The 117,314-nt window shown below is 36.1% G+C and overlaps 14 protein-coding genes across 24 annotated transcripts; 10 read left to right on the forward strand and 4 right to left on the reverse strand.

The window, feature by feature from the left end:
* Positions 1-2,656: 2,656 nt before the first annotated feature.
* On the forward strand, positions 2,657-12,600 carry bif (protein phosphatase 1-binding protein bifocal). Of its 2 annotated transcripts, none has more exons than XM_088039152.1 (5): positions 2,657-4,171; positions 4,234-4,738; positions 7,685-7,867; positions 11,986-12,115; positions 12,173-12,600. In XM_088039152.1, the coding sequence occupies exons 1-5, from the start codon at positions 2,976-2,978 to the stop codon at positions 12,352-12,354; spliced, it is 2,196 nt and encodes a 731-aa protein (XP_087895278.1). In that variant the 5' UTR covers positions 2,657-2,975; the 3' UTR covers positions 12,355-12,600. The 2 variants fall into 2 exon arrangements, with proteins under 2 accessions (XP_087895278.1, XP_087895279.1); XM_088039153.1 differs by having other exon boundaries at positions 12,160-12,251.
* Positions 12,601-12,619: 19 nt separating this feature from the next.
* On the reverse strand, positions 12,620-14,117 carry LOC148173265 (uncharacterized). Its single transcript, XM_088039157.1, has 2 exons — positions 12,855-14,117; positions 12,620-12,811 (listed from the first exon to the last, which is right to left on the reverse strand). Exons 1-2 carry the CDS (start codon positions 14,055-14,057, stop codon positions 12,713-12,715), a joined length of 1,302 nt encoding a protein of 433 aa, XP_087895283.1. The 5' UTR covers positions 14,058-14,117; the 3' UTR covers positions 12,620-12,712.
* Positions 14,118-14,161: 44 nt separating this feature from the next.
* Positions 14,162-16,466, forward strand: LOC148173266 (polynucleotide 5'-hydroxyl-kinase Nol9-like). Of its 2 annotated transcripts, XM_088039154.1 has the most exons (4): positions 14,162-15,505; positions 15,552-15,992; positions 16,032-16,165; positions 16,218-16,466. In XM_088039154.1, exons 1-4 carry the CDS (start codon positions 14,319-14,321, stop codon positions 16,451-16,453), a joined length of 1,998 nt encoding a protein of 665 aa, XP_087895280.1. In that variant the 5' UTR covers positions 14,162-14,318; the 3' UTR covers positions 16,454-16,466. The 2 variants fall into 2 exon arrangements, with proteins under 2 accessions (XP_087895280.1, XP_087895281.1); XM_088039155.1 differs by lacking the exon at positions 16,218-16,466 and having other exon boundaries at positions 16,046-16,155.
* A 95-nt stretch (positions 16,467-16,561) lies between these two features.
* Positions 16,562-18,454, forward strand: fzy (cell division cycle 20 protein fzy). The gene is made up of 2 exons (XM_088039156.1): positions 16,562-17,772; positions 17,821-18,454. Exons 1-2 carry the CDS (start codon positions 16,760-16,762, stop codon positions 18,356-18,358), a joined length of 1,551 nt encoding a protein of 516 aa, XP_087895282.1. The 5' UTR covers positions 16,562-16,759; the 3' UTR covers positions 18,359-18,454.
* A 35-nt stretch (positions 18,455-18,489) lies between these two features.
* On the forward strand, positions 18,490-19,952 carry LOC148173268 (uncharacterized). The gene is made up of 3 exons (XM_088039158.1): positions 18,490-18,860; positions 18,913-19,161; positions 19,208-19,952. The coding sequence occupies exons 1-3, from the start codon at positions 18,586-18,588 to the stop codon at positions 19,851-19,853; spliced, it is 1,170 nt and encodes a 389-aa protein (XP_087895284.1). The 5' UTR covers positions 18,490-18,585; the 3' UTR covers positions 19,854-19,952.
* Positions 19,953-19,978: 26 nt separating this feature from the next.
* sev (receptor protein-tyrosine kinase sevenless) lies at positions 19,979-36,522 on the reverse strand. Of its 6 annotated transcripts, none has more exons than XM_088039150.1 (21): positions 36,293-36,522; positions 31,458-31,517; positions 28,108-28,167; positions 27,736-28,056; positions 27,583-27,690; positions 27,107-27,248; positions 26,628-27,060; positions 26,371-26,577; positions 25,510-26,323; positions 24,953-25,460; positions 24,711-24,901; positions 24,299-24,661; positions 23,056-24,253; positions 22,411-23,007; positions 21,899-22,360; positions 21,564-21,847; positions 21,321-21,515; positions 20,845-21,272; positions 20,643-20,797; positions 20,501-20,554; positions 19,979-20,427 (listed from the first exon to the last, which is right to left on the reverse strand). In XM_088039150.1, the coding sequence occupies exons 1-21, from the start codon at positions 36,401-36,403 to the stop codon at positions 20,138-20,140; spliced, it is 6,981 nt and encodes a 2,326-aa protein (XP_087895276.1). In that variant the 5' UTR covers positions 36,404-36,522; the 3' UTR covers positions 19,979-20,137. The 6 variants fall into 6 exon arrangements, with proteins under 6 accessions (XP_087895276.1, XP_087895275.1, XP_087895271.1 ...); XM_088039149.1 differs by having other exon boundaries at positions 27,547-27,690; XM_088039145.1 differs by having other exon boundaries at positions 27,445-27,690.
* A 5,639-nt stretch (positions 36,523-42,161) lies between these two features.
* On the forward strand, positions 42,162-43,966 carry LOC148173270 (4-vinylanisole receptor-like). Its single transcript, XM_088039860.1, has 8 exons — positions 42,162-42,862; positions 42,907-43,006; positions 43,055-43,159; positions 43,207-43,362; positions 43,409-43,476; positions 43,534-43,652; positions 43,761-43,781; positions 43,842-43,966. Exons 1-8 carry the CDS (start codon positions 42,303-42,305, stop codon positions 43,964-43,966), a joined length of 1,254 nt encoding a protein of 417 aa, XP_087895986.1. The 5' UTR covers positions 42,162-42,302.
* A 1,155-nt stretch (positions 43,967-45,121) lies between these two features.
* On the forward strand, positions 45,122-46,616 carry LOC148173271 (farnesyl pyrophosphate synthase-like). Its single transcript, XM_088039093.1, has 4 exons — positions 45,122-45,319; positions 45,460-45,739; positions 45,785-46,228; positions 46,275-46,616. The coding sequence occupies exons 1-4, from the start codon at positions 45,219-45,221 to the stop codon at positions 46,611-46,613; spliced, it is 1,164 nt and encodes a 387-aa protein (XP_087895219.1). The 5' UTR covers positions 45,122-45,218; the 3' UTR covers positions 46,614-46,616.
* Positions 46,617-54,117: 7,501 nt separating this feature from the next.
* LOC148173272 (uncharacterized) lies at positions 54,118-54,530 on the forward strand. The gene has a single exon (XM_088039094.1). It carries the CDS (start codon positions 54,210-54,212, stop codon positions 54,441-54,443), a length of 234 nt encoding a protein of 77 aa, XP_087895220.1. The 5' UTR covers positions 54,118-54,209; the 3' UTR covers positions 54,444-54,530.
* Positions 54,531-57,646: 3,116 nt separating this feature from the next.
* LOC148173273 (putative odorant receptor 92a) lies at positions 57,647-58,854 on the forward strand. Its single transcript, XM_088038728.1, has 6 exons — positions 57,647-57,664; positions 57,714-58,429; positions 58,481-58,580; positions 58,628-58,732; positions 58,779-58,791; positions 58,844-58,854. The coding sequence occupies exons 1-6, from the start codon at positions 57,647-57,649 to the stop codon at positions 58,852-58,854; spliced, it is 963 nt and encodes a 320-aa protein (XP_087894854.1).
* A 1,510-nt stretch (positions 58,855-60,364) lies between these two features.
* On the forward strand, positions 60,365-66,281 carry LOC148173274 (uncharacterized). Its single transcript, XM_088039526.1, has 3 exons — positions 60,365-60,608; positions 64,835-64,906; positions 64,954-66,281. The coding sequence occupies exons 1-3, from the start codon at positions 60,537-60,539 to the stop codon at positions 66,016-66,018; spliced, it is 1,209 nt and encodes a 402-aa protein (XP_087895652.1). The 5' UTR covers positions 60,365-60,536; the 3' UTR covers positions 66,019-66,281.
* Positions 66,282-66,846: 565 nt separating this feature from the next.
* Positions 66,847-69,121, reverse strand: beta-PheRS (phenylalanine--tRNA ligase beta subunit). The gene is made up of 8 exons (XM_088039540.1): positions 68,965-69,121; positions 68,842-68,897; positions 68,628-68,788; positions 68,243-68,582; positions 68,015-68,194; positions 67,507-67,971; positions 67,088-67,463; positions 66,847-67,041 (listed from the first exon to the last, which is right to left on the reverse strand). Exons 1-8 carry the CDS (start codon positions 69,020-69,022, stop codon positions 66,890-66,892), a joined length of 1,788 nt encoding a protein of 595 aa, XP_087895666.1. The 5' UTR covers positions 69,023-69,121; the 3' UTR covers positions 66,847-66,889.
* A 246-nt stretch (positions 69,122-69,367) lies between these two features.
* On the forward strand, positions 69,368-70,647 carry MED4 (mediator complex subunit 4). The gene is made up of 2 exons (XM_088038674.1): positions 69,368-69,531; positions 69,579-70,647. Exons 1-2 carry the CDS (start codon positions 69,464-69,466, stop codon positions 70,270-70,272), a joined length of 762 nt encoding a protein of 253 aa, XP_087894800.1. The 5' UTR covers positions 69,368-69,463; the 3' UTR covers positions 70,273-70,647.
* mAChR-B (muscarinic acetylcholine receptor) lies at positions 70,646-107,348 on the reverse strand. 4 transcript variants are annotated; one of them, XM_088038673.1, is made up of 5 exons: positions 107,089-107,348; positions 100,249-100,409; positions 75,294-75,688; positions 72,547-73,544; positions 70,646-72,363 (listed from the first exon to the last, which is right to left on the reverse strand). In XM_088038673.1, exons 2-5 carry the CDS (start codon positions 100,341-100,343, stop codon positions 71,773-71,775), a joined length of 2,079 nt encoding a protein of 692 aa, XP_087894799.1. In that variant the 5' UTR covers positions 100,344-100,409; positions 107,089-107,348; the 3' UTR covers positions 70,646-71,772. The 4 variants fall into 4 exon arrangements, with proteins under 4 accessions (XP_087894799.1, XP_087894798.1, XP_087894795.1 ...); XM_088038672.1 differs by having other exon boundaries at positions 70,646-72,152; positions 72,225-73,544; XM_088038669.1 differs by having other exon boundaries at positions 70,646-73,544.
* Positions 107,349-117,314: the final 9,966 nt, after the last annotated feature.

A 117,314-nucleotide genomic window follows, 5' to 3' on the forward strand; every position in this document is an offset into this window, starting at 1 on the left:
ATTGCAAATGAAAACCAGTTAGGACTAATGAAGTAAAAAGAATAGAGTCGTTAGACCACAACTCACTAGTTTAACTAAGCGAATTTAATTATTCTAGTTTTCGCTCAAGTTTCCGGCATTACCGTCACCTCTTGTGAACTTCCTAACAACTTTAACTAATTATAACACTTATGGTCCTCATTACCATGTAGAGGGGCGCTTTTTTACCCCACATCTCCTAATTGAATCTTGAAATATTTACTCGGCAAGTTTGTTGTTTGTGATTCGGTCATGTAATTTAAACGAAGCAGTTCAAAATGCACCACTATATTTTCCTGCTCATCTCAAATTCAACTCTTGGTTTGTAGTTTGCGTGGGCGAATTTCGTAATGACGTCAGTCTTAATCAATACAACTTTAAACTATGATAATCCGTAGGCTGCTCGTAAAATTTATTAAAACTCGATTAGTGTGGAAATTAAACTGTCTTGATCGGTAAAAGCGAAGTTTTGTTTCGATAAAACGACTTCTGTTGCTGATTTCTGGACTTTATCACACTCTAGTCGTAAACATGTGGTCGGGATGGAATTCTCTGGTTTGGCTAAATGGCCAAATGGGTTTTTTAGGGAAAGCAATTTTCGGAAAAGAGAAGTGTGGTGATATTTTAGTTAGTTGAAATTGAGAACAGAATTGGGGATTTGTGGTGTGGAGAATTCATTCGTCGTTATTGTTATCATTTTATACACATTCAGGAGAGCTTTGTAATTCGTACCGGTTGAAATGTCTGTATTAAACACATTCCTATTGCGATATCCGTAATTTTAATTAACATTGAATTTCTATTTGATGTACAGTTGGACGATATAATTAATTTTGCTAAAACGGAAAATATGAGCAATGTTAAACAGTAAAATAACCCTTGAATTTCAATTAATGTCAAAGTTAAAACTATTCAGCATGGGAATGTTAAAGTGGTGGATGCGCCCGTCTAATTTTGTTAGCTCTGATTGATATTTAATAACATTGGCAATGATAATGTCGTAATTCATAATATTTCGACATTACTTTGTTTGGCTATTTCTTTTACTTTTTAATTCTAATTTATGGACACTTTTAATAACTTAATTGCCTACTTAGTAGTTCTGATGACATCCAAGTAGTAGATTAACAGACCAGTTTTTAATCCGTTTTACAATGACAAAAAGTGTGCCTGTTACTATGGACCGTCAGTGTAATAGGCGTTTTAAATTCATTACCAATCTATATTACCGGCTATAAAATAATTTCAATGCGTAAAACAGAAATTATGACGTTTTAAAGATAGCCATGCGGTAGGAAATAGTAATAGTCGTAACTAATTTAATTGGTTGTAATGCAATAAATAAATCAACGACATTCCACAACGAAAGGTACGAAACACATTCATTTTTAATTTTATAATTTTAAATTTTTGTCGTTGTTTGGGCGCCATCTCGTGGACACTAGTCAAAGCAGCAATTATGTAAAATGAAAATTCAAACATTTGAAAGGTGAATTAAACAAAAAACACTTGCTAATGTTGATTTTAGTGCAAATCTAACAATTCCGCAATTTTTTGTCGTCAAACTTTGATTTTTGAGTCCAAAAATGTACAGTTTCCTGTAATAAATGTCACTTTTTGTAGATGTCCCCCACGGGGCGGTCACTTCATAGGCCCTTGTTGGCATTGGTCGATGGTGGCGGACTCTGTGTTTTTGTCACATAAGTTGTGAAGCTATGATACTGAAGAAATACAGATTCCTAATTGAATTAAATTGACGAGGAAACACGTAATTCCAAGAGAGAAACAAATACAATGTTTATGTTTGGCCAACCGAAACTTTGACACGTGTTGCGTTGAACTTTGAGTTTTCTTCAATTGTAATCAATTGTAGTGTTGAGTTTTATGAAAAAGCTTGAAGTTACATTGTTCTTCTTGTTTGGATTTATTAAATAGTTGATTCAGCAATGACAATATTCATTACCAAGCTGAAACTGGTGAGTTCCATTAGTCTTCTGCTTATAAAAGTTATATTTATTTATTTATTTGTAGAATTATCTACACTGGGGTCTAATAAAGAGACTAGCTGTTCTAACATTTCACCAGAGATGCACCAACTTGCAATTCTTCAGAGAAATTACTTGATAAGTTACCATTTCACACCAAATTGGCAGTATTTCATGTTTTAAATTGTTATAGATGGACTATGAAAATTCAACAGCCAGAATTATCATCAGCTGACATTTAAACACAATTTATACTTCTGAAAGAATTTACTACACGATTACAGTGAGCAGAGTCAAAGTCAGTTCTTTCCAAGTGAAGAAGTTAATTTTGCGTCTGCAATCGTCAAAACTGAACATCCGCATTCTAAAAAAGTATGCAATTTCTTTTATTTTTTGACTATTTTTGTTACATGTATGGAACATGTCTTAATAAAAATACTTTAACGAAAATTGTTTTTATTAAAATTCAAATTTATAGTCCAGTAAAAAAAAATGCCTATAACGGTTTGTGTTTTCACTAAAGCGCTGGTTTGAGTCTAAACTTTTGTGCAAAGCTTGTGTGACATTTTTATAGAGGTCGCTACCTTATGTTGAGGTAGACGGATTTCCGAACATTTACTGTAGAGTGGGCTATCTATATATTCTTTCATCTAAGATGTCCCCACTCTGTAACCATGCGCCGCTTGACACTTTCATTACGTCATTTGATATTTATCAGTTCTTTTTAGCATTTTTACACCTCTGTACGTTCAGTATTAGATATTAGAAAGTGTCCGCAACAGCAGTGATAGTGAGTGTTCTAGTCGCCACCCTTGTCGTTTAAAACCCTTACGTTCTGTGATAAATTGAAGTAAATCGTGTTAATTGTCACCCCACTGCCGGCTCTGCCTCAACGGTCTTACCCTCTCCAATTAACTAACATATGCTACCCCTTATCGATAAGTGGCGATAATGATAAGATAAGCAATTGAAATGTCCGACTCCGCCATTCCCCAGTGGAAGAAAGACTTGATAGCGCGTCTCCGCAGCCAAAACAAGCGGACCGCTCACGCTCAACAACAGCTGTTGCGGACGTTGGTTCCAGCAAGCAGTGCGGTGCAACAACCCGTCGAGTGCAGTCGCGAGAAATGTGAGTGCGCCGCAATGGTGCAAGAGCGCTCCTGGGCTGACAAGAGCGACTCCGACGAGGACCTCCACTATGGGCCCGGGATTGTTAGCAAGCTCAAAGAGCGGTACCTTAGTTTGGCCCAACGGGAGAAGCCGAGACCTAGTATTCTACGCAAGGCGGCGTCGTTGGAGAACATCTTGGACGATGCCCCGGTCGAGCCCAACCGCTTGTTCCAAGCGAGCCAGAACAAAAACGTGTCCAACCGCTACGCCAAGCGGGGCTCCGAACTCAAAAGAGCGCGTTCAGTCGAGACCATCTCCACCGCCGACGAACGCGAAGGCAAGGAGCGGAAACGGGAGTCCCTCCACGAGGAAATGCTTATCACAAACCGAGGAAGTTTGATAATTCCGGAAAAACCGACGGACAATGGGGAAAACAAGTTTACAAGAATCAACCGCCCGAAGAGGATCGCGCCCGTGATGAACGAAAAAGAAAAACCTCCTGCGGATGTCGTCAAGCAAACAAAAATGATTTTCGAACGACGACCAGAACAGCGCACTAAACCACCGCAGCAAACGGGCGAAGTCGCCGCCAAAGTGGCCAACTTCAAGAACATCATCGGCCAGAATAAGATCCCTAAGAAGCCCGTAGTTAAAGCGAAGCCTGTTGTTGGTGATAAGCCGAAAACCAACGGAATTAAGGCCAAAAGTAATCTTATCAAAGAGGGTCGCGTCCGCTCCCCCGAGAAGAAGCTCCTCGTCGAAGTGCCACGACCCCAATCACCTCAAAAACCAGCCGAAACGAAGAAGATAGCGCCGAAAACGGACGTGCCCAATCTAAAGCTCTCTTCTGATGTGCCTTCACTTAAACAGTCGACGCCCTTGCCAAGTCCAATTCCGGACATCTCTAGGGTCGACTTCAAACCCGACGACAACGGAGTTAAATCGACTAGTTTGACAGAAACTCCCGATCTAATCATCACGTCTAGTCCTTTGGCGGCGGTCAACTCGCCGACGTTCAAGAAATCCGCCACCGAGAACTTCATCAAAGAGGAAATTAGGTGGGTTGAAAACACACCGAATTTCCCCAGTTGATTTGTTTGTTTTTTTTCCCTCAATTTAGATTGGCCGAAACGGACCGCGTCTCTTCACCCAAGGACGCGAAAAAACCTGCTCCTTCGCCTCCAGCGAACCCTTCCAAGACGTTCAACTTTGTCAGTAGTAATAAAGCTCCCAACCACCTCCCAGTCAACAAGAACGTTTTGAATACTCAGACGCCCCCGTCTCAACCCCTGAAGGTCGAAGTTAACGGCATCAACGAAGCTGCTTCTAAAAAAAAGCCACCATCTAATGAGACCAGTCCGAGTTTATTGAGCGCAAAACCGCCCTTGACGACGCTCGAAATCCAAAAGAACAGTATCAACGCGGCGAAGAGTTGCGAACCTAAGAACAGTGTTATAACGAAAAGTGCGAAGGAAGTGACTAATGTGCCAAAAAAAGTGAACCAAAAGCCTCGCGAGGCCGAAAGTAGTAATTCGCTGTATTTCAATTTCCTCGAACGGAAGGATGTGCCGGATTATGTGCACAACGACGGGGTCAAGAGGCCGCCGAAGCTGGAGAAACCCAAGGTGAGGGACACAACTAATCCCATACCGTGATACGTTTATAACTCCAAACAAATAGTTTGGAACTATAAATTCCACAGTTTCTTTAATTTTAGCGGCACCAACGACATTCACGCATCAATCAAACGCGTTATCTTTTATCGCTAAATCGTTAATAGCACAAATATTTGATTGTTCCTCTACCACCTCTCAAACGTAATAATCTTATCGCTTGTTTAACCATATTTGAGTCACAAGGCCTTGTGTACCCAGAAAAAATATCGATCAGTTTTTCCAAGAGAGAAACCAATATTAACTCAATCGTTTAGAAAGTGCATTATTCACCTCAGTGGATGAAACCGAAGAACAACCTGACTCATCGAGATAATCCGCGTTTTATTCATTTCCCACAATGACAGATTTCGGAAAATCGACTTTCTATGGCGTTTTTACGCAGTGAAACCGCATTGCGAGGCGTTGTTGCGAATGTGAAAATATTCTCAGATGCTAACAGCATTTAAATCGTTTTACTCACATCGGATTAGCATGAGAGACATTTAAATTGCACGCGAACAAATCGCGCCTCGTATCTGTTATCGTGTTAACCGAGGGCTTAACCTCCCTGGGAAATCGGTGTATCAGTTTTAGGAAATCAGGGGAAATTGTTAGGAAAACAGGGAATTCAATAGGGAATCACCCGAAAATCGATGGAAATCATTGGGAGATCAGGGCAATCAATGGGAAATCAGAGGATATTACTAAGAAATCTGGGGAAGTCAGTCGAAATCAAAAGGAAATCAGGGAAAGTTACGACGAAATTAAAAGGAAATCAAGGGAATTTGGACGAATTAACAAAGAAATCAGGGGAAGTTAGACGAAATCAAAAGAAAATCAGGGGAAGTTAGACGAAATTAAAAAAATAAAAGGAAATCAGGGGAATTTGGACGAAATCACAAAGAAATCTGGGGAAGTTAGACGAAATCAAAAGGAAATCAGGGAATTTGGACGAAATCACAAAGAAATCAGGGGAAATCGTTATGAAAACAGGGAAATAATTAGGAAATCACCAAAAAATCAATGGAAATCAATAGGAAAATCAGAGGGTATTACTAGAAAATTTGGAGAAGTTAGACGAAATCAAAAGGAAATCAAGGGAAGTTCGACGAAATCATAAAGAAATCAGGGGAAGTTAGGACGAAATCAAAAGGAAATCGGGGGAAATTAGACGAAACCAAAAGGAAATCAGCGAGGAAATTAGGGGAAGTCGGGTATATGCCATTTTTGAGAAGTATTAACTTCTGGGTTTTAACCTTACATTTATCACTTGACGTTAAATGCAAAGCGAATTGTCACTAGATCTTAATTCTGATTTTCTGAAATGTGTCATTGTTACAATTCGAAGTAGAAAGTTCTTGCAAAAATAGAAATGCAAATAATTTTATTATCCAATAATAATGGATGCTGCGGTCTATTTCATTCCAGCACCACCAGCGTAACGACGTTACCATGACAACACATTGTTACAGAACTATCAAAAGGTCAGATTTGAGGCATCCGAGGTAGTGAAAGCAAAAATGTCCATTTGAACGGCAGCATTCTCTCCAGACTCGATCATATCGAAAAATCGTGGAACAGCTTGTAAATGTAATAGAACCGTTCGGTGCGCACTCCACTTGTAGGTGATTAACCCACTTAACATGTCGTAGTACAGAAACAAAAACAAAATTGATATTACACATCCGCATAACTGACGATGATGGAATGCAGGGTCATATAAATAATAACACCGTTTTTGTTTTTATCCACACGCCGTGAAGATACAGGATGTTACCCAATCAGAATTACATTCTAATACCAAAATCCGATAGAGGAAAGTACTTTTCTCGGGGTTATTCGGCCGTGAAACCCGTGAAACCGGAATGATGGTCTTGGTATTGCTACCGAATCGAAAAATTCGAGCCCGAAATTGTATTTGCGGCGCGATCTCGAGTCGTTGAACTTGCTCAAGATTCTTGGTACCACCTGCACGCCAAGGTATTTTAGGCATCTCGCAGCAGCAAAATAGAAGAGACTCCCGAAAAGTGCGTACCGACAATTAGCGGAACCGCGTTTACCGTATTTTGTGACGGTCGCTGCTGTCATTAGCGGAGAAATGTGACTTAGCGGTACCTTCATACGGAACTAATTATCAGAAGCATGAGATGAGACTTGAATTAGATTCAACGAGTTCAGCGTGCCATTCCTTTACAAAAAGACTAATGCTAAAAAATTGTTTTCTCTCGTACCACTGCTAATCGGATGCACACGTTTCCGTTTTTTCAAGGCGATGGTACTTCTACCACGTTTCGTTGCACTCAAATGTCAACCAAGGTCGCAAGGAAAGAAAAATTATCTAGGACGTACGGTTTTATTTTTTGAGGTCACTCTAACCCCGTTTTTTCCACCGCTAAGCTTTCAAATTTTAAACGATCTTTCGTTTTATTTTAATGGTGGATTTTCAATTGTGCCTAATTTTACTCTTGTTACCCTAAAAGCAGATTCAGGCAGATTCGATAATTTTACTTATATTGTTGTATAAACTCATCTTTTTCATGTAACGAAAGTTTTGCGATGTTTATCGTTACATAAGCACAATAAATTTTATCGCCTGGTGCGATGTGAAAACGCGAGGAAAAGTTTTCTATAAACAATACATCACGTGAGATATGAAACCGAGTCTCTTGATGCGTTTTTAACATCTGAGAATTTTTTTGCACGGCATTATTTTCATGAAACTTTTCATTTGGAAGTGGCCATGTAAACATTATTCATGTTTAATTATCTGGCAACCGGAAATGGCCAAAAAAATGTTATGAGTAGAGCAGAACGCGGTATTCATTGTCGGAAATCATTAGGAAAACATGGCCGTTCGTGGAAAATTGTTAGGATTTTGAGCAGGTCGTAATATGTTCTAATTGTGGATTTTTTCAGGTTGGCGAGGGAGGAATAATAGTCCTCGACGACGCTCTCGTGGGCGAATCGTTCACAGATGAAGACGAAGAAATTTTACGATCACTGGAGGCTCCGCCAAGTCCCTGTGATGTCACTTTTATTAACGATAACATACTCATCGATGGAAAATCTAGTCTCAGTCAAAAAACGAAAAAAACAAAGGTGAGAATTTTGCGACAAGTTTTGTTTGTTATCGCAAGAAAAAATGGTAACACTGTCTGTCCTATTTTGTTGGACGGTAAAATTCTGTGGGAAAATAAAAAAGTTTAATTGCTCTCAAGAGAAAAATGGTGGTCTGCCGATGGTCTACCTGTCTGGGACACCTGCTCGTTTCATGGTCAACATAGAGTGCATTATCCACTGTTCAATGGAATGCTGCAGGTTTAAAACGGTTTTCTATGAATACGGAAATATTTGCACGTACTGTCATAGGGAAAATGTTATTTAATCGACCTTATTTAATCTACTTATTTTTGTGCCAGGGATTATTACTCCCCAAAAATGGCAATCACCTGACTTTCCTTAGTTTCTCAATGATTTTGTCCAACCTCCCCATATTTTCTTGTGATTTCGTCCTACCTCTGATTATTTTCTTGTAATTTCGTCTAACTTCCCCTGATTTCCGTGAGATTTTGTCCACCTCCCCTGATTTTCTTGTGATTTTGTCCAACCTCCTCTTATTTTCTTGTGATTTCGTCTAACCTCCCCTGATTTTCTTTTGATTTTGTCTAACCTCCACTTATTTTTTTGGGATTTCGTAAAACCTCCCCTTTTTTCCTTGTAGTTTCGTCTAATTTCTCCTGATTTTCTTGTGATTGCTCCTGATATTCTAATGACTACCCCTCATTTTCTAGTGATTTCTTATTGATTTCCTAACGATTTTTCCTGATTTCCTAAGGCCACTGATTTCCCAAGGAGGTTAACTCCTCGTTTTTGTGTGTATTAAAAAAAGATTTATGTTGTTTTTGGGCATAGAAACAGAGCTTGAAATCTAGAAAACTACTACTTTTTATCAAGATTCAACGGCTAAATCGCGAGAAAACAGCAGAAATCTTAACGAAATCCACAAAATTCGTATAGAAATCCGCTTATTTTGTTGCTAAATGACCATTTTTCGTCCATTCTAGCTGTTTTTTGAGTTGCATTGGCAGAGTAGAGTTGACCTAGTTTTTATGAAGATTCAACGGCTAAATCGCGAGAAATTTTGTCCAACCTCCTCTGATTTTCTTGTGATTTCGTCCACCTCTCCTTATTTTCTTTGTGATTTCGTCTAACTTCCCCTGATTTTCTTGTGATTTTGTCCAACCTCCCCATGTTTCCTTGTGATTTCGTTTAACCTCCCATTATTTTTTTGTAATCTCGTCTAACTTCCCTTGATTTCCTTATGATTTTGTCCAACCTTGACTTATTTTCTTATGATTTTGTCCAACCTCTTCTTATTTCCTTGTAATTTCGTCTAACTTCCCTTGATTTCCTTATGATTTTGTCCAACCTTGACTTATTTTCTTATGATTTTGTCCAACCTCTTCTTTTTTCCTTGTAATTTCGTCTAACTTTCCCTGCTTTCCGTGTGATTTCGTCTGAATTCCCTAGATTTCCTACGATTGCCCCTGAGGTTCTAATAATTTCACCTCATTTTTTAGTGGTTTCCTAATTATTTCACCTGATTTTCTAAGACTGATACACTGATTTCCTAGGGAGCTTAACCCCTCGTTTTTGTGTGTATTAAAAAATAAGATTTATGTTGCTTTTTAGGCATAGAAACACAGTTTGAAATCTTGAAAACTATTGGTTTTTATCAAGATTCAACGGTTAAATCGCGAGAAAATAGCATAAATCTGCTAAATTCGTAAAAAAATCCTCCTATTTTGATGCTCAATGACGATTTTTCGTTCATTCTAGCCGTTTTCTGTGTTGGATTCGCAGAGTAGAGCTTGAAATCTTGAAAACTACTAGTTTTTATCAAGATTCAACGGCTAAATCGCGAGGAATTGTGTCTAACCTCTCCTTATTTTCTTGTAATTTCGTCTAACTTCCCCAGATTCCCTTGTGATTTTGTCCAACCTCCCCTTATTCCCTTATGTTCTCGTTCAACCTCTCCTTATTTCCTTGTAATTTTGTCTAACTTCCCTTTTTTTGCAACATTGTCGACTTAATTTTTTGTGCGTTGAATTGGGTCAGTGATTACACAGACCGCATCCGGGAAAACTAAATTTGTTGATGTATCATTGTTTAAAGAATTGAGCTTGCATACGTAAAATATCCCGCTGTGAAAACAACGTGACTTCATTATTGCGTTGAATCGACATGAGTATCCAGCGAACTATTTCTTTCATATCAGAATGAGTGTTTTTCCACAATTTTTAGTTCGACATACTATAAAAATTCGAACAAAAAGTGGGTCGCGATGCGCACCGTATAATCAAGCGATGCGAAATAAATACGACTTTTTCAACAATCGAATGTCAAGTTGAATGTTTAAACAATACAACTCCGACCATAATATCGTTAAAAAAATCAAACCAAGCGGAACACGTAACGTGTTATTTGCATTATGGCCAGTTTTCTTTTCCAACTTATTATTGTTATTAGTCTCTTTTTTGTTCGGTTTACGGTGTACGCAGAATTGACGTTTTGTTGTATTGAAAGTGGTCCGTTTAACGGATTGCTTTAACCACACATGTAATTAGAACGACGCGAGGGTAAAACGAAATCATAATCTAATCGCTTGGAGCTATTATTATTTTACGAATTTCCAAAACACAATAGTTCCAGGAGTGTGTACTCAAAATAACTTCGATAAAATTTGTTTTGTAAAAGTCGTAAGTGAAAACTTGAGTAGGTTCAACGATATTAATCGGATCGCGTTGTGGTAATCAGCAAATGTAATTTCTCCCACGTTGAAGCCCACAAGCGATTATGAGTTAACAATGCGCCGTATATCTTACAATTTGAGGGTTTTCACAATCTTGAACAAAAAGAAAAATGTACAAATGCCAATTGTCGCGGCGGGTATCGTAAAGAAGGTTTTTTAGATAAAGTTATCGCTTTTATATTATTATTGAAAAAGATAGCTCGGGCAAAAATGTTACGTTAGTTAATTCCAACTTTTTCGCTAGTTGTGAAGAAGTGTGGTCCACTTATTTAAACGTTTCACTTAATTAATTAATTAACTCTCAGTAAAACAATTAAGGAACTTATTATAATAATCCAATAAAAATAATGACCGTAATAAATCATCACTCCTGGCATAGTTTATACAAATGCAGACGCGTTTATTCCGAATCCAAAGTCCATTGTTCGTTTTTTCCCCGAGCAAAGTGTGCGATAAAAGGTGCGGACAAAAACGTATCTTTATCAATTTTTGAAACTTTTCTTCCAAAGTTCTCACGACCGTTAGAACATACTAATTTGCCGAAATAAGATACAATTATGTATAAATTCATCGTTCCGTTGTATAACGTTACACTTTTTAATAGTTTGAAACAGAGTGCAGGTTACTGGACTATTTTCCACCGTGTGTGGAATAATTCAACATCGACATCAAAGAAATTATCCAATAAGGAATTGGTTGTGCAGGAAATGAATGAAAATAAAACGAAATTTATTCGTAACTGTTACGCTTTTCTTTTCAACGTAATTATCGACGTAATTCGGTGCGGAAAAACGATTAATTTATGAGATTTCCAACGAGGAAATTGTAATTACCAATCTGGAGGTCGTTAATTACACATAAACCGAAAAAACGAATTGATTAGCCTTGATAACAAATTTTTATTTCCAGGCGAAAATATTCTTCGTGAAAGCTCCCCTTATTTTCTTGTGATTTCGTCTCATTTCTCCTGATTTCCTTGTGATTTTGTCCAACCTCCCCTTATTTCCTTGTGATTTGGACCAACCTCTCCTTATTTCGTTGTAATTTCGTCTAACTTCCCCCAATTTCCTTGTGATTTGGTCTAACTTCCCCTTATTTTCTTATGATTTTGTCCAACCTCCCCTTATTTCCTTGTGATTTCGACCAACCTCTCCTTATTTCCTTGTATTTTCGTCTAACTTCCCCCGATTTCCTTGCGGTTTGATCTAAGTTCCCCTGATTTCCTTGTGATTTCGTCTGCACTGTTACGCTTTTCTTTTCAACGTAATTATCTCCGTAATTCGGTGCGGAAAAACGATTAATTTATGAGATTTCCAACGAGGAAACTGACCAATCTGAGGTCGTTAATTGCAATTAAACCGAAGAAACGAATTGATTAGCCTTGATAACAATTTTTTATTTCCAGGCGAAAATATCCTTCGTGAACGAGGACCCCGAAATCTACGAATATCCCTCAGAGTCGTCTTTGTTGATCGACGACTCGCCGACATCTCCTCCAGTTGCACAAATGCGTCATTCAGTTCCTTCTCTCAGCGGTAGTTACCAACATTTCTGATTGTACGACATTGTTCATCTTAAGTCTGAAATTTTAGGTTCCTCGTCGTTGGCTAATTACACGCCGAAAGGCACTGAAGATTTCCAACCGGGAGTTAGTCGACGTGTCCAGAATCAGCCACAAAGTAAAGCCGAAACGACGGAAAACGATTTAATTTTGCAAGAAGTCGATAAACCTATCTTGTTTAGCGCAGGGGCCAATTCCGATATACTTTTTTAAAGTCATTCCACTATATCAATTCCATATTTCTAAGTGCTTACAATTTTAATTTTAAGATTCAGTGAATTATGTATTGTTATATGCTGTGGTATTAGAATAACGTTCATTCCGATTCGGCGCCTTACATTTTTTAATGCGATGTATTCAGTGTGATTCCTGTGATTGAAATTTGCAGTTTTATTATGATTGTGTACTGTATTTATATATCTGTTTACTTTTCTAAGATTAAACCAGTATTGCCAATTACTCATTTAATTATTCAAATCTCTCCAAAACTCTTTTATTCATAATAACAGTAACAGAAAATTTTATTAAAATATTCGATTTAAAATCAATAAAACCGCTTTTAATAAAAAAATTAAAAAACATTGATGATCACTGGACGTTTAGTCTTATCAATTTCTACCTTCACCACCGCATCTAACGTTATAAGTCTCTCCCTGAGTTTCGTAAGAGCCTAAAAACAAAATTAGTTCGTGTAAAATCGGCGTTTTTCTCACCTCCATTTTATCCGCGTAGTCTTTCAGTTCCATTTCAGAAGGTGTGCATTCTATAAGTTCAGAAATGACACTACTGTGAACTGAGACATCCAGCTCCCCCGTTGAATCCTCCACTTTTATAACAATTTTGTATTCGCCGTCTTGCAGTATTAACTTTTCTTCGACTCCCTTAAACTTGGCTCTTATCTTAAACACCCCTTTGGTGACATTCCTTTGAATTTCTGTTAATTTAGCGATTGTGACGACGTTCGCTTCTGTTTTAAGGTCGCGTTCAACTTGTTCCAAATGCGCGTCGAGGTCGATGTTGTTGAAGACGTCGTCGTCGTCGTCATCCAGGGACAACTTCGGTCTTTTAATTGCACTGCGGTCCTCAACTTCTCGGTTAAAATCATTTTCTATTTCCATTAGCATCTCGAATTCTTGATTTATCAGTTCTTCTTCCTCAATGGGGATTTCAACACGCGGGGGTAAAGTCGGGGGCTTCTGAATTTTACCCGCTTTTAAATTATTTACATATCCTTCATTTTTCTCTTCTTTTTCGACAACAAACAACTTTTCTTCAATCGCCACAGGAGTGGGGTTTATCGGCAGGTTTAGAGCCCTTGCGAGGACGTTCTCAGCAGCATGCGACACCAGTAGCTCCTCGACTTCGCCCCCCAACACCTTCACATTTTTATCTTCAAGCATTAGACGGCCCCTGCGAACAACCACAGGTCCTAATATCCTGATCTTAACTCCTGGGGTTAAATTAATACTCAAACACGCCACAGGTCTGTATTCCATGGCCTCGACTTCTTGTACTCCATCGGTGAGGGTCAACTGTAACATCCGCTTTGCGGTTCCGACGACATCTGCATCTTGCTGCGTGCTTTTGGTCAAAGAATGAGCGTTGCGGATCTTATTTAACTGCCACTGTTTAGGCTTTGAAATGTCTAAAACTTGCATCATTTGCAAACAGAAATTACCATTGAGAGTGAAGTTCTTTTTGGTACCGAGATTAGGGGGTAGTGCGGAGACTTCAACGTCTCGAAGATCCAAAAGAAGCCACTGCTCGTAAACTTTAGCTTGGAGATCCGCGGGGGTGTGATTCGCGGGTAAAGTCTCACTTTTACACCAATTTACGCAACTTTCGAGCCACACCGGTGACGAGTGGACCTGGATTGAATTAAAAAATGATTTTATTGAATTAATTTCGGCTGTCATTGCGATTTTTATTTTCAAATTTTTTAGGTTATGTTGTGTTGTCACTTTGAAAAGCACCACCCAGACGACACACCATTGGTCGTAGTTAAAACACGCGCGTTAAATCTCGATAGTCATTGGACACGCGTCAACCAATCAGACCATTTGCGTCCATAAGTCTAGTGGAATCTGGAATTTACAACCACGTGCGTCAAAATTGATAGTTTTTGGTTGGAAAAGTGACAACAAACCCCTCTAAAAGTGTGAAATTTCAGTTCCAAGATGTATAAGAGCCAAACTTCGACCCACAAGAAACGAAAAGCCCGACAAAGACACAAAAAATCGAAGCGTTCAAAGGTTCCGGCGCCCCCACTTTTCCAGGAGCCGAAATTCGACTCCAGTGAAGACAGTGATGGTTTGAATGACCTCACACCGTCTGCAAAGTCGCGGTCTTTTTCCTATCAGTTTGAGAAAGTTGTAGCTCTGACCCCGTCTAAATCAGAGGATGATATTTCTATTATTTCTGATGCTGAAGACGCTGAAGTGATCGTTTCTAATAATGGAAGCGACGTGTCTTGTCTGATGTCTGAAAGTCGATATGAAGAGACAAGTGATGAGGAAGTTTCGTATTCGTATAGCAGCATATCTGAAGAATTTAAGTGCGAAAATGGGGGCACAGTTGGAGAAGTGGTATCAGCTCAAATTAACGGGGTTATAGAGAAAACGATAAAACCGAAGAAACCTGAATCTCCACGAGGTAAAAAAGTTGAGAATTCCTCCAGCGGTGGTGTTCTAGGAAAAGAAGCGCGTTGTTACTATGAAAATGATGAAGTTACTTTAGTTCTGAAGCACAACCAAACTGTCTATTTCCACGGTTTATGTAATCTGACGGTTTTCCATGGTAAAGTCGAAATTCTAGGACACATTTTAACTAAAAACAGCCCTGCAGTTGAAGTGTACTCCCCCAGAGGCTCTTCATTGCTGTCCATAAAAAATATCACAGATTCAGACGTGCCAGTCACTGACTATTTTCCCGCAACACCTAAAACTAAATTTCCACAAAAATGCGCTGTTGTCTTCTGCAAAAAACTCCATGATCCAAGAATTGATTTCATTGAGAAACACATTTCACAGCAAATTCTTCCAAGAAGCGACCAGAATTTCCCAAGAATTGTCTTCCAGCCCAAGGAAGGCTCTTGGAATTTGCTCAAAGTGGATGGCAACTGGAACAGAATAATAGATAATGTTGGCAACCAAACAAAACTGATGATTTGCGGTGGGAAAGGTGTTGGGAAGACCACGTTCTTGCGTTACGCCATAAATCGTCTGTTGGTTAAATTCAAAGAAGTTAGAGTCATAGATTTGGATCCCGGACAGTCGGAATTCACAGTGCCAGGATGCATTTCCATAATTCGAGTAAATGAACCCGTTTTTGGGGTGAATTATACTCACTTACGACCCGCAGAAAGGTGAGAAAAACGAGTTTGTCCTCTAATTCAACGCATTTTCTTTCAGGTCTCTTATTTCTAACATAAACATAGCTTATGACCCCCAGAAGTACATTTTCAGTGTCAAACAATTAATAAATGCTCCTCTGGATGACATTCCAACTCTTGTTAATTACATGGGGTACGCTCATGGGCTCGGAATCCACATTTTATCGGCGGTGATCGCCCACATCCAGCCCACTGATGTTCTGCAGATTACTAGTAAAGACCCCAAGAAAAACTACAAGTTTTCGTTGAAGCCTTCGGTTGTGGAAGAAAACGCCAAACTTTTAGTAGAAGTCTCTAGAAAAATCAAATTTAATTTCCATCATATTTCCTCAAAGTGCGACCACAACGATGGGTGGACTGCGCAGTCAAGACAGTTGCGAGAAATGTGTATTTTATCGTACATCAGTCAAATGGTAGACTCTAATTCGTTCTTTCAACCGAAAGCGGCAATGATCTACAGGTTTTGAACAAAACGAGGAGTTTTTTAAACTTTTCTCAGAATTAAATTTGTAGATATCATCATTTGTGACCTCAATGGCGAAAAACTGCACCCTGCAGCTGTAAATGCAAGCATGCTTACATTCGCTGTGTTGGAAAACGAAGAAAAACGGATCTTCCGGTGTTTAGGATGGGGTAAAAATCGTAATAATACCTCCTTGTTATGCGAATTAAAATCCGGTTTTAGGTGTGGTAAGAGGGGTGGATTTCGCTGACGGTTTTTTGGTGGTACAAACTCCGGAAACAGCAGAGATTTTAGACAAAACGACACATTTAGTTTCGCATGGGGGCGTTTTGCCCCCGTCGCTTTTCATGACTCCTGAAGAAATTGAAGGAGGGGTGCCCTACGTCATGGACGGCGTTCTCACGTTGTTTGGGCAGATACCAAAGAGGTCCCGACAGCCAGTCAAATCAAAAGAATAAAATTTATGTGGTGTTATTATTTATTATTAAGTTAATAATTAAGTTAAGTTATTAAGTTATTAAGTTATTATTGGTCGCTATTTCCACTGGACTTATTGATTGTACGATTTTTAGTAACTTTTTACTTCAGGTGGTTGGCACCCTTGCTTTGACATTTAAATTTCAAACGATGTAACGGATTTTCTCAGTCTGTGATTTTCTTTCGAAGTGTAATCAGTGATTATTCGTGCAAAAAGTGTCTGCAGTTGTGGCCGGATCGCTCCGTGAAGGTTGTCTTTGTCACCAGTATTTGCTAACGTGTTTATTATGTCCCAGTTCAAATTCGTGTCGGAAATGAATAATTTAGTATCGATTGATGGCCCTTTGACCAAAGGCCCCCCGCCTCGGTGGCAGCGCAAAGGCCTCGAAAACTATCAAACTAACAACTTAAGCATGAATACCTCGAAGCAGAAATCGTTTTCATCCTCTAAAACTCCGACAAAACTAAATGGAAGCGACGCAGTAAAATCGAAAAAAACTCCATCTAAAACGCCAAATAAATCGAAATCGACGACCCCTACGCCGAAGAAAGGGGCGAAGACACCAGTAGCTGATCGGTTTATACCTGTCCGAAGCACAACGAATTTTGATTTGGCTCATTTCAAGCTGAATCAAGAGGAAAACTCGTCGGACAGTCCCACTAAGAGGGAGTTGCAGAAAGTCATGTGTGATAACTTACATGGGGGCGACATCGATTCTCAGAAGATTCTGTCGTATAGAAACAAACCGCCGTCGGCCCCAGAAGGGTTTCAGAATCCTATGAGGGTGATTTACACCCAGACCAAGACTCCAGCGTCTGTTAAAAGTAATAGTAGATACATTCCCCATGCTCCGGATCGTATTCTGGACGCCCCAGACATTGTCGATGACTATTACTTAAACTTAATGGACTGGAGCTCAAATAATGTACTTGCGGTGGCGCTTGGGGCCCACGTGTACTTATGGAACGCCGCTACCGGCAACATTGAAGACCTTCTTGAGCTCCAAGGCAACGACTACGTGTGTTCTTTGTCTTGGATTCAGGAAGGTGACCATCTGGCTGTGGGCACAACCAATGGTACTGTGGAACTGTGGGACTGCTCCAAAGAGAAGAAGTTGAGGGTCATGGACGGGCATTCGGCACGCGTTGGGTCTTTGTCTTGGAACTCGTACGTCCTCAGCAGCGGCTGCAGAAGCGGTCAAATCATCCACCACGATGTCCGGCAGCGCGAACATGTGATATCCACTCTCTCTGGTCATTCTCAAGAAGTCTGCGGGTTGAAATGGTCAACCGACGGACGGTAATACCCATTGAAGAATCTTCATATTCATAACTATTGATTTTGCAGATATTTAGCCAGTGGCGGCAACGACAACGTCCTCAACATCTGGCCGAGTGTTCAAGGGGGTCACCACACCGCCAACCAGCCCATGCACGTCTTTACTGCCCATCAAGCAGCAGTTAAAGCTCTGGCATGGTGCCCCTGGCAGCCCCATATCTTGGCTAGCGGTGGAGGAACCGCTGATCGTCACATAAGATTCTGGAATTGTAACATAGGATCTTGTGTGAACTCCGTCGACACTAAATCTCAAGTCTGCGCTCTTTTATGGAGCACCAATTATAAAGAAATCATTTCTGGACACGGATTCGCTAATCATGAGTTGATCATTTGGAAGTACCCGGCGATGACAAAGGTTGCAGAGTTGACTGGACACACGGCTAGAGTTTTACATTTAGCGATGAGCCCTGACGGCACTACGGTTCTTTCAGCGGGCGCTGATGAGACTTTGAGACTGTGGAAATGTTTTGTGAAGAATCCAACAAAGAGCAAGAGCACCACCCAAGTAAAGGAGAAGCCAAGCGCTCTTAAACAATGCATTAGATAAGAGTTTTAGTTGTAATCTTAGTTGAATGTTTTGTAAATGTAACGAATGACGAATTGTTTTGAGTATAATAAAAGCAAGGTATTTTCTTATAAAAAACATGTATTGTTGGTTGCCTACTTAAAATTGTTTGAATGAGTTTGAAGCGCATGTGCAGACTCGTTATGTCAATTTGTGCATTTGTTTGACATAACCTCAAAACTCGTATTTTGTAGAAGCAGAAGTTTAAAATGGGCTCTAAGAAAAAGAAGCAAGAATCAGAGAGTTCCAGTTCTTCCGACTCAGACTCCGAGAGCTCCGATTCCTCCCCTGAGAAGCGCCCCAAAACCAAAAGTAAGAAGCGTCGAGATTCTACCTCAGATACTGAAAACTCACCCCAAAAACCCAAGAAATCTGCGGCCAAATCCAAGAAACGGGAAGCGTCGCCTGAGAAAAGTGACGATGAAGTCAAGAAGAAGAAACTAGCGGTGGCGGTCGAAGATAAAGAAAGAGACGAGAAGCTGAGGTAAGAATTTAGTGAATAAATAGTTTCGACTTGAAATTTCGCGTTTTGTTAGGAAACGGAGACGAAGCCCCTCACCAGGAAGTCGGGAGAGACGCGGCAGAGATGACAACCGCGTCAGAAACGACAGGGGGCGATTTGACGACCGGAGACGCTCAGGGGACCACAGACCTTATGATGACAGATATAAAAACAGGCGCCCTGAATTCCGCGACCAAAACCGGAGAGACAGGCGGGACGATCGGGACAGAAACCGCAGAGACGACAATAGGAATTACTCAAACAGAGATAGTTATCGAAATAGGTAAAATCAATTCAACCCATATTTCCTCATTAATCATTTTCTGCAGGGACAGCTATCAGAGAAGACGCAGCCGTAGCGGCTCCTTCGACCACGGCAACGCGAAATGGGGCCGAAACGACGACAAAAAATCCGATAAAAAGGACCCGAAGGACAAAGAAAAGCCCAATTTTGCCCTCTCAGGAAAACTGACGGAAGAAACGAACACTTATCGTGGCGTCGTTATTAAATACAGCGAGCCTCCGGAAGCCCGCAAGCCGAAGAGGCGGTGGCGGTTGTACCCTTTCAAGGGCGAGAAGGCCCTTCAGACTTTGTACATACACAGGGAAAGTGCGTATTTAATCGGACGCGACAGGAAAGTCGTGGATTTACCTGTAGACCACCCTTCGTGTTCCAAGCAACACGCGGCGTTACAATATCGTCTAGTTCCTTTCACTAGAGATGATGGTAGCGCTGGGAAGAGAGTCAGACCGTATTTAATTGATCTGAACTCAGCCAACGGAACGTTCATTAATAATAAGAAGATTGAGCCGAGCAAATACGTCGAGTTGCTTGAGAAAGATGTGATCAAGTTCGGGTTTAGCTCAAGAGAGTACGTTTTATTGCATGAAAACAGTAAAGATGAGGCGCAGGATGACGACGTGAAACAGGAAGACGAGCCGCCTGTTCCAGTAGTAGTCAAGGAGGAAAATTAAGGCAGTTTTAATTGTACATAAGTTAGTTGCATTTTGCCTGTTTGCCAGGTTTTAGATTCAATGTGTAATGTTACGCCAATAAAAATCTTTTATAGGAAATCCAACTTTCATTAAAAGAATCACGGAACTTTTTATCTCTTTACATATTTACATTCAATCTAACTAAGTTTGTGGTGTCAGACACTCCCAATACTGTTCTCAGGCACTTGGGTGACTTAAATACTGATCAAACTTAACTTAAACATAAATAAACTACAACAATAAATATTTACAAAAAGGCACAGTTATTGTCGCGGACACTTGTTTATCGTCCCGTTGATTTTCACGCTCTTATCTCTAACTTCTGGCACGTTTCCATTAGTTTGTACCCTTGTTATTTCGTTTGGTAAAGACCCAACAGAGGAACTACGTTTTGTGTTGTTCGCCAACATTTGATTAGGAATCTCATAGCCGTCATTTGGAGGCGGTGGAGCTTCAGGTTCATACAACAACTCCAAATACTTCGGAATAGTCGGTGCGGCATCAGAAGCCAAAAACGGCGTCTTCTCTCTATTAGATTCATCTTCAATATCACCTGAAACCGAAAACGTCATTAAAATATTAACCGGCGACTAGTTCAGCAGTTAGGCGATTCTGCATGCAATTACCTGTGTTATAATTCTCATCTCGAAAATATGCTTCGTTGGAAAAACCTTCAAAATCTGCAAAGCATGGCATTCAGAGTTTAGTAATCATGCAAGGACGATGAGTTATGACCAAGCGCATGCACGCGAAAATCTCAACACTTACATTCTTGTACTGTACTGATGTATTGGCCTTCATGAGCTCCCGTCGTTGGACTTCTTAGTTTCTGAAGATGAAGGCTCTCGAGGATGTCGAGACAGTACTTGAAGGTGGGGCGTTTCTCCGCTTCGAACTCCCAGCACTTCAGCATGAGATTGTGTCTAGAAAAAAGACTTAAACCGGAAAACGTTCGATGAAGTTAACTTACAAAGTCTCTGGACAATCTGTGGGTTTTCCAAGACGACCTCCACGTCGCACGTAGTGGAGAACCTCCAGATTATTCCGCGCAGGATACGGTTGTTGTCCCAGAGTCATAATCTCCCATAACAAGACTCCGAAGGCCCAAACATCGGATTGGCTTGTGAAGACGCCGTCCACAAGGGACTCAGGGGCCATCCAACGTACCGGAAGGAGTCCCTCGCCCTCCTTTCTATAGTAGTCGTTCTTGTAGATGTCTCTAGCGAGACCAAAATCGCCGATTTTTACAATCCGATCGGAATCTTTCGAAGAAACTAAACAGTTGCGACAAGCTAAATCTCGGTGAACAAAGTGCATCTCTTCTAGGTAGCGACAACCTTTGGCGACGTCCACGCACATCTTCAAGAGCTCGATGAGGGTAAGAGACGGAGTATCGGTCTAAAAACATTAAATTAGAGACGAAATTAGTACTGAGTTGGTACTCACGTTTGGATTTCTCGAAAAGCGCAAGTACGTCAAGAGATCGCCTCCTTGCATCAACTCCATGATGATGAAATGGGGGTCGTTGTCTAAGCAGACGCCCAAGAGCTGGAGGATGTGCTCGTGTTTGAAGTTGCTCATCAATTGCGCTTCTTGGAGGAACTCGGTTTTCTCTTGATCCGTGGCTCCTTTCCGCAAAGTCTGCAACGAAAGTTGGTGACAATGAACTAAGAGACGAGCATCTTTTACCTTTACGGCGACCTTCGTTTCGCTATTGGCGCAGAAAATGCCCTTAGCTTTCCCTTCGAAGACCTCTCCAAACGCTCCACTACCCAAGAACTTCATCAGAGTGATTTGGTCTCGTCTGATGTGTGGTAACAGTGTTAATTCGTCACTGTTTGGTTGCGTCGGCACGTAGAGAACGTTAGTATTGTGGATTCCTCTCCTTGGTAACTCTCTTAAGGTGGCCAACTCCACGTCCGGTCCGCGCGTAATTGTAACTACTTGGACTTTCTTCGGTTTTCCCCACTTTCCTATTAAGAGATTTTATCAATTTTACCTCCGTGAAAGTGTCAGCAACTTACGACAACAATAACATAGCAAAAGCACCAAGCACATAGACGCTGGAATACAAACTCCTGCAACAATTAAAGCCATCGGACTCTGTCTCTCTGCCATTTTCGCCGCTTCGTTTAAATCGAAAGCAACACTTGATTCACTAGGTTCGCTCCAACCGTAAGCGTTTAGCGCGAGAGCTCGAAATTCGTACTTGAATTTGTCGCTCAGCCCATCGATGATCCAAGATGTTTCGGTTCCGTTGTAAAAAGGTTGCCATTCTCGTTCTTCTTCTTCAATGGAAGGAGCGGTGTAGAAGAACGCAGTTCTGTTGGTGCTCCGTTTGGTTCGGTAGTTCGGCAGTTGGAGGCCTTCAAGTTTGTAGAGTTCTATCGGCGCCCCGTTGTCTTTAGACGCTTCCCACCATATTTTGTAAATGTTCGGTTTGACGTTCTGGATTTTGGGGGCTCCAGGAGGTGATGGTCTGTCTCCTACCGAAAGAAAGTCAATACAAACTAAATTTTGGGTAAAATCATCTCACCAAGAGTCTCGTAAGTAAATCGGGAATCCATGGGCCAGTAGTACTCCTCCGGATAATTGTCAAAATACAAACACAACCGAAACTTGTACTGGGTCTTAGGCTTAAGATTCTCTTTGACTATAACAACTCCATCACTGGTAGAATCCACAACAATATCCTCCCACTCGTGTGACGTCAGCGGCGAAAACTGAACGCTAAAGTTCTTCACATGAGGATGCACCTCCCATTTCAACCACAAAACGTACGCACTCTTGTTCACAAGAACCAAGTCACTAGGCTCAGGGTACGTGCTAATCTGCACCTTTTCACTATCACTGGAAGTTTCGTTAGTTTCACTATACGCCCGCACCCATATGGTAAAAGTTTCATTGGGCGACAACTTGTTAATGGTAGTCGTGAGTTGGGAGGAATTCGGAGAGAACTGTTGTTCTACATTCGGTTGTTCTTTTTGGCGAACTCCAGAAAGAGTACGTTCCGTTTGCCAGTAGATTTCGTAATGGACAGTCGCGCCGTTGAATTGTTGAGGGGGCCACCACGTCACTTTGGCGGTTGTGGGGTTCAAGACAATGGCGGTGACGTTCTGGGGCTGTGACGGGGCTAAAAATCGTACATTAATAATGTTTCTTCTCACGAAGAAGTACGTACCTCCAACTCCTGTCTGGAGGACGACTCCAGGTCCAAGAACCACCTCATCTTCATCGCTGTAGAAGTTACTCACCGCGACGGCCACCACGTAATTGGTGAAAGGAGTTAAGTTCCTAATAGTGTACTCTTCTTCAAACGTGGCCTTCACCACGCAATTCGAATAACAAGAAGTGCTATTATCACTTTGGGTGTACAACAGTCGGTACTCTACAGTAGGCATAGATGTGTGGTTACAGAGTGGTGTCACCCTCGGCATCCGCAGAGTCAAAGAAGTGGAGGTCCGATGTTGGAGCTCCACACTAAAATACCGCTGCTCAGGTTTCAAACACTCCTTCGGAGGAAACGGCTGCACGTGTTGCCCATAAATCACAAAATCCTGGATGCTCATGTCTTTCGTCACTACACTCCCGTTGGCGTCATTCTTCTTCAGAGCGTGCAGAAGCCCATGACTCGTCCAGTACAAATTATCAAAGTCGGATTTGATCCGCTCCACTGGAAGATCCGTCGTTACGATAACATCACAAGAACAACCATCTCTGTCCGCCGCAACGACGTTTTGAGTGTCAGAATCAATGAAAATTACCACGGGTTTGGTCTCCATGGAATGATCAAGAGTGAAAGCGTCTTCGACGGCGCCACCAAAGCAATCGCATTCGACGTCTCTTTTGAAGAACTCTCTTCGGTTGGTGCCATCCGTGTTGCAAACCATCATCGTCGCGCTTTCCACCCAGTACAACTTCCTGGTGAAGGGACTAACTTCGAGGTGATTGATTTTCTCGTCGGAGCAGGAAATCATTGTGGTTTTGTCACGATCGATGTAGTTGAGGTCTAGTTTATGAATGCAGGATTTGTCGTTCACGGCTTGGGCGTAGTAGAGACTCCGTTCCAACCAATCAACTGTTAAACTAGTCACCGTATCCTTCAAATCCACGACTTTTGTTTTGTTTAACGTCTCCACGTTGTACATCATGAGAGTTTGCCACTGGTTGATCCAAAACACTTTGGATTCTCTCCCCAGGTACCCGATTTCTACCGTATTGGTACCATTGAGTACCGACTCGTTCTTATTAGAATCGATATCTTGGATGAACATGGAATCAGAGGACGCGATAAGAAGCCGAGGAAGAGGAAACTCCCGACTGGAATTAACCGAAATCGTCGTTGACAAGTCGCCATCAACATCATTGTAAGCTTGTACCTGAAAAGAACTTACAATTTATTATCATTTTACGTGGAGACATACATTGAAATAGTAGATGAGATCATGTCTAACAGATTTGAAGACAACTTGGAGGCTTTCCGTGACTTCTTCGCACACCTCGACGCGCTCCGTTTGGTTCAAAAACCAACAATGGACTTTGTAGCCTTTAATAAGACCATTTGGACGCGATGGAGGGTCCCATCGCAGCGTCACAGTAACATTACTACCATGAGTGACGTAAGCACGGAGATTTCGAGGAACTGAAGGATTCGACGCTGGGGAGTTAACTTTGGCCCGAATTTGGAGAGACGTGCCCCAATAGGTAAACGCGCGGACCGCAACGTGCAGCTCTGTGAAAGGAGCCACTTGCTGCCAGTACTTCACTGTGGGCTCCACTGTAATCATCTGAAAGAAGAAAATCAAATATCCACTTAATTGTTATTAATTTTATTACAGTAGAATCGTTTCTTTTGGTTGATCTTCTCTGTCCCATCGTAACGACGCTAACTTCATAAAACACCTCGCCGTAGTTCACGTTGGTTACCGGGTCCCACGTGACATTAAATGACTGTGATGAACCAATCACACGCACGGAGCTCCGGTTAATCGTATCAGGGATCACCACGATTGGTTCACTTGTATTCTCTACAAATCAATAGCTAATCAGAGAGGTACACGTCGAATTGTAGACTATACCTGGTACGACATGCAACGAAGAATCCACCACGTAAACCAAGCTGAGATCCGACATACTCTTCCCACTAATTGTAGCAATGTTCTTCCCTTGCAGATCACTAATGGCCGCGTTTTTATCGTCTTGCAGCCACAACAGACGCTTGTGAAAGTAACACAAAGGTCCCTGCATGTTTGGTTTCTGAAGACTTGAGATTTTTTCCGCGACGATTTTGTCGGACGAGTACCCAGCCATTGGAGCGCGGAAGAGATTGGAGCCTTCAGAACCGCGCACGATCCAATAAACAAATTTATTGTTGATGTCGAGGGTTAGACCCATGACTTGTCGCCCGGAGAATAATGGTACTGGGTGGTACTCTATGGCGTTGTCTCCGTTTAGATGGGCGCAACGTACCGCGAAACCAGTGGACCAGTAGAGGTACGCTTTGACTGAGTCAATGTTAAGTTCTTTGGCGAGGGTTAAAATGGGTAGAGGTTCTTGCTGAGTTCCATTCAAGTTGCCACGGATTATCTAAACAAAAATTCGATTATTGGGTGAAATGACGATGAAGAAAACCCACCATTTGTCTCTTGGGATTTGACCAGTAGAGTTTCATTCCTATCCAGTCCAGGGCGATGCTTCCCACGGAGTCAACGTCTGATAACTGAGCCTGCTTGTGACTCCTCGTGTTGTACCAATACACATGGGAATCATTGGTGACCAAATAAACCAAATCTCTGTACCACGTCATGTCCACGAAGAAAAAATTCCTCATTCGTGTTTTATGAATGAGAGTCTCCACATTCTCTCCAGTTGCATCCGATTTTAACAGTCCTTTCGCCGCGGACCAGTAAATAACCGGATTTCTTTCACTACTCAGCGTCACTCCGTGGAACTCCCCCGACCACGGCCCCTTCCCGGACTTCGTATAAGCCGCAACTTTGATCACATATTCTGTGTTTTCTTTCAACCCTGAGATTTTATACGACGTGGTGTTGACAGTTTTGTGAAAAACGAACTCTCCAGCGTTCACTTCTTTGATTGCGACCTCATACGACCAATTTTGCCACGCTCCCTTTCCTTGGATTCCCAGAAGATGAGGAGGTTGCCAAGTCGCTTTAGCCACACTGCTCCCAAAGATGGCCTGCACGTTAGTTGGGGGATTCACGGGACTAGGAATAGGCTGCGAACTTGTGAGATTTATAATAACTTTCTTGTAGGACCGCGCAGAGAGGTCCGGGTACGAGTTATGGAAGTAGTCGGAGTTGTGATACTCTTCGAAGAAGATGTCATCACCGTCGGTCCAGTAAAACTTCTTGTGGGCGGTGGCTAAAGAGACGACTTTTTTGAGCTTGGAAGTGATGACGTTGGGGCGCACGTTGATGATCTCTTTGCTGGAAATTAAAAATTAGCACTGATTCGAGAAAAACTAAATTTCTACCCGTCCAAAGACACAGCGTTGATGGTTTTGTGCTTCTCGTCGGCTACAAACAACCGGAAGTTGGTGTGGTCCACTGTAAAAGCGCCAAGATTTGGGTCCTGGAGGATAAGAACCGGTCGCACGTCATGCTTGATCCCGTTGCTAATATCCGAGATGTCTAGTCTGTAGATACCAGCACCATGGTCGTGGATGCCCCAAAATAAATACCTGCAACCCGAAGAATTTAGTACCATCTTCATACCAACAGTACTGTTTACCCATTGTATGGATCCACTTCGATGTTGTAGGGCTCCGTTCGCAAGCCCGCCACCGCAACAGTTAGACCTCTTCCATCCAGATCACACCGTGCAATCTGCCAAACCCTTTGCTGTTGCCCCTTCACCTCCCCCAGAATATATAACTGGTTGTTCAACCAGTCAACAGACAGTTCCAACGGAGTAAAATTTATATGAAAAGGAGTCAGAATTGCGGTGGCATTGTTGTGGGAAAAGTTTTCAGACAACGGCATTTTAGTGACGTGTCCTCCAGAGTCTGATATAAAAATCAACTTCTTGCTAATGTGGATCGCTATCCCTTTGATGATCATCAAGGTACTGTGCAGTACTTCCGGTTCGTCTAAAATATTCGTGCCTTGTTTGATGACTCCGTGCTCAGTACCGAGGATCAAAACAGGTTGTTGAGTGTCTTTAGCTAAAAAACTCAATGGTGAAGAAATCAGACTATTAATAAATGGTACCTAAAGGTTCTGAAGGGGTGGAAACAGTAACTTTGGCTGAAGGTCCGGAACCAACTCCATTCCGCATTTTAATGGCGATTGTGTAGTTCCGCGAAGGTCTCAAGTTTCGAAACATGTAGAAGTTGCTTTCAGCGGGAATATCCTAAATTAAGTTTTTATTAAAGAAGCGATTAAACACCTACAGTAACTAAGAGTGAAGCGAGTTTAAAGCAGGTGCCCAAAAGAGTTCGTGCTTGTTAGTACAACAGATAAATTTAAACACAGAAGGAGCAGAAGGAGTGAGCAGTACAGTTCAAATCACTACAAAGCGAATAGAAGCAAACTGCAACAAGTCACACCTTGACTTCCGGAGGTACCACTGCATCTGGTTGATTATCGGTAATCTGGAGCACATAGGAAAGGAGAGGGCCGTGCGGGAAAGGGCCAGGTTCCCAGCTCACACTAATACGTGTGGAATCAATGGGAGCCACTCGTACACTACTTGGAGGAGAAACCGGGATTCCTGAAGGAAGCGTACTTATGACTACGCTGGGATTAGACACGATCACGTTCTCCTGGTGCCCCAGAATCAACACGATCCGGAACTGCAAAAAACACGTTACTACTGCTTGGATGTTAAGAAAACTTACTCTGTATTTTGTGTACGGTTGCAGATTTTCCACCAAGACAACCGCATCGTCGTGACTCCACGTGGCATTCCGACAGTAGTGCCACGTGGCAGTCAACTCCTCGTACTTCCATTGTACGTGTTGGCTAAGTCCAACTCTTTTCGCCTCCGGAAAATTCCACTCGAGCTTCAAAGAGGTGGCGTTGAGCGAATCTGCAACTAGTGCAGGAGCTGGTGGAATCTGAAGCTTTGATTTGAGCTGGGAAAAGTACTTGGTCATGGCATCGTTGCAACCCATCACACAGTACAGTTCCTTCGGAGTCAGCCGATCCATGGGACCATTCTGAAAACGCTCTCCAGTGGCTTTTGTAAGATAGAGTTTTAAGGTACTTACGCAGACTTTTTGGCACGATGAGTTCAGAGCTTCGCGCCATAGTTTGCAGCCTTTGTCGCACTGGAAAAATGGCAAATTTTAGTAATAGAGGAGGATGTTGGTGACCGGATATGTGTTGTGTCAAGATTGGACTATTGGTGTCAGTGCAAACGAATTAGAGTCGATAGGCGTGTGACACTTTTTAATATTTCAGAGCGGATGCAGTAATTAGTTTGTATGGATCAAAACAAAATGTGCATGGAGTGACCGGTTCCCACGGAGGAAATGCAAGTTAAATTTAGAAGAAAGTCAAGTTTTGTTGCATAAAATTGTATATGTAAGTGGAAAACATTTGAAACAATGGCTATTGGCACTGAATAAATTATTAAATGAATGGCATAATTATTGACATATAAGAAAACAAAATATCTCTAGTATTGAGTACCGTTTTTTCCACATCATCCTCAAAAAACACACCTCTTTGGTTACATAGGGCGAATTTAACGTTTATATAGGTGTTGACAACTGGAAATCAATCAAAAATGATAAAAATAATTCAGTCTAATAAAAAAATGTATTTTTTTAAAGAAATTTGTAACGGATTATTAGGTAATACAGTCGAACTTCTATAACTCGAACTTCTATTACTCGAATTTTTCTACAGCCCGAAATTTATTTTATATAGTTTACGATTTGTAAACTTCCATAACTCGAAAATTTTCTTAGAATTAGTTTGTAAAAGCTGATATTGTGGTACTTTCCTGAAACTTCTAAAGTTGATGTCACCATAAATCTAGAATTTTATCAAGTGTTAGATAGCTACCAAACTTGCAACAAGATGCCCAAAATTGATTTTATGGGTTGTGTAAGAATCGTATCCGCCATATGGAGCTCCGATGTTACCGAAAAAACTATTCAGATTTTTTTTTGAAAATCTGCTTTTGGTAAGTGATATTCCACTAGAAGGATTGAGCCAGACAACAAATTTCTAAGAGCAAAAAGACGAATATCCTAAAAAATCAGGTCAAAATCAGATCTTTAACAAAAATTTCAGAAAATTATAAAAATTGCAACTCGAAATAATGTAGATTTTGAAAATTTACATTTACAAGTGAAAAATGCGTTTGAAATATTGAAATTTTTTTGCTATGACTATGCTACTGACTACATTTATAATTCTTTAAAAAACAATTTTATGAAAAAAATTGTACGAATCAACATTTGTATTTTAATAACGGATTATGTACTTCAACAAAATTTTCATTTTTTCTATAGTTTTTCTTTAACTCGAAATTTTTGTAACTAGAACCAATTGTGGCAAATGTAATCCAACACAATTTTTTCTTAGTTTTATCTACAGATTTCTTAAATAAATCAGTTGTTGTTACCAAAGAGCAATGACTTGAAGAAAAGGATTAATTTTTTAAGAAAAATTATCGTTTTTAATGAATTCTCTCTTGCTGTATGTTATTTCGCGTGAATTTTAGAGCACCTGTATTAATGATATTTACCTCCCTTCAACAAAGGAGTGAAAATAAAAAAAAAAGACATGAGGAAAGAAAGCGTCGCGTCGGTGACGTTGAGTGCCTCCATTTCTCGTCAAAATTAATTAAACCCACAAGGCTAAAACGTCCCTTTGTCCCAACAAAGTGATGGTAGTCTCTAAAAGACTTTAAAGTAGACGGGTTACCTAATTCCCCACTTCCTCATTAAGTCAATAATCAGTGTCATCAAGCAGGTTGTTGTATTCGTTCAGCGCCCTTCGAATTAAAACTTAATGATGGCTCGTTTTGTTATTATTAATATTTATTAAAAGACTTATTTATTCTTGGATATTTTTAAACCGCCAGTTATCAGTCTCTTACACCTAACTCTCGTAAAGGCATGTAAACAACATTCTTTCTTGTTTACTAACTGCTTCTGTTTTAAGTAGTTCATGGTTGTGCACTCCACCCTTCGATAGGGTAAAGTGAAGTGGCGCCAGACGTTAGAAACCATCAACCAAAATTGCTTACATCTCAAATCAAAACAACTCGAAAGTAAATATTCATTTTAACGATCCATAATCTTTCAATTAAGCAATCGAGAGACTATGAAAATTGTTTTTTTATTACAGAAATTGATATTTATATTGGTTCTGGAGATAACGCGGCTCGTTAAGGGTGAATCGGATCAGTGTCCTCCCCAAACACATGCTCGAATTTATGAACTGTTAAGCGCCAAATTATGGGGGTACCGTCTAAACAAAGAATTTGCTCTCACGATTTTTTTCGTTAAATCTGTTGCAGCTGGCGAAGCAAAGTATTGGAATCTAGAAAAACGCCGAGTTTTAATGAAATAAAGTGGAAAGGTCAATGATGGTTAATTGTGATGCGGCATGAATGGCCGTAAACACATTGGCCGAGGACACTTCGCGGCCATTGTGGTCCATAATTCAATCTAACAGTTCTTAAGTGAACGAGACACGCTTAACGCCTACTTGCAACTACGACTATTTTCAAATACTTATGTCATAAACTAATACTATTCAATTAGCAAATTGGGGCACGGCCAAAAAGCGACACTGAACATTCCTCGGCAAATTGGCAGCGGCGAAGAGGGTGCCTAACTTTTTAGTTAAAAAGATGTTAATTATACTGCCAATTTGCGTTAATTCAGCAGCTGAGTTTCGTGGAATGTTTATTGTATTATCCCCCCAATTATCATTCCTTCGCTCTCTTCCTCTTAAGGGTCCATTTTTTTTGAGCACGCGTCTGCTTAATCAATTTAAATGTAATGTTTGTATCAAGGAAGATTGACGTTTTTAAGTTTGCGGGTCAGACGAAGATCGACCTTAAATGACCTACAGCGCCTCCGTTGATAATGATGGCTCCTCCAGTTGCCATTAATATTTAGTTTTTATTTTCGTGGTTCCATTAGCTGCTCACTTTTGTTCTCACTTTGTTTAGAGGAACTATTTCTTTTGAACGAACGTTTGAAATCGCAAAGATATCATGTATAATTAGCCGGTTATCGAAATTTTCGCCAAAATACGCGATATTTATAAGCGTGATCAGCGAAGATAACAAATTGCGAAATTGTGGAATAGAATGGGAAACAATGTTTGGGTGGCAACGAGAGTCCAAAGAGTATCCCGAATCTGCCGCAGGACTTTTTTTGTTCAAATTATGGGATGTGGCTCAGGTATCCACTTAATTCGTTTGACACTGGACAATTCGAAAACGGAAGCGGATATGTGGTGACTGATCTCATTGTATGTTCGCATACGATGCAGTTTCCTCTAGGCCAGTAGTGTTGTGATTAATATTTTGTGATGAATGAGACATAAGGAAGCACTTGATACGGTTGAAAGAAGAACCGTTGAGACTTACCTGGTTGATATTACATCCGTAGTCACAGGCGTAGTCGTAATGACCGGCATCCGTCCGATTCTGAAAGGAAAATACGCGCTTTTAGCCAGTAAAACAACACACAAAACTATTAATTAATCATTGGTAATTACACGGAAAATTACTTTGATCTTGGAGAAATACACTGCGTTTCAAAAAAAATGAACCACCCTGAAGGAGAAAACATAGAACGTCCAAATTTGACGTCTTAAAACAAATAAATTTTAGGCGGACTTGTAGTACATTAGTCGTCAAAGCTCCTGCATAAGTGGTAAATTTATCAATATAAAAGTTTTGTAGCTATGGTGCTAAAGACCTTAGGGGGATCATTAAACTCCCGTTTCCCCCATATTTTCTTAACTTCTTAAGCCTTTTAAACGAGGTCAAAATATTGCCATGATCGAGGACAGTTTAACACTTCAAAAAATTGGTAGACGTGTGGGTTGACCAAATGCAATAGTCAGACCCATATGGAGGAGCTAGCAAGAGGAAAACCCTTTGAACGTTCTACGTCAACTCTTTCAGGGTGGTTCATTTTTTTTGAAATGCAGTGTATCTCCACATGTTTGCAGAAATTAAGGCAATCAAGCTAATTGATTTTATTGGGAGCGCAGACATCTTTTTGTTGTGGCATCAAGCAATTTAGCCAATTGCAAATACCTTCGTGTGTGGCAGCGTGTTTACATAATTATAACTGGGGACACGACAATTAAAACATAAAAATTCGATATGTGAAATAAATTGTTGTTCGATTAGAAATTAATTACCTTTTTCTTAAACTATCTGTTTTGTAGCTTGACCCTCGCGCTTGCTATCATGACTCCATTGCTATAATTATTATGTTAGATAAGATTTAGTGAGCGCCCATGATGGGGCGCCGACCTCCCTGAAGATGGTACATTTCGAAAAAAACGATAATTTAGAGTAATCACATGTTTGTACAAATTTATGGGTATTTTTGACAAATAATGGGGCAAGTGTCGGGGTTTTTAGGTGACAAACACCAATATCATCTCAGGGTTCATTGTATCATGATTAATTGCTGTCGTTGTGAAGGCGCGAAATTTCTAGGACCACCGGTCATTAGTTCGCTAAAATTGTTACATTATCGTAGACGATAACCAAAATTGAAATGTTTGGTTTTGGGTGACCAATTAAGACAATAAAGTCATTGAAAGTTAGAGAAAATACAATAAAACATTGTGACGCGAAATAGATTAAGAGCCAAATATCCTCAATAACTTGTTATTCTGGCACCAGCTATTCCGCAATCATGCTATCAATTGGTGGAAACTTTCAAAATGTAGGACTGTCGATTGTCAATCAATAACAGAGCCACCAACTTATAAAAAATACTAAACAGGACGCGAAAATTAACAACCTCCCCCTGTCAAGTCCGTTGAAAGGGTAACCTGCACATTCTTGGCACCTGTCTCTCGTCTCTTTACACCTGACTAGCCAAGACATACTTCCTCGACCCACCTCTTCCGTTAAAAAATCACACACCCTGAAATTCCCAAATCCGATCGAAAAACTACTCGCTTTGACTAATTATGTGCATTTTAATGCTTCTAACGTACTAACAGAGTAAGGGTGCTATTGAAATTTGTGTTAATTTTACATTATAATCAACAAGTGTCCCGGAAGAGTTCAATTATGGAGTCAACCCCTTAACAAAAGTAACATAATTAACGTAACAATGTAATGGCCAAAGCAAATCAACAAGTAGAGTAATAGTAGCGCTTAGAGGTTGTTACGAGGAATTGTCACTGTTTTGTGAATAGGTGAAGTAAAAGGGAGCATGTGAAATTGAAAAAAAACAGGTGTTGCTAATTGTACATTTTACAGAAGTTTTGTGATAAGCACAATAATTACTGACACGGAACGGTAATTAAAAAAGTAAATAGTTTCTTATCCTGGACGATAAATGGGTGGTATTTTATGGTACAAAACATCCACCATAAAATATTGATAGTCTCGTTCATTTTTATTTAAATTAGAAATTAAAAATAAGCAGCAAGGGATTAAAATGATTTTATATTTCTGACATGTCTAAAACCCCAGACGTTAATCCCTGAGAGTGCCAACACGTTTTCTCCTATACCGACGACACTTTATCCTAAATTCAGCTGAATTAAATTATTGGGGATTTTATACGAAATTATGATCAGACGTGCTTTTTCTCAGTTTTGCGAAAAAAAAAAATTGTGTTTTCCGGCACCAAAAGTGAGGAATGGCGTATTAAAATTCTAGTTTCATTATAAGACATGTATTTTGGCGCACGTGTCTATAACATACATTCTGGCCGTTTTCTGGGTTAGATTCGCAGAGTAGAGCTCGCAATCTACAAAACTACCAGTTTTTATCTAGATTTAACCGCTTTATCGCGAGAAAACAGCAGAAATCTTCACAAAATCTGCAAAATTTGTAGAGAAATCCGCTTATTTCGATGCTAAATGACCATTTTTCGTACAATTTGGTCGTTTTCTGGGCTGGATTCGCAGAGTAGAGCTCGAAATCTAGAAAACTACCAGTTTTTATCAAGATTCAGAAGTGACAAGTAGTGAGTCAAACTGTCCTATAAAACGTGTGTTATCATTATTATTTTACCGTTTTTTAATATGTATTTTAAAGTTTCCATTTAAGGACATTTTCCTAGAACAGTTTAGTTGGTGAAGTGTCAACTGTCAACAAATAACATTAGTGGATCACTCTTAGATATGACAACAATTGACAGAAGTATTAACTCACAGGAGTCTCTAAAAGTGTCGGAAAAAAATATTAGAAAACAATACTGAAATGTAACTATTAAAGCACCAAATCAAAAAAAAGTATATTAACATACAAGTTTCATAAGACATGGGTTTTGACGCTCGCGTCCCTAAAGTGTCTTAAGAAACGTGTTTTGTACATTATTTTTGCTGTTGAGGCATTATTTTAATGTTTTTTTTATCATTACCAAGCTTCGAAGCTTGGGATATTTTTCTAGAACGGTTAAGTTGATGAAACGTCATTCAATTGTCATCTGACATAAAATTGCGTTTATCTCATCGTTTTGACAAGCAATCGACATGAGTACCAACTCAAAAACAGTGCTTTAGGAAGGTTCCTAAAGCATCAGTACGAAGTAAAAAACAATGCTATAATGTACATAACTTTTAGGCCGAATCTGAATAAGTTTATTTAATGATATTCCTTATGTTATTCCATAAGACGCATTTTATGTATTTAGTTCTATTTTTTATAGTATCAAAATGCAGTTACCTACTAAAATAAATAAAAAAAATAAATAATAACTAGAAAAAAATAAAAATCGCTTCTCTGTTAAAATTAAGCCTTTTTAAAATAAATTTTGGTCATAGGAGCTAACCCTAAAATACGCACTTTTTTCTCGTTTTTGCATCACGAAAATTAGAACCCGTCTTGTGCTTTTTCTCTAAAAATATTTCTCATTTATATTTAAAAAATCAAAACTTGCAATTAGTCATTAAAACATAGTTTAAATTTTACAGGCAGTTCAAAAATAAAATATACAGGGTTTTGCATTAAAAAAATAATCACAATTCCGGTAAAAAATGAAAAAATTAAAATGCAAACCTCAGCTACACTTTTGTTTATCTCTGATGAAAAAAAAACGCCTAAGAATTAGTTGCTTAGTTACGGAGACTGCCGAATGTAAAATTTTATTAGAAAAGCTTGAGTAGCATTGCCAAACTTTTCCTTTAAAAAAAATCATATTGTGGAAAGGAATGGGTTTAAATTAATTTTGCTTTGCAAAAATTTTGAAACGATTTAAATTGTAACCTTTGACTATGCTTCGATTTGAATAGGTAATAACTTCCTAAAATCTATAAGATCAAAGAATTTAATGAAAAAGGAAAAATTAATGTGCAAACCTCGACTACGCAAGGTTATATAATACATAGAATAAAAATAATATAACAAAGTTTCCTTATTTTTTGAGACTGTTGAGAATGTACTCACAAAATTAAGAAAAAAAACGAATAAAGACTGAAAAAAAAATTGCTTGGGAAACGATAATATATGTCGTTTCTGCAAAGTTGCGGAGATTGTAACTACAGTACAGTGAGAACTCGTTATTCAACAACATTTCATTATCAACGATATTTATGTTATTTACTTTTATCTTCTAAAGAATTTGAAAGCAATGTGACCCTTTTTTCGTCTCATTCTATTAAGACGAAAGATCATCAAATTCCTTAATTACAACATGTAAAATTCCTGAAGGGTTGAAAGTCAAGTGCCGTCACAACTCATTAAGAGATCTTCCACAAATGTCGGCAAGATGAACCAAAGTGTCAGATTAACTTCAAACCACTTGTTCTCAAGACAGACAGTGTCCATTCAGGATTAAGTTACACTGATCCTTCCAAAGCAACGGTTCTTTTGGTTATCATTTCAGTGGATTTTTATTGCAAATTTATCAAAATAAAGCGGGTTTGTTTGGCGCCGAAAATTCTCCACCGTTCAACATCAACAACTAAGAATAGCAGGCGTCAGTTGAGATAACCATCAGTCTCAACTTTTGTTATGTTGATGTAACTGTATAAAAAAGTGACTGATAATAAGTGATCCAGACGAAGCGTGATGTTGTTAATTCGGCGGTGGTCAATGGTCAATAATTAAGCTAATGATTAGCTGAGGGGTGCTGCAGGGTTGCGCTATAGGACCCATTCTTTAAAAACACGCGAAAAACTACAAACGCAGTGAACACTTCTAAGAGTTCATGTCTGGTGTGGAATTACAGACAAATCACATCAGACATTCGCCCCATGAGAAAAATAAAAAAATATTACTTGTAAAGGGCAGTGCTGCATGCACTGGTACTTCACTTCAACATCCAAATCGTCCAAATTGGCCGTAATCCGTTCGAGTCCCAGTACCAGACAGAGCCACAACACTTTCATTTTCACAAATCACGTAAACATGACGGTTTACACCGAAAATTGTTCGTAGAGTGCGAGTTTAGCGTGAAATTTTCAAAATATGCGCGCACGCAACGTTGTCCTACTTGAGTGACAGAAGAGTTACTGAGCGTGGTGGTGAGGCAGAGTGGTGGTAAGAGTTACGCCCCCACTATGTTTAGGAACAAGTGCATCAATGAAAAATAATTACGTACTCAAACAAACCTTAACTACTTCCGTTGGTTTTAATTAAGTCGTTGGTGGTGCCACCATGAGGATTTCGAGAGGATTTTCAGCCTTTTGATCTTTTAATTGGAATTATTGTTTTGAAGTGGCGGTGCAGGGCAGAGGCAGAGAAAATAAACAAAAAGAAGCAGACCATAAAAAAATTAAATGTCGATCTTACATTTTTTGTCCTTGACTAACTTTAAATTTTATAACTGGCGCACATTTGACGTTGCGCACGTTGACAATGCGAATTGTCACAGGTCTAGGTCTAGTTATTTTCTTTTTATTACTATTATTATTAATTTTAATATTAATTTTGCTCAAAAATTTGTTAATTTTTTTCCCGCCAAAATTACATTTTTATACGATCGAAAAACTGGAAGGTCATCGTACAAAAAAACATACAAAATTAAACAAAAAAAAATTTTGAACGTGTTTAAAGATAACTTTATTTATGTAGTTAATTGCTGTAATAGTTTATTATGCTAATAGCGGTAAAATATTTATTTGAAATTTTTGTATGTTATTTTTAAAGACTACAGAAATATGCAAAAAAAAATCGATTTTTTCAAAATTTCACACTGGTTGTCCCCCTTAAGTGGTAAAGAAAATTTCAGATGAAAATTATTCCTATGGCCACTTTTAAAAAAACGCACTGTATATAGGAGTTCTAAATAGTATATTATGAAACGCGTTTCATAATGAACATTTTGCCGCACGCACGTTTTTAGGACACGACGAGCGCAGCGAGGAGTGTCATAAAGTAGTAAGTGCGGCAAAATGCATTATGAACAAGTATCATACGCTATTTTTTCTATTTTGCCTTATTTTAAACGAAAAAACTTGATTTCGAAATCTAGGGAATTTTAGGCTAGTTGGCATTTGCAAAATGTTCGGGAAAAAATTTCAAAAATTTCAAAAAATTTGCAAAATTTCAGTCAGTTTGACAGCGCAAGGGAGCCAAGAGAGCGAAGATGTTGATCATGATCATGATAGTTCTCTTGCATCCAAAGAGTTTTTCTCCGATGAATTATTAAGCCAAGTACAACAAGAAATAATGGTGTATTGATCGATTTATCATCGTTTATCAAAACCAAAATCTAAATTGTCAACGTTGACGGCAGGTTGACGGTTTGTCTGCTGCAAACCTAAGAAAAATAATAGCTCCTGGAAACATTGGCACGGGATTGGTCCATTACGACACCGAAATACGCTCAAACGCGTATCGAAATATCTTCATTATGAACGCGAAATAGAAAAAGTGTCTTATTGCTAAGTTACCAACAAAAATTTTTCCTTGTACAGGGTCCGGCAACACTTGTGTCCACCCCCAAAATCGTCTTTAATTTTAAAGTTACAATTTTGAAAATTTGCATGCGGTCATAGTTGACAAAGCTCTAGAAGCTTACGCAAAATTTGGTTTTTTTTGGCGTCGCGACGCCTAAGAAGTATAATTTTTAGCGATTTTTGAGTTTTTGCGGAAATATTCGCGAATTCATTTTTTTTCAACATAACTGTGATACAAATATCTGAGTTTTTATTTTGAATCTAATGTAAATTGTGTATAAAATTTGCGAAAAAAACGCTGTTTTATCAAGTTAGTTTTCAAAATTCTGACGGCGCAGCGGGAAACTACGTTTACACCAAAATTTCACAAGTCACTTCATTCACTCTTATAAAGGTTAATTTTGATTAACACGGGCATGGTGTACTTTATGGACACCAGAAATCGTTAATTAACATCGACAAAGCGACAATTTCACCAATTAAGACTTTTGTTACAATCTAAAGCGAGCCAAAAGATATATGTATGTCATTTGTGACACAAGATGTTGACAGATGGGTGTAAACGTAGTTCCCAATTTTGACGTAATGAAATTGGAAACTAGCTTGATAAAACAGCATTTTTTCTCAAATTTTGAAGACAATTTGCATTGAATCTAAAATAACAGCTGAGATATTTTTAACACATTTATAATGAAAAAAAAATAAATTAGGGGTTGATATCACAAACCCTCACAATTAACTAAAAATTACATTTTTAAGGCGTCGCGACGCCAAAACTATTAGTGATAAAAAACAAATTTTTGCGTCAGCTTCTAGAGCTTTGTCAACTGTGAGTGTATGCAAATTTTCAAAATTTTATCTTTAAAATTAAAGACGATTTTGGGGGTGGACACAAGTGTTGCCGGAACCTGTATACACAGACAAGCACTGTGATTGATCAATTTAAAAGGCTTGTTAATAATTTGAATATTATAAGAAAAATGCGATATAAAAATCATTTTAGATTTTGATGTAGAATTTCCCATTGAAAGGAAGTGGCAGTGTTCTGGGACACCTGTGTAATACATATTCATTACATTATACATCCTCAAATATAATACAATATTTTACCCAAAACCATTGAAGCATCAAACCATTAGAGCATCAAAAGAATTAACAGAAACGACAGCGCATTTAGAAAGCCATGCCCGTTGTTGAAAATTTATTTTACGCCAAAAAAGAAAAATTGGGTACCTACTTTATCTGTCTCAAATGAGTGAGGAATGGACCACTTTATTAACAAGATTTGTATATTAGATCTTTATTCAAAAGTCCAAATTAGTCAAATGTTTTTTTTAGTTATACTTTAAAAAAATACATTTAAAGCAGTAAGTAACTGAAAATTATTTACAATACAAAAAAAAAAATTCTAAAATATTTAAGTTTGTCTTTGCTTTTGTTTACTTAAAACGAAAGTCTGTTTGTGCATCTTTTTCGTCGCTCCGGATTATCGAGATATTCGGATTATCGTCGTTTGGATTACCACGACTTTACTTTTACCAATCGTAACTGTATCGTAATTGTGTTTACGAGTGGATATTTGGTTGCCTACCCTCAAAGTTTAGTTATATTAATTTATTTTAAATTTATTTAATTGTTTAACAATTAGACTTACCTTGTCGTAATAATTTATGCTCGTCTATTTTTACCATTTTATATTTTCAAAGTTTGTATTTGTTATGTTTCTTTGTTTGAGAATGTTTGTTTTCTTTCTTTTAGTAATACTAACGTTTAGTTTAAGGAAGCTGTAAAACATATCTTGGTCTAAAAGCATTCATGAGTATGCAAAAATAACACGTCTATTCTGCATTGTTAAAAACCAAAAATAACAGTCCTACCAATAAACAAAAAAAAAACAAAAAAAATGAATTTGAAATGCATGATTTGAAAATTAAGTTAAATTATTATCCTCATTATACAAATATTTGGAATGAAATCAGCAGATTCTTCCTTCATCTCTAAATACAATAATAATGACCACAAACTCGGTAACTACTTCCTACGATGTTATAATAAAACCATCCATAAATAATTACTTTTTTACTACGTGTTTGCCAGTTGCGTCCTTCATTCCCATGCAAACATCTTTTCTCGTTTAAACAAAGCAAAAAATGGCACCCAAACAGAAGTCAGAACATCTTACCACGTGAAAGTAAAGTTAAATTACAGATTATGCATGAACATCCGAGATTTGAGTAACCTTTTGCGTAAATAACACCTTAACTAATTTCGCCGTCATGTCCACTTTAACAATAACAAGTCGTTAGGTCTATTGTGTTTTATTACATTTTAATTGTAATTCGCATATTTCCTGCTAAGAAGTTACGAAATTTGCTATATTTGCTAAACAAATTGTAACTGATCGTAGCTACATAAACAAATAAAATTGTAAATGTTGGTAATTTGCATATTAACTCCCGTCTGGTATAGCATTAACTTAATTAGATGGATATTCCTGAGTTAATATAAACAGTGTAATTATTTCCAGCAAACAGCGTGAGCTAAAACGGTGAGAAGAACTATTACGAAGTGTTTGTGGAAATCATTAAGCGCCAATTTTGGTAATTTTACATCGGAGAAAACATCCTGCTGAAACTCCGGGTGATACATCACCGGAGTTTACTCACGTGAAATTTGCTAAATGAGTCAAAATCTCTACGATCTGTGGAGATACCACGCATCAAAGTCGTCACGTTTGTATTAGAATTTGCACATTACCTACATTGTAATAATAAAATATTAAATCTTATTTTCTGTGTCAACCAATAGAATGAGGCATTTCACAAATTCTACTTTGCATATAATAATTGGGGTTAAATTATAAAACAATGGAGGTGTAAGAATGTTGCTAAAAGAAAGAAAATTAGTGAAAAGCTGAGTCTTACATAACTTATCAAAAAGCGGATGCTACTTAACATTTAAAAAAATTTACTGGTCCATTATCTAGTAATGGGTCTAATGATTTAAAATAACACTTATTAGCATTACGCCATGATTTCAATTAGCTTCTAACGACATCATCAATTGTTAATATCCTTATTATTTAAATATTTGCTGTGGTAATCATAATCACACATGATTAATTACTCGAAACCAGGAAGACGACCCTGTAATTCAACGTAAAGAATTTAAAAATGTCTTTGTTCACATTCTTACCGCACCCACGCTCAGATCTTCATAGCGTGTCGACCAAAATCTTCAAAATAATTAGTTTAACATTTTGTGACCTTCACAAGGTAACGAGGAGAATCAAGAATTAATTTGCATGGTCAAAGAGAGCGACGATTTGAAACAGAAATGTCAAAATCCGTCGGAACAAAACAGTCGTGTCTTCACGTCCTTGAGATGTTAGTTTTAATAATATGGTTTTTCAGAATCCATCAATCACGGTCTGATTGGGGCTAACATTTATCGTTTAGATTCCGAAGATTTTTCGCCAAAAGATGTAGCATTTCCCTGGAAGAATCTCGCTCAACTTGAAAAAAAATGTCAAGGTTGTAATTCAATAAAGAACAATTCCTCTCATCTCAAACGATTCTAGTTCACGATCCACTAATGGGATGGCCTACACTCAAGTGGATTGCGTTAATGCAAATTTATTTTGTAGTTAATAAGGAGTGGCGCCTTTTTGCTGCTAATTGAAGAACGTTTTGGAAAAAATGTGACCTTTGGAGGATGGAGTGTGATCTATTTTTTGAGCACGAAATGGGATGGGCGCGTGACTTTTATGGCATTTTTCGCCTAATATAGCGTCGGAATTTGTACAAAAATAGTGTGCAACTGGAACTTACGATCCTTCTAATTCCTTCTTAAAGCCACCACCCCTAAAAGGTGCGAGATTTAAAATTTTAACACACGCTAAATTATATCTGAAGGATTCAAAGAGAGTGGGATAAAATTAAATACAAATTACCATTGTCCTCGAACTCCCTATTTTTTCTTATACATAATTAATGCCAGCTTCTAAGTACCCAAAATCTATAATGCATGCAGCGAACTCATCAAATTATACCCTTCTATAAATTAAAGTCCTAATTAACCAGAATTACCCCATAATTCAGAACATATCAATTAAAATATAAATATTTGACGTTTTCACCGAGGCGGACTTCTTCAGATTTTTCTCAGACGTCGAAATGAGTGTATCCATCGAAGTACAAATAAGTAAAATTTTACCAACAAACTCAAATTTTTCTTGTAGGATTTTGATCTTCGCGCGACTTTCGCCCTCGACAAGAAACTGCTTCTTTTCGCTGGTTGTTACCCTCGACGACCTTCAAAGAACCGCTCTTGGTATCTTGTGGCGGCATTTATCAACTGGTTCTTTTCAATCGCTCAATTGTTGTCAATGACTATTCAAATGGTGATCGACAGAAACGATTTGTCTAAGCTTTCAGAGTCTTTACAATACTACACGACTATGCTTATCTTCATCTTGAAACTCATCAACTTCTTATTTTATAAGAACTACATGGTACAGATTGAAGACGACCTCGCCTTGCCTGTTTTCTACGGTTTTACTGAAGATCACTTTAAATTGTTGAAAGAGAAGATAAAGTCGAGTCAAGCAGCTGGGACGACTTTCAGAGTGTTGTCGGTGGCGGCGGTGGCGTTTTGGGGGATGCCACCCTTTCTAGACAATCGCAAAGCGAAGACTTTACCAATGCCCGGGTGGTTTCCTTATAATGTCTCTAAATACTACTACCCGACCTTTGTTTTTCAAATTTGTGGCATTGCCAACACTGCGTACACTGATTCGACTCTGGACATCTTGAGCTGGATACTCATCAGCATCAGTGCTGGTCAATTACAAGTCATTAAAGAAAAGTTCAAGAATATTGACTACGGCAAGGAAGGAGTCAAAGAAGAATTCAAAGCCTGTGTTAAACACCACAAAGAAATCATTAAGTATGTTGCAACGCTCGATTTCCCTCAATGTCTTCTCGTTTCAGTCTGGTGAATAAAATCGAGATTCTCTTCTCCAAAGGGATTTTTCTTCAATTCTTCGCAAGCATCGTGGTTATCTGCTTCACCGGCTTTCTCATGCTGATTGTAACTCTTTTGATTTTACGATTCTTGCCAGTGAAAGGGATTTTTTAGGTGCCAGTAATGAGCATGCAGTTTAGTCTTCTAATAACTTATTTCTTCTGCATGATGTGCCAAGTCGCCATGTATTGTTGGTACGGTCACGATGTTATGACAACAGTTAAGTTTGCCACTAGCTAATACCAATAGCTAACCATTAGTTATAGAGCAGTACCATTGGAGAATCGCTCTACATGTCGAATTGGTACGAATCAAGCTTGAAAATTCGGAAAAACATCATTATTTTCATGGAGAAAACGAAAAAACCTGTCATTTTCACAGCCGGAGGATTTGTGATACTGTCTTTAACTACACTAACTGGTGTAAGTGTGAGAGTTGGGTGGTTAAGTGGTAATAAGGAAATTTTAGATTTTGAGGTCGTCTTATTCGTATTTTGCTGTATTGAGAAGAACATATGGCGGAGAATCAATAAAAATGTAAAATCAGTGAAAAATAAAAATTGTTGCAATCTGAATTTTACTTGCGATTTCAAGGCTATTTTATAAAAAGCACATGCGGCAGGAACATAAATGTTTACTATGTTTAGTAATTAAATTAAATAAAATAGAAATAAAAAAGCGTCACGAAGGTCAAAAAACACAATTAATTACACGTTTAAAGTATACAAATCTATCCTAAACTGCGTTTACATTATCCAAACTTGCTTTACAAAAAAATGTTGAGAATAATAAAAAACCAAATACAAATAACTGAGTTTTAGAAGCGGTTGAAGTGGCGGATGGTAGATTTTATTTCCGAAATGTTTAGAGCTCGATATCTCCAAAATTTTGACCAAAGAAAGATGGAGTTTTCACCATCGATTTTAGAGCGCTTTTTTACATAAGAATCCGGTCATCCGGTCTTAACTCAAGCAAAACTGGGCAATATTTTAGTTACAAGCTCGATATTTCAAAAAACATTATATAATACTCTTGGGTTATGTTTTATACAGGGTCCGGCAACACTTGTGTCCACCCTCAAAATCGTCTTTAATTTTAAGGATAAAATTTTGGAAATTTGTATACGCTCATAGTTGACAAAGCTCTAGAAGCTGACACACATTTTTGTTTTTTATCACGGTTTGGTTGGCGTCGCGACGCCTAAGTATAATTTTTTGCGATTTTTGAGTTTTTGCGGAAATATTTGCGAATTCAATTTTTTTGATACAAATTTCTGAGTTTTTATTTTAAATCTAATGCAAATTGTGTTTAAAATTTGCGAAAAAAACGTTGTTTTATCAAGTTAGTTTTTAAAATTATGACAGCGCAGCGACAAACTACGTTTACACCAAAATTTCAGAAGTCACTTCATTCACTTTTATAAAGGTTAATTTTGATTAACACGGGCATGTTGCACTTTATGGACACCAGAAATCGTTAATTAACATCGACAAAGCGACAATTTCACCAAGTAAGACTTTTGTTACAATCTAAAACGAGCCAAAGAATAGATGTCATTTGTGACACAAGATGTTGACAGATGGGTGTAAACGTAGTTTACAATTTTAATTTTAATTTTGACGTAATGAAATTGGAAACTAACTTGATAAAACAGCATTTTTTTTCAAATTTTGAAGACAATTTGCATTGAATCTAAAATAACAACTGAGATATTTTTAACATAGTTATATTGAAAAAAAAAATAAATTAGGGGTTGATAACACAAACCCTTTCAATTACCTAAAAATTACATTTTTAAGGTGTCGCGACGCCAAAACTATCAGTGATAAACAACAAATTTTTGCGTCAGCTTCTTGAGCTTTGTCAACTGTGGGGTATGCAAATTTTCAAAATTTTACCTTTAAAATTAAAAACGATTTTGGGGGTGGACACAAGTGTTGCCGGACCCTGTATAGATTAGTTAGATATTATCTACTCAAGATAACTCGGAAAGCCTCCTTGGCCAACTATACCGCTCGTACTTGTAGGTAATATCTAAACTAAGTTACTTGAGCCATAAATAACTATGATTACTAGTTCGGCTTGTTCATTAAAATATCGGCTATCTGTCACGTTTAATTGGGAATAATAAACTGTAATAATTAGAGATAAAAAGTTTTTATCACAAGGTACAAAAAGTTCAACAGTTTAACACGAAGAAATAAAAGTAGACGAGGCAAAAATGCCTCCTGAGTGAGTTTTTGGTGTGCCAACACATTAATCCAAAAGACGGTCCAAATATGCTATTATCCACTGCCCGATCAATACAAAAACACAATCGAAAAATAATGATGACTTGTAACAAGCAAAAACCCAAAGTGAAAAAATCTTTCTGCGACAGGTAAACTGAACTCAAGCGTTTAGTGCGTTTTTGGCTTTGGCTTTGCTTTACAACAAGTCAAAATCAACAACGCGTTAAAGTTTGACTTCGTTGTACCTGTGAATACAAATTTAAACCGACTCAAAAACATATTTTGATAGATCCTTAAAAGACGTCGTGAAAAATGAACCACTTATTACACAAGCTGGAGTAGACGAGTTTAGAGGACATTTCCCGGCAATAGTCAAAGAACTAACCCAAGAAAAATATATCAAAACTTCAAAAAATGCCGCTTATTTTGAAAAACTACTCAACTATGTTGTGCCTACAGGTCATTGTTACAGAGGGCTAACAACGGTAGCTGCTTACAAAATTCTCGAAGAAAACTTGACTCCGGATAATATTAAACTTGCCAACTTCCTGGGTTGGATTATTGAACTGGTGAGTCCGAATTATTGAAATTCGATAATTTTTAAGAACTTTTAGAGCGAAAGCGGTTTTGTGTTAGTTGACGATATTATCGACAACACGGCAATGCGAAGAGGTGTCCCGTCATGGTACGCCTTAAAAAACAAAGACCCTAAAACCATCATGGATGGAAAATATCTTGAAAATTCAGCTCTTGTGCTCCTCAAAACCTATTTTTCGAAATTCCCGTGTTATTTCCCCCTTCTTCAGCTCTTTCTGGACGTCCAACAAAACGTTACAATGGGACAATTAATAGATTCTCAATCATCAGTAGATGAAAGAATCAACTGGGATCTTTTTAATATGGATTTTTATTCTTTATTCAGTAGATTAAAAGCGGGAAGTGTAGTTCTTCATTTACCAACAGCGTCAGCAATGTATTTCGCCAATATTCATGACGAGAATCTCTATAACCAAACGAAATTTTTTTTGACTAAAATGGGAGAGTACTACCAAATCCAAGTACGCATTCACAACTGTTATTTTTTTCTCACCCTGTAAATTTCAGAACGATTATACAGACTGTTTCGAAAACATCAAAGTTCGAGGGTTCCCAGGAAACGATATCCGCGAAGGTAAATTGTCGTGGTTGGCAGTTTTAGCTCTGCAAAAAGCAACTCCTGGACAAACAAAACTATTGAAGGAAAATTACGGAAAAAACGACGACGAAGCTGAAAAAAGTGTGAAGACATTGTATGAAGAACTTAAACTTGAGGAAGACTTCATCCAGTATAAACATAGAAGTTTTGATAAATCTACAAGCGAAATTAAAAAGATGTCTGATGAGCGTTTCCAAAATCTGTTCTTTAAAATACTGGAGAGTCTATATAAATACAGCTCGTATTGAATATTACGTTTGTTTTACCTTTATTTATGGGAAATGCGCACACTTACCACCAACACAGAAAATTTTCTTTTAATTAATATTTTTTCGATTTTAATTCATCCTCATTAATATTCAATGACTAGTTGTTTGAGTACCAAGAATCCATGAATTAAAAATTTAAATCCGGTAAAAATTACCACTTAACTGGGATATTATTAGTGACCACTTATTAAAAACCCATTTTTAGTTTCTTTCGTAATTGCAACCCTATAATTCACGCGATTTAACCCGAAAGCATCTTATTAATAATTTGACTGAAAAAAAAACAATTTCAAAGAGAAGTTTATTCTCTATCACAATCACGATGGTGTTCACACTTCAAGTCTTAAATTCAAACTGGTTTGGATAATTTTAACATTCAATTTCTTGTAGGATTATGATCTCAGAAAAACTTTCTCGATCGAGAAGAAACTGTTACATTTCGCTGGTTTTTATCCTCGAAGAACCTCAAAAAACCAATGTTTGTCTCTTCTGGGAGCCACAGTTAACTTATTTTTTTCCATAGCTCAACTGTTATCGATGACCATTCAATTAATCATCGATAGAAACGACTTATCTAAACTTTCAGAGTCGCTGCAATATTTCATTACCCACACGACTTTCATGTGTAAATTAACAAACTTCGTAATCTACAAACGGAGCTTACTGGAAATTGAAGACACTTTGACCAAGTCCGTTTTCTACGGTTTTTCTGATGACAACTTAAAAGTTTTGAAACAAAAAGTCGCCGCGTGTAAAACAGTAGGAAAAGTCTTCAGAGTTCTATGCGTCGCTGCTGTGTCCTTCTGGGCTTTACCTCCATATTTAGACAGCGGAAAATCAAAGAGTTTGCCAACTCCAGGCTGGTTTCCTTACAATGTGACTAAATATTACTACCCGACTTTCGCGTTTCAAATTCTTGGTATTGCCAACACAGCCTACACCAATTCGACCATTGATATTTTGACTTGGATGCTCATCAGTGTGGCCTCAGGACAATTCGAGATTTTAAAGAAAAATTTAACGAGCATCAACTACGGGAATTGTGTTCCCAAAACGAACGAGGCGTTTATCAAATGTGTGAAACACCACGAAGAAATCGTCAAGTATGGAAAACCAAAAAACACAATTTGTTGGAATGTTGTTTTCAGGTTTGTCTCCAGAATCGAAGACACGTTTTCCAAAGGAATCTTCTTACAGTTCTTTGCCAGTGTCATCGTGATCTGTTTCACAGGTTTTCTCATGATAATTGTACGAGTCAGTTATAAAATTAAAGATATGACCGATGTGATTTTAGGTCCCTGTAATGAGCATGCAATTCGGACTTTTGATAACTTATTTCTTCTGCATGATGTGTCAAGTGGCAATGTATTGTTGGTACGGTCACGACGTCATGACAACAGTTAAGTTTGAGCACAATTAAGTCTAACAACTAATAACTAATTGCAGAGTAGCACAATTGGTGATGCGTTTTACACCTCCAATTGGTACGAATCCGACGTGCATCTACGCAAAAACGCAATTATTTTTATGGAGAATACGAAAAAACCAGTGATTTTGACTGCCGGTGGGTATGTTACATTAACACTGGCAACTTTAACTGGGGTAAGTTGTGATGTGTCGTCAGTTCGAGTTTATATAATTTTTTTAAATAGATTTTGCGGTCGTCTTATTCATATTTTGCTGTGTTGCGGCGTCTTTATACATCGTAGATATTGGGATGATAAGAATTAAGGAAAATGTGTCTCTGCAAGATGTGGAGTCATTAGATATAATCATATTTTTAATTGTCACTGTGTATAATAAATGTATTCACGGCAATTTTTTACTGTTATTATACAAAAATTATGGGCAAAGTGACGAGCTTAAGTTAATTATAATTACAGACAGGAAAAAATGAACAAGATCTGCAAGGACTTTTATAGAAGTGTTAAGCAAGCTTTCAAGAGCGTTTTTAATTTGCATCTTAATTAAAGCATTTGTGGCCGCCAAATTTGGTGTTGAAAGGAAAATAATTGTATTAAAAATGACATTAATTAAATTTTCCTTCACTTTTAATTTTGAAGCTTGTTACTTGGATTCTTAACCAGCCGTAGAAATTATCTTAAAAAATCTTAATTATATCTTGGGCGCTACTAGTCACTGCAACAGACTATTATCCAAAACAGTTTTTGATAAGTTTTTTAGTCAGAATCAGAGCGATGACAACCCTATCATTTCCGACGCAACCCCAATTATTATCAAACAGGGTGTATTAATATTTGACCGAGATAAGATATTCTGGATGAGTCCACAGCTAACAATCGACCAGTGAACACGAATTCGAACAGATATTATAGTATTGAAAGAAGAAGACCAGCATGATTACAGTAAGTACAAACTTCTGTTATAAAAATCTTTTTCTATTGAAATATGTAAATAATTTCAGGATTACGATTTTAACATTTTTTTTTTAAAGGAAAGGTTTGCCCGCAAAGAAATTCAAAGCGCAGTTTATTGAATTCTTCACCCTCTTCATGGTTTTGAGTCCATTAATCACCAACTGGAGAAATGATATAAAATCGCAATGATTTATCGCAGCTGTACAATAGATACAATATTAGTCACGTCACTTTCAAGGGCAAACTTACAAATTTTTGTGATTTATCGGGAAAGTCTTTTCCGTACTGAAGACACTTTAACACTGCCACAATTTTATGGATTTCTCCACGAGAATTTGGAATTGTTGGAAGAAAGAGTGGAGTGGGAAATTTTTAGAGCCTTCTGTTTTTTGTTTTACTCCGTTACTTCAGGAAAAAAAAAAGGTTTGCAAAAACGCAATAATAAATAAATTAGTCCAGAATAAAGTTGTTTCATTTTCATTGTCTATAAATCAATTTATTGTCATGCTAATAGCAAGTAGCAAAAAAAACTAATAATAATTAATTCATTGTTCATAAAACATATAATTTAACCTAAGATTGTCAATAAAGAAGTTTTAATATAGTAAGCAGAACTACGCGACCTGAGAAATATAAGGTTCTAACTAACATTTGCATGAAATTGATCACTGATCAGTGTTCACGTTATCAATGATATCTCTTTAATTTATTAAGCATTTATTTAAAAAAATGGCAGAATCTATTAAAATAATTTTGGCTTGTTAAAATATTAACTCACTTCTTATTTATACATGATAGAAATGGTTTAAAAAAATCACAAAACAGACAATTTAATTTTCACAAAAAATTACTTAAACCTTATAATTCTCACGTCGCGACTATCAATATTTATTTTGGCTTATTTTGCGCAGAATGCGACGCCGAATCCAAAACCGAAAGAATTTTTAACGTACGTCGACAAATAACTGTGTAATCGCCGAATTAATTTTTGATGGTGGCAGAAAACAATTTTTTTTTAAATTTGAAACAATGTTTTCTCGTTTCTCTCATCGTTGTTCTCGCGAGTTTTTACATCAAAAATAGTTTTTAGTTTTTCTAAAAGTCGAAAGTTGCATTTTTTCGCAAAAATTCATGACTAAAACTACGCCAAATTTCTGATATAAATATCTTGCTTATTTTTTGGAGTAAACTTGAGTTATTATACATCGGTGTAACGCAGAATTTTTCGCAGATTCCAAATCTGGGATGGAAATTCAGATCCGACAACAAATAACTGAGTTATGGCCGATCAAAGTTTCAAAAAGTTGATTTTCATTTTTCCTCATTTTTCCTAATTTTAAAGTTAAATATCTCGGAAACTATTAGAGATATTGAGATGCGGGTTGCGCCATTGTTTTTCTCGGCTCATTTTACGTTATAAAAAGCTTTCAAAAGCCCAAAATTCAATAGTCAATTTTTCGCGAAAAAAAAATCCGACTCAAACGATGAAAATTTTTCAATTTTTTGATTTTTGGCCATAGCTTGTAAACTATTTGTCGGATCGATCTCAAATTTGGCCAGGAGATAGATTTTAAGCTCCTCTTTCGACTAATGTATAATTCAAAGCTATTAAACGTTGTTTTTATTTTGAAAACATTGTTTGAAAATCACCCTACAATGACGTTTTCAAAACCGTTTTTGGCCAATGCCTCGTTTATTTATTAAGAAAACTCAACAAATCTGGGCTCATCATACGCAGTATGTCACGTTGGGTTCAAAAACATGAGAATTTTTAATTTTCGTCAACAAATAACTGAGTTATGGTCGTTTGAAATTTTGGGTTGTCGCCAGAGAGCCAAATTTTTGAAGGTTCAAAACAATTCGTGCTCGATATCTCGGAAACTATTTCAGATATTGAGATGCGGTTTGCGCCATCGTTTTTCTCGCGTTTTTTTACATAAGAAATAGTTCTTTAATTTTTCTACAGTGGAAATTTGCAAATTTCCGCAATAATTCATGACTAAAACTATGCCAAATTCCTGATATCGAATCTCGCTAATTTTTTAGAGTAAATTTAAGTTGTTATACATCAGTGTACGCAGAATTTTCCGCAGATTCCAAATCTGGAATTTAAATACAAATCCGGCAACAAATAACTGAGGTATGGCCGATCAAAGTTTCGGAAAGTTGATTTTCATTTATCCTCATTTTTTTCTAATTTTTAAGGTTAAATATCTCGGAAACTATTTGATATATTAAGATGCGGTTTGCGCCATTCTTTTTCTCGGCTCATTTTACGTTAGAAAATGTTCTTAAAAGCCCAAAATTCAATAGTCAATTTTTCGCGAAAAAAAATTCCGACTCAAACGATGAAAATTTTTCAATTTTTTGATTTTTGGCCATAGCTTGTAAACTATTTGTCGGATCGATCTCAAATTTGGCCAGGAGATAGATTTTAAGCTCCTCTTTCGACTAATGTATAATTCAAAGCTATTAAACGTTGTTTTTATTTTGAAAACATTGTTTGAAAATCACCCTACAATGACGTTTTGAAAACCGTTTTTGGCCAATGCCTCGTTTATTTATTAAGAAAACTCAACAAATCTGGGCTCATCATACGCAGAATGTCCCGTTGGGTCCAAAAACATGAGAATTTTTAATTTTCGTCAACAAATAACTGAGTTATGGTCGTTTGAAGTTTTGGGTTGTCGCCAGAGAGCCAAATTTTTGAAGGTTCGAAACAATTCGTGCTCGATATCTCGGAAACTATTTCAGATATTGAGATGCGGTTTGCGCCATCGTTTTTCTCGCGTTTTTTTACATAAGAAATAGTTCTTTAATTTTTCTACAGTGGAAATTTGCAAATTTCCGCAATAATTCATGACTAAAACTATGCCAAATTCCTGATATCGAATCTCGCTAATTTTTTAGAGTAAATTTAAGTTGTTATACATCTGTGTACGCAGAATTTTCCGCAGATTCCAAATCTGGAATTTAAATACAAATCCGCCAACAAATAACTGAGGTATGGCCGATCAAAGTTTCGGAAAGTTGATTTTCATTTATCCTCATTTTTTTCTAATTTTTAAAGTTAAATATCTCAGAAATTATTTGATATATTAAGATGCGGTTTGCGCCATTCTTTTTCTCGGCTCATTTTACGTTAGAAAATGTTCTCAAAAGTCCAAAAATCGATAGTCGATTTTTCGCGAAAAAAAATTCCGACTCAAACGATAAAATTTTTTAATTTTTTCTATTTTTGGCCATAGCTTGTAAACTATTTGTCGAATCGATCTCAAATTTGGCCAGGAGATAGATTTTGAGCTCCTCTTTCGACTGATGTATAATTCCAAGCTATTAAACGTCGTGTTCATTTTGAAAACATTGATTAAAAATCACCTTAAAATGACGTCTTCAAAACCGTTTTTGGCCAATGCCTCGTTTATTTATTAAGCAAACTCAACAAATTTGGGCTCATTTTACGCAGAATGTCACACTGAATCCAAAATCATAAGAATTTTCAATTTTCGTCAACAAATAACTGAGTTATGGCCGTTTGAATTTTTTGGTTGTCGTCAGAGGGAAAAATTTTTGAAGGTTCCAAACAAACAATTCGTGCTCAATATCTCGGAAACGATTGCAAATATTGAGATAAGGTTTGTGCCATCATTTTTCTCGCGGTTTTTTACATAAAAAATAGTTCTTAGATTTTCCAAAAGTCGAAAGTTGCATTTTTTTGCGAAAATTCATGACTAAAACTATATCAAAGGTATGATATCGATATCTCGCTTAATTTTTGGAGCAAACTTGCATTATTCTATTATCTCATTTTACGTAGAATTTTGCGCAGATTCCAAATTTTCCAAATTCACATCCGACAACAAATAACCGAGGTAAGATCGTTTAAAGTTTCAAAATGTAGGATTTTGTTTCTCAATTTTTTAAAGCAAAAATTTCTATTACAACATAATTAGGCACATACCGTTAGAAAGCCATAGAAACCAACAATTAACCACAGAAAATAATGTAAAATGTCTCTTGACATGATTTAGTCACCTTGAATATTCCATTTAGGCCACAATTCATAATAAATAACACCAAATCATTGAAAAAACTCCATGATATTTTGGGTGTTAATTCTCTCTATCAACCAACTATTATTCAAAAGAGTTTTTTACAAATTTTTCACACCGACAACAACCCTATCATTTTCAAAGCAACCCCACTTATTATCCGAAAGCGTGCATTAATATTTGACCACGAAGATAATATATTTTGATGAGAACCTGTCAATAATGAACTAATGAGCATGGATTAAAACAGACATCCTTGAGTCTTAACTGAGTTAAAACAGACAGTTCTTGGGTCTTGACAAGAACATGAGCTACTTTAAAGTAAGTACAAAAAAGTGCGTCTAAACACGCGTGTTATTTCAATTTTAGGATTACGATTTAAGGGCGACTTTTCGCACCGAAAAGAAACTCCTTGGTTTCGTGGGATTGTACCCAACACCTCAAAAGAGTTGGATTTTTTTCCTAGCCGCCACAATCAACCTTTGTATTTCTTCGTGCCAAATGATTTCAATGGTAATCCAGATGGTAATCGCAAGAAACGACTTGTCTCAACTCTCCGACTCTTTACAATATTTCATGACTTTAATCACATTCGTTTGCAAATTGATCAATTTTCTCGTTTATAAAAACAAGTTACTGGACATTGAACACACCCTAACGTCACCGATTTTCTACGACTTTTCCGAAGATGAATCCAATCTACTTCTGGATAAAATAAAAGCGTGTCGAAACGTCGCCCGAGTCTTTCGTTTTTTTTGTGTGTTTGCCGTCTTGTTTTATGCAGGAACACCGGCTTTTGGTAGTCAACACAAAGCGTTACCATCACCAGCGTGGTTTCCATTCAATGTTACCAAATACCGCTACCAAACTTACGCTTTTCAATCAGTGGGTGCCACAAATTCCACTTATGTTAACACCACGATTGATATTTTGACGTGGATGCTCATTTCGGTAGCTGCAGGACAAGTCGAGGTTTTAAAAGCAAAGTTGAAGAAAATCGACTATGGGGACGCAGATTTAGGGAAAATGGAAGAAAAATTTAAGAATTGTATTCGCCACCATAAGGAAATTATCAAGTGAGTGACAGAAAAATTAGGTTGTGGTAACACTGCCAGTTTTTTAGATTAGTTGGTCAAATCGAAGCCATGTTCTCCAAAGGCATATTTTTACAGTTCTTAGCTAGTGTCATCATCATCTGCTTCGTGGGTTTCCTTCTGATGATTGTACAGTTTCACCCCATTTTTCCCACTTTTCAGGACTTTATTTTAGGTACCTGCCGACAGCCCCCAGTTCATGTTCGTAGTAACGTATTTTCTCTGTATGATTTTACAAGTGGCATTGTATTGTTGGTATGGACACGACATCATGACTACAGTTAAGTCTAACTCTACATAAAGTTATTAACTAATCAAAAGTTACAGACTAGTAGCATCGGTGACTTTTTTTACGCTTCTAACTGGTACGAATCCCACGTGAACATCCGTAAAAGTGTTATAATTTTCATGGAGAAAACTAAGCGACCGGTGACTCTGACAGCTGGAGGATTCTTTGCATTGTCATTAGCTACATTGACCCTCGTAATGAGGCTGTGATGGCTATCTTAGTTTTACAAAGTTATGTTGCAGATTCTACGATCGGCGTATTCTTACATTGCTGTCCTTCGGCGGGTGTACGAGTCATAGAAATGATACCTCTAGAACATGTGATCCGTTAAGTAGCCATGCACGTTTTATGGTCGAAAGACAATGTCAAAGATGAGGTGGAAATGGAAATTTAATGGATCACACGAAATTTTTGATGAGTAATTAATAAACGTTTGAACTTCACCGAAATGAGTGTGTCTCTATAGGTAAAAAAGCAATAAAATTGTTGTAAAGATGTTTGATTTTTTTTATTACCGATAAGGAAACTTAAAGGTCTCATTACTCCACGCTTTGTATTTTTATTTTTCGGTTTATTTTATGGATCTTAAGTTATATTACAAACTGCTACTACAACAATAAAGTGTTTATAGTTACGCTATAACTATTAAAATGTGACATTGACATACGAAATTTATTGCTCATGAGATTGAAGACCATGTTAGTTCCGTGGGCAGTCTTCTTTTTATTATGGAAATCCTGTATCAGCCAATTTTCCAAACACAAGTCTTCACAATACAATATTAAAGTTTTTAGACGAAATGAGAATTACATAATCTAAAAAATTTTATTAACATAAAAGTCTCTGACAACAAATTTGAATACATATTAAATTATTAGCTTGATATTTTAGGCTAAAATAAGGTAAAGAATGTTCCGAGAAAAATAGGATTTGATTTAAAATATGCAGAAAAGGAGAAAAATCAAAATAAAATAATAATAATTATAAATCCATAATGTCGTTGTTGACAGTTGTTTACTATGCGATGTAATATAAAATGTTAAATAAATGAGAAAGCTTCCGAAGCATTTTTTTGTTAATTATGTAATTTACATTTTCTTCTTTAACAACATGATCTACATAACGATTATTAAAATTGAATTTATTTTCATAAATGTTCAGTGTGCAGTAGTTATTTATTGTAGACAACGTTCTATCTATACAAGAAGGTCTAAATTCGAGAATTATTTCAAGCGTTTAATATTCTAAGGGGGATAAAACGTGAATGCAATATAACGTATTATCCACAATTACAGGCAAGCTCAAATTATTCGAAAAAAAAGTGGATAATAGTATATTATTATACGAGCATGTTATAAGACCTCTTATTCACGAGGTTGAGTTTGCAATACGAGCGAGCCTGCGAGCGAGTGGGCTAAGTCAACCGAGTAAATAAGGGCCACGACATGTCTTTTGTGAATTTTTAGTTGTCAAAATAAAATCTGACAGTTGTTTTCATTGTGTACTAGGATAAATTGATGAAGCATTGGGTTACAGTGGTCATAACTAAATGACTTTCAGCCAATCAGAGCCCGCGATGAGTTTATGACTACACGGGTTCCTGTTATGGCTGTCGTAACTTGTTTAAAGCAAACTACGTTATAAACACATAACTAAATGGTCGTAGATAAAACAGTTTTTTTGTAACAGTGTGGTCATTTGACACATCTTTTAAAAGGTAATTTTTAATATTTATATATTTTTGTGTGTATGCATTCAGAATGTTCTTAAACGTTTAGTAAAATAATGCTTTTTTTTCAAAACTTCATAATATATCTCTAGAAATAATTTTCTAAAATGGAAAAAATCATACTCCTATGTAGTAGCAAATGATTTTCACATTTAAAATTTTTTTTTTCGAAAATCCCGGTACATTATTTGCAATGACTTTTAAAAATCAAATCAAATCTCTAAACCATTTTAAAACAGTCCAATTTCGGGATTTAAACAAAATTGAAATTCCTAAATTAGTCAAATAACACGTTTGAAGAGGCCAATTTCCAACTGAGCTTAAAAAACGCGATAATTTTCTTGTAATAAACAAAACAGTCTGTTACTCAAACAGTCAACCGATATAAAAAACAAATTAAATTTATTACAGTTCCTACGCTCGCCATATTCTTCTTTAGCGGTTATACAACATTTAAATGACTTTGAAAATATGTATATGATTCGTAATTGAATAAAGATGCATCTGTTGCATAAAACTCAATACATTAAAAATTAAAGATCTGTGTTGTGTTTTAAAAACGTAATTAAGCCATACAATAGTTGTGCAAGTCATTTGTAATTATTAATTGATTGATTGATTAGACGTTTAAATTAAAACTACTTTATTATAAGCTTGTCTAGACATGAAAGTATTTCTCAAGAAAATTACGCCACAAAATTGAATTATTGGATTTTATTCTGGATTTATCTAATCTGAATTCTGTAAAAACGCAATTAAAAAAAAACACCTAAACGGTTTTTAAACTTTTGAAAAAATATCCAAGAAATAAATGAGAATATTTTACAAGCTCTCTAATAGCTATTACGATAGGATTAGAATGCCGATCTTAAGATATCCAACTTATCTAAGACTAATCTAACAGTTATTAGTATATAATTTATGATGAATTAAATTGAAGATGCAAAAACTGAAACATTTTGAAATCCAAAATAATAAAAACTTATTAAAATAATATTTCCAATACGAAGACTAAGAAACGTGCAAACTTATCAAACTCACCCCAAAAACTGGGCCCAACTTTCACCACATCTCGAGAAAGAATGTAATTTTAAGTTCCCCACTTCTACTTTTGGAATTCGATTAACACAACTATCGACATTCCCCTCGTAAATTTTTGATCTTAAGATTTTTACATTTACGTCGCAACACCCGTAAATATTTTATAAAGAAGCTTGGAACCACAATGAATACTCCAAATTATTTAAAAACTCATTACTGGTGTTAATTACCAGTAACAAGCCCTCATTACCTTTTTCACAGTTTTCCAAAAAGCCTAACAAGGCTATAATTCCAAAAGTAACAACCAGTTATTAAACTGAAACGATACATTAATATTCACCATCAAGAATGGTTTAACATCCACACGACGACCATAAATTAAATTTCCGATATTTACCTGAGTCAAACTAGACAAGACGTTGAGAGAAGATGGGTTTTACCATAAAAGTATTAGAAGGTAAAAAATGGGTTCAAGTTCACTGATGATTTATTTCAGGACTACGATCTGAGAGAATCTTTTAATGTCGAAAGAAACATTTTGCTGATTTTTGGGTTTTATCCACGAAGAACTTCAAAGTACGGTTTCTTGTATTTTCTAGCAGCTGCAGCTACTTTGTTCATTAATGTTGGACAATTAGTCACCATGTCAGTACAGATGGTCATAAATCGCAACGACTTATCGAAATTATCAGATGCTTTGCAATGCTACATCAGCATCGCCACTTTCATGTGCAAACTTGCAAATTTCGTGTTCTATGGGAAGAATCTCCTGCTAATCGAAGACACTTTAGCCCTGCCTGCGTTCTATGGTTTTACAAACGAGCATCTAAAGCTGTTGAAAGACAGAGTAACGTCTTGTAAACGTGTTGGGAACATTTTTCGCTCCTTGTGCGTCATGGGAACTGTGTTTTACTTCATGTCTCCCTATTTGGATCCGGCGAAATATGGAGAATTACCATTTCCTGCTTGGTTCCCTTATAATGTCACCGAGTTCTACTATCCAACGTTCGTTTTTCAGTTCTTAGGGATGGCAAATCCGGCTTGTATGAATTCAGCTATTGATATTCTGACCTGGATGTTGCTGAGTGTGGCGTCTGGACAGTTCGACATTTTGAAGGAGAATTTGAAAAATATCAATTATGGGAATGGAGATGTCGAAGAAACAAAAAACCAGTTCAAAAATTGCGTCAAGCACCACATGGAGATTGTCAAGTAGGAAATAAAAACTCTAAAATTTCAAAATTTTGTAAATTTCTCTTTTAGATATGTTTATGAAATCGAGAATATGTTCTCCAAAGGCATCCTCCTCCAGTTCTTAGCAAGCGTCGTGGTCATCTGCTTCACCGGCTTCATGATGCTCATTGTAACTACTTTTATAGCACTCCATCCCACATAAAATTACAATTCTAGGTCCCATTCCTCAGCATCCAATTCTGCTTCTCGGTGATGTACCTCAATGCCATGATGTGTCAAGTCGCTATGTACTGCTGGTACGGCCATGACGTCATGACAAGAGTAAATTCCATTCATTGGTTGAAAAGATTTTTTATTACATTTTCAGAGCAACATGATTGGTGAGTCATTTTATGTCTCCAATTGGTACGAATCCGACGTCTCTATTCGGAGATATATCATAATTTTCTTGGAAAAAACGAAAAAACCTGTTACTCTGACAGCGGGAGGATACGTCACTTTGTCTTTGACCACACTAACTGGGGTAAAAAATTGTGATTTTCGGCACGTTTTTGATAGTTTTTTTAGATTCTTCGTTCGTCGTATTCGTACTTTGCGGTTTTGCAACGGTTATACAACCCGTAAAGCGTTTCAGAAAAATGTTGGCGATTCTGTTGTGTCATTTAACACTAATAAACTCAAGCTCAACCCCTTTAATTATTTACCTTGTTTATACAAAGAAATGTCAAGACAATGATATCCAATTGTTCGATCTTCAATTTTCAGAAAACATTCACTCACCTTTGATAGGGTCAACTTTAATCTCTTCATTACGTAAGCGAACGAAGCTGAAGACCGGAATGACATTATGACCATGGCGAATTTCAATAAGTTAGAGAAAATCAAAGCTTAACTGACCCTAAGTTGTTGGGCAACCAAAAAATCTTATGTAAAGGACAGTTCTGAATTTCTCACGATTCTTGGGTCACTCTTGGTAGTTTTTTGTCCTAATTTAGGTAAAAGTGTGACGTTGAAACAAAAAATAAATTTGGTTTCTTCACATTTTTGAAGGTCCCTCTTAATAAGAGTAATTTTTATCTGTCGTTTTATCTAAAATGATAGCAACTTAAGAACCCTGACTGGCAATGCCACTTCTCTCACTTAATCTAAATTACTTAAGTCATTTGGAACAAAAGAAATCCAGTCAATGCTCTTCCATTGTTAAACTTAACAATTTTCGGAAGAACATTCACTCACCTTTGTCTGGATCAACCGTAATCTCTTACGCAAGGTATCGTTAACACCTAACGTAAGTTTAACGGTTCCACCTTTAAATTAGAAAAAAAATTAACGAAAAAATCGTGACTAGTTAAGTAAAAAATGGATCGCTTTCTTATGCAAACGCGGGTCAAAGGTTAAGCTCCCCGTAGCTTATTAACCCTACAATAGGTCAATATTGGGTAACACAATGATTTTTATTAAAAAAAACTAGTTCCGGGCCTATCAAATATTGCAATCTTATAAAATCACGAAAAGGTACTAAAGGGTTTATTTATGGGATTTAAATGTCAGAGTTGTGCAAATTCAGAGTTTTTCCCGAGAATGTCAATAATTTCTTACAGTGTACATATTTGTGCATGCAAGAAGAATGTGTGGCTCGAGGTCGTAAAGGCGTTTTAATTATTTCGGCTATTTTTAGAACCACATTGTCATTTTAGCACAATTTTTTGTCTAGGCCGTAAACCTAAAATATTTTCTCCACGGTTTTTCCTGCCACATGTTCCTAATAACTCCACAAAAAACCTCGCAAAAAATTAAAGTGACGCCATATAATCCCAGCTTCCATTGCACAACATAACTCATCTTCAAACACTCAAGACATAAAATCCTAATGCACTTTACGAAATGACATTTCGAAACGTGTCCAAATTGGCCTCAGTTTAAAAACCTGTCAACGATGAATGAATCTTGAATTTTTTTTGCACATGTTTGATGCGACATCGCAATACCTCTGGTCAGGTTTTGGTTTAGGTGTGCTTCCATCTCCCTTCTCTTAGTGACCTGGTGACCTCCCACGATACCGCGCGTCTTCGGAGAGTAACTGAGTTGTAGTGGAACGTGCGGTATCGTTGTGAAGTGTGGACGAATGGAAATGTGGGTTCTAGGGCTTGGAGTGGTTGTGGCGGCGGTGACGGTGGCGGCGGTTAATAATAATCAGGTATTTAGGCAGTTTCCTGCCATAAAAAAATAAACAAAAACGGCTTTTCTGTTATTTTTCAAATTTTCGAACGGGCTTCGTTGATTTTTTTGTGCCGAAGTTGTGGGTTTTGTAATTTTTACCTAACAAAAGTCTACATCGAAGAAAAATGGACCCAGTTTTGTAAAGTTTAATTGTATTTATAAATTGTTGTCTGTTCAAGTTAGCAACAAATAAAAGAGTTTACCGAAAATTAAGTGCACATTTTCATAACATGTAAAATTGTCGCTCTCCTCTTGCTCCAGGTGAACCAGCAAAAAATTTCAATGCACATAACTGTCTGCCCACTCAACTCATTTTGTAATAATGCAGTTGCTCCAAGCACTGATGACTTAAACCATTAAAGTCAAAAATGCTAATAAATAACAAATTGGCACATGTTTTGACGAGCGAGATTTATCACACTATCAAATAAAATTTCAACAGGACAACTAAAATAGATTAACTGGAAACTATCCATTAGCTGTGACAGAAATATATTGTCCAAATTTTGTGCTAAGGACACCAAAAACGAATTTCTTGATGCAATAATGTGTAAATTTCTACATTTGCAATCCGATATGCAAAAAAGTACAGATAAAAATTGTAACGACATGGAAATGCTGAAACTTGGTCATTTCAACATGTACGAAATTAGTTCACATTTACGTTAAAATAGAATTAATAAAACCAATTAAAATCGTCTCTTTAGAATTACGAAATAAATAAGAAAATTCGATTCGCGACGCCTATTCAAAATTTGCTGACATTTAGTTAATCTTTACACAAATCGGTAATTAGTACAATTTACTAAACGTTGGCATTGTGCGGGTTGTTTTGCAACAAAAACTTAAATGATTTATAATAATTACGCAATTTTTACAGTTAACTTTACAACAACAAATACTGCATTTCTAACGGAAACACGGTCGCTCTAGAAAAATTAAAACTGTACACGTCAGAAGTGAGTAATTTAATATTAATGAATATGCAAATTTCATTTCTGCTTCGAGATTATCGACATTTATCCACACACTTTTTTCCTTCCAGATTAATAGAGACAGAGCCGCGTAAATCATATTTTATGAAAATATAATAAAACCGTGGAAAATAAGATGGTGACATTTAAAAGTTTCCTTTTCAATATTAAAATTTTTTGATGTTTAATATTAAAGTGATTTGTTACATTCATTAATTTGTGATTATCAAGGCCTTAGTCGGTGTCGTATTTCGTCTTTTGTCTGCGTGAATCGTGATTTTAAATGCTAAAATTGTGCGATGAGTTGTGGAGATTTTTTGCGGTAATTGTACGAGGTGATCGTCACGCCTCGCATACATAAACTAATTAGTAATGAGCAGTTACACCCACAGATTTAACAAAAATGTAGTCATCTTTTATAACTCGATGAATGCCACTGACTATGTTTTACCTATTATGTAGTAATATTTTCTGGGAAAATTATGACCAAAATTGACTGTCCTTTACTTGACTAAATAAAAAATACAGCCAAACTTCCATAACTCTAAGTCTGAACGAACACCACAATTGGTTCGAGTTAAAGAAAAACTAAACAAAAAATTAAAATTTTATTGAAGTTCATAATCCGCTATAAAATTTTAGGGCATATGTTTGTTCTACAATTTTTTTCATAAGATTGTTTTTTAAAGAATTATGAATGTACTCAGTAGCACAGTCTTTCATTGTAAAAAAAAGAGTTTCAATATTTCAAACGCATTTTTCACTTAAAAATGTGAATTTTTATAATTTTCTGAAATTTTTGTTAAAGATCTGATTTTGATCTGAATTTTTGGGATATTTTCCTTCTTGCACTTAAAAATTTGTTTTATGGCTCAATTCTTGTAGTGGGATATTGTTGTCAGAATCACTACTAAAAACTATTCTGAATTATATTTCGAAAATCTGGTTTTGGGTAGTACACACCCAAAACCAGATTTTCGAAATATAATTCAGAATAGTTTTTTCGGTGACATTGGAGATCTTGTTAGAAGTTTCATAGCTATCTAACACTTTTGATAAAATTCTAGATTTATAGTGGCATTTAAAGCTATTAATATACTTCAGAAGTTTCAAGAAAGTACTACAATATCAGCTTTTACAAACTAATTTCGAGAAAATTTTCGAGTTATAGAAGTTTACACATTGTATATTGGCAAAATTTAATTCGATTTATGAAATTTCGAGTTGAGGAGAAGAAATCACATGTAAATTTTAAGGAAAACGCAAGGAAATAAAATAAATTTCGAGTTGTAGAAAAATTCGAGTAATAGAAGTTCGAATTGTGGAAGTTCGACTGTAATAAAAGAAATAGATTGCGCCCGCAGACGAAAGTCGTTTAAGGACGTAATCGATTGATTATCCATAGGTGCGTACAACGTTTTATGCACGAAACCTTGAAAACAATCATAATCCTTTTTTTCTGTATTTACAGATCCTAGGTCTAAAGTTAAATCTTCAACAACGGTAACTAAAATGTTACTAGTTTTCATAGCATGTGTATAAAATTGGTTACTTTTGCGAGATCTACTTTTCTAAAATCTCGACAAATCGAATTTCGCCCACTTTTCGTGCAAAAATGGCAGAGAAAGCGATTGTTACGTGATTCAGACACCGATCGATCAAACATCCAAACTTTGAAAAACATTTATTAAAAAATAGACAGCGGACCATTTACGGGCGCTAAAATTCATCTTTTTGTTGCGACTCATCCTTTGTTTTCGCGTTACATAACCATTGAAATTGTAAGAAAATCGGCAAAATGCCAATTCCTTCTTTAATTTCATCATTACTTTACTTCTCACGATTTTTCTTGAGGAACGTGGAAGTGAAATTACCATTTTTGGCGCGGTGAAATATTGTCCTGGTGGCAGATTCCACACGTGATAAAGACAACGGAATAATTACATAATTATGCGCTGACCTTTGAGAAATTATTATAATAATTATTGTATAGCTTCTCAGTTAATAAAGCGAGTTCCAAGTTCACCAAAATTAGATAGAGCCGAGCGGTGTGACTCAAACCGCAATCGATGCTTTTTGCTCCATTTCCAAATTGGGCGAATTTGCGAAGGTTGGAGGTGACCTAATCAAACCACGAGTGACCATTTGTTCCCATTTTCTGGATTATAAAACGACCTTGCTCACGTAACTACAATAAAAACGTGAGGTGAGGAAGACACTTCTTCTCACAATTGTGTAGAAACAACGATGGAAAGTTATAATTGCATTAATTCTATCGGCGTGGTGATGAGGTACTAAATAGTACCCTAAATAAAAATGCGACGGTTACGTGGCATTTCCGCGATTTTCAACAAAGATTGAGTTGTAAGTCACGTTTTTGGTCGTTGATTGAGACACGAAGTGTTGACACGTGCGTAGGAGGCGCATGAAAAAACTAGGAGGTACTCTCACAATTATTGAGTTAAATTTACACAATAAGCGGGTTGAAAAAGTACCACTTTCATGGCAATGTGATAGTTCCGCAGTTTTAGTCTTTCTCTACGCAAAAAGATCGATTTCCGTGACATTCTGGTTCCTAGAAGTAATTTTTTAACGAGCGCACCAAACGAACATCTCTGGAGCGCAATGAAAGTTCGAAAAAAGTAACAATCTCCCTGCAAAAACCACCTTCTCAATTAATAGCAGGCACGAACAAGTTGTTAAAGCGTAATGCAGTTTTTTCCTTCATGATTTTTCTAAATTAACAAGTTGATGGTAATGAAAATATCGTGCAATGCAGTGAATTGAATAAAGTGGTACCGCACACGAACTTGCTTTTTTGAATGGCAGCGGTACCGCCAACTTGTAAACAAAAGCCAACTGTTCTTTGTGGGAAGTACCGGTGGCTCTCCACTCGGCTGCAACGGCTCGAATGTAAATAAAGCAACTGATGTAATAGTATTTCGGTTATGTAAATATGTAACCTACGCAGTCTCCAGGAATTGACCTATGCAAGATAGAAAGGTAGATAAGCTACTTGCGAGATGTTCGCTGCAATGGAAAAAAGACGAAAGAGGTGTTACGCGTTGAGAGGTCATGAACAACAATAGTAGGTGAACCTGGCTCTTTATAGCAGCTGAAATTTATGAAGTGGGAATTAAAATAAGGCCTGAGTTATGCAAGGTGACCTCTTCGACATCTGCGACAAAAATTCAAAAAATGCGAAATGACCAATACTTTATTCTTGCAGGTTCCGAAGAGTGGCTTCTCCTGCGAAGGACGCATCACTGGCTACTACGCAGATGTTCAAAGCGGCTGCCAGGTCAGTTTCCTCCACACTAAAATAAAAAATTCTAATTCGTCTTCTAGCTCTACCACATGTGTGATGGTTTAGGCCGCCAGTTTAGCTACACCTGTCCAAACGCAACACTTTTTCAACAAAGAATGCTCATTTGTGACCACTGGTACATGGTCAACTGCAGTAAATCCGAGAGCGACTACGCTGCCAACTCGAGAATAGGTCGCAAAATGCCATTCGTAGATGACTCAGAATCAAATCCTTATCACAGAACGCCCAGACCTGACTTACTATCACATCCCAGCCAATCAGAGTATGACATTATTTACCGGACCGGCAAAGCTCAATTCGGGACCAATTTTAACTTGGTGGGAGCAGAAACTGATAAAAATGGTACCACAAGTTCCACGGATGAGCCCAAATACTCACTGCCTAGTCACTGGTCGACCGAGTACGACCAACGAGTGACTACATCAAAACCTGCGAAACTCGTCTTTAATACCAAGAAAGATAACGGTAACGTTATCAAGCGGAAACCGTTTGGTACCGTCATGGAAGTCCCTGTGAACTACAAATCGTCGTTTAAAGCAACCACCCCGGTGTTTCCCTTGTCGGTTGAACCAACCAGTGAAGCACCAGCGGACGCTGGTTTGGTACCACCTCTACCGTACCAAATGGCCAACAACAAAGCAACAATAAAAGTCAACTTCCAATCAGATTTCCAGGCGACAACTCCTGTTTATCCAACTTCTGTGGACATCGTTAGCGAAGAGCCCGCTGAAGTTGGAGTACTGCCACCTAACAGAACCACCGCTGACACCAAAGTCCCTAGTTTGGTCCTCGATTTTCAACCACCAGTAGTGGATACAAGTTTTGACCCCAAACAACGTAGACCGCAAGAAGCAGTGTTACCATCCAAGTTCTACCAACCCCCGAAATTTGAACCGGATTTCACCGAAGACTCGCCAGCGACAAACAAACCAAATAAGGCGATAAGAAGCCACGAATTGGACGATTTAAGGAAAAAATTTTTGATTCCTGATTACGAGTTCCCGTTGGAATCGGTGTCGCGACCGAGTTATGATACCGTGTTGACTTCATTTCAGGCTGACGGAGTGCCATCGGAGAAAAAGTGAAATTTTTGTAGTGATAAGAAGTGACTGATGCCAAAGCAATTAATAATAATATTAGTAATAATATAAAATAGAGCTCATTCTGACTATCAAGTTAGTGCAGGCAACCAACAATTTATCAGTTTTGCAACTTGGAATTGATAATAATTTCGACATATCGCACTACTGTAAATATACACTGTATAATTTATTCATAGGTTTATTACGCTAGTGTCAACTTTAAGCAATATTAATGTAATTTTCGGTAATAAAAAAATATTTTATCATCGTGTTTATGGGAATGTTGCCATCTGATAAAATAATAAAAAAAATATAGGCAGTGCAATAAACAAATATGTGACAAATGTGGGTTTTATGATACGCTAGAGTGCCCCGCAATATTTACATGCAAATAAACAAAATTCGGAATGAGCTTGGAAGTGACAATAATGTCGTAACACGTTTTATGAACTACAGCAAGTATAAGAACACTTACCTCAAATCCACAGTTTGTTTACTTCTTTCCGGTTCTCTGTATTGTTTTTTGGACAAGGCAGTTCACCTTTTAGATCACAAAAAAGCACAACAAAACAAACCACACAAACTATAAACTGTCATTTGAAAATTTTACAAAAACATGGCTACCAAATTTACTTTTCAGTATGTGGTACCAACCTAACGCGGAAAATCCCTATCATATTCAAATATTATTTATCAAAAACTATTATTATCATTGAACATGGTCTGATAACTTCAGATTATGTTATGAAACTTTATTATTATTTTATTAGCTAATTTAGTTTTATCGATAATTGTCCAAATTGTTGCAACTAAATAAATAAAATAAAATCATCACATTTATAACTTTTTATTGATTTTCTTATTATATTAGAATTTAAACAAAAGGCTCGATATTTATTTCCACACACGAACACGGATTTGTCAATTCAAACTTGTGCAAAACCTTGGGATGCAACACCCCAATTCTCCCAATATCGTCCCCATTACAAATAATCTTTGCACATCTTCCAGGAAAGAATGCTGGATCTGTAAAAACACCCTCAATCCCTCTCTTTAAACTCTGAAAATCTACCTTCACACGCCTGCAAATAGTACCCATTTGGAGTCTTGTTCGGATTCCACGGTACTTCCAACAACATCATAATTTTATCCAACAGCCCATGTACCACTTCAAACCCAGCATTTCTGTTGCAATTAACTGCACAAACTCTTCGCTCATTTCGAGCTCCCACTTCTGCAGCGGGATCTTTGATCACCACATCGGCAACTTCGAAAATTTTCATCGGAAGTGGCATCTTCTTGTTAGATGCGATGGTTTTTAAGATCCCCGGTAATAAAGTAGTGCGGCAAACTTGGAACTCTAGCGTTTTGGGGTTGGAAATGTGCACAGCTGGGACATCTTCTATGCTTTTAAGACCTAGTTTCGTCGAAACGTCGTCACGGGAGCACTGCAAAATTACTGTAAAAAAAGAGACGGAAAGGACTTCTTACCAAGGCGAAAGCGAGGGCTTCTGTAAAACCAGCTTGAGCGATGGGGGCTCTGAGGAGATCTGACAGTTTGTTCAGGGGTTGTTGCGCGCCAATTGTGTTCGTCTTAGGTAAAGTCCTCGGAATTCTGTTATAACCGAAAGCTATTCCGACGTCTTCGTAAATGTCGCATGGATGAATAATGTCATGTCGTGTAGGCGGAATTGTAACTTTAATACTTTTTCCATTGGAACCAAGCTCGGATTTAAGACACATTTTATTAAGAAGCTTCGTTATAGTTTCAGGGGATTCTTTGACTCCGATAATTGCGTTTGCTTGCTCGGCTGAAATAGTCTCATCTCTGTAGACTAAATCGGGATAAATAACAGAAGAGCCGTCAGCATTGATGACTTCGACAGCTTCCGCAGTGAACGGCTCTTTGCAGTATTGGCTGAACATGCAGACAATGGTGTCAACAACAATCCGAGCCTAAATTTAAAATGAGAAACGAATCAAACTGTTGCGATCTTACTTTCGTCAAGTCTGTAGCAGTGCACTCAATTAAAACGTTTTTTGTGTTGAGAGTGATTTTAGAATGATCACTGTTGATGATTGGGGGCAATGACAGAATGGTGCCGTTGCTGTCCAAAACCAAAGGGTAAACTGGGCTGTCTCTGATGATTGGTAAATACTGTTTCAACTGGGCATGGGTCTAAAATTTCAGAGTTGACCCATGTGATGGTCAATGTTGAACTCTTACCGAAAACAACTCCATAACTCCGTTCCCATCGCACTCCTTAGTTTGATTCAAAGGTACAAACTTGAACTCTGAAGGGGGCTTAGCGTCGTAGGTAAAAGGCCCCTTGACTGTATCTAAATCATGGGTCCCCACAGACACCAGCGTCCGTTTTCGACAGATATTCTGATGCAACTTATCTTGCAAATCAATGAAACTAGCATATGAGTCCTGAGTGAAGTAAAGATTGCGCAACACAGCCGCTACAATATAAGGCCGCACTTTCGCAGTGTCTGGTTTTACGTAAATTTTCTCTATACTGTCAGCAGGAGGTTTAATGCATTTGTACTTCGGGGGTGCGATTCTAAAATATGAGTTACCAAAACTCAAAAGAAGAGGACCAACTTACTTTCCCTGGAAAATGCGTATCCCCAAAGTAATACCTTCAAGACACAACAAATCATAGCGATTCGCAGGAATGTCAATTCTGTAAATAACGTCCTCAGAAGCGCCGGCAAGGAGGGCAGAGTCTTCGCCCTGTTCTTTACTTATCATCTGTTTTTCAGTGGTCTAAAAATTTGGATTAAGATTGCGTCATTCTTTTTTTCGTTGTAAAGACTTACAACTTCGTCGAGTTCGAGGCCGAACTCAAAACAGACACGTTGGAATTCATCGTCCGCTAAAATTTGAGGAGTTTACAGACTATTGTAGAAACTATCGGCAAAATTTTTAAGGTTATCACTTACTGAAAGTTTTTCCGAGTGCTTCAAAAAGAAGGTTTCTTTTCACACCGACTGTGGGCATTGTTAATAAAAATTAAGATGCACTAAAACAAATGGAGCTTTTTCGCCGAGGGCACGTTGAGACTGTCACCGGTGACAGCTGTCAATCTTGCTCGTGTGGCGATGGCGATTTCAAATTCCACTAAACATGAGCCAGACTGAATACCAATGGAGAAATGAAAGAAACCAAACGCTCACAGTAAAACATTTTTTTGAGCTAATTTAGTAAATTACGTCAAACTAAATCCTATTATTGTAGTAATAAAGTCAGCCAAATTGTCTATAAGATAATATTTTGCCTGTTTTAATAAATATTTTATAAATTAGCAAAAATGTTTTAAATTTCTCGTACCAACGTAGCCACACCAAAGTTTCCAACCATCTGTCACAAAACCAACCTCAAACATCGATAGTTTGTTGTTCTTCATTTTCGAACTTTTCTTGCTTAATTACAGACGACGCGATGTCGTCTCAAATGAGCACCAAAGAAAAGCTCCTTTACATAATCGACGACATTGAATTGATCTCAAAGTAAGTAGTAAAAACTTTTCTGAATTTTAACGATTAATTGTTTGTAGAGAAATAATAGAAAATTCCATCGCACCCAAGCACTTGAAGCTTTCCGGCCCTGAATACGCTCAACTCACCGAACTTCTAGTGTCTAAAAACAACGAACTAAATGAAACCCTGAAGTTGGCGTCTGAACAGGCCCAAATCGACAAAAAAATGGACATTCTTAAAGCTGAAGTGGAGCGCCAAGACAACGACATCAACCATCTCCAAAAGCAGCTAAAAGAAGCCGAACAGATTCTATCCACGGCGATTTATCAAGCCAATCAAAAACTTCAATCAATTTCCCGTGCCAATAAAAGACCTGTCTCATCAGAAGAACTGATAAAATTTGCTCATAGAATCAGTGCTTCTAACGCTATTTGCGCCCCCTTGACTTGGCAACAAGGTGATCCCCGTAGACCTTATCCTACTGATATTGAAATGAGATTAGGGCTGTTGGGGCGGTTAATGAGTGACCCAGGGAATGGACACATGTTGCAACAACAGAATAGTTTGTCGGATCTGCATAGACAGGGACACCCTGGAGAGATTCCTGCAGCACAACAAAATCAATTTGCGTGGCATCCATCAGGGGAAATTCATATGAGTGTGGGCCAAGGAAGTGTGCCTATGGATACAAGAAATCACAAACAGGAGACTGAGGACGTTGAGGTGATGTCTACCGATTCCAGCAGCAGCTCGTCGAGCGATTCTCAGTGAAGAGACAAAAAATACTTAAATTTTAAGTTTAGTTATCGTATTACTTCTTCTATTTATTCATCTTTTTTGTATTAAGAAAAAATACGTAATTGGCCATTAATGCTTTGTGTATTACGTGTTGCCTATATCGTGGCTGCGCTCCGATCATTGCCCATTTCTGTTCGATTTGTAAGTTTTTCGTGTTTTATTCCCATTGAATCGTTGGTTGGGGTCACTTGATGAAAGCCGTGTTTGCAATGAGTCAAGAATGGCCGTGCCCTCATCAATCAAACTCTCAATAGATTGAGATACCATCAATTTCAATGTTTGTTGACAGGAAATCTGATTTTCTTGTTTGTTTTGAATTGAGGTGAAAAATAAAACACTATTGTAATACCAACGTCTATTATTGAGTATCCCTACAAGCAGAAAGTGATTCGAGTTTATTGATTTCTGATGAGACTCAAGTGAAATAGTCATTACAAAAACTATATTAAAGCAATACAGCGTTTCACGTTTCGAAACAACAAATCTCTGGCTCAATTCAATGAGTTTGTTGTTTTGATTACAAAATTTTAGAAGGTAGAAAGTCACTAGAGTAGGTTTTTGATTTTTTTGTTTTTGGATATGTGAAGGCTTATCACAGGGTCTGAGTGATAATTTTTATAAGAAAACTAAGAGAATGAGTATTTGCGTTTAGAAGCACGAAGTTGGAGCAGAGGATTTGTTAGGAGCGAAGAGGGTTGATGACACTGATGTTATTGTCAGCACTGATTTTTTTTTTGCACACTTATACATAGGTGTCCAGAAACAGAACCATTTGTTTAGGGACTCCTACATAGCACTAGTACTGCGCTTTGAAATTTTTTTTTCGCTTCCTAAGAGCTCTGCTTCTGGTAGCATTTAGATGCTAAGGTAAGGTATCACATTGCACTTACATCCTTTTGAAGAATAGCACACAAACGCTTTCTAAATTTCCCAAAAATAATAGTACCTTTAGTCATTACAACAAATTACAGTTTATAGTTTTCGCGCGTGTTATATCGATATATCTATCAACAAAAATACTGTCATTTTTAGAAAAGTAGTCTGTTATCTAAATGATAGGGTTTGGACGTGATGATAGTGAGCTGATAGGGCTCAATACAGCGGACTGTCATCGCGTTATGTAGTTTTAACATTACACTTTACAGATATATACAGTACCACATTTTCCGAACTGTTGTAATAATTCTTACATTTTACAATTACGTATTTGCCTAGAATCTGCGCGTTTGCTAATAACAAATGGCTAAAATACATTTGCTAAAGGCGTGTATGTACAAAATATAATTTAACGAAGCTTGGGTCCCGCTTAAACCAGCGTGGTACCTCTATAAATGAGCTAATTTAGGATTCCTATAAATACATTATTGTCTTTTGGTAATTATTATTGACCTGAATGTACGCTATAGCACGAATATGAAACATTTGAAACAATAAATTCGGATACAAAGTTCCTAATACGAAATTATCGCCGTTTTACGTCAAATGGAGATCACCCTTGAGGATTCTCGTAAACGTCTTTTTGAATTGTTGATTGGCCAGAGCGTAACAGAACGGATTCAAAGGACTGTTCGCGTAGCAAAGGAAGTAAGAGAACATGTAAACGTGTTCGTTGACGCAAGGCGGCTTCGAGCAGAAGCCCTCAACCAACGCGAAGATGTGATATGGCGTCCAACAGATGACGAACGCGCCCAGAATGAACGAGATGGTCCTGAGCGCCTTCCTCGCTCTGTTTTCCGATTTGGACTTTTGCCTTCCGAACCCCCCAAATGGCACGACGGCCTTCTTCTTCTTCCCTTTGAGCTTCTTTCCAATGTTCTTGACGAAGTCACGTTTGGCGGTGTTGTCGTCCGTGTCTGCGCGATCAAACGCTTTACTCCTGCTCACCTCAACAATGGTGGTCGCCGCCATTATAGCGGCAGCATTACCTGTCTGACTGATGGCGGAAAGGCCGCATGGAGTGCTGGGATCCGAGTCCCTGAGACCATCTACCGACTCGCTCACCACGGACGTGACAGGTCGATCGGCACTCAAAGTCACCTCCATGTTCACCTTCCTCTTTCGCTTCTGCGGAAGAGACGCGTTAGATGGCGATGATGATGGGGGGCTTTCGCACGCGGGGGAAGGGACCACCACCGAGCTCTCGTCCATGTAGCGCAAGTCGGCGCCGTCTAGGCCCACGAGAACGTCGTAGGTTGGGGGGGGCGCATGCGGGGAGCGGGGGCGGCCAGGGGGGCTCGCAGTACGTACCGCCTTGGTGCCGGTGTCGAGCAAAGCCTGCTCGGCGATCTGCGGCAACGTGGGGGAACGCTTCTCGGATTGTCCGGCCTGGGGGATGCCCCCGTTCAACCTGTTGTTGTTGTCAAACATGTGCAAGGGAGCGCTGCTTTGCACCACGATGCCGACTATCGACGTGCGCTTCTTCACGGCTTGATGCGCCGAACTGTCTTCGTCGGACTCGAACGCGGGGCTGCTAGAACGCTCCGATTTGTCTTGATCGCCTCCAGAGAGCTGCGACGTGGGTAGACACAAATTCTTCCTGTCTGCATTGTTAGCTTCCGCTGTTGTTGTCGTAGTAGTCGTGGTAGTACTACTCTTACTCGAGCTGGTCCGCGATTCTTCCTTCACAGTTAAATTACTTGCATTTTGATTACTGACAGCCACTGGTACGACTTGTGGTTTGTCTTGGCTCAAAAGAGTACTCTGGGTTTTGCTCAGTCCGATGCCCGCGGCTCTACCCGCCATACCTGACATGGCACCGGCACTCAGAGCCACCATCGATTGCATTTTTCTTTGTTTTGCTTCACTCTTCTTCTGCATGTCGTAAGCGGTTTTGTAGATGCCTCCGTACAAGATAAAAAGGACAATCAGGGTTGTCCAGTAATAACCTATGATAAGGGCGGTATTGAAAATGGGGTCTTTGAGGAATTGAACGGCACATTGGCCGGGTAAGAGATCGCGATAACCGATAAAATGCTCCCAACCAAATATGCTGATAAAGAATAAAAGAGCGGGGATTATCCAAGTGATGGTGACCATCCAAACGACGCGGGGCTTCGTTCGCCAACTTCTGTACTTAGCGGCGATTTTTACAGAACAAAATCGATCGATGGTGATTAAAAGTACGGTGTATTGGGATACTAGGCACACGGTGTAGTCCACGGATAGCCACAGATCGCAGAGAAGAGGGCCCAAGTCCCAGGAACCCATCAAGACGTACACTGTGTAAAACGGCATCGAGACCGTCCCTGGAAACACAAAATTCTTATAAATCTCGGAAAATTGTGTTATCAAAAATACAATTTATTTCCAAACACCAAATTTCGTCAAAAAATGCTGCGGGCGTTTCGATAGCAATGCTACCATCATTTGAGCGATGATTAAACTAAAAACTAACAAATAATTCGTTTTTATATACTAAAAGCGTGTCGACACCTCCCTTTGGCGCAGGTAGAAGGGACTACAGGGAGGAGGAGTGGATGAGTTCATTAATACATTTTTGTTCCTAAATATTTCTAGACTTTCGTAAATTTCTAGAAATTGTTTGCAGTTTTAATTAAACGAAGACAAGTTTCATCAGTGGTGGTCATTGTCAAAAACATGTTGGGCAACTCTTGATTTTTCGAACCTTCTAAAGTTGATATGAGCTTGATGCTCTTTGAATCTTTCTAATATTGACCTTTTTGTTTGCCCAATATACATATTTCTGATCACAATTTTTACATTTAATTTTATAAATCCTCGACGTTTCTGATGTTCCTATTTGGTGTAAGACTTTGGAGGCTTGCATCCGAAGTAAAAACTATTTTGAGATCTAAACTCTGGAAAATTCTTTCCATTCCTTTTGTCACTGAAGGTAAGCAAAGGATTCTTACAAAAGAAGTCTTCACAGGTTTTAATTCTTTTGTAGATTTAAATTTGTTTAATGGGAAATTCAAAAGCCTGTAAAAAAAATCAGAATTGCCATCTTATGTTGAGGACAATGATGGGAGTCTGCAGTGATGTAGCGAAGAGTACTGATTTTTTTCCTATAAACATCAAACTCTAATCTGTTTTTTATTTTTAATTACAATTATGTCTAATAATGGAAGCTTTTCGTCTTTCTCTAATTCGCAAGTTTTAATCGTTGGATAACGGTTATTTATTTTCATTAAATATTTACCAATATTTGACTTGTTTGTATCAAAAATGACAAAAATGTGGTCCACATACCTAATCCAGATTTTTGGGTCAACGTGCTTTTAATATATGAAGACTTGACATAAAAACCGGGCTAAGCGGTAAAAAATTAAAAAATTAAACAACTTCATAAAACAATAGTAATCGATATCGCAAATGTTTGATAAAAAGGGCCTTCCTCTAATATTAATACAAAAGAGCCTTTCGTGTATAAACAATGTTTGTGTTATGTACAAAGCAGTGTTTATAAAAACCAATTTAGCCATTCGTAATTTTAGGTACAATTATTTATAAATTTAGTAGATCACGGCATTCAAATAAAAATACTATTGACAATACTATTGGTTTATTTCATGTTATGTTCATTATGAATGTTCATATCCCCGAATTTATAATTTACATTTAGCGCTTAGCACGTTTTTGAAATCACAACTTACATATTTTTACATTTGTGCAAAAGGAAATTAAGAGGTTTCAATATCAAATTACAAGTTCATTAGCAAAGTTTAATTACATAATTTTTGCAGACCGGTTTAGATGACAATGATGGGTATAAACAAAAACATTTAATTATCTTAAAATACAAGATTTGGCGTTAAGCCCGGTTTTTATGTCACGTCTTCATATAAGAACGAATTATTTGTTAGTTTTAAGTTTAATCATCGCTCTGATGACGGTAGCATTACTATCCAAGCGCGCGTCAGCATTTTGACGAAATTTGGTGTTTGGGAATAAATAGTATTTTTGATAATTTTTGTCAACACCAAGATTAGATCCAATAAATTTCTTTGAAAATTGTGTTGTAATTGCAATCTCACCTATCAACATATCCGTTGCAGCTAAAGAAGCAATAAAATAATTGCTCGGTTGTCTGATATTCCTGTCGACGATGAAAGCCAACAAGACCAAAATATTTCCGGCGACTGTCAAAATTATGCACAGTCCTAAACAAATCGCAATTAAAATAGTTTGCCACAATTCAAAGGGCGGCAAAGGAGGTGTTAAAGTAGAAGTCAAATCCGCAAATCCTGAACCGTTTTTGGTGCCGTTACTTTGATCCAGCAAGTCCACGTTCGAGTCGTTCCCTAAAATGTTTAATGGATCCCAGGATTTCAGCAGTGTCGTCGAATTTAGAGCTTGAGTGCATTCCGTGAACGACAGAATACCGCTGTATACAGTTTTGCAGATTTTCTCTCGTTGTTTTTGGAGTTTCCTGGAACGCAAACACGCATATTAAATTTTAGTTGTATATTAAAAAACTGCTACGTCAGTCAAAAATGGAAGGTTTCTTTGTAATATTTGTCAGAATTCTGGGTACGGTTTGCCTTCATTACACGACTAAACGAGCCTGCGGCTTCATTATAGTCGATGCTCATGACGCCTTTTCCTAACTGAAACTTGCTGATTGGCTGATAAGGGAGCAAACACCTTAATTATGAGGGTCATTTTTTTAATGAAGCGTCGCGGCTGGATATTGAATTGCACGTGCGGGGACCCAGAATTGGATATTTGCGTGGCGCGCAATGAGTCTCGGTAATTTTCTTTCGTCCACGCGAAAATAACTGCAAAAAATCACAAGTTTTACGGTTGATTTAGGTTGCAAATGTCCACTTAACGTCACAAAGTTTCTAATTTTTATCGTGTAATTCGTTTCTGTTGCAAATGTTGCATTGGCGATGTTATGTGAATTAGACATCGTGAGAGCTCGTCCTTTAAATAAAAATTTCTAAAATCCGAGTGAGTTATGCTAGAATTTTGAAACTTGGTACAGTTAATAAAAGAGTTAAGATTGGCATTTTCTCCAAATTTCATTGTTGTGGCACCAGCAAAACCAACGATACATTTTTTTTATAGAATTATGCAATTTTTGTAATTGCTCTAAAAATAAAATTTCTAAAATTCGTGTTTGTAGTTTCATAATTTTAAAATTTAGTACTGTTAATTACTAAGTCAGTAGTAACAACTTTACCAAATTTTATAGCTGTGGCCCCACCACAATCAAAAATGCATTTTTTTTATAGAATTTTGAAACTTAGAAGCTCGTCATGAAAATAAAAATTTCTAAAATCCGCGTTTGTTGCTCCATAATTTTGAAATTTAGTACAGTTAATAATTAAATCAGGAGTTGCAATCTTTCCAAATTTTATCGCTGTGGCACCGACAAAACCAAAAATACAATTTTTTTTAGAAGATTTTTTAAACTTTCGAGCTCGACCTCAAAATACAAATTTCTAAAATCCGAGTCTGTTGTTCTACAATTTTGAAATTTGGTACAATTAATAAATTAGTTAAGAGTACTAACCTTTCCAAATTTCATCGCTGTGAAACCAACACAACAAAAAATACAATTTTTTTCATAGAATTTTGAAACTTTTGAGCTCGCCCAAAAAATAAAAAATTTTAAAATCCGCCTTCCTTGTTTTATAATTTTGAAATTTATTACAATTAATAAGTATGTCAGCAGTAGCAACCTCTCCAAATTTCATTGTTGTGGCACCCACACAACCAAAAATACAATTATTTTTTTTATAGAATTTTGAAACTTTCGAGCTCGTCCTAAAAATAAAAATTTCTAAAATCTAAGTCTATTATTCAACAATTTTGAAATTTGGCCCAGTTAATAAATGAGGCAAGTGTTCTAACCTCTCCAAATTTCATCGTTGTGGCACCAATGCAACCAAGTCCCAAAAATTAAAATTTCTAAAATCCAACTCTGTTGCTCTACAATTTTGAACTTTGGTACATTTAATAAATGAGTCTCAGTATTTTTCTTTTGTCCACGCGAAAATAACTGCAGAAATCACAAGTTTTACAGCTGATTTAAATTGCAAATGTTCACCCAAGGTCACAAGTTTCAAATTTTTGGCGTGTAATTCGTTCCTGTTGCAAATGTTATGTGAATTAGATGATCGTGAGAGTTCTGTCAATGTAATGTGTTGGAATTAAATGTGTTGACGTTTTTAAACAGTAATTGTCAACATTGACAAATGTCAAATGCTGGAGAAACAATGATGACAAGCTTGTTATCTCAAAATTTCTAAAGCCTTTTATTATACAACGTGTTTATAAATGTTTCTAGCATCAAGGATGGCTATGAAACGTCAAAGAAATGTGCCGCTCATTACAAATGTGGGTTTCGATTTGTCAACTGGCATTTGCAGTTAACCTCAAACATGAAGCAAAGTAAGTTTTGAGAAATAAACTGTTCCAGTTGTAGTTTAAAACCTGAAAATAAAAAACTTGGACCCAAAACCGTAACTAAAACGTCATTGAAGTAAGTAACATTATAAATAATTTTCCTGATAGTCAGATTCACTATGAACACAAAGCGGCAAAATAGTGTACGACAGGAATTCCAAAGCCACGCTTGATGCTAGAAACATTTATAAACACCTTGTAGAAAAATAACTGTTTTGATGAATTAGCTTTGGAAATTTTAAGATGACAAGGTTGGCAATCTATGTGTGCCAGAATTTGACATTTGTCAATTTTGACATCAAAAACTGTACCTCAAGCTTAATAATTAGTGCGAAGCCTCAAAGATGTTCCAAGTAAAGTGAAATTTTGCTCTGATGCCACTGCTTTAAAAACGGTAAGAAACAAATTTAATTTTGACTGATTTAAGTTTACAAAACTTACGATCATCTTTTGTACCCGAAAATCGAACTCACATTGCAACATTTGGAACAGGAACAAATTACACCATAAAAATCTAAAAACTTGTGAGCTTGGGTGGACATTTGCAATCTAAACCGACTGTACAGTTCATTTTGACAGTAATTTTGTTATTTAAGGTTAGAATCTTGACAAATTAATTTTGAAAATTTTAAGGGTTGGTATCATGGTCCCCCCAGATTGTGACATGAAAATTACTGTGTAAAGTCCGTTTTTTTATTAAAAAACCACCAACACCGCACCCTCCCACCACTTTACAACCGGCAACATCGTCGATAGTGACTTTTTGATGATAAAATCAAATAGGTTAACTTCCTAATTGACAATTTGATTACACAAAACGGCCTTTCAGGCTGTGCCGAGTCCTTTCACTATTAAATCCTTTGATTTGCAATTTAACAGGCTGTAAAAGAAACATGTTTAACGGAAACACTGCCTAATTTTCAGAAATGTCAAAAATTTTGACAACTATTTTTTCACCAAAAGCTCCCTAAGCAACGTTGCCGGTTGTAATGGAGAGGAAGATTGCGGTGTTAGTGTTTTTTTTCTTTAAAAACGGACTTTATCAAAGTTACGTAATTAATTAGTGCTTAAACGTGTTCCAAGTGAAGTAAAAATTTTCTCAGATGCGATGCTGTTTAAAAACGGTAAGAAACAAATTTAATTGCGACGTATTACAATGACAGAAACAACACTGCCATTGCGACAGGAACGAATTACACGATAAAAAACTTCTGACCTTGAATGGACATTTGCAACCTACACCAACTGAATATCGATATTTGCCCCACACTCTCGATGTGGTTATTTGTGACCCAAGCGAGTGAAACAAAATTATCGTCGCAATTTAATAAGACCCCCGCAATATAATCCAAAGCACACTTTTTAATCCCCATCGAAATTTAATTTTCTTTCTATTTTAAATGAATAAGCAAATGAAAAATCCTGAGAAGTGTTCACGCTCCATTTCGTAAGCAATAAAACGGACTCGTCGTAATGAAACTGTCTGTTTGCTTTCGATGCAGATAAATTCAGATTTCGAGCCCCCAAAAAACTGCTCGTTTTGAAATCAGTTATTCATGATTGAAGATGCACGCGGTGTTGGGCAAAATTCGGTTAAGACATCGGCCAATATCTTGTGTAAGCTGCAAAATCTAATAAGCAATTTAGTTTAGAGATTATGATGTTAAGATGATTATATTGGGGGGAAAGTGATGACTTAAATGCGCTTCGGGCGGCATTAGTTACTCCAGGGAAATGTATTTAGGATCTCCTGCTCCCAATTAAGACCGGCTTACACGAAAAAAATCACTTGGCCGAAGAAATTTTTCGAAAACGGATATTACCATACTGATGGTGTTCTATCAGATCTGCACATTAATCGAATATCGATCGCACTTTTCTCTAAGACTCTATTGTTCCAAAGCTGATAAAGCTGCGCCATTGTTGGCCTGAAAGCTGTTATAATTTAGCTAATAGATTGTCAGATTACTGTGTCAATTTTTTTTGCAACTTCGTAGGAGATTTTCCTTCCAATTGTTCCAAATCCAACGAAAATGTTTACATTGTAACTTAAATAAAAGTGATGATGTATCGAGGAAGGAAACTTCGGATTACATCGGATTGGAAAAATTCCTACAGAAAATGTCAGGTGTTGATGTATCAATTAAGATAAAGTGGACTTTGATTTATGATCTTTGCGAAAATGTAATTGCAGTTGTTGTGTAATTACAGACCTGTCGGCTGTGAAATTATATCTTAGCTGATAAGAGTTTGGGACAGTTTCCAAACAATTAGGGTGTACTTCACAGGTCACCGTATTTTTAGTTTGGGAACTTTGGCCAACTTCCGACATGTTCCAAGTTAATTTTTTGGGAAAAATATGCGGATTATTCATCACCTTTTCCGAAATCCCATTAATAATTCATCCCTCATTGAAATTATGAAGTTGGCCATTGTCTTACCCTCACCGTAAAATAATCTGTTAGTCACTGGAAAGTACACAACCTTTGCCAACTACACAGGCAATAAACTCACCCTCTCTGGTGATGAAGTCTGCTGTTTACTTTAACGCAACACATTAGGGGATGAAACAGTTGAACGACAATCTCTGTGGATGTCTCCGTTATTAAATAATTCTTTCTTTTGAGTCAAGTAATTAAAACTGTTTATTTACTCAACTTTAATTAAGCAGTCTCCTGTTATTTGTTATTTTTAATAAACTTCGGATTCAGCTGGTTTTAACAAAATTGTTAAGTGGATGGATGCACGGAGTTAATGAAATTTTCTGATTATGTGAAGCTTAATGTAGTTGCTTTTGTCAGAATTATTAAATTATTTGAGATCAATTATGGTGGATGCGCCGGGACAGTTGTTCAAATTTGTACTGAAGATTTAATCATGGCAACACTGCGAGGGTGCTCCATATATAGGGATCGAGTTATATATAGCGGCTATTAATGGAAAGTGTGACGTCCGAAATATTCGAATTTAACTGTAATTCAAAAATTCAACAGGCTGATTCGGGAGCGATACGTGCAATCAAGTCGAGGAATTGGAGGTGGATTTCTCCAACGAAGAGGATAAATTGGGGTGGATGGAGAGCACCATTATTCATCTAATACGATGAGAAAATATCCGAAATAGAAATTTCACGTTAAGTACGTACGATGAATACTTTCAATAGTCAAATCATTTTTTTATCACATTTTGAAATTTTTGACCTCGCCCAAAAAAAATATTAAAATCCGCGTTTGTTGTTCCATAATTTTGAAATTTGGTACAGTTAATAATTAAGTTAGAAGTAGCTACCTCTACAAATTTTATTGCTGTGACACCAACTTTACCAAAAATACCATTTTTTTCATAGATTTTTGAAACTTTCGAGCTCAACCTCAAAATAAAAATTTCTAAAATCAGAGTTTGTTGTTCCACAATTTTGAAATTTGGTACAATTAACAAATGAGTTAAGAGTAGCTTCATCTCCAAATTTCATCGCTGTGAGACCAACACAACTAAAGATACAACTTTTTTCATCACATTTTAAAACTTTTGAGCTTGCCCAAAAAAAATATTCTAAAATCTGCGTTTGTTGTTCCATAATTTTGAAATTTGGTACAGTTAATAATTAAGTCAGGAGTAGCTACCTCTACAAATTTTATTGCTGTGGCACCAACTTTACCAAAAATACAATTTTTTTCATAGAATTTTGAAACTTTCGAGCTCGACCTCAAAATAAAAATTTCTAAAATCAGAGTTTGTTGTTCCACAATTTTGAAATTTGGTACAATTAACAAATGAGTTAAGAGTAGCTTCATCTCCAAATTTCATCGCTGTGAGACCAACACAACTAAAGATACAATTTTTTTCATCACATTTTGAAACTTTTGAGCTCGCCCAAAAAAAATATTCTAAAATCTGCGTTTGTTGTTCCATAATTTTGAAATTTGGTACAGTAAATAACTAAGTCAGGAGTAGCTACCTCTACAAATTTTATTGCTGTGGCACCAACTTTACCAAAAATACAATTTTTTTCATAGAATTTTGAAACTTTCGAGCTCGACCTCAAAATAAAAATTTTTAAAATCCGAGTCTGTTGATCCACAGTTTTGAAATTTATTAAATGAGTTAAGAGTTAGCTTAAGAGCTACCTCTCCAAATTTCAACGCTGTGAGGCCAACACAACCAAAAATATAATTTTTTTAATAGAATTTTAATAAAACTTTTTTAATTGCTCTAAAAAAAATTCTAAAATCCAAGTTAGTTGTACCAAAATTTTGAAATAATCAAAAATAATCAAAAAAAGCAAAAAATAAAAATTACGATCTACAATTCTATGAATATAAAAATGAAAAATAATAAATAACGTTAACGTTAAAATAGTTAACAAAAATTGTAATCCATTTTTTATTTTTCAACGAAGAGGATGAATTGGGGTGAATGGAGAGCACCATTATTTATCTAATACGATGAGAAAATATCCGCAATATAAAGCACGATAAATAATTTCAATATTCAAAATCATCAGTGACTGTGTAATCTGACGTAAGAAGATTACCATAAAACCCGAAACTGCGCATTGTAAGCTACTTCTTTTCTAAAACCAATTTGTAACTTTGAGAATCCTTAAAGGTGCCTCCTGGCTCAAGCTCGTCCTCTGCTTCTCCCAATAAAATCCAGTTTTCAGTACCCTAGCAAACCCCATTTCTGTTTATTCATGGAGTGGATGGTCGTCTTGTTAATCTGGCTTTGTGTGCGACGATACTAGAAAGTTGTAAAACACGCGCCGGCTAAAAATCTCCTCAAACGAGAAATCGCTTTATCTCGAAAATGTTGAAACGAGAGACGAAATGACGGCTCTTTGGACATGCGAATCATCTTTTATAGAACGCGAGGGACTTGTTCAATGTGCCATAATGCTTTACAGATTTAAGCCGACCTTAGAAATCTGGATTATGATGGATTTAGTGTCTTGACGTTGCACACGAATGGGACAAAATGTGTGCGAAAAATTTCGGATTGGGAAAATGAATATGTCGGAAACGGAAATGGCGACAAATAAGACGCGAGATTCTATCATGACGGAGGATCAAGACGGATTGGGAATTAGGGATATTTTAAGTTAACAGCCTCGAAGAATTCAGATTTAAACATGCGAAGTGTTAAGAAATATCGGCCATTTCACGATAAAGTTATGGAAAACTCAGTGAAATCTATTTTCGTACAAGGCTACACGTTTGTAATTGATTGACTACTTTATAAAGGGAAAACATTTCGGTGCAGATTTTTCCACATTTATTGTAACAGTGAATTCTAATTAATTCTATAAACGATCCGTCTTTGAATGTCTAAACCTCCCAATCAATTTGTTTCACCAGATACATTTTGTTATTGGTAAAGCCCAGATTTCCATTTCCATGCGTAAACCTCTCTCTATAATTTACATTCTGATTTGTAAGCGCACTGCCGCACATTTCAAACAAACAGCTCGAGCACTCAAAATGTAATCAATTATTATTTAAAATGAAAACTAAATTGATTATATTTTGCAAACCCAACATTGGACGGAAATCGGAACATGTCCTCGACCATCAAATGTCTCGATTTAGGAAATAACATGTTTCCTACCAAAACCGCGTAATGAATGCCAGTTATTGCGTCTATTTTCGGAAATGTCAAACCAAAATTTCATCACTAATCACAAACATTGCATATTTTTAAAACAAATCCTCTTTAACCAACATCCTTTCTGCCAAAAAAAAAAGATTCTTGAAACCGCAAGTAATTTAAATTCTATTTGAAGACGTCTAACAAAAAGTCCAAACCTTTCTCGAGGCGTATAAAGCAGCACCTTTTATATTTTACTGTGGTCCCATTCAGAGAGCGAGGTAGCGATATAAAATATAAATGAAGGTGGATGAGAGATATTCTCTCCACACCACAGCTCTATCGCAATCTGTAACACTGAAATATGCACCAGTGCATCAATTCGTGGAACTCTTATTGACTCGTGGGTTGTTGCTGGAAGTTTCATTCTAATTTACGCTGGAACTTTAGTAAAGTTTAATTACCTTGAGAAAGATGCGGTATTACGGTCGCGAAAAATAAAGAGAAACACAGAAAGGAAAATTGGCTTTTTGTACGTCTGGATATTATACAAATTTCATCGAAAGTCTTACGCTTGCTAATAAGAACATTTTCAAATGTTTGAATAGGGGAGAATCATTGAATTCTTTTGAAAAAAGTCTTAAACTGCTTTCTTTCTTTTTAACATAAAAAAACCTCAGATTTAGGGCTTATATTTTCACGTTTACTTTTAGTTTTTTTTTCTTTTATTCGTTTGGGTTCTTTAACATTTTTTCTTTATCACGACCTTCAGTTTCTAGATTACACGCCTTAAAATTCTATCCCATTTATTCCATTTTTCGTAGAATTATTTGGAATTTTTCTGTTCATGAAATCTGTGGGATTCTCTGTATTTGTCTCTGCAACCCTTCCAGATTCTCTCAAAATTTAGATTTTTCTACTCTCTGGAATTCTATACAAATTTCGAAAACAATTGGAATCCTGTGATTTTTAACTTTTTTATTTTCCAATTTTTTGTTACTAAATTTGAAATTGCTTAGATACCTATATTCCTCTGATTTCTTGGAATATATTTGTATCTACTGAATTAGATTTTCCTTAGCATTCTGCAGAGTTTTTTTGCGATTTTTTATATTTTTGGGATTCCTCACGTTTGTTCTTTTTTAGAATTTGGATTTTTTAACATTTGCTAAAACTTTTTAGGACCCTGTGGGATTATCTGGATTTCTCAAAGATTTAGCCTTGTTATCTTTTTTCAGAATTAAGTTATAGGAGTAAAAATTTCAAAGACTTTTTGCAGGTTTTTCTAGGATTTTCTAAAATTTCTTTTAGAGATCCTGTCAGATTTTGTGGAATTCCGTAAGTTTCTGAGGAATTTTTTTAAATTTTTCAGGGTTTTTGGAAATATTTAAATTTGTATTTATTATCCTTTAAGATTTGTCAAAATTCTTAAGGAATTTAAAGATTTTTTCTTCTGGAAAATTAACGCATTCTAAAGTTTAGTATCTTTTAAGATTCGCTAAAATTCATCTTCTTTTTTCCCTTAAAAAAGAAATACTTTTTTAGTATTCTCTGGAACTTTTGTGGAAATATCTCAGAATTTTTACGTTTTCTTTGGATTATTCAAAAGTCTCTAAAACTGTTGGAAACATTTTTAGTTTTTTAATGCACTAGAATTCTCTAGCATTAAGCATTTTTTAAAAGTCTGGGATTTTGTTGGATTTTCTAAAACTCCGTAAGCTGCTTTAGGTCTTTTAAAGTTCTGTAGATTGGAAATCTCTAAATTTTTATTTAGGATCCTTCAAAATTCGCCAAAAATTTCCCATTTTTTTCCCAAAAAATTTAAGGTTTTTTTAACATCCTTCATGAATCTCTAAAATTGTTGAAAATATTTTTGGTTCTCAGATTCTCTGGACTTCTATCTATAAGCTTTTCCAGGATCTTCAAAAATTCTTTAAAATAATTCCTTCTTTAATTTCTTTTTCTTTAATTCCTTCTTTAATTTCTTTCTTCTTTTAATTCTTTAATATAATTTAAAATGAATTCCATTTTAAAATGTTTTAATTTTTTTTATGTTGTAAAGATCCATTCTTAAATATTTCAAATATCAACAGTTTAATTTTCTATTTTTTTCACAATTTTTAAATCTTTTAAATGTTCATGTTCAGCTAATCTTTCTGATATTCTTAATTCTTTAGCTTTCAAGATTATTTTATTATGTTCGTTAAATCTTTGAAATCCTTCAGTTTCACCCAATTTTTTGGATTCCCTAGAATTTCTTAAATTTCTTAGATGTCTAAATTTTGATTTGAGGCTTTGCAGATATGTTTCTCAATGTATTTTAATATGTGATAAAAATTGAGTTTTATTTTACATTGCTTAAAGAGGGAGGGTTACAATTATTTCATGTACGATTATGAAATTGTATTCGACACGCCACACGAGAGGTTGATCGATAAACATTTTTCATTCCTTCGGGAGTTGAAACAAATGACTGCGGATGGGAAAGAAGGGTATAAATTTAAAGATAGGGGATTGGAAGTGTTTGAGATTTATAAAGTGGAGTAAGTTACGAAAATATGGATCGGGGTTAGATGCGAGGCACGTTTGAGATTACTTCGGTGGTAATAAATGTCAAAATGACACTAGCTAGGTATTTACAGAAGCGGAAAAATTGCGTTTTTTATTAGTTTGGGATTAAATTTTTAACTCGGAGCCCCAAAACGAAACTACAGAAGTTACCAGAACAGCGTCTTCTCCCACCGACATCCGGATAAAGCAACCATCTGTTGCGGTTTTAATTAAGTCGAGTGTTATTCAGTGCAAAGGCAATTTGCACGAAATCACACCAATCAAAAGACAAACAAGTCAAGAATCAATGCACCGATGAAACATCAGCTGTCACTTAGATGGCGGCTACATTCTCGCATGAAACATGAAACATAACAAAGGCCTGGCAGGTACATTCAAGTGGATTATATTCCAAATCAATTACAACACTCGCAACAATAACGCTACACCCAAAAATCGATGCGAACGATCCAATTTTCCTCGGGCAATTTGTTGCAAAGTGAAAAACAGACAATGAGCGGTGAATAAGTAAAAGAAGAGAGACGGAGATTACGGAAGCGGGATTAAAGTTTGATAGTGAAAAGGACGAATCTTCGAGTGTAAATAGAAGGAAAAATTTAAACGCGAAATGGCACGGATGCCAACAGACGACGGGAGAAGACCCTAAATTATTCAGGGCTTCAATTGATTTTCGGCGCGTGGCTGAAATCGTGCTGGTTTAACCCGAAAGCAATTAAATCCGAGTTGCGCCACAAGATAAACGGATGCCGGTTAAGAAAACTCAAAGGTGAGGAAGTCGCGTGTGGAGAAAGAAACTAAAAAAAATATTCAAATTGTCCAGTTTGTAAACACTCTTTAGGCAATGTAAAATAAAACTGCATATTTTTTATTTTTATAACTTATTAAAATAAATTTAAAAAAGTATCTGCAAAGCCTCAAATCAAAATTAAGAGACATCTAAAGGCCCAATTTCATGTTGACTTGCAGCATTGCAAATCAGAGTTGCGCCTTAGCAACTGCGTCAACGCAATTTTGCGCCACTGACTTAAACTCGGGTCTTCAGACATTTGAAAAATTTCAGAAAATTTAAAAAATTTGGTGAAACTTTAGGATTTGAAAGATTCAGCAAACATAATAAAATAATCTTAAAAACTAAAAAATTAAGAAGGTCAAAAAGATTAGCAGAAAATGAACAATTAAAAGATTTAAAAATTGTGAAAAAAATGTAAAAAGAATGGATTTTTAAAACATAAAAAAATTTAAACATTTAAAAATGGAATTCATGAACATCAATAAAGAAAAATGGAAAAAGAAAGAAAATTTGAAGTATCTTGAAAAGAATTATTTTAAAGAATTTTTGAAGATTCTGGAAAAGCTCATAGAAGTCCAGAGAATCTGACAGTGTTCCTGAGAACCAAAAATATTTCTAACAATCTTAGAGACTTATGGAGAATGTATAAGAAATCTTAAATCTTTAGGAGAAAAAAGGCAAAATTTTGGCGAATTTTGAAGGATCCTAAACAAATTTAATTTTTTTACAGAATCATAAAGAATCTAAAAAATACTACAGATTTTTGGAAGACCTAAAACAGCCTACAGAGTTTTAGAGAATCCAACAAAATTCCCAAGAATTTTATAAAATGCTTAATTCTAGAGAATTGTTGTGCATGAAAATCATAAAAAACTAAAAAATTTAGACTTTTGGATCATGCAGAAAAAATTCTGAAATAATTCTACAAAGTTCCAGAGAATGCTAAAAAAGTATTAATTTGTTTGGGAAAAAAAGAAGAGAATTTTAGCGAATCTTAAAGGATATTAAACAAATTTAGAATGCGTTAATTCTCCAGAAGAAAAAATTCTTTTAAATTTCTTAAGAATTTTGACAAATTTAGACATTTCCAAAAGTACTAAAACGCTTATAGATAGAAGTCCAGAGAATCTGCCAGTTTTCTTGAGAACCAAAAATATTTCCAACAATCTTAGCTCAAAAGTAAAAGTAAAAGTAAAAGGGAGAATTTTGGCAAATTTAAAAAAATACTAAATACATTAATTTTTTTTTAAGAATCTTAGAAAATCTAAAAAAAATGCTACAGATTCTTGGACCAATCTATAGAACTTTAAAAGACCTAAAGCAGCTTTAGAGTTTTAGAGAATCCAACAGAATCCCAGAGACTTTTAAAAATTGCTTAATTCTAGAGAATTCTAGTGCATGAGAACATTAAAAAACTAAAAATGTCTCCAACAGTTTTAGAGACTTATGGATAATAAAAAAAACCTAAAAATTTTGAGATATTTCCACAAAAGTTCCAGAGAACGCTAAAAAAGTATTAATTTTTTAGGGAAAAAAAGAAGGAGAATTTTAGCGAATCGTAAAGGATCCTACTAAACAAATTTAGAATTCGTTAATTATAATTAATAATAGAATCTCTGAAAGTTCAGAATAGAATCACGCAATCCTGTGGAATTCAAGCGCATCGCAGGAAATTTTAGAAAATCCTAGAAAAACTTCTTTCCCTCCGAAGTCATTTGTTTCAACTCCCGAAGGAATGAAAAATGTTTATTGATCAACCTCTCATGTGGCGTGTCGAATACAATTTCATAATCGTACACGATTAAAAAAAATCCATTTTGCATATCTGCAACCGCAGCGGCAATTTTCCAAATGTAGTTCTTAGATGATAACAAACCTCTTCTTCCCCCGTGCTAATAATGTGAACAGTGTTCATTTGTAGCAGCGAATTCACATTGTGTGTGAATTCGCTTTTCCAGCTTCTCAGTTTGGTTGAGAACTATTGTATGTGTTGTCGTATATCTTCATCTGGCACCGGCATTGTGTCTGATCTCTATTGTCAACCACCGTTCACCCCCTTCGTGATACAGAATAATGTGAATAAGTATCCGTGAGCAGACCCGAAAAAATATTTTTTTATGTATAATGGAGGTTAAATGATGACGGAATACTAACGTTGAGTTTATGCAAATTAGGGGCTGCAAGGACGGGGGTGGTCAAGTAAAACGCGGGGGAGGCTGACCAATAATAAATTAATATTCTCAATTGAGTTTTCTGGGACAAACAAGATTCCAATTCAACTTTAATACAAAATCATGCCAATTATTTCCACATGCTTTTCCCCAGTAGTTCAATTAATAACGAATCTCTGTGTGTTCACCACTCATGAATAATTCATTCTTTGAAAAAAACGTACACTTTATAACCAACGCACACCAAACGTGAATGCAATTATCGATTAGTGCATTAATGAAAATCACACCACTTTCCACATTCATGATTTCCCTTCACTTTCTTATTTTCTTTCATCGTGCTCACGTATCTCTCCTGATTTTAATCAGCTTGCAATCGTGTCCGTCCCATTCATTTTTAACCGCTTTGGAGTTGAATGACACAGGAATACTGACGTAATGTGATGGATTTGACTCCGGCGGCGAATTTGTGGGCGGATTTTGGTGGCGGTATAATGAAAAAATCATTTGGGAATAAATGTGCGGTTTTAGGAAGTGTGAAGAGGAGCTTTGGGGTTGCGGTGAAAATGTTGCACGAGCGCAAATAGAGACATGTTTTATTGATACATTTACATGCCGAAATGGAGAGGGTTCTCTGCATGCACTACATTTTTATGGCTTTTCAGAAACTAGCAATTTCGAATACATACAATATTTCCATTCTAGTTTTCAATAATTTATGGAAATGATAAAATCCCACACAAATGTACTAAAAATAGTACTGAATTACCAAAATCCAATATTCAACTACCGCGAGTTTACAAAAAGTTTTGTTGAACATCGAGTTTCATGCACAAATGAGGTAATTTTTAATTGCTAGCTAAACCAAACTAGAAGCCAAATGAAAACAAACGAAAAGAGATTGTTGGTTTAAAGTTAATAATTACACCAAACCTCATTTTTTTTGTAGAGGACTTTTTATTAGCGCCAGATTTAAAATGCGGCTTTGTGATTGGTCGTTCTGCAGAACGAGTTACACAATGCTAAATTTTTAAATTATTCACAAAATATAAAAATACCTCTCAATGTAGAAATTATCAATTTCTTTTTATTTTCTTGCATAAAGTAAAATTCTAGTTGAATTTGAAATTATAAAATGACATGAGAAATTGTCCATTTAAGCGCCAATCTCGCTAACTGTCATTTTTAGAATGCTTCGTTTTCACCAACTTTAGTAACTTTTGTTTTGTGACAAGATGTCAACCGCAATTCCTACAGAATGTCAAACAAGAACTGTCACATTTGTCAAATTGTCACACAATTGTACGAGCATCCACAATAAATTTGCTTTTGTTATTTTCACTGCACACTAAAAACTATTTTTCTTGCAGAGAATTTTATGTAAGCGCCAAATTTAAAACTCGGTTCTGTGATTGGTCGTTTCAATTCTTTTAATATTGGTCATTTGTCCGATAGATCTCAAATTTGGCCAGTAAATAGATTTCGAGCTCCTCTTTTGACTGATGTATAATTCAATGCTATTAAACGTCGTTTTTATTCTGAAAACATTGATTGAAAATCACCCTGAAATGATGTTTCCAAAACAGTTTTTGGCCGATACCTCGTTTATTTATTAAGAAAGCTCTACAAATTTGGGTCTCATTTTACGCAGAATTTCATGCTGAATTCAAAAACATAATAATTTTTGAATTTTTGTCAATAAATAACCGAGTTATGGCCGTTTTAAATTTCGGGTTGTCGCCAGAGAGCCAAATTTTTGACGGTTCAAAACAATTCGTGCTCGATATCTCGGAAACTATTTCAGATATTGAGATGCGGTTTGCGCCATCGTTTTTCTCACAATTTTTTACCTAAGAAACATATCTTTGATTTTTCTACTGTCGAAATTTGCATATTTTCGCGAAAATTCATGACTAAAACTATGGCCAAACTTTTGATATCGATATCTCGCTTATTTTTAGAGTAAACTTAGGTTATTTTACATCAGTGTACGCAGAATTTTACGCAGATTCCAAATCTAAGATTTAAATTCAGATCTGACAACAAATAACCGAGTTATCGTCGATCAAAATTTTGGAAAGTTGATTTTAATTTTTTCTCACTTTTCGTAATTTTTAAAGTTAAATATCTCGGAAACTATTTGAGATATTGAGATGTGGTTTGCGCCATCGTTTTTCTCGGCTCATTTTACGTTATAAAATGTTCTCAAAAGCCCAAAATTCGATAGTCGATTTTTCGCGAAAAAAAAATTGCGACTCAAACGATTAAAATTTTTCATTTTTTTTTATTTTTGGCCATAACTCGTAAACTATTTGTCCGATAGATCACAAATTTAGCCAGTAGATAGATTTCGAGCTCCTCTTTTGACTGATGTATAATTCAATACTATTTAATGTCGTTTTTATTTTAAAAACATTGATTGAAAATCACCCTAAAATGATGTATCCAAAACAGCTTTTGGCCGATACCTCGTTTATTTATTAAGAAAACTCAACAAATTTTGGTCTCATTTTACGCAGAATTTCACGCTGAATTCAAAAACATGATAATTTTTTAATTTTTATCAATAAATAACCAAGTTATGGCCGTTTGAAATTTCTGGTTGTCGCCAGAGGGCCAAATTTTTGACGGTTCAAAACAATTCGTGCTCGATATCTCGGAAACTATGTCAGATATTGAGATGTGGTTTGCGCCATCGTTTTTCTCACATTTTTTTACCTAAGAAACAGTTCTTTGATTTTTCTACAGTCGAAATTTGCATATTTTTGCGAAAATTCAAGACTAAAACTATGGCCAAACTTTTGATATCGATATATCGCTTATTTTTAGAGTAAACTTAGGTTATTATACATCAGTGTACGCAGAATTTTACGCAGATTCCAAATCTAAGATTTAAATTCAGATCCGACAACAAATAACCGAGTTATCGTCGATCAAAATTTTGGAAAGTTGATTTTAATTTTTTCTCATTTTTCGTAATTTTTAAAGTTAAATATGTCGGAAACTATTTGAGATATTGAGATGCGGTTTGCGCCATCGTTTTTCTCGGCTCATTTTACGTTAGAAAATGTTCTCAAAAGCCCAAAAATCGATAGTCGATTTTTCGCGAAAAAAAAATTGCGACTCAAACGATTAAAATTTTTCATTTTTTTTTATTTTTGGCCATAACTCGTAAACTATTTGTCCGATAGATCTCAAATTTGGCCAGTAGATGGATTTCGAGCTCCTCTTTTGACTGATGTATAATATAATGCTATTAAACGTCGTTTTTATTTTGAAAACATTGATTGAAAATCACCCTGAAATGATGTTTCCAAAACAGTTTTTGGCCGATACCTCGTTTATTTATTAAGAAAACTCAACAAATTTGGGTCTCATTTTACGCAGAATTTCACGCTGAATTCAAAAACATGATAATTTTTGAAATTTTGTTAACAAATAACCGAGTTATGGCCGTTTGAAATTTCGGGTTGTCGCCAGAGGGCCAAATTTTTGACGGTTCAAAACAATTCGTGCTCGATATCTCGGAAACTATTTCAGATATTAAGATGCGGTTTGCGCCATCGTTTTTCTCACATTTGTGTACCTAAGAAACAGTTCTTTGATTTTTCTACAGTCGAAATTTGCATATTTTTGCGAAAATTCATGACTAAAACTATGGCCAAACTTTTGATATCGATATATCGCTTATTTTTAGAGTAAACTGAGGTTATTATACATCAGTGTACGCAGAATTTTACGCAGATTCCAAATCTAAGATTTAAATTCAGATCCGACAACAAATAACCGAGTTATCGTCGATCAAAATTTTGGAAAGTTGATTTTAATTTTTTCTCATTTTTCGTAATTTTTAAAGTTAAATATCTCGGAAACTATTTGAGATATTGAGATGCGGTTTGCGCCATCGTTTTTCTCGGCTCATTTTACGTGAGAACATGTTCTCAAAAGCCCAAAATTCGATAGTCGATTTTTCGCGAAAAAAAAATTGCGACTCAAACGATTAAAATTTTTCATTTTTTTTTGTTTTGGCCATGACTTCTAAACTATTTGTCCGATAGATCTCAAATTTGGCAAGTAGATAGATTTCGAGCTCCTCTTTTGACTGATGTATAATATAATGCTATTAAACGTCGTTTTTATTTTGAAAACATTGATTGAAAATCACCCTGAAATGATGTTTCCAAAACAGTTTTTGGGCGATACCTCGTTTATTTATTAAGAAAACTCAACAAATTTGGGTCTCATTTTACGCAGAATTTCACGCTGAATTCAAAAACATGATAATTTTTAAAATTTGTTAACAAATAACCGAGTTATGGCCGTTTGAAATTTCGGGTTGTCGCCAGAGGGCCAAATTTTTGACGGTTCAAAACAATTCGTGCTCGATATCTCGGAAACTATTTCATATATTAAGATGCGGTTTGCGCCATCGTTTTTCTCACAATTTTTTTCCTAAGAAACATTTCTTTGATTTTTTTACAGTCGGAATTTGCAAATTTTCGAAAAATTTATGACTAAAACTATGGCCAAACTTTTGATATCGATATCTCGCTTCTTTTTAGAGTAAACTTAGGTTATTATAAATCAGTGTACGCAGAATTTTACGCAGATTCCAAATCTGGAATTTAAATTCAGATCCGACAACAAATAACCGAGTTATCGTCGATCAAAATTTTGGAAAGTTGATTTTAATTTTTTTCTCATTTTTCGTAATTTTTAAAGTTAAATATCTCGGAAACTATTTGAGATATTGAGATGTGGTTTGCGCCATCGTTTTTCTCGGCTCATTTTACGTTAGAAAATGTTCTCAAAAGCCCAAAATTCGATAGTCGATTTTTCGTGAAAAAAAAATTGCGACTCAAACGATGAAAATTTTTAATTTTTTTTATTTTTGGCCATAACTCGTAAACTATTTGTCCGATGGATCTCAAATTTGGCCAGTAGATAGAATTCGAGCTCCTCTTTTGACTGATGTACAATTCAATGCTATTTAAAGTCGTTTTTATTTTGAAAACATTGATTGAAAATCACCTTAAAATGATGTATCCAAAACAGCTTTTGGCCGATACCTCGTTTATTTACTAAGAAAACTCAACAAATTTGGGTCTCATTTTACGCAGAATTTCATGCTGAATTCAAAAACATGATAATTTTTTAATTTTTATCAATAAATAACCGAGTTATGGCCGTTTGAAATTTCTGGTTGTCGCCAGAGGGCCAAATTTTTGACGGTTTAAAACAATTCGTGCTCGATATCTCGGAAACTATTTCAGATATTGAGATGCGGTTTGCGCCATCGTTTTTCTCACATTTTTTTACCTAAGAAACAGTTCTTTGATTTTTCTACAGTCGAAATTTGCATATTTTTGCGAAAATTCATGACTAAAACTATGGCCAAACTTTTGATATCGATATATCGCTTATTTTTAGAGTAAACTTAGGTTATTATACATCAGTGTACGCAGAATTTTACGCAGATTCCAAATCTAAGATTTAAATTCAGATCCGACAACAAATAACCGAGTTATCGTCGATCAAAATTTTGGAAAGTTGATTTTAATTTTTTCTCATTTCTGAAATGATGTTTCCAAAACAGTTTTTGGCCGATACCTCGTTTATTTATTAAGAAAACTCAACAAATTTGGGTCTCATTTTACGCAGAATTTCACGCTGAATTCAAAAACATGATAATTTTTAAAATTTGTTAACAAATAACCGAGTTATGGCCGTTTGAAATTTCGGGTTGTCGCCAGAGGGCCAAATTTTTGACGGTTCAAAACAATTCGTGCTCGATATCTCGGAAACTATTTCAGATATTAAGATGCGGTTTGCGCCATCGTTTTTCTCACAATTTTTTCCTAAGAAACAGTTGTTTGATTTTTCTACAGTCGGAATTTGCAAATTTTCGAAAAAATTTATGACTAAAACTATGCCAAATTTTTGATATCGATATCTCGCTAATTTTTTAGAGTAAACTTAAGTTATTATACATCAGTGTACGCAGAGTTTTCCGCCGATTCCAAATCTGGGATTTAAATTCAAATCCGACAACAAATAACTGATGTATGGCCGATTAAAGTTTTAGAAATTTGATTTTCATTTTTTTTCTCATTTTTCGTAATTTTATCTAAAATTTTTCAAAAATTTCGTCAGTTTTTCTCTGATATTTTAGCAAAAACTGACTCTTCCGGCGACTTTTTAAGTTCGTGAGAAAGCCAATTTAATTACCTTCTCAGTGATGTATTATAAAGTTTTATTATTTTGCAAGTGTTTAAGTAAAACTGGAAAATTTAAAATCAGAAACCATCTTTACTTTTGAAATGACTTTTTGCTGCTCCAGCACAAATTTCGCCCAAAATGTGTTGCCAGTGTTATCATTTGAAAAAGGATCTTTTCTATCAAAGCCGCCGATTCATACTGTTTGCTGTACCGAGAAAATATTAATATTGAACGGTTGGAAAACCTCTCCGCTTAAAAAAATATTGTCATCATTTTAGTCCTCCTCGACCAAACATCTTAAAGTCAACTCCAGTCCCATCAGCGACATGTTAACAGTGCAAACAAGATCAGATTTACATCGCCTCTTCAAAAATTTTTCTCGACTTAAATTCCCGCAAACATCTCGAGGTCGCATCTCAATAAAAAGAAATCTCAAAGACATCGATTTTGGATAAAATCGTCTACCCTCATAAAAACATTACTCTTCTTGGTACCTCGATATTGATTGAGTTGAGTGAATGACTTTGGTGACACCACCTTTTTGCAACATTTAGCGGATAAAATCTTCTGGGTAAAATTTCATAATTTAGCAACCTTAACGACACGTGTGCGGTTGGAAAACCTGTCTTATCTTCGCCGCCTGCGACTTAACGATGCCATCAAATCGAAAGTGTGCAAGTTGATCGCGAGGCTTTACGAGACGAGATTTTATTTGTTAGGAATTTAAATCTGGTCTTGAATCTACCTTTAAACGATAAATTCTGAAGTTGAATGCGTTTACCACGTGCTTACAAACTTAATTAAGCCATCAGGTAATTTATAGCGGACTATAATCCTCTCATTATGTAAGATTCCAAGAAAAACGAAGATGGAAATGGGAAAAACAAATATGTTGGAAGTCAGTGAAAAGGAACGCGGAAATATTTCATTAAAGTGAACAAGTTTGAGGCAGGTACATCAGAAACAGTATTAGAATGTCGGATGGGAAAGATGGAATGTATATCTAAAGTTTAAATTTGTTTGGCAACAACGTCGAAAACTCCAGAAATTAACAGACACTGCAACCGGGCACCTTTATGCAAGTTTTGAATTAGCGGCTCCTATTTGCATAGCTACAATGGGGATAAGTGGGGGAATTATAATGGGGACGTCACATTTAACTGAAGAAAATGAAAGCAAGGGGAAGGAAGGAATGTTTGGCTTAGTTACAATCAAAGACAATTAAATTCAACGCATTCATGACTTACATTTACCCTGTGCCTCCACCATATTTTTATCCCAACTTAATGTTAATTCGCCTCGAATGCCATTAAAACCGCACTTTTTATTACCTACACGAAAACGTTATTGAAGTGTAATGTTACGGAAGTAATAAATTCGCCTTTTTACATTTTCGCACTGCGTTTACCACCATAAATAATTCCTTAAAGTGTCTACAAAGCCTTCAGAGTTTTTCATAAACGTGTCAACTTGCAACTTTGATTTATTGTGGATTTTATTACACATTTATTAGAAAAATTGGAACTAATTCGAAAAGTGTTTAGACCTCTTCAACAAGTAGAAACTGTTTCTTCGATTTGCTCATTCTACTTCCATTGTTGGAGCTATAACGATTGTTCAAGATTCGCTGCTTTTGAATCGTAATGAATCGAAATTCAGACATAAGCGAGAAGCAAATAAAAGACACGAACGCAAACAAAGCGTCTGGTTTGACGTGTAAAGGGAAAGAGAGAGGTGGTTGTAACAAAACGACAGTCGGTTCCGTTGGCACAAGAAGGTATTTTTGTAGTGAAATTAGCTACAAATGGGAATAAGGTTCGTTTTCAAAGTGGTGTTAGCAAAAAAAAAACAATCATCATTATTTCCCATTCAATTTCCCCCCAACTCTATTGAAACCCAGCATTTATATATCTAAACACGCTTTGATCCATCTCTATAAATTCTCTGCTTTCATGCCCATAATCTCCGGCTAATCAAAATAAAAATCCCCCGACTACCATAACATGTCCTCCAGCTCTCCTTTCACATCGTCGTGGATCAATTTCTCCTGAATTGACGTTTAGCCGATTAATTGCGGAAATACGTAAAAGGATGTGTTTACTTTCGGACTAGAACCCACATATTTAGCATTAAATTGGCTCGATTTACATCACAACGCTCCAACGACGAGATTTCGAATCGCCATCGCGACCGTTTTACCCGAAACAAGCCATTTACACCGTAAAGCAATTAAAAGTGGAGCAAGCTTTCATTTGGCTATTAAGCACTCCAAAACAATTTGCGTTTCGAAAAGCCATTTAATGCGAAATGCGACGAGCTTTATCGTGTCTGTTTTTTCTTTCATCGTTGGATTTTTGGATCTTCCTTTATAAATAAATAGAGTGATTAATTGACTTTGGTGAAAAAATCAATGAGTCTTAATTGGAACAGGTGGCATTCAGCGTGTAGACCTTGACATGGATGCGTGGTACGGCCGATGGAACATATAATATGGATCGGCATTGGTGCCATGCTGGTTCAGGAAAGGTTCCACCGACTGGAATAATTCGGTTTTTCCACCAGGCGGGTTATTTCCCTTTTATATTTTCCAATAAATGCATGGAAAACAGGTGAACTAAGAAGCGGGATTAAGAGTTGGAATGCGAAGGAGGGGCGAACCAGATGCGGAGTAAAAACAAACGAAAAAGGGTTGTTAGTTTAAACTAAAAAAGTACATTTGTCAACAAATACTGGTTTGCTCAATCAGGTCCAGATTGTTTTATTAGAATTTTGAACTTTCGTACAGTTAATAAATAAAGTTAAGTGCAGTAACCTCTCCAAATTTTATCGCTGTAGCACGAACACGACGAAAAATACATTTTTTTTTAACATGAATCTTTTGAGCTCGTTCTAAAAATAAAAATTTCTAAAATCTGAGCCTGTTGTACCAGACTTTTAAAAGTTGCCACAGTGAGTAAATAAGTCAAAAGTAGCAACATGCTCAAATTTAATTTTTGTGGCATCAACACAACCAAAGATATTTTTTTATCGATTTTTGAAACTTTTGTGCCCGTTCTTAAAATAAAAAATTCTAAAATCCGAATCTGTTGCACCAGAATATTGAAATTTGCTACAGTTAATAAATGAATCAAGAATAGAAACATCCCCAAATTTCAAAGTTATGGCACCAACACAACTAAAAATACAATTTTTTTTAAAGAATTTTGAAACTTTTGTGCTCGTTCTAAAAATTAAAATTTCTAAAATTTGAGTCTGATGTACCAGACTTTTGAAATTTTCTACAGTTAATAAATAAGTCAAAAGTCGCAACATTTCCAAATTTTATCGCTGTGGCACCAACACAACCAAAAATACATTTTTTTAATAAAATTTTAAACTCGTTCTTCTATAAATAAAAATTTCTAAAATTCGAGTCTGTTGTACCAGATTTTTAAAATTTGCTACAGTTAATAATTATGTGAAAAATAACAACATTCTTAAATTGCATCGATGTGGCACCAACACAATCAAACATACAATTTTTTTTCAGCAAATTTTGACATTTTTGAGCTCGTCGTTAAAATAAAAATTTCTAAAATCCGAGTGTGTTGTATCACACTTTTGAAATTTGGTACACTTAATAAATAAGTAAAAAGTAGCAATTTGTCCAAATTTCATCGTTATGGCATCAACACAACCAAAAATACATTTTTTTATAGAATTTTGAAACTCTTTGTGTTCTTCCTAAAAATAAAAATTTCTAACATCCCAGTCTGTGGTACCAGAATTTTGAGATTCGGTAAAGTTATCAAACAAGCTAAGTGTAGCAACCTCTTCAAATTTCATCGTTGTGGCACCAATACAACCAAAGATACAATTTTTTTATATATTTTAGAAATGACCTTCCACTGCTCCAGAACAAATTTCGTCCAAAATTTATTGACTGGTGTTCCTTTCATTTGGTTTCTATTTTTAAAATTAAAAACAAAAAAATTATAAAATGCAAGAAAAAAGCAGAAAATAAAATTTACGATCTATAATTCTATGAATATAAAAGTGAGAGTAAAATATTAAAAAAATCATAAATAATAAAACGTAAAAATAAGTCACGTAGACGTAATTGTAGATGCGTAACATCCATTTTTTCATACAAAAAAATCAAACAAAACGACAAAATTTGTAATTAATTTCACCTGTGGTTGTCCTCGCATTACAAATGAATAAAGTAAAACATTTATATTCTCTTTTTATTATTGTTATCAGATCTCGATAACGTTTATACCGACTCTCGGGCGGGTCCAATATAATTTTACTCGATTAATAAAATTTCAATCAGCTAAAAAAACGAAAGTAAATATGTAATTTACATTAAGCTCAACTGTTTTTAATATGTTGCGAGCATAACCAGATAGATTGTCTTTTAAAACAAAATTTTTCAACAAATCACAACCAATCGTAGTCAAATCGGATTGACCTAATTTTGCTCTACAGCAAACGTGAATATGTTTGGGCAATATGATTGCAGCTTAATAAAGTATAATTAAAATTCAAAATAGGATTAATTTTATTTTCAATTGGCGGATTATTTTCACGGTGGACTATGTGCTACTAATTAGACTTTTAACTTTAAGTCAGTACACAAAAAATGAGTCTGTAAAGCGCGTGTAATTCGACCTTTATAAGAGGAAGAGGTTTCAATCGGTTACAATGTAACTCGCACTTTGACCGATTTAACGCCTACACTTTATAAATGTCCAGAAATATCGAGCTCATCAAGTATCAATAAAGGTCAATCGAATTAGAGCGACAGAAGGTAAGTAAAAAATTCGCGGGGAACTAATTGGACATTGACTACACATGTTGGATATTCACGGAACAATAGCGAATTTTCCGCCCCAACTATTTTCTTCCGAGTGAATATTTAATGTTAAAGTTTGCGTAGAAATACGAGCTATTTGTTATTAAGCATGATTCGAAGTAATCGAGGGAATGATTACTTTTTAATAATATTTTAGTGATTACTGGAGGCAGCCGTAATTATTATTGATTAAACTCCCTAATCTAATGAAAAATTTAGATCGCATGCTTATTTACTCGGCGCTTAATTGACACACTCTATGGCTGATTTCTTTGATTGCTGCTAGTTTACGTAAATAGTGGTAGTAATTTTGTGGTCGAAAAATGGTGGATGCGCCGGGAATAAAATTACAAGTTTTTCATTTACTCTCTTCTTGAACCAAAAGCAATCGGAAAAGAACTCACCATTGTGCGATAAACTCAGGTCCGATGGTGAAGACCGGAGTAGTCCTGTTTGTTTCGGTTGTAATGAGGGAGGAAGGCTCCGTGGAGTTCTCCATATCGCCTCACCTACCCGGATCCGTTTTCATCTCTTTGACATGTTTATTAACGCTCCATGGAACGACCTGAAAGATGTTTGCGATTAATAATTTCGCAAATGAGGAAAGGCGACAACGTGACAATTCCCATCTCATTAAATAAAAATAATTGGATTTTGGTCTGATTTCACCTCTCCGACCCAATTAGGAGGTGCTTGCCAGCCACTTTAAGGTACATCGTAAAAACTACATAATGGGAACTCGTTTGTTAGAGAGTAATTCGACACGAGCTTTAACCTTAGAGAGCAGAGATCGAACGGAATTCGAGACGCCATTTTTTGGATTAATAATGAAAGTAACGGTGGACACTTTCACCTCTATAAAAAGTCACACTCTGGACCACAATCTAGTAAAAAACCCATGAAATTTTCTAATTGTGCACGATATGGTCCGTTGACGGCATTGCCGGTAAAACGCGCTTCTGTTTCAATTCTCTGAAAGAATTCCGGTTCGTTTGGTTCTGTCGAGTCCTTTGTCGCAACAAAAACCCGTAAACAAGTGTATAATAAAGAGCAACAGGGATTCCAAAGATGTGTTTTATTGAATAGGAAAGAGAGTTGGCAACAAAGCGACACCGTGTCAGTTATATATAAGACGCTTAAACTGATTGCTCATTGTTCTGGATGAAGATTGCTCAATTGGTATCCACATAGAGAGTGAATGCCGCTTTTGCATCAATGTCTGCTTGTGCGGCTTAATTAACTTAAACGTGATTAATATTACGTGACGTATTGTTGATGTTTGTCGGCTTATTTCGCATTGGGAAACACGGAAAAAGACATCAAAACAACAACAAAATTGGAAAAATAAAACGAAGTGTGAATAGTTTAATTCAATGACTTTATTGTTCATTTTTTTTACTCGCTCTGCACCCAATGCAGCTCTGAAAATCAATGAAAAGAGCAGAACTTGTATGTGGGGTATTCCATACCAAATCGACCACTTTAGACCCCGATTCTTTTTGATTTGATTCAAAGTTTTTCATCTTTTTCTAACATATGAAAAACAGTTTTCAGAATGTTTTCAAATTTTTGTTCTCCACCCAAAAAAGTTATGAATATTTCCAAGAAATAACTTTCATATTTTTAAATAGCCCTAACTCATTTCAAAAATTAACTTATTGGGACGTTTTTATTTTCAAAATTTTTGTTTTGAAATGTACTTTCTAGAAAAAAATTTAAAAAAATTTAAGAAGATAAATTAAGTAAAATTTTCCCTTTTTTGAGAAAAACCGTTATTTTCTCGAAGTTTGCCATTTTTTATTTGTTATTTTATTTTATTAAAAAAAACTTTAATTAATTCTGCAATTAGTCCCGCATATCTGAGAACGGGTCGATTTTTTTCTATTTTTCTTTAATTAATCGAAAAAAAATTTAATTTGAAAATTTTTTATTTTTATTTTTTTAAAGCTTTGTTTCTACAATAAAATAAATGCGATTAAACAATTTTACAGGATTGTTTACTTATTTATAGTTTCATTTTACAAATTTAATGAGTAGGACTTATGTTGGATATATGTAATTAACATTCAATGATTTTAAAAATAATGCACCAAATTATTTATTACTTTCTTCTCTGACGTTTAAATATTTTACATATAAATTTAAATCCTAGTTGTTATAGTTGTAGAATGAAACTATAAATTAAGTATTCAATCCTGTAAAATACAATTCTGTAAAATACAATCCTGTAAAATCGTTTAATTGCAATAATTATATTGTATAACTTAAAAAAAAATAAGAATTTTAAAATTTTTTTTTCAATGAAATAAAAAAAATTGTTCCACTCTGGGATATGCGGAAATAATCGCAGAATTAACTGAAGTTTTTTTAAGTAAATAAAAAATAACTTCGAGAAAATAACGTTTTTTTCTCAAAAAATATTGATAAATTAAATTTCAAAACAAAAAGTCCTAATAAGTCAATTTTGGAAAAGTTATAGCTATTGCAAAATATAAAAGCCATTTTTTGGAAATATTTATAACTTTTTTTGGGTTAGAAACAAAAAATTGAAAAATATCTGAGAATCTCTTTTTATAGAGCAGAAAAAGATAAAAAAAAATCAGCCAAATCAAAAAGGATCGGGGTCAAAAGTGGTCGATTTGATATGGAATACCCCATGTACATATTAGCTTCTGCGTGTTCTCCATTTTCTGTCCCAACATTTCGTGTCAATCAAACTAACTCTTTGCATGTCGTTGAGAATTGCAAATCAAGTGTTATAGCTCTCATCAAAAATTTTAATAATCACGATTTACATAGAAGCAAGGATATCCGACTTTTTATAAAAATGTAAATTTTAATTTTATAAAAATGTAAATAAATCGCCGACACGGGTGCTATCGATACGCTTTTTTCCCACCTTCTGAAAATAAATAAAAGAAGGAACGAATTCGAAAAAGTTTCAGACGTGATAAGTTCGTTTTCCGACGTGATATTTTATTCATATTTTCGAGAAAAAAACAACGAACTATAGGAGAAAATATTATTTGTTTTGACAGGCGTTGTTTTTTCAGTTGCGAGATTAAAACATTACATTGAGGCAGAATTGATGAGAACTTTGATACTAAAGGTTAGTACGGTGCGTGTCGATCAGATGATGATAAACCCAATTACTGCTTTAACGGTCCATGGGCATGGTAATGGAACTCCATGCAGGGGAAATCATTAAAATTACCCACAGAAATTTATAGAAAGTAGTTTTTTGATTGTTTTATGGTCGAACAGATCGGGGATTTTGTGATTTTTTTTCACTTAGTCGTCACGCAACTTTTCCATAATTTGTGATTTACATACTACGTTTGATTATGAATTTTCCAACACGAAAAATGGTGGATGCGCCGGGACGGGGTTAACTTCCAGCTCGTCTCCTTCCATAATCCTTTTCGTAACTCCACTTTTTCCAAATCTGTTGCATCTCCCCAAAGTTTAACCCCTTTTTCCCCCAATTCTGAAAGCCTTCCGATGTGATTCCGCAATCCGTCGACATTTAGAATTCCCAAATCGCATTAGTCTCCCTCAAAACGTAGAAAATCTGCATCGATGCAACAATTAGGTTGTCCTTTAATTAGTTTGAGTTGGTTCGAAGTAGGTGACGCTCCGATCTGATTGCTCATTTCCGCTTATGGCTGCTGTTTCCTTCGAATTATGAGCATGACTTGCGGTATTCTCTTCTTCATCCGTTTAGTTGAAGTTCACGTCAAGTCGCCGAACATCCGACTTAATAATTTAGGAATATTTACGTCCAATTTTGAATGAAACTGTGGTAATTTATTATTTAAAGGGAATAAAATTGCCTGTTGGAACTTTGGGTCAATTTTAATATCGCATATCCATCATCGATGTTTATTTTATTCCGAGAAGATGGAACGAAATATGTTTGCAAATCGAACGTGAAATGCAAATCTTGTATCGAAATTTTCATTTAATTTAACGTTATATCTATTTAGTGTTTGTTGGCGGTGACGTTACACTGACAGCTCTAACAAATGGCATTGTTAGCGACTATCGGGACAGACGTTTATAATATTAACGTCCACATTCATGGGGATATTCTATTCACTTACCACGAAAATTAATGCCAGAATCGACCGGAGACTTTTTGGGCCAAGTGTGACTGTAATTTTAGTTTATAGGTAAATTGCATGCACACTTTATGCTCCTGTAAATCAGATGACGATAAAACTTAGCGGAAATGGGTTTTGGTTATGGAAAAATTACCAGAGAATATTCAAAACGACCTTGACCGAGTCAAACAGCTTTTAACTACTTTTTTTAAGGAAAATTACAGTAATGATGCAATGCTTTATAGAGTGCACCGGATCAATACTTTGATGTCAGAAAAATGTGAAAATGTAATTTCATGTCTTCAAAATTGCATACCGATCAACGATAATTAATCTTCTCTGCGCTTAACAAATTATTTTCGTTTTAGTTCAAGCAAAATAAGAACGAATTTTTTATGTGGGGCGTCATTTTATTGTTTTAAACTAATTGTAAATAACAAAGAAAACTATTTTTTTGCAAACATCTCGACACGAATGAGTGCAACGGTAAAACACATATTATAAAAATTGTACCTTATCAAAAAATTGCATACGCTCATAGTTGACAAAGCTCTAGAAGCTGACGCAAAAATTTCTGTTTTATCACGGTTTGTTTGGCGTCGCGACGCCTAAGAAGTATACAACTGAAGAAGTATATAACTGTGACACAAATATTTGAGTTTTTGTTTTAAATCTAATGCAAAATGCGATTAAAATTTGCGATCAAGTTATTTTTCAAAATTATGACGGCGCAGTGGCAAACTACGTTTACACCAAAATTTCACAAGTTACTTCACTCACCTGTATGGAGGTCAATTTTGATTAACTCGGGCATGTTGCACTTTATGGACACCAGAAATTGTTAATTAACATCGACAAAGCGACAATTTCATTAAATAAGACTTTTGTTACAATCTAAAGCGAACCAAAAGATAGATGTCATTTGTGAAACAAGATGTTGACAGATGGGTGTAAACGTAGTTCCCAATTTTGACGTAATGAAGTTGGAAACCAACTTGATAAAACAGCACTTTTCCCTCAAATTTTGAATACAATTTGCATTAAATCTAAAATGACAACTGAGATATTTTTAATACATTTATATTGAAAAAAAATAAATTAAGGGCTAATTTTACAAACCCTCACAATTACATTTTTAAGACGTCGCGACGCCAAAACTATCAGTGATAAAAACAAATTTTTACGTCAGGTTCTAGAGCGTTGTCAACTTTAAGCGTATAGAAATTTTCAAAATTTTATCTTTGCAATTAAAGGCAATTTTAGAAGTAGACAAATTTTGCTTTAAAGAACTCTAAACGATTTTACAGTGACAAAATGGTTGAAGATGACCTGCATTACCAATTTTAAATAGTGGCAAGGTCCAACTTTAGTCTTGCTGCTTGTTGCTGAAGACAAACATGAAGACTAAAAGGAACATTTAGAAGGCAATTGAAACTGTGTCTTCATTTATTTAAAAAAAAAACTAGTAAAAAGTGATTATTTTAATCGTGGTAAAACTTATACTTATAATTTTGTGCCGAAAAATTAAATTTTCTCTTAGTATGTAGCAATTGCAGTGGTTCATCTTAATCACCACTGATAAGATATTTGCAATGATTTGTTTTCTTTCATATTTACCATGGCGTAACTTGTTTAGCAGCACACCTATTGATGGGGACTTTTGATATTTTGTTTAGAACAATAAAATGCACGTCCACACAAAAAATCAGCCTTATGGGAATTATTTCGAACTTTCCATATTTTCGTCTCTATTTTGCCTAGACTTTGTATTTGTGATTATATTTTTAACTCGTAATTATAGTGACATATTTTAGGTACTTTGCGCCCGCAAAACTTCAAAAAATAGCCGAACTAAGAACCAATAAATAAAAGAAATGGCAGAAATCGAAACCGAGTTTATGCAACTTCGACTCTGTCGAAATCGTTAATGGAACTGATAGCTAAATCTTCCAAACTAAAAGAACGATTTTAGTAACGTAATAGATCGCATGTTTCGTCACCATAAATCATTTTAATAAGCACTTCGGTGTTAATGCCGCTTTAATTTGATAATAAATAATCTTTATAAACGGAAGTTAAGTGGGGTGTTATCTTGATTGCGACGCGCGAATTAAAACTATTAATTCAACTCTAATTGAAGTCTTGTTTAAATCCCACCGAAAATTTTCGACTTGCGGTTTTTGATACTCGATGGTCGTTGTTGCCATCAATTAGTTACCTTGGTTACCAACTTTAGTGGGAAACTACCAGAAGCAACGAAATGCGCTGCAGTCGGTGGATAATAAATTAAGAGGAGGTGGTTTATAGGGTAAGATAATAAACAAGGTGTTTGTGAAACGAATAAATCGAAGTTTTACGAGCTCATTTACTGCTTATTGTAATAAGAAAAATAATTTATTCAGTTTTCCCAAAATTAAAAAAGAGATGAGGTGTGGAAAAAATTCTGAGATTATAAGACGCATCAAGAGCCATAAAACTCGTCTTTAATTAACGGGATGAAAATAACGACAAAATCCATCAATATCTGCCTTAAATTGCATACGTACCCGACATTTCGCATCGACTTTGCGGGCAAATTATGCGCCGATGATGTAAGTAAAATAACTCTGATATCACATTCCAAGTTGACAATTCGGTCACGGATATTACCAAGATAGGGCGCTCCATTATCGGATTTTTTATTGAGCCCAAAAAGCAACGTTTTTAACGTGTTGCTCCAAGCATTCTTTTCCCGACAAAATATTGTGCAAGCTTTTGAGTGATGGAAGACAGGCGGTTATAAAACTAACATTAAAGGAAGTTTCATGCAACGCCGTTGGAGCTAACATGGTTAGTTTGGGGCCGAGTTATCTGATTTAGAAAGTCATTGCGTGCTTGAAATCGCGTCTCTCAACTTGGAAACGAAATCGTTTGCTGAAAATGCGACCCCTAATAACGTGCCTTGTTATCACACGTATCGGACGAATGTCGTGACAAGCAGGCGTTTTTTACGTACAGAGCCATTAGGAATGTAATTGTAAAAAAATAATGACAATTACATGAGGAAAAAGAGAAGCAATCTCGCCGGAAAGATAACATGAAAAAAAGACACAAAAAAATAAAAAAAAAAGTTGAATTGAATTTTTTCCGTACCCCACCTACCTCTTTCGCTCCCCACGTGGCCCCTCCTCCTCGCGCCGTCCAATCAAACTCTTCACCAACTTTTCTTAAAAGTTCGCCCCCACATCATCTAAGACTCGTAACATCTAACACCGACAAAAAGTCGTTTCACACGAAAATACAAAAACCCTACATCGTCCCATCGACTACCATCCGTTCAACCGTATCAGCCTCTCAAAAATTTGTTTCTGTACCATTCGTACCAATGATACGAATTTCGTGAACGACGGACGTCGAATGAAGCGTCTGTTTCAGCGTCGCGCGATTTCAATTTGAAATGTCGAGAAAAGCGCGTGCGCCCTTATCGGCCGATTTTCAATTTGAAGAAAACTTTCGAGGGCCAAAGAAAAGGGTGAAATGGGATTTTTGATGTCTGCTTTGCGATTCGTGATCGGAAACAAGAAGATGCATTACGGAATGCGATATTTATGACGGATGGAAGTATGCTTTGATCGTTGTTTAGTGAAAGAGAATGTTTTCTTAACAAAAAAATATTTGGGATTCATCAAAGGATGTGTACTTTATATTTTATGTCAAAACGAAGAGACTGATTCTATTTTATGTGTTTTTAAATTGATCGGATCCATATTGTGTGCTTTGAATTTCACGCGACGTGGTTTGGATAGAGTTAAGATGTTTGTAATTTTGACAGGTGGAAACTGAATTAGGGTCTGACACATTTGCGTAGAAATAGACATACGTTTATTTTAATTACAGGGTGTGCACCAAAATGTCAACAAAAATATACAGCACCATTTATTTATTGATGCCGAAAATGCGAAAATTCTGTTTTTATTCTGGGAATTGTTTAAAAAATACAGAACTTTTGTTAAATTGCCACTTTTTTAGTATTTCGGACTAATACATACAGATGATGAACCAACAGACTTTTATTATTAAAAACCACCAACATTGGCTATTTTGCAACCGGCAACATTGCCTAAAGAGCCCCACAAACCTCGTTCTTGCACGACGGTTTCGACGGTTGGAACGAAACGCTCGGAAAAACCGAGGTCTGTGGGTAAAACCGTCATGTTGAACCGACAGTTTTACCCACAGAGCTCGGTTCAACACGACGGTTTTTCCGACCGTTTCGTTCCAACCGTCGAAACCGTCGTTCAAAACCGTCGTGCAAGAGGTTTGTGGGGCCCTTAAGGAGATTTCTGGTGAGAAAACAAATGTCAAATTAGTGACATTTCTGAAAATTTTAAAAACGTCTTTTTTACAGCCTCCGTAATTTTTCATGGCATTAATAATAACATTACGGCAATAAAATCATCTTTTGAAAGTCTAGACAGTCAAACGTAACATTTAGAATAGTTCTTTTTTTTTGCCAGTTGGCATCACTGCGTAAATTTTTATCGTGAAATTCGTTCCTGTTACAAATGTTGCAATGTCGGTGGAATTAGGTTTCAGGGTGCAAAAGACGATTCTGCAAATTCTTTCCACGTAATGTGTCAAAATTCAATTTGTTAGTAACTGTTTTTTAAACAGCTGTCGCTTCTGAGCGGAATTTCACTTTATTTGGAACATCTTTAAGAGCTCGCACTAATTATATAATTAAAGTCCGTTTTTTTTTTAAACCACCAACACCGCAATCTTCCTCTCCATTACAACCGGCAACGTTGCTTAGAGAGATTTTTGGTGAAAAAATAGTTGTCAAAATTTTTGACATTTCTGAAAATTAGACAGTGTTTTTGTTAAACATGTTTCTTTTACAGCCTGTTAGATTGCAAATCAAAGGATTTAATAGTGAAAAAACTCGGCACAGCCAGAAAGGCCCTTTTGTGTAATCAAATTGTCAATTAGGAATTTAACCTATTTGATTTTATCACCAAAAAGTCACTATCGACAATGTAGCCGGTTGTAAACTGGTGGGAGAGTGCGGTGTTGGTGGTTTTTTAATAAAAAAACGGACTTTAGGTAACCTTAATACACAGCAAATCTCATGTCAAAATGGACAAATGTCAAATCTTAGGGATAATAATGCCAACCTTGTGATCCTAAAATTTCCAAAGCTAATTCATCAAGATTACAACTTTGAATAAAAAAAAATACTTACAAAGTGCACATTTGGAGTCTAAACCAACTGTCAATTGCAGCAATTTGTGTGCCGTTGAGCAAACCAATGATTTTCGAAAGTATTGAATGCACTGCTACGAACCTATGTCCATACTAATAAAATTTCGCTAAATAAAAGAATAAATTCATATTAAGGGTCAAAATAGATAACTATTTTATTATTGGCGTACATTTTTTGTTTAACACGTCTGGAAAATGCTTGGAAATTAAAACATTTTTCAGCCTAGTAAAAAATTGTAATTTTTAGGCGACTCAAACTGAAGATGGAATTTTTAGGCCTCTACAGCGGCCTAAAAGTAAGTCTTTTCTGGCTGCAAACATTTTTGGCCAATCTATGGTAGCGCTATCTCGTCATAGTTTTGCATATTACATAAAGATGCCGATGTTACCTCCAATTTTATAATTATTTGAGTAAAATCAAATCGACCAACTGCTGTAAAGTACAATAAAGACGTGTTGAATTATTGAAAATAAACATGTCTAGCAGTGCTGCTGTAACAACACCAAAAAGCACATCAAACCCCAGAGAGGATGTTACGTCATAACGGTTCGTGTCATTTAATTCGACAAGTTTCTTCCAGAGAGCAGTGGCAAATTTGTATGATTGGTCCTCTACCCAAAAAAAAAATCCGTTTCTTTTTGGCTCTTATTCATTATTATTATGGTATTTACCCCCAATTTTGTAGAAAAACACATTAGAAATATCCCAGGATCCTAAGACACTCAATCTTGGGACACAAGTAATTCGATCACAAAAACTTTTTTCACTGAAAGATCGGAAGTTGTACTGTCAGAAAGTGTTGTGTTTCTCATCGCTTCCTGGCAGAAATTGCTACTACATGGCAAACCAATTCAAAATGTGTGAAATCTTGAGGTTTTCTTGGTGTTCCCCACGTGGTTGTGGAAGCAAATGGTAAGTTAAAAGCAATCTTTACTGACAGTGCAGCTTTCGATCTTACATTTGAAAAGATTTTTGTATTGATACTGGTTCCCCAAGTGCTAATTACTATTTTCTTTAGAGGCACTTGGGTCAAGCTGCGATTGGGGATTGAGTCTCAAAGTGAAAATACATACATGCAAAACTGCAGTTTGCTTGCTGACGATGTATTCAAACTTCGCGCCCAAAGGCGAACCGTTTTGACGTCATCAACATAGAAACGCGATTAGTGGACTCGCTCAGACCTATTTATAGATTTAGGGACTTTGGTGTATCTCGGCCAAAAAAGAAACACTATTTGGCCTTGGTACACAAATAACTATTTTTGATCAATTCAACATGACTCAAAACCTTCTATGCTGGGTTATATATCATATGTAGGTATAATAAAAAGAGGTTTTTTTTCATAAATTTGGTAAAAATTAAAACATACAGAAAGAACACTTCTAAAGTACTTTAAAAAAACATGTGAACTGGCTGTCCTATATACAGGGTCCGGCAACACTTGTGCCCACCCCCAAAATCGTCTTTAATTTTAAAGATAAAATTTTGAAAATTTGCATACACTCATAGTTGACAAAGCTCTAGAAGCCGACGCAAAAATTTATTTTTTATCACTTATAGTTTTGGCGTCGCGACGCCTTAAAAGTGTATTTTTTAGCTAATTGTGAAGTTTTATGAAATGAACCTCTAATGTAATTTTTTTTCAATATAAATGTGTTAAAAATATCTCAGTTGACATTTTAGATTTAATGTAAATTGTATTCAAAATTTGAGGAAAAAATGCTGTTTAATCAAGTTAGTTTCCAATTTTATTACGTCAAAATTGGGAACTACGTTTACACCCATCTGTCAACATCTTGTGTCACAAATGACATCTATTCTTTGGTTCGTTTTAGAAGGTAACAAAAGTCTTACTTGGCGAAATTGTCGCTTTGTCGATGTTAATTAACGATTTCTAGTGTCCAGAACGTGCAACATACCCGAGCTAATCAAAATTCACCTTCATATGAGTGAATGAAGTGACTTGTGAAATTTTGGTGTAAACGTAGTTTATCACTGCACCGTCAAAATGTTGAAAACTAACTTGATAAAACAGCGTTTTTTTCGCAAATTTTAAACACCATTTGAAGTAGATTTAAAATAAAAACTCAAATATTTGTATTACAGTTATGTTGAAAAAAAATTGAATTCGCTAATATTAACGCAAAAACCCAAAAATCGCTAAAAATTAAACTTTTTAGGCGTCGCGACGCCAAAGAAACCGTGATATCAAAACAAATTTTTGTGTCAGCTTCTAGAGCCTTGTCAACTATAAGCGTATGCAAATTTTCAAAATTTTATCTTTAAAATTAAAGACGATTTTAGGGGTGGACACAAGTGTTGCCGGACCCTGTATATAGGACACTGGGCGGTAATGGGTTAAATGCAGTTCGCGTAATGATATCTCATTAAACGTCGACTATTTTCATCCTGAGCTATTAAATTGCTTGTTATTATTGACAAATGAGATTTTTTGTGATTAAAAGGCGCACAGAAAATTTCCAAGATTTTCGTCGATAGTCCGTCCTTGTAACGAGTACTTTCCGATCATTTGATAATATCAAACTCTCGAAATTGTGGACGATGAAATAACAGGTCGAGTGCTTTTCCAATATCAATAATTCACAATTGTGTTATTAATGAAAATATTGTGACATTGTTAAAACTTTCCTTAAACTCCCCCACGCAACAAAAGTCACCCTCTTTACCCAACATCAATTTTCCTCAACATTCTTCCTTTAGAAAAATCATATCTTTTTAGTTGCTTTTCGCACAAAATAGAATTGCTGCCACCGGTACAAAACTTGACCCAACGAACCGAGCTAAACGACAAATATTCCATGTCGTCGAGACTTTATACAGAACGTGATCTAGAAGCAAAAATGTAGATTCGTGACTTTTCCAAATACATTGTAACTTTTTAGTGCTCATAGCTTTACAATTAGATCGTCGTGAAACTCATCTCTCTTAAGGGTAATAAGGACAACTTGGAACGATACTTGCATTTAGGGCATGATAAGGTGATAAGGGAGTAATAGCCGTTCTGGGAGAGAGATGAAACTTGAGGTACTTGATATTTATTGGTCTATTAGTGCGATGAGATTCTGCACAAATGCTGCTCGGGAATCATATCGATTTTTGGTACAGAAAGGAGAAATTGGAGCTTTGTTTTTATCAAGATGAAATTAAAAATATTTTTGTTGACACAGGAGAAAGCAGCGTCTTTGAAGTCGGATTTTCTGTATTTATCAAAGTGCTGCTAAAAACTTTGCGAAATATTTGTTAATTAGTCAGTCTGGGGAATTAATTTGACCAATTCAAGACTGAAAAAAACAAGAAAATGCCAAAACATGTAATATACAGAGTGTTATGTAAATAGCATCTTTTGTAAGAAGCTACAGCCCCTTAAAGAGACACTTGCTAAGTTGCATTTTTTTATTTATAAAGTACAAAAATGTAACAAAATTCTTTTAGGTAAATTAGGTTATTATTATTATTATTATTTTAGGTAAAAGTCTGATTGAAATAGCAGAGACGAGTCGTAGCAACACGAAAACTTTCAAAAGCATTTTATTAGGTCAGCAAACTCAAATAACATTTTTTTAGTGTAATTTTGGCGGATGATTTTTTGTCCAAAAATCATCAAATTTTCAAGCGAAATCTGACATTTTTTTTAAACTCCGCTATTGTGTCAAATTACAAAATTTCTCCTCTATCGAAGGTCAAGGTACGAAAAGTACTTTCTAAATAGTTTAATAATCTTTTTAATTTTTTGATTTTAAGCACTGTGAAGGCAGCAATCAGTGCATCAGTGGCTTGGGAAGTAGTTTATTTTTAGAGTCTCCAAAAAAGTTAAAAAAGACCGCCGGCCTAAAATAGTACATTATTACACGTATTTCATAAGGCGAGTATTGTAGCACGAATGAGTTTTGACCACGACGAGCGCAGCGAAATTGCATTTGAAAGAAATTATTTTCGATTAGGGATTTTTGACAAGTTGGGTTGGTGACAAAAGAGGTAATGACATTTGTCTAACAAAATTTCAATTCAAATAATTATTGACGTTTTCTGTTTAATTTTGCAAAATTAGGTATTACAACGTTTGCTTTTCTTCTGATTCATTATTCCTAAATTCACATTTTCGTGATCATGATGATGATCATCATTGCGGTTTTGATTCAACGTAACATAGCCAACATAACCAAAAAAAATTACTGTTTTGCGTGCTATAATAAAAACAATTGTTTTTATTGTGAAACGCGTTTGCGTTGCACAATGAAAGTATTGTTAACGCAAAGTAAAAAAAATATATTTTTCGAATTTGCCGCTTTAATAGGTCCATTAGAGTACTCAATTTGGAGTCGTTTATAGCATCGCCGACTCCATCTTATACCAAGCCTGTTCAATAGCTTCCGAGATTTGTTCCCGCGAAGTAGGCCATGAGTACGTGAGGCGTGCGTACGCTAGCGCCACTCTCGACAATTTCTTGAAACACAGTTCTGGCATTTTTTGATTTTTAATTATATATTTCTGATTAGTAGCCGTTTCCGCGAAGAGAATGATCTGTTTTCTTTATGGAAGTTCGGAGAAATCGCTTTCCTTGCATTCCAGATGCCGTAATTTTTGATGAATTTACCCGACATACCTAACCTATCATCACTTCAACTTTCAAAGTGACGGAAATGTCACCAAAATGAAAGAATTATCACCAGAATTTGATACGTTTTTTCGTCGTTGGGGTCGCTAGCGTATGTACGGCGATGACCTTGAGGGAACTTTTTGCAAAGGGGAGAAATCAAAATTGAACAGGCTTGGTATAAGATGAAGTCGGCGATGTTTATAGGTATCTATAAAAGAACTCAAAGTAAGAAATTTTGTTTTTTAAGAATTGGCAGAACTAATTAATCTGGCTGTCACCTGTTTCCTGTCAAGATCGTGGTCAATTTGGATTTTACGATTCGTGTTTAATAAATTGCTGCGTGAATAAAAAATGTATCAATATAATTGAATTGTTCTTTGCGGCCAACAATAATTGTACCTAAATACAGGGTCCGGCAACACTTGTGTCCACCCCTAAAATCGTCTTTAATTTTAAAGATAAAATTTTGAAAATTTGCATACGCTTATAGTTGACAAGGCTCTAGAAGCTGACACAAAAATTTGTTTTTATATCACGGATTCTTTGGCGTCGCGACGCCTAAAAAGTTTAATTTTTAGCGATTTTTGGCTTTTTGCGGTAATATTAGCGAATTCAATTTTTTTTCAACATAACTGTAATACAAATATTTGAGTTTTTGTTTTAAATCTACTTCAAATGGTGTTTAAAATTTGCGAAAAAAACGCTGTTTTATCAAGTTAGTTTTCAACATTTTGACGGTGCAGTGACAAACTACGTTTACACCAAAATTTCACAAGTCACTTCATTCACTCATATGAAGGTGAATTTTGATTAGCTCGGGTATGTTGCACGTTCTGGACACTAGAAATCGTTAATTAACATCGACAAAGCGACAATTTCGCCAAGTAAGACTTTTGTTACCTTCTAAAACGAACCAAAGAATAGATGTCTTTTGTGACACAAGATGTTGACAGATAGGTGTAAACGTAGTTCCCAATTTTGACGTAATAAAATTGAAAACTAACTTGATAAAACAGCATTTTTTCCTCAAATTTTGAATACAATTTACATTAAATCTAAAATGTCAACTGAGATATTTTTAACACATTTATATTGAAAAAAAATTAAATTAGAGGTTCATTTCATAAAACTTCACAATTAGCTAAAAAATACACTTTTAAGGCGTCGCGACGCCTAAACTATAAGTGATAAAAAATAAATTTTTGCGTCGGCTTCTAGAGCTTTGTCAACTATGAGTGTATGCAAATTTTCAAAATTTTATCTTTAAAATTAAAAACGATTTTGGGGGTGGACACAAGTGTTGCCGGACCCTGTATAATAGATGTGAATACTGGCTGTGAGGTTAGGTTACGTTAAGTCAAAATTCAGTGATAGTGAAACTCAATAAATGTCAAATTTTAAAATGAATTTGAAAATCAAGTGGCAAGTCGTGGTTACAAAACCATTACCAATCGTGTAAAACGAAAAGTCTTAGAATTGGAAAATTTAAATTTTTTATTAAAAAAAGGGTGCAAATTCGAAAAAATAGTATAAAGGACTTGTTTTATAATGGCATTGTGCACTCGTCCCATACGGCTCGTTTTGTACACCGCGAACTCGTGCACCAAATTGGCCGTTATAAAACACGTTCTTTTCTATACAAATCCGCCCAGTGTCCTATATACAGGGTCCGGCAACACTTCTGTCCACCCCCAAAATCGTCTTTAATTTTAAAGATAAAATTTTGAAAATTTGCATACGCCCACAGTTGACAAAGATCTAGAAGCTGACGCAAACATTTGTTTTTAATCACTGATAGTTTTGGCGTTGCGACGCTTTAAAAATGTAATTTTTAATTAATTGTGAGGATTTGTGATATCAACCCCTAATTTAATTTTTTTTCCATATAAATGTGTTAAAAATATCTCAGCTGTTACTTTAGATTCAATGCAAATTTTCTTCAAAATTTGAGAAAAAAATGCGGTTTTATCAAGTTAGTTTCTAATTTCATTACGTCAAAATTGGGAACTACGTTTACACCCATCTGTCAACATCTTGTCTCACAAATGACATCTATCCTTTGGCTTGCTTTAGATTGTAACAAAAGTCTTAATTGGTGAAATTGTCGCTTTGTCGATGTTAATTAACGATTTTTGGTGTCCATAAAGTGCAACATGCCCGTGTTAATCAAAATTAACCTTTATAAGAATGAATGAAGTGACTTGTGAAATTTTGGTGTAAACGTAGTTTGCCGTTGCGCTGTCAGAATTTTGAAAACTAACTTGATAAAACAGCGTTTTTTTCGCAAATTTCAAACACAATTTGCATTAGATTTAAAATAGAAACTTAGATAGTTGTATTACAGTTATGTTGAAAAAAAATTGAATTCACGAATATTTCCGCAAAAGCTCAAAAATCGCTAAAAATTATTCTTTTTAAGCGTCGCGACGCCAACCAAACCATGATAAGAAACAAATTTTTGCGTCAGCTTCTAGAACTTTGTCAACTATGAGCGTATGCAAATTTTCAAAATTGTAACTTTAAAATTAAAGACGATTTTGGGGGTGGACACAAGTGTTGCCGGACCCTGTATAGGATGGTTTGAAAAAAATAGAAGACAAGATTTTTACGTAGGTTCATTCAGGTATCTAAACTAAACCTCATATGTAAAATTTATAAAAAAAAATATTTCTGGTAGCGGGCGTTAATGAGTTAATACAAATTATTGATATTTAGGCTAAGCTAATAATAATAAACTCCCCAACAAAATCCCTGAATGCGTGCCTGCGCTCATTTCTTGCACTTGAAAGATTGCCCTCGAGATAATCCCATCGATTTGCTATTTCAGCAAAAGAATTCGACCTGAGGGCACACTTCTTGCGTTGATTCGTGTTGTTATTAACGACGTCGGTTGTAGCGTCCGACGTCTAAAAATTAATAGGTCATTAAAGTATAAAATGAAGCAACTTTTGTACAACTATTCAGAGAGTTGATACGCTCCGAGGCACAAAGGCAGCAATTTGCCTATGCTGAATGAAGGATACATGACTGGGGAGGATCTGTCCTTCCACTGTGTCAGCAGAGACCGACCGCCGCACCTTTGATACAAATCCTAACACTAAAACAAACGAAAACTTTATTATCGCGGATCGAAAGGGATTTCTTCGGTGTCGTCACTCGTAAAGAGGAAATAGAATTATAGTCGTAAAGAAATGCACGTTTACAATACACCATCAAGCTGTAAAACGCGTGCCATCACGGTTACAATTATCTTTTACAATGGCTGTAACTGCTGGTTTAAATATCTCACCCGATATCTGATCCTGCTCAAGTGTTGTGCGTTATACAACCAAAAATACACTCAAAATCCGGCTTACGATGCTTCCGAAAAAACGCCATATCTGTGTGTCTATAAATTAACATTATATCAGATGAAAAGATCAAAATCCATTTACTAAGATAAATTTTTGTTGCGCCTTCTTTCATTCTCAGTTTCAATCAAAACTCCGATCAAAGCCATTGAATTTG

The sequence above is a fragment of the Gnatocerus cornutus genome, chromosome 6, assembly GCF_029298725.1.
Source record: "Gnatocerus cornutus isolate USDA-ARS CGAHR chromosome 6, icGnaCorn1.1, whole genome shotgun sequence".
Classification (NCBI taxonomy): domain Eukaryota; kingdom Metazoa; phylum Arthropoda; class Insecta; order Coleoptera; family Tenebrionidae; genus Gnatocerus; species Gnatocerus cornutus.

Excerpts from the sequence above, each read along its gene's own strand:
- bif (XM_088039152.1), top strand. The coding sequence starts at position 2,976 with ATGTCCGACTCCGCCATTCCCCAGTGGAAGAAAGACTTGATAGCGCGT. Across the intron at positions 4,739-7,684 it reads CGAAGCTGGAGAAACCCAAG|GTTGGCGAGGGAGGAATAAT; the intron begins GTGAGGGACACA and ends GGATTTTTTCAG. Across the intron at positions 12,116-12,172 it reads TTCAGTTCCTTCTCTCAGCG|GTTCCTCGTCGTTGGCTAAT; the intron begins GTAGTTACCAAC and ends CTGAAATTTTAG.
- LOC148173265 (XM_088039157.1), bottom strand. The coding sequence starts at position 14,057 with ATGACAGCCGAAATTAATTCAATAAAATCATTTTTTAATTCAATCCAG. Across the intron at positions 12,812-12,854 it reads ACTACGCGGATAAAATGGAG|GCTCTTACGAAACTCAGGGA; the intron begins GTGAGAAAAACG and ends TTTTGTTTTTAG.
- LOC148173266 (XM_088039154.1), top strand. The coding sequence starts at position 14,319 with ATGTATAAGAGCCAAACTTCGACCCACAAGAAACGAAAAGCCCGACAA. Across the intron at positions 15,506-15,551 it reads CACTTACGACCCGCAGAAAG|GTCTCTTATTTCTAACATAA; the intron begins GTGAGAAAAACG and ends ATTTTCTTTCAG. Across the intron at positions 16,166-16,217 it reads CTTCCGGTGTTTAGGATGGG|GTGTGGTAAGAGGGGTGGAT; the intron begins GTAAAAATCGTA and ends ATCCGGTTTTAG.
- fzy (XM_088039156.1), top strand. The coding sequence starts at position 16,760 with ATGTCCCAGTTCAAATTCGTGTCGGAAATGAATAATTTAGTATCGATT. Across the intron at positions 17,773-17,820 it reads AAATGGTCAACCGACGGACG|ATATTTAGCCAGTGGCGGCA; the intron begins GTAATACCCATT and ends TTGATTTTGCAG.
- LOC148173268 (XM_088039158.1), top strand. The coding sequence starts at position 18,586 with ATGGGCTCTAAGAAAAAGAAGCAAGAATCAGAGAGTTCCAGTTCTTCC. Across the intron at positions 18,861-18,912 it reads GAAAGAGACGAGAAGCTGAG|GAAACGGAGACGAAGCCCCT; the intron begins GTAAGAATTTAG and ends GCGTTTTGTTAG. Across the intron at positions 19,162-19,207 it reads AGAGATAGTTATCGAAATAG|GGACAGCTATCAGAGAAGAC; the intron begins GTAAAATCAATT and ends CATTTTCTGCAG.
- sev (XM_088039145.1), bottom strand. The coding sequence starts at position 36,403 with ATGAAAGTGTTGTGGCTCTGTCTGGTACTGGGACTCGAACGGATTACG. Across the intron at positions 28,168-31,457 it reads ACGGATGTAATATCAACCAG|TGCGACAAAGGCTGCAAACT; the intron begins GTAAGTCTCAAC and ends CCATTTTTCCAG. Across the intron at positions 27,249-27,444 it reads TGGTACCTCCGGAAGTCAAG|GATATTCCCGCTGAAAGCAA; the intron begins GTGTGACTTGTT and ends AACTTAATTTAG.
- LOC148173270 (XM_088039860.1), top strand. The coding sequence starts at position 42,303 with ATGACTATTCAAATGGTGATCGACAGAAACGATTTGTCTAAGCTTTCA. Across the intron at positions 43,007-43,054 it reads CCGGCTTTCTCATGCTGATT|GTGCCAGTAATGAGCATGCA; the intron begins GTAACTCTTTTG and ends GGGATTTTTTAG. Across the intron at positions 43,363-43,408 it reads CTTTAACTACACTAACTGGT|ATTTTGAGGTCGTCTTATTC; the intron begins GTAAGTGTGAGA and ends AGGAAATTTTAG.
- LOC148173271 (XM_088039093.1), top strand. The coding sequence starts at position 45,219 with ATGCTATTATCCACTGCCCGATCAATACAAAAACACAATCGAAAAATA. Across the intron at positions 45,320-45,459 it reads AAAAAATCTTTCTGCGACAG|ATCCTTAAAAGACGTCGTGA; the intron begins GTAAACTGAACT and ends ATATTTTGATAG. Across the intron at positions 45,740-45,784 it reads TGGGTTGGATTATTGAACTG|AGCGAAAGCGGTTTTGTGTT; the intron begins GTGAGTCCGAAT and ends AAGAACTTTTAG.
- LOC148173272 (XM_088039094.1), top strand. The coding sequence starts at position 54,210 with ATGTTCTCCAAAGGCATATTTTTACAGTTCTTAGCTAGTGTCATCATC.
- LOC148173273 (XM_088038728.1), top strand. Across the intron at positions 58,430-58,480 it reads CACCACATGGAGATTGTCAA|ATATGTTTATGAAATCGAGA; the intron begins GTAGGAAATAAA and ends TTTCTCTTTTAG. Across the intron at positions 58,581-58,627 it reads CCGGCTTCATGATGCTCATT|GTCCCATTCCTCAGCATCCA; the intron begins GTAACTACTTTT and ends TTACAATTCTAG.
- LOC148173274 (XM_088039526.1), top strand. The coding sequence starts at position 60,537 with ATGGAAATGTGGGTTCTAGGGCTTGGAGTGGTTGTGGCGGCGGTGACG. Across the intron at positions 60,609-64,834 it reads CGGCGGTTAATAATAATCAG|GTTCCGAAGAGTGGCTTCTC; the intron begins GTATTTAGGCAG and ends TTATTCTTGCAG. Across the intron at positions 64,907-64,953 it reads ATGTTCAAAGCGGCTGCCAG|CTCTACCACATGTGTGATGG; the intron begins GTCAGTTTCCTC and ends TTCGTCTTCTAG.
- beta-PheRS (XM_088039540.1), bottom strand. The coding sequence starts at position 69,022 with ATGCCCACAGTCGGTGTGAAAAGAAACCTTCTTTTTGAAGCACTCGGA. Across the intron at positions 67,464-67,506 it reads AAGCCCTCGCTTTCGCCTTG|TGCTCCCGTGACGACGTTTC; the intron begins GTAAGAAGTCCT and ends GTAATTTTGCAG. Across the intron at positions 67,042-67,087 it reads CTATTTGCAGGCGTGTGAAG|ATCCAGCATTCTTTCCTGGA; the intron begins GTAGATTTTCAG and ends GTGTTTTTACAG.
- MED4 (XM_088038674.1), top strand. The coding sequence starts at position 69,464 with ATGTCGTCTCAAATGAGCACCAAAGAAAAGCTCCTTTACATAATCGAC. Across the intron at positions 69,532-69,578 it reads GACATTGAATTGATCTCAAA|AGAAATAATAGAAAATTCCA; the intron begins GTAAGTAGTAAA and ends AATTGTTTGTAG.
- mAChR-B (XM_088038669.1), bottom strand. The coding sequence starts at position 100,343 with ATGGAGAACTCCACGGAGCCTTCCTCCCTCATTACAACCGAAACAAAC. Across the intron at positions 75,689-100,248 it reads CCTGAGTTTATCGCACAATG|GAAACTCCAAAAACAACGAG; the intron begins GTGAGTTCTTTT and ends TTTGCGTTCCAG. Across the intron at positions 73,545-75,293 it reads TGCAACGGATATGTTGATAG|GGACGGTCTCGATGCCGTTT; the intron begins GTGAGATTGCAA and ends TTGTGTTTCCAG.